The sequence below is a fragment of the Pleurodeles waltl genome, chromosome 12 (assembly GCF_031143425.1).
Source record: "Pleurodeles waltl isolate 20211129_DDA chromosome 12, aPleWal1.hap1.20221129, whole genome shotgun sequence".
In the NCBI taxonomy this organism is placed as follows: Eukaryota; Metazoa; Chordata; class Amphibia; order Caudata; family Salamandridae; genus Pleurodeles; species Pleurodeles waltl.
The window spans coordinates 677156394-677284327 of record NC_090451.1 but is presented as its reverse complement, the minus strand read 5'-3'; the positions used below and the strand labels follow the sequence as shown (position 1 = coordinate 677284327).

The 127934-nt window shown below is 44.7% G+C and overlaps 1 protein-coding gene across 1 annotated transcript; it reads right to left on the bottom strand.

The window, feature by feature from the left end:
• Positions 1-55750: 55750 nt before the first annotated feature.
• Positions 55751-121655, bottom strand: LOC138267232 (extracellular calcium-sensing receptor-like). The gene is made up of 8 exons (XM_069216087.1): positions 121303-121655; positions 95577-95868; positions 91727-92557; positions 89971-90059; positions 84499-84625; positions 64237-64353; positions 56920-57043; positions 55751-56646 (listed from the first exon to the last, which is right to left on the bottom strand). Exons 1-8 carry the CDS (start codon positions 121653-121655, stop codon positions 55751-55753), a joined length of 2829 nt encoding a protein of 942 aa, XP_069072188.1.
• Between the last annotated feature and the right edge of the window lie 6279 nt (positions 121656-127934).

Sequence of the window (127934 nt, the reverse complement as noted above, 5' to 3'; positions counted from 1 at the left end):
TCTGGGAGTAAGGGTTGGACATTGACTAGTTGTTTTGTGTTTCCAGTTTTATAGCACCACTATTGTCTCAGGGTGTGTAGGTTAATGTTGAATTATATGGGATTGACTGGGGACAGGGTACAGACGGTGACAGGGTCTCTTGTCTCGAAGAATGTGTAGCTACAGGGTAGGTGGGAGATATTTTACTTTTGTGTTCTATATGTGGAAGTGTGGTGGAAGGAGGTTTGAAAGTGTGTAAAAAGTATTCTTTTTCTTTACGCGTTACTTATCCATTGCTAGAGATGCTTTGAGTTATGTCTTTGCTTTGAAAGCTGAAAGGGCAGTTCTCAATTTTTTAAACAAAAATTGAGTGCCACTGCCTAAAGCTCTGCTCAGAAACCAGAGGCTGGCACTATTAAATGTCAGTGCACCGAACACCAAGGCTGGTATCTTGAAACTACTGCACTCCTCTTTAATCCCCTACCAGACACTCCTGCACTTGTATTGCTCACTTGTAGGTTCCGGCTTTCTTTCCCATTGTGTTTTTTTCCGTCTTTCTCTTCCTCCCTGTTTCCACTTTGTGTGTTTTTCCCTTGTGCTCATAGTAAATGTCCAGTGAGTGAAAAACAAAATAGTGCTGGCCCACAAAAATGACTGCTGGTGAGCCCCAGAGACAGCCACTGGCTCAAGTTAAACACTGTGAAACGGAAAGTGTAAGCTTGGGTCTGCTGGGAGTATTTCTGTGCCTGGTTTGGGTGAAGTAACCATTTGTTGGAAAAATCAATTTCATTTTCGTAGAGCAGTGGGTCACTATTTCTAATTTCTTTGAAGGGATTGAAGTACCACTCCGTTATTCCTTTATGGTTTTGTGCTTGAAATTTCTTGCAACATTTCTTAAAGATTTGGTTGGTATATTATCCCATAGGTAATATCAACAAATAGGTTTACTTTTCATTATAGTTTGCCACTTATTTTTATATTAGACAGGGGGGCATGTTGAGGTGTGGTTTTATACAATTGTATACCTAAGGATAATATCATAGAGTTTATAATTTGGGATGAAACACATATAAATGTGCACAAATTGTATATCTTATTTCAAAATAAATATAAATAAAAAATAAAAAATTGACATAAAACATTTTACATTTAATAACAAATGTGCATATCTTGACAATTAATAACCTAAAATGAACGATAATTAATCAAATTAAATAATTACAAATTACAAATAATAATTAAAAATATATATATTCAAAAACATATTAGAACATTTAAACACAACATAAAAAATGCAATACATATTATACTATTTAACACCAAGAAAATGATATTATTATATATATATATATATATACATACATAGATATAGATATTTACTCCACCAATACCAATATCTTTTGATTTGATATCAACCCTAGCATGTAAAACATTATTTTTACCTTAGATATATCTTTCCACGATATACTTGAAATCCTGATATTCTTGGCACAATGGTTCGGCAACACAATATTTTTATCTGATATTTTGTCCAAAGACTGGTGAATTCTATAGGTTTGACACTGAGAGTCATTGCTGCTTCATACATTTTAAATTAAAGTTTTGTTGTGTGCCTGTCATTGGTGACAAACGTGTAAACCAAGCTTTTAGAAGATTTTAGTTTGCATTAAAATAAAGGCTCCCAAAGCGAAAGCATGATTTTTTAAAAATAAATACTAATGGCCCTAAAGTCATGCAAATTGTCTCCAATGGTGTGGGGGAGATTTTTATATTGGCTGTCCATCACCACCAGCATTTTCCAGATGGTAATGGTAAATGAAGAAAAACACATCTGATCACCCTCTCTAATTAGGTCAGGTGGTTGGATACCTTGACTCTGATGGCTTTTTCTCCCTGGAAACGCTAATGAAGTAAATTTTGCTCTGTCAGCATAAACCTGTCTATCTGTCTCAAAATTGGGCAGGCACACTGAGATTATGGCAGTCAGGTTTACGGTGAAGTACACTATCAAAATAACACACAAACATTGTATACAAGGGTGAGATTCCAATAGACCACCAGCACATATTCATCCTTTATCTAGATGAGGATATGTTATGGCACTTCTTTGTCTGCCCAGTCAAAGCTGAAGTTGTCATCTGATGTATCTCACAGTGAGACACCTCCAGCACTTAGAGTGATCCAGCTTCTAACTACAGTCTGACACCGACCAGTTGCCAGCATTCACACAAAGGCCCTCATTACAACATTGGCGGTAAATGCCGCTTACCGCCGTGCAGAAGACCGCCAACACATCGCCGCCGCAGTGGAATTCCACCACAGCTATTACGACCCACAGCTCGGAATCCGCCAAAATCCAGACACCCACACAAGTCCGCCACACCGAAGGTCAGTCTTTCAACCGTGGTATTCCATTGGCGGTACACACCGCCACGCTCAAAATACACACACACACATTTACAAAACACTACCACATTGGACAAATTGAAATACACACACCTGATACACATACAGACACCACTCCCACACACTCAATAAGATATAAAACACACACCCACATCACCCACAAACCCCTACGACCACAATTGCGACAGAAGGCCAGAGAGAGACACCACCATCAACAAACTAGCATCTACAAGCACTCAACACCATCACTCACACAACATCCACGCACCTCACACAACACACACAAACACATCCCCTCACACATCACAACACACACTACCTCACACATCACCCACACCACCCCATGGCACCCCAAATACACCCCAGGTTTTCTGAGGAGGAGCTCAGGGTCATGGTGGAGGAAATCATCCGGGTAGATTCGGATCACAGGTGCAGCACACCACCGTAGCTATGGAGCTATGGCGCAGAATCGTGGACAGGGTCAACGCAATGGGACAGCATCCAAGAACATGGGATGACATCAGGAAGAGGTGAAATGACCCAGGAACACAGGGCAACTGGGAGGTCTGCTTGTGACAGGGGAGGACAGGCCCAGGGACCCCACTCTCCACGAGGCCCCCTCCAACATCATGGGGAGCCTACCACCATTCCCAGGTGACGATGGCAACGGTACTGGCCAAGTTTCAGGAGACCCAGCGGCTTCAGGAGGAACAGTATTTGGGGTTCAGGGAGAAACTCAAAAGCCATCAATTCCACCCTGGGCACCATTGTAGGGGTGCTGAAGGAACTCGTCAACACCTGGAGGGACACTGTGGCACAAGAAGGGGCCCCTGACACTAGCCTGGACGATGACCTGCCCACTGCCTCTGTCGGCGCTAGTGGACAGGAGGCACCGCCACAGGACCACGACACCACCACCCCACCCCCCGCAGATGGAGAACCACCCCGCAAGCGGTCCCTGAGATCCAGGACAAAGACAGAGAACAATGCCAAGACCCCCGCCAAGAAATGAGACCACCCTCATTGTCATCCTTTTGTCCCACTTTCTCACCCTGTCCATCCATCAACTGCCCCAGCTCCACTTCCTATGCCCCTTTGGACAATGCACCTGTGAGACTAATAGACTGGACTCTGCCATAGACATTCCTCCACCATCAACCCTGACCATTTTACAAGCCCCTCCACCATTTAGCACTTAAATAAACACCCTTAAATCACAAAACTATCTGGAGTCAGTCTGTGCTTTCGAAAAAGTGTATTTGCAATAACTGAGGAAAAATTCAATATCCATTGTATTGCCAACATACCTATGTCACACAGCTCTAGTCCATGAGGAAACAAAGCAGATGTCACACAGTGGGACCCACATCTCTGAAATCGAAAGGGAAAGTGACAACTCATGGTCCATACACTGGGTGAAAGTGACAGACAGATGAGAGGTAGAACAAGTGTATCAGATGTAGCAGGCAGTGATGTCTTCTTACCCGTGTCCCACTGGAAGTATTGCTGAATACCTGTGTTTCTCTTGTCGATATCCTCTTCTTCTGCTTCCTCGTCTTCACTGTCCACAGGCTTCACAGCTGTCACAAGACCTCCATCTGGACCATCCTCCTGCAGAAAAGGTACCTGTCGTCGCAAAGCCAAGTTGTGAAGCATACAGCAGGCCACGGTGATCTAGCACACCTTCTTTGGTGAGTAGAATAGGGAACCACCTGTCATATGGAGGCACCTGAACTTGGCCTTCAGTAGGCAGAAGATCCTCTTTATAACCCTCCTAGTTCACCCATGTGTCCCATCAATGGCACCTATGATGTTGGGGATATGTCCCAGGGCATAGAAGTCACCTTTCACTGTAGGCAAATCCTCCACCTGAGGGAACACGATGTACCTGCGCATGTGTTTCAGCAGGGCAGACAACACTCTGGACAACACGTTGATAAACATAGGCTGGGACATCCCTGATGCTATGGCCACTGTCATCTGAAAAGACCCACTTGCCAGGAAATGGAGTACTGACAGCACCTAGAGGGGGTATCCCTGTGGGATGGCGGATAACTGTCATCAGGTCCAGCTCCAACTGGGCACACAGTTCCAGGATTGTGGCACGGTCCAGTCTGTAGGTGACAACTACATGTCGCTCTTCCATTATCGACAGGTCCACCAGCGGTCTGTACACCGGAGGATGGCGCCATCTCCTCACCTGCCCCAGCGGACATGCCCGATGGGTGAGAACAGCGAGCAGAGGGTCAGCCAACAATTTGTTGCACAAATTTTTCAATCCGCTATGTCCCTGTCGTAATATGTATGCAAGGCCTAGATATGTGTGATGCATTTAAAATTAATGCCATGTGGCCCCCTGAAATGGCGGCTGCCTGACCTGTAATGTGGGACAAGGGGATATGAGGTAACTGCGCTGGCGTTGTACACCGTCTCGGTAGGCGGTCGAAGACCGCAGCGCAATCCTGCATTGGTTAACATTGGACCCTATGGGTCCCAGGAGCCAATGATGATGTACGCCGGCGGTGACGGTACGCACCGCCGCGGACGTGACCGCCATTTTCTGTCTGTTCACTCACTTGATACCTGATCTTCGACAGGAGTGGACCTACACTGCAAGTGCTGCTGTGACCTCAGTCTGGAAGAGACAGTGGCTCATGTGTCTGGGGAAAGGGCCCCTGCCTTCACCACGGAGGAGTTGGAGAAACTAGTGGATGGGGTCCTCTCCCAGTACACGCTACTCTACGGTCCTCCAGACAAACAGGTAAGTACACTGTGAGCATTCTGTATGGGCAATGCCTGTGTGGAGTGGTGTGGATAGAAGATAGGGGGGGGGAGAATGAGGCGTGCATGAAACGACGGTGAGTGCATGTGCGTCAGGGCAAGGGTGGGAACGTGGGCCAATGATTGTGACGGTCCGGACGGTTATATCTCCTCCTTTTCCCCTGTACCATTCCTGTAGGTCAGTGCCCACCAGAAGAAGGATATTTGGCGTGCCATCGCCAAGGAATTCCAGACCCTGGGGGTCCACCACAGACGGAGCACCCCCTGCCGTAAGAGATGGGAGGACATTCGCCGCTGGAGCAAGAAGACGGCGGAGGCCCAGCTGGGGATGGCCTCCCAACGTGGGAGGGGTGCCCATCGCACCATGACCCCCCTGATGTTCCAGATCCTGGCAATAGCATATCCGGAGTTGGATGGGCGCTTGAGAGCATCACAGCAGCCACAAGGGAGTGAGTACACTCTCATTCAGCTGAATCAGCGCGCATTACAAGGTGTCTGGGTGGGGGAGGTGGGCTGTGGGTTCCCCTAGGCCAGGGCGAGTTTAGTAGGCAAGGTCCCTTCGTAAGGCAGGCCATGTGGCACCCCACCCCAGCAGTGTTCAGAAGCAACTACACCTAGTCAGGCTTGTGTGACATCCATGTGTGCATCAATCCGGCATAGGCCTTGTACCCCATGTCCCTGTGAATAATTAGGGAACTATAAGTGCACGGTGTAGTGCAGAGGTCATCTGTGTCTGTAGTGTCCGCCAATGGTAGTGGTATTGCATGCACTCAAAATGTCTTCTGTCTTTCCCCCCCTTCTTTTTGTTCTCCCTGTTCTTGTGTGCAATAGCATCATCAGGCGGAGGAGCAGTGGCACCGGAGCAGGAGGGAGCTGCATCCCACATGGCCCTGGAGGGCGAGACAATGGAGTCTGGAGCCACGAGGAGGACGGAGGGAGAGGGGAGCTCCACGGCAGGGACAGGAGCTGAGACCAGCGACACAGACTCCTCCTCTGATGTGAGCTCCCTTGCGGTGGCGGCCCCCTCTGTGCCCCCTCATCTACAGGTACAGCCGCCACCCCCCCTACCAGCACCACCCTCCCAGCAGCCCCCTCAGCGCGTGCCCTGTGACTGCTCACCCAGGAGGGTGGGCATCTTCTTCGCCCCAGGCACCTCAGCCCCTGCCCCAGTCAGCCCTGCTGCCCTCAGATGCCTCAATGTTGGGCAGTCTACCATTCTGAATGCCATCCAGGGTGTAGAGAGGCAGTTGCAACAGACCAGTGCATACCTGGAGGGCATTCATTCTGGTCAGGCAGCCCAACAGCGAGCTTTTCAGACTCTGGCCTCAGCACTGATAGCAGCCATTGTCCCTGTGTCCAGCCTCCCCCCTCCAACAACCTCCACCCAGACCCAAACCACTGTACCTCAGCCTATCCCAAGCACACCATCAGGCCAGCATGCACACACCTCAACACACAAGGGATGCTCTGGCAAACATAAGCGCCACACATCCCACAGGCACTCATACAAGCATCATACCCATGCAGACATACCAACAGCCACTGCCTTCACTGTGTCCCCCTCCTCCTCGTCTCCCTCCTCCCTCCCTGTCTCGTCTCCACTCACACCTGCATGCACTACATCTTCATCCACTACGTCCATCACCAGCACACACCGCTCACATGCACTCACCACCCCCACTACCATTCACACATCCCCTGTGTCCTCTCCCAGTGTGTCTGTGAGCCCACCTCCCAAGGTACACAAACGCAGCCACACACCCACACAACAGCCTCCAGCCCATGCATCTTCACCCAAAGTCAGCAAACGTACACCTCCTACAACCACTACCTCTTCCTCCACTCCCAAACCCCCTCCATCTTCCCGTCCCAGTGTGTCTAAAAAACTTTTTCTGTCCAGCCTTGACCTGTTCCCCTCACCTCCCCTACCCCTTCAGTCCCCTAGGGCACCCCTTTCCAGGTCCCAACCCAGCACCTCAGCCACCACATCAGCGGGAACAGTGGTGCCAGCAGTAACCAGCTTCTGGAGTGCACCAAGCAGCAGGGCAGCCAGTGTGCCAAGGAGCCAGACCACGGACAGTCCCCCACCTCAGAAGCATAAGAAGTTGGCCACTGCCCGGAGGGAGAAGGGTAAAACACCTGCCACCAAGGGCCCTCCCAGGACTACAGTTGGGAGTGGGAAGAAAGCTGCGCCACCATCCAAGGTGTGGAAGGGGCACAGAAAGAAAGGGAAGTCGCCGCCAACCTGCACGGCGGACAAGACCGCTACCAGCACTGCCGCCACCAGCACCGCTGCCCAGGACACTGCCGCCACCAGCACCACTGCCATGGACTCCGCCGCCACCAGCACCGCTGTCCAGGACACCGCCGCCAGCAGCACCGCTGCCAAGGACACCCCCGCCACCAGCACCGCTGCCCAGGACACCGCCGCCAGCAGCACCGCTGCCCAGGACACCGCCGCCAGCAGCACTGCTGCCAAGGAAACCACCGTCACCAGCACCGCTGCCCAGGACACCACCGCCAGCAGCACCCTCACTGAGCCACCCACCAGCACCGCAGGCCCATGAGCGCTGCAAGCATACACTGTAGCATACATGCAAAGTAGGAAAAAACTGGAGAAATGAAAGCATTTCTCTTTGTTGAGCCTGCCTCAGGGAGCTGTAAGGATTCTCATGCAAATCCGTCGGACCACCGCTTTGGTGGCGGTCAGACCACCAACGCGAGTCTGGCGGTCCTAGGACTGCCAGACCCATAATGAGGGCCCATGTGTGGTGAAAAGCTTTTGTAAATCTAGGCATCTGTTTATTAAGGGTTGCACAGATGCTTGTAGTGCACTGAACATACTTGCAATGCTCCTGTGGGCTTTTTTGAAGATAAGTAAATCCTTTGCATTTCTTCGCACCATGCAGACTCAACGCATATCATTACTATTTAAACATCAAGCTCTGCCCTCATTCCCGAGAGACATACTACACAGGGCATCAAGTTCATAAGATTACATATAATGGTACAAATACATTTTGACCATTTTTTGCTGATGGTATAATAATGAATGGTTCAAACAGAAGTTTCTTTAGTTCATATCTGGTAATCATTGTTGTATCAGAGTGAAAAAACAGAGAAATTATTCTCTATGATTTTTGTGTGTTTATATATTGCGAATAAGTAAATTTTTTCTCAATTTTTGAAAACGAATAAAATGAAACTAAGCTCAATACATCAACGGTTTAACTATTTAAGCAGCAAAAATAATGCAAACTCAGTTTGCTTAAATTATTTTATTAATCGTGGAACAAAATGTCTTTTTACAATCTATGTATGGCTCTCATCATTTATTACAGCTTCTGAATCTGATAACCTAGTGCTAAGACATAGGGGGTTATTCTAACTTTGGAGGAGGTGTTAATCCGTCCCAAAAGTGACGGAAAAGTGACGGATTTACCACCAGCCGTATTACGAGTCCATTATATCCTATGGAACTCGTAATACGGCTGGTGGTATATCCGTCACTTGACCGTCACTTTTGGGACGGATTAACACTCCTCCAAAGTTAGAATAACCCCCATAGTATTTTCAGCTCCTGAATATCGTAACCTACTGCTAAGACGCAGCAACAGCGTTACACACTGTTGCTGTGTCATACAGTCAACAGCTGAGCCGCTACTGAGGCCGCCACGAGCAGGGTGAAGCACTCTGGGCGCAAAGCCCCTCCAGAACCAGTGGAGAAAGGCATCCACTACCTCTGTCCTTGACAGGATGAAGCACTCTGGGCACAAAGCCCCCTCCAGAACCAGTGGAGATTCACATCCACTACCTCTGTCCTTGGCAGGATGAAGCACTCTGGGCAGAAAGCCCCCTCCAGAACCAGTGGAGATTCACATCCACTACCTCAGTCCTTGACAGGATGAAGCACTCTGGGCACAAAGCCCCCTCCAGAACCAGTAGAGAAAGGCATCCACTTGAGAGACTGTGGCTTTGCACTCTCCAGGATAAAGCAGTGGGCAAACCACCCACTTGAGAGACTTGAGAGACCGTGGTATTGCACTCCCCAGGATAAAGCAGTGGGCAAACCACCCACTTGAGAGGCTGTGGCTTTGCACTCCCCAGGATAAAGCAATGGGCAAACCATCCACTTGAGAAACTTGAGAGACTGTGGCTTTGCACTCCCCAGGATAAAGCAGTGGGCAAACCACCCACTTGAGAGACTTGAGAGACTGTGGCTTTGCACTCCCCAGGATAAAGCAGTGGGCAAACCAGCCACTTGAGAGACTTGAGAGACTGTGGCTTTGCACTCTCCAGGATAAAGCAGTGGGCATGGAGCCCCCTTGTGGATCTGGCATTGTGCACTCATCCAACTGAGGTGCCCCCCCTTCCCTTCCCCCTGAGGTGCCTGTTGTATTTCTATCTGATGCTCCTGCAGTGTTCTCTCCGTTTTGATCGGGTATTGAGTGTGGGCCTCACCCATGCATTTTGGGCCCAGTGGTCCACAGACTTTAATGGTGCAATAACTGGACTTGTATTACTGGTGTATATATTTGTTTATAGTATATATATATATATTTGAGTACTGGATTTTAATAGATTACAATCGTTCAAATCATTTCCTTTTGTCTTTGCATTCTTCTGGGGGGGATGGGGGTGTAACTGTAATGTATCAACATGTATTAGTGTGTGTGTTGTAGTGGGTGAGGGTGGGGGTGTGTGTGTCACTCTCTTTTCCCTCTCCCCTCCCCTGTGTCGTAGGTGCAGTACTCACCGTGGTCTTCGCCGCCGGCGTTCGTACTCCTGGTAGAGGAGCAGGAAGACAAAGGCAGGGAGAATATGGAGTTCCGGCTCCATGGCGTCCTGGTTCCTCGTGGGTGTGTAGAGGTGAACGTTTTCCCTTCCAAGTCCTGTTTCCGCCGTGTTTTTGTTTGCGGTGAATCCGCCCCGGAAAAGGTGGCGGATTGGCCTGTTGTAATACTGTGGGTGGTACATTGTCTTCCGCCTGTCTGTTGGCGGTTACCGCCTCGGTGTTTGTTTGTACCACCATGGCGGTCGGAGTGTTAAAGTGGCTGTCTTTGTTGGCGGTTTCCGCCATGGTCGTGATTCAATTTTTTTCTGCCGGCCTGTTGGCGGTTTTACCGCCGCTTTAACACCGACCGCCAGGGTTGTAATGACAACCAAAGTCTTTGCATGCAGTGAAGAGGACCAGGAGGTTAAGCAAAAGAGACAAGAGTGCAACAGGGCAGTTCCTCCAGCAGCAGCCATTGGCTTGTATGTCCAAAGTGTGGTGCTCACTTGCTACCAACAAATGAAAACAATTTTGCATATGGTTTTCCGTGAATTCACACTAGGGTTCAGCACCACCACACACTAGTTATTTACAGTGGTAATATACAGGATGTTTTGATGGATAGCAGTGATCTACGGGATGTTTTTCATAGAGGGGTTCCGAGTGACTTCAAATAGACTGAGATAACAAGATTTGAGTTGTCTGTGATGTCACTTTGGCACCCCGAAGTGATGTATATCCCCCAAAATCATCTGACCTTGCTTTCACCAGCTGTGCAGAGGCACAAGATTAACAGAGAGCTGTACATAACATGACCTCTACTCCCTGAACCAAAAGTGGAATATAAATACCTTACCTGCCATCCTTAACCAACCCCACATCCTTCCCTGCTTTCCACCCCATCCTGCAGCTGTGATTTCTGTTTTCAGTCATAGCAGAGGAGTGCTAATTCTCAAAGAGCCTTGCCAACCTAGCTTGGGAGGCCTTTATGACACAGCAACAGTGTGTAACGCTGTTGCTGCGTCTTAGCAGTAGGTTACGATATTCAGGAGCTGAAAATACTATGGGGGTTATTCTAACTTTGGAGGAGTGTTAATCCGTCCCAAAAGTGACGGTCAAGTGACGGATATACCACCAGCCGTATTACGAGTTCCATAGGATATAATGGACTCGTAATACGGCTGGTGGTAAATCCGTCACTTTTCCGTCACTTTTGGGACGGATTAACACCTCCTCCAAAGTTAGAATAACCCCCTATGTCTTAGCACTAGGTTATCAGATTCAGAAGCTGTAATAAATGATGAGAGCCATACATAGATTGTAAAAAGACATTTTGTTCCACGATTAATAAAATAATTTAAGCAAACTGAGTTTGCATTATTTTTGCTGCTTAAATAGTTAAACCGTTGATGTATTGAGCTTAGTTTCATTTTATTCGTTTTCAAAAATTGAGAAAAAATTTACTTATTCGCAATATATAAACACACAAAAATCATAGAGAATAATTTCTCTGTTTTTTCACTCTGATACAACAATGATTACCAGATATGAACTAAAGAAACTTCTGTTTGAACCATTCATTATTATACCATCAGCAAAAAATGGTCAAAATGTATTTGTACCATTATATGTAATCTTATGAACTTGATGCCCTGTGTAGTATGTCTCTCGGGAATGAGGGCAGAGCTTGATGTTTAAATAGTAATGATATGCGTTGAGTCTGCATGGTGCGAAGAAATGCAAAGGATTTACTTATCTTCAAAAAAGCCCACAGGAGCATTGCAAGTATGTTCAGTGCACTACAAGCATCTGTGCAACCCTTAATAAACAGATGCCTAGATTTACAAAAGCTTTTCACCACACATGGGCCCTCATTATGGGTCTGGCAGTCCTAGGACCGCCAGACTCGCGTTGGTGGTCTGACCGCCACCAAAGCGGTGGTCCGACGGATTTGCATGAGAATCCTTACAGCTCCCTGAGGCAGGCTCAACAAAGAGAAATGCTTTCATTTCTCCAGTTTTTTCCTACTTTGCATGTATGCTACAGTGTACAGCACACTTAATAAGCAGGACCAGCGTTAAAGAATATTTTATTTTTGTTATTTTGTTTTCTGGAAGGGTCCCCTAAGTACAGAAACTGTCCTTGCAGAATGCACTTACCCTTGCCCTATTGCACAAGAGTTTGTACATTGGCACATGGTAGCCAAAAGTGCCCCAGCGCAGGGAGTAGGGACAACAGCATTAGATCTTAGTAGATATTGTGCTGTTCTTTCCGTCTTTCATGCAACTGAGCGCTGTGGCTTTAGGTGCTGCGCTACATTACTTTTTAGTACATCTCCAGAGCTCCAGTCCTTTATTGTGACGGAAATGAGAGCTGATGACGTGAGTTCGCTTCCAGGTGAAACAGCTCGTTTTCTGTAGGAGTGCATGACAAAAAAAAAAAAAAAAACGCCTTGCCCGTTGTCCACGCAATGCATACAAATCTACTGTTCAAAACGTATATTACCACAGAGAACAGTTAAATATAGGATTCTTGGAAGTTACATTTTCATAGAAAGTCAAGAGATGCAACGCCCGTGTTTCTGTATTTTATACCATTCAAATCCAAAATTCAGTGGCAAATGCTATAAAATCCTGCTCACGTCGAAGTTGTAGCAAATGTATTGTGCAGTTAAAAGTGAAGTAAGACCAATTAATTATTGTGTTTGTTTACTTTGTCTAGACATGTAGATGTGACCCTGCCACTACTTCAGATAACTTTGATTGTCTCACGATACCCTGTGACTTTCTGTGAAACTTAGAGGTCACAGAGCAGAACAGGACTATACCAAATATACATTAAAAGAAATGCAATAGTCCAAATATCTTAGGAGTCAAAGCACATTTTGATCACGTGCTTCATAGTTTGTAGTGACAACATTCTGAAAATAATATGTTGATCCTTTAGGTTTGTCCTGAAATATGCTTTTCAGACTTAAAATGCCTGCCCTTTTTACTTCCAGGTTAAAGGGTGCAGCACAAATAACAAATAGTGAATTGTCACGAGTTAATCACAAAGCAATACAATTTTACGCAACTCAGCTGTGATTGAAAATGTTGCTCACTTTTTTCTTGTGCAAACATTATCAGTTTATACCTCGTGCCATTTTGTCTCAGGCAAAACTTGTCAAATTGAAATCAAAGGACAAAAAATAGAAACATCAACCAAGAGGCATGTCTTACGTTCGACAGGATATTGGTGCTGGCATTGTCTGGAATGTAGTTTGTGAGGTGGCTCGGTCGACGTGGAGCGGGAAGAGTCCTCCAATGAGGACATCTCCAGCCCTAAAGAGCCCGGTCACATCTGGGCTGTAGAGACTGCAGTGAGATGAGGACCACTGTCCAACGCACTCTGGCATCAAGCAGGGCAGCAGCAGGTACCAGACTACAGCACCGCGAAGTGGAGGTTTGATGTGGTTTCTAAACTGGATGCCCTTGACCACCAGGAAAAGGATCCTTCCAATCACTAGCAAGAACGTCATCATGGTGTGTAGCTTTGAGTTAGGATTGGCTGGTCCTCTGCTGAACCCAGGCAGCCTCTGTGTGCTTTTGCAGTAGATGCTGACCGGTACACAACCGCGTATGTCGACGGACTACTTTCTGTCCTTTTCATCTTTCAGCCAGCTGTTGATGTATTGCTTATAACAGAGCTCTGTTGAGCAGTAAAGCCTTACTCTGCTCTGATGAGCAGCAACCCTTTTATCTTATTACCAGGCTACACAAGGGAAGTTAAATTAACATAATTATATCATTTTACTTACAGCTTGCAAAGTGTTCTTTAAGGAGGTCCCATTGAAGATTTTTGTGACCCGTTTCCCTCAGCTAGGAGCCCAGAGAGAGCCATTAGCTTACTCCCCATGCACAACATCCCCTGTTCTAAGTGCCCCCCTTCTAAAGGTGTTGCTCCTTTCACAAAGAAGCTACAGCCTGGTGCTATCCCTCTTTCCATTAAAGACACTGTGGACCTGTGTCATGTGTAGCGCTGGTGTACACAGCGCACCATCCCACCGACCCTGCAGTGGTTGAGCCTTACTTTTCCCAGTGTACTGAAAATTAAGAAAAATGAAGTTTAAATGTGGCATAAAGGAGTACCCTGAACACGTGGGCCGTGTGGGAAGGGCCACAAAGGGACTACCCTGGGTCCTAATTAAAATAAAATTGGATGAGATGTTAGCGATTCGGCACTTGTTTTGCAGGAGCCAAGGAGACCCCTATGGCTGAGCCTGAGCATCTGGGATGATTCCCTTTGGTCAACTACACACCACCACCGAGGGCCATGCATGTTGGTGGGTGGACAGTCCCATGCCATGCATGGCCAGAGGCTGTGCGTGCAGTTGGGGAGTTGGCTGCCCGTAGGGATTGAGCACATGGCCAGACCTGTGGCCAACCCCATGCAACACATGGCCAAAGGCCAAGCACAGGGGGGTTGACTTCCTGCATGGGGGTCAGACGCAGGCCCTGTAGCCAACCCCCTCAGTGCATGGCCAAAGAACATGCGCGTCATGGGGTTAGCTTAATGTATCATAATAAAACATTGCTTTTCCTTAAGAAAACCCTAGCAATTCAATGACAAAAAGGTTAAAAATATGTTATATTTAGATGTATTTATAACTCATGTTGTGAAGTAACTATATTTGCGCCCTCACCATGGTCTGCTAATTACTTACCATGCTATAGCACTCATGTCATATTTTATTACGTCATTGATAACATCACTACAACATCTGGAATGACATAATTCACGACAAACTGTGCATGGCGCATGGCACAGGTCACAAGAAAAATAAGACTGCCCACTCAAATGTGCCTATTTTATTTAAGGTATCTCAACCAGGTGTCATGTAGTAGACTGGAGAGGACAGGACAGGTGATAAGGAATAATCTGAGATCAAATGTCTGTAGGTCCTTTACCTGAAAGGGCCAGGTGATAAATAAATAAAGACATAGCATGCTTCTGAGAGCCAGTGATGTGACAGAAAATGACTTGCAATAGAGCCACTGGGAGGAATAAAAAACAAAGGTTTGGGTGCTATATTGTATCAGGTGTAGCCTTTCGGAAGTGTTGCAGGAAGTCCAAGATAAAATGAGTTGCAGAAATCCAGGCGTGACAAAATCACCTAGAGCATTTTACATATCAAACATAAATATAATAAGCAAATTTAAGGACATTATTAATTTGGGTAGAGAAAGCAAAAAGTTAATTACATGTGAAGCCTAAAATATTCACTGAGGCTGTTTGGTGAAGCATATTGACCAGATTTTGATGACCAATAGAACCCGATGTATGGCTGTCCTCCCAAAATTATCACCTCATTTTTCTCTCCTTTTAACTTGAGAGAATTGAGTGATACAAAGGATGTCCCTGCAGATATAGAGAGTCTGAAGTTATCTGCAGTTCCTTGGCTATCATGAGACATAAATCCAGGTACCGTCAACATAAAACTCAAATTGTAAGCCAAAGAAGCAGTTAATTTTGGCTAATGACATGAGTTACAGAATATATAATGGGGGGCTCAAGTTAGATTCATGTGTACCCCACGTTTAAGGGTATGAAAACTTGAGTACAATGAAGAAAGCCGAACAAATTGAGTTATTAATGCAAGACATGTCCCGGATCCCAAGATGGCTTAAATGATGTAATAATATGCCATGCTAGACTGACTCGAAGGTTGCAATAAGTGTATAATGACCAGAGCTGCTGTACTTCTCTGGTCCAGTACAACCTTCCCAGCTTTGGACACTGATAAATGAGCAGATTCGGTATGATCATGGGTACCCACAAACATTTTCCCATGGGCTGATGTATAATGTGTGAAGTACACGGGTCTGCTGAGTAACCAGATTTGTTTTTTCAAGAAAAACTTGTTCAACTTTCTTACAGGACACATATTTAAACAGAGAAATACCACCACTATTGACAACTGATTCAAGCTTAACCGCTTCTGTGCCGCGGATGTAATGGTTACATCCTGCGGCACAGTGCTCCTGTGCCGAGGACGTAACCATTTACGTCCTCGGCCTTGAGTCTGGAGGGAGCGCTCTGTGGGGTTCCCTCCCACCCCAACCCCCCACCCCGACTCCCCCCAGTGACGTCTGATGACGTCAGTACACAAATGCGCGCTGAGCTCATCAGAGGCCACTTCCCCATCGTGCTGGAAGCTCAGCTTCCAGCGCCATCGGAAGAGAAATGCAAAGCATTTCTCTTCCGATCATGTGATGGTGTCTGCAAGTCTCTCAGAGCATTTCAAAAGCCGGATTGTAAAGCAATACGGCTTTTGAAATGCCCTCTAGACACCAGGGATTTATTTTTCAAGGGAAACTGGCATGAGGGGAGCGACCTCTTGGGCAAGGGTCGCTCCCAGGGGGGGCAGAATTTTTCAAGGCCTTTTCTGCCTGCCTCCAGGGGGTCAGCATCCACTAGGCGCCAGGGATCTTGTTTTTTTTTTTTTGGTGTTTCTTTTGTTTTTGTTTTTAGTTGGGGAGCGACCCCTTAGGCAAGGGTCGCTCCCTAGGGGGCAAATTATATTTAGGTCATTTCTGCCCCCCTTGGGGGGCAGATTGGCCTATTTTTTATGAGGCCAGTCTGCCCCCAAGAGGGGCAGAAACCACTGGACACCAGGGAGTTTTTTTTTTACGCCAAGTTCACGGAAGGGGAGTGACCCCTTAGGCAAGGGTCGCTCCCCTGGGTGGAAAATTTATATTAGGCCATTTCTCCCCCCCCCCACCCCCTGGGGGCAGATCGGTCTATTGTTAGAGACCAGGGAAGTTTTTTTTTCAAAAATAAGAGGGTGGGTGTATGAGCATACCCCCACCCCAAATAAATGGGGCCAAAGTTGTTCTGCCCACCAGTGGGCAGATGGGGCAATTACCCCTGATCCACACCCGGGGGGGGGCAGAAAGTCTACTAGATGCCAGGGAATTAAAAAAAAAAAAAAAAAAAAATATTGGGGTGGTGGCTACCAACCAGTATGAGCCTGGTTACGCCCCCACCTCAACTGAAGGGGGTAACAGTCTTTCAGCTCTCCCCCGCACTCTAAAACATCTTATCCCACAGCAAGCAAGACGACATTTGATTATTTTGGGTTTTAATTTTACATTTGGGCCATGAGAGCTTGGCTTACTCTCAAAATCGTCCCACTTGGAATGGTGAGGGCTGCACTTTATGGACTTTGGGACACTGCCATGTAGAAAAATCCATAAGACCTAGACACATCTGAAAACTAAACATCTGGGTGATTCCAGGGTGGTGTGTTTCACATGCACCCCGCACCATTTTTGTACCCACAATCCCCTGCAAACCTCCAACTTTGCTGCAAATCACACATTTTTCCGGCGTTTTTGTGATGGAACCATCCGGAATCTGCAGGAATCCACAAAATTCCTACCACCCAGCATTGTCTCATCTATAGCGATAAAAATTCTGCTGCACTTTTCAGCCTAAAAATGTTTTTTTGCAAACTGCCCTTTTGGACCCCCTTTGGTTCCCCCTCAATATCGACATGTTTTTGGCTCTTTCCTTTCACAAGCACTTGGCCCACCTACACAAATGAGGTATAATTTTTACCGGGAGACTGAGGGGAACATTGGGTGTTATGAAATGTGTCCCAGTGCGGTGATCCCACACAGAAATGTGGGAAAAATGTGATTTGTTAAAAAAAAATGTTAGCTAAATTTGAGGTTTGCTGAGGATTCTGGGTAAGAAAACATTGGGGGATCCATGCAAGTCACACCTCACTGGACTCCCTAGGGTGTCTAGTTTTCAGAAATGTCTGGGTTTGGTAGGTTTCCCTAGAAATTTTGATGTTTCCAGATAGTGTTTTGGGGCATTTCCTTTCGCGGGCAGTAGGCCCACCCACAAAAGTGAGGTACCATTTTTATTGGGAGACTTGGGGGGAACACTGGTTAGAAGGAAATTTGTGGCTGCTCTCTGATTCCAGAACTTTCTGTCACCGAAATGAGGGGAACAGGTATTTTTTTGGCCAAATTTTGAAGTTTGCAAAGGATTCTGGGTAACAGAATCTGGTCAAAGCCCCACAAGTCACACTATCTTGGATTCCCATAGGTGTCTAGTTTTCAAAACTGCGTATATTTGGTAGGTTTCCCTAGGTGCCGGCTGAGCTAGAGGCCAAAATCCACAGCTAGGTGCTTTGCAAAAAACAGCTCTGTTTTCTTTGTGAAAATTTGATGTGTCCACGTTGTGTTTTGGGGCTTTTCCTGTCGCCAACGCTAGGCCTACCCCCACAAGTGAGGTACCATTTTTTATCGGGAGACATGGGGGAACGCTGGGTGGAAGGAAATATATGGCTCTTCTGTGATTCCAGAACTTTCTGTCACCGAAATGAGAGGAAAAAGTTTTTTGAGCCAAATTTTGAGGTTTGCAAAGGATTCTGGGTAACATAACCTGGTCAGAACCCCACAAGTCACCCCATCTTGGATTCCCCTAGGTGTCTAGTTTTCAAAACTGCGCAGGTTTGCTAGGTTTCCCTAGGTGCTGGCTGAGCTAGAGGCCAAAATCCACAGCTAGGCACTTTGCAAAAAAACAGCTCTGTTTTCTTTGTGAAAATGTGATGTGTCCACGTTGTGTTTTGGGGCTTTTCCTGTCGCGGGTGCTAGGTCTACCCCCACAAGTGAGGTACCATTTTTGTCGGGAGACTTGGGGGAATGCTGGGTGGAAGGAGATTTGTGGCTCTTCTCTGATTACAGATCTTTCTGTCACGGAAATGAGTGGAAAAAGTGTTTGTTGGGCCAAATTTTGAGGTTTGCAAAGGATTCTGGGTAACAGAACCTGATCAGAACCCCACAAGTCACCCCATCTTGGATTCCCCTAGGTGTCTAGTTTTCACAACTGCGTAGGTTTGCTAGGTTTCCCTAGGTGCCGGCTGAGCTAGAGGCCAAAATCCACAGCTAGGCACTTTACAAAAAACAGCTCTGTTTTCTTTGTGAAAATGTGATGTGTCCACGTTGTGTTTTGGGACTTTTCCCCGTCGCGGGCACTAGGCCTACCCCCACAAGTGAGGTAGCATTTTTATCAGGTGACTTGGGGAAACGCTGGGTGGAAGGAAATTTGTGGCTCCTCTTTGATTACAGAACTTTCTGTCACCGAAATGAGGGGTAAAAGTGTTTTTTGGCCAAATTTTCAGGTTTGCAAAGGATTCTGGGTAACAGAATCTGGTCAAAGCCCCACAAGGCACCCCATCTTGGATTCCCCTAGGTGTCTAGTTTTCAAAACTGCGCAGGTTTGCTAGGTTTCCCTAGGTGCCAGCTGAGCTAGCGGGCAAAATCCACAGCTAGGCACTTTGCAAAAAAAACAGCTCTGTTTTCTTTGTGAAAATGTGATGTGTCCACGTTGTGTTTTGGGGCTTTTCCTGTCGCGGGTGCTAGGCCTACCCCCACAAGTGAGGTACCATTTTTGTCGGGAGACTTGGGAAAATGCTGGGTGGAAGGAGATTTGTGGCTCTTCTCTGATTACAGATGTTTCTGTCACGGAAATGAGTGGAAAAAGTGTTTGTTGGGCCAAATTTTGAGGTTTGCAAAGGATTCTGGGTAACAGAACCTGATCAGAACCCCACAAGTCACCCCATCGTGGATTCCCCTAGGTGTCTAGTTTTCACAACTGCGTAGGTTTGCTAGGTTTCCCTAGGTGCCGGCTGAGCTAGAGACCAAAATCCACAGCTAGGCACTTTACAAAAAACAGCTCTGTTTTCTTTGTGAAAATGTGATGTGTCCACGTTGTGTTTTGGGACTTTTCCCCGTCGCGGGCACTTGGCCTACCCCCACAAGTGAGGTAGCATTTTTATCAGGTGACTTGGGGAAACGCTGGGTGGAAGGAAATTTGTGGCTCCTCTTTGATTACAGAACTTTCTGTCACCGAAATGAGGGGTAAAAGTGTTTTTTGGCCAAATTTTCAGGTTTGCAAAGGATTCTGGGTAACAGAATCTGGTCAAAGCCCCACAAGGCACCCCATCTTGGATTCCCCTAGGTGTCTAGTTTTCAAAACTGCGTAGGTTTGCTAGGTTTCCCTAGGTGCCGGCTGAGCTAGAGACCAAAATCCACAGCTAGGCACTTTACAAAAAACAGCTCTGTTTTCTTTGTGAAAATGTGATGTGTCCACGTTGTGTTTTGGGGCTTTTCCTGTCGCGGGTTCTAGGCCTACCCCCACAAGTGAGGTACCATTTCTATCGGGAGACTTGGGGGAACGCTGGATGGAAGGAAATTTGTGGCTCTTCTCTGATTACAGATCTTTCTGTCACGGAAATGAGAGGAAAAAGTGTTTTTTGGGCCAAATTTTGAGGTTTGCAAAGGACTCTGGGTAACAGAACCTGGTCAGAACCCCACAAGTCACCCCATGTTGGATTCTCCTAGGTGTCTAGTTTTCAAAACTGCGCAGGTTTTCTAGGTTTCCCTAGGTGCCGGCTGAGCTAGAGGCCAAAATCCACAGCTAGGTGCTTTGCAAAAAACAGCTCTGTTTTCTTTGTCAAAATTTGATGTGTCCATGTCGTGTTTTGGGGCTATTCCTGTTGCGGGTGCTAGGCCTCCCCCCATTAGTGAGGTACTATTTTTATCGGGAGACATGGGGAAACGCTGGGTGGAAGGAAATTTGTGGCTCTTCTCTGATTCCAGAACTTTCTGTCACGGAAATGAGAGGAAAAAGTGGTTTCTGATGGATACAACTACCTGTGGATTCCTCACCTAATGAATACTCCCATGGCGCCAGCATTCGACGGAAATCTTCTTCCTAGCTTCTGCACGTCGACGAGGACGTCACATTAGCCCACGCGACGCCGTCTGACGTCATACAGGCAATAAGAGGTCCTCGCCGACGTGCCGATGTCAGTTCCTTTTTTTCCGTGCATTCGAAACGGTTATCTTCGAGGGAGCTACTGTTACTTTCATAGTTACAGTGTATTTTCTGCTGCATGGATTTTCTCTGCGGTAATAATGTCTCAGAGGAAGTTGGGTTTCAAGCCCTGTCGAGAGTGTGGCGGCAAGATGTCCGTTACTGATCCCCACTCCGACTGTTTATGGTGTTTAAGCTCTGACCACGACGTCGCAACTTGTGATTCATGTCAGCACATGAATCCGAAGGCCCTGAAAGAACGTGAGGCTAAACTGTTCATGGCGAAGTCGAAGAGGAAAGAGAAAAAACATCATAAGAAGTCTTCTTCGCCAAGGTCTCATCGGCGTCATCGAGACTCCCGGCGCCGCAGGGATTCACGGCGCCATTCCAGCAAGGAGTCTCATTCGAGGTCGCCTTCGGCTCGGCGTCGGAAGACTTGGGAAGTCAGTCCCACGGTCACGCCACATCCATCTACGCCGTTGCCCTCTCCGGCGTCACCGACTTCGCCTGGACAGGCGTCTGTGATTGAGGTGACGCAGCCTCTTGTGTTTTCTCCGGCGTCGCGGACGTCGAGGCTGGCGTCGGGGTCGCCTTCGATCCAGGCACCCCAGTATCCAGCTTTTCCCACCCCTGGAGCCGATAATACCACATTTCTGAATGCGATGTATACCATCTTTCAGCAGATGGCTCCAGGAGGTGCTCCGGCTGGTCCTTCGGGGCCCTTGGCCTTTTCATTGGGTGATCCTGCGCCTCTACGGCCGGCACCCTTTATGCCCTTTCTCCCTTTAGGGAATGTGGGCTCGGCGCCGGTGTCGGCGCCGGTGGCCTCTCCGGTGGCTCCAGAGGTTTTGGCCCCAGAGGTTTCCATCCCGTCGGCATCAGGATTTCGTCCTGTGACTCTGGCGGGTCCATCGGAGACTCCAAGATTTCTTCGTTCGGCTCCTACCTCGGCGCCGAAGCTGCCTGTGGCGCCGGACGCGGCGTCGGATGGTTCCAGAGATCGGCGCCGATCTTCGACTTCGGCGGAGGCCATGTCGACTCCGCGTATCGAGGAAAGACTATATTCGAGAAGGCGTGCTCTCCGTCTTTTGGAAGAGCAGGAATACCAGTGAGTCTTGGAGGAAGGAGAAGTTGAGGACTCTGGTGATGGACTGCATTGTCTGGATACAGCCAGTGGGCTGGATACTTCCCCTGAGTGGGACCTTTCATCTCCAGGGGAGTATACGGAGGAGGCTGCTACCTTTCGCGCTGTGGTAAGGAAGGCAGCTAACTTTCTGGACCTGACTTTGCCAGTGGCAGAGGCGAAGCAGAATTTACTGACGGAGGTACTGCATCCGGCCTCTGCTGCAGCGGAGCCTCTCTTGCCATTCAATGAGGCTTTGCTTGATCCGGTGTTAGAGGTGTGGAAGAAGCCAGTATCTTCCTCGGCTGTTCATAGGGCTGTGGCCAGGAGATATCGGGCTGCACCATCTGACCCTGGCTTTCTGTCTAGACACCCTACGCCAGAGAGCTTGGTGGTGCAAGCCTCCTGTTCCTCTAGGTCAGCGCCTGGATCTTTCCCGACGGTACCAGGAGACAGGGACTCCAAAAAGCTGGATGCACAATCCAAGAAGATATTTTCCTCTTGCAGTTCGGCGTTGAAGGCCACCAACGCGACTTGCATTCTGGGGAGATACATCCATGCTCTTATGGACGATATTTCATCTTCATTTACGGAGCTTCCCCAGGGACTTTTGAACGTTGTCTCGGATGCCCAGGCTGCCGCAACCCAGATTATCCAGTCTGGGCTGGACACGACCGACTCAGTGGCTAGGGCGATGGGCACGGCTGTGGTGGCAAGGAGACAGGCCTGGCTCCGTAACTCAGGGTTTTCTGCGGACGTGCAGTCGACCCTGTTGGACCTCCCATTTGATGGGGACAAACTGGAGCCAAAGCGGATTCGGCCTTGGAGAGATTTAAAGAAAGCAGGGCCACAGCCAAATCATTAGGGCTGCAAGCCCCTTCTTCTGCCTCCTCCAGATTTTTCAGGAGGTTTCGTGGATTTGGGCGTGGCTCTTCCTCCTCTTCCTTTCGGGGGAGATTCCAGCAACCCACCTCTTCCCTCCCCTATAGATCATTTAGAGGGAGGGGTAGGGCCCGCACCAGAGGAGCCTCTCAGCAGCACTCTGCCTCTTCCTCGTCCTCTGGAGGGGTGCAACAGGGAAAGCAGCCTTAGGCTTCCACCATTTCCCACTCACTCCTCTCCTGTAGGGGGAAGGTTACGGCATTTTCTCCACAAGTGGGAGACTATTACATCAGACACTTGGGTTATCAGCATTGTGGGAAAAGGCTACACCCTTCTCTTTCAGGAGTTTCCGCCCCCCATCCCGCCCCGCCCATCTTATTGTTCAGAAGAACACCTCCTGTTGTTAGAACAGGAGATTCAAGTCCTCCTTTCAAAGGGCGCGGTGGAGTTGGTCCCAGAGCAGGAAAGGGGTCGAGGTTGTTACTCAAGGTACTTCCTGATTCCCAAGAAGGATGGTCAGTTGAGACCAATCCTGGATCTGAGGATTTTGAATTGGTTCCTCAAACAGGAAAAGTTTAAGATGCTGACCCTAGCTCAGGTGCTTTTGGCGTTGAACAAAGAAGATTGGATGGTGTCTGTCGACTTGCAGGATGCTTATTTTCATATCCCGATACTCAAGTCGCACAGGAAGTATCTCCGGTTTGTGGTAGGGTCGCAGCACTATCAGTTTGCGGTCCTCCCGTTTGGTCTTACTTCAGCACCTCGAGTCTTCACGAAGGTGATGTCAGTGGTTGCGGCAGAGCTCAGAAGGAAGGGGATAGCAGTATTCCCTTACTTGGACGACTGGTTGATCAAAGCCAAGTCTCCGGAGCTTGTGTCGCATCATCTGCAGTCAACAACCCAGTTGTTGTTCGACCTGGGCTTTTCGGTGAACGTGCCCAAATCTCACCTGGAGCCCTCTCAGCGCCTCCTGTTCATAGGGGCAGTACTGGATACAACATTGAATCGAGCCTTTCCTCCGCCTCAGCGGATTCAAGATATTCAGGAGTTGGTTCCAATGTTTCGAAATGGAGCGGTAGTTCCAGTCCTCATGGTCCTTCGTCTGCTCGGTCTGTTTGCCTCCTGCATACTGTTGGTCACGCATGCTCGCTGGCACATGAGGGCTCTTCAGTGGTGCCTCCGAAGGCAGTGGTCTCAACACAAAGGAGATCTAGAAGGTGCTGTCAAGATCTCCAGAGATGCTGCTGTGGACTTGAAGTGGTGGATTGCGGGCAACAATCTTTCACAAGGAAAGCCGTTCGCGCAGTCACCACCAGTGACCACGGTCATAACGGATGCTTCCACTCTAGGGTGGGGAGCTCATCTGGGGATCTGGAGATCAAAGGGCTTTGATCTCCAGAGGAACAGATTTTTCATATCAATCTGTTGGAGTTGCGGGCTGTACGTCTGGCTCTCAAGGCCTTCCTCCCTTCCCTTCGTGGTCAGTCGGTACAGGTCCTGACGGACAATACTACCGCGATGTGGTACATAAACAAACAGGGAGGAGTAGGGTCGTACCTTCTCTGCAGAGAAGCTCTTCGACTATGGTCCTGGGCAAAGGACCATCAGATTTGCTTGGTAGCAAATCATCTGGCCGGGGTCTTGAATGTACGTGCGGACAGTCTCAGTCGCCATTTCTCGGCCGACCACGAGTGGCGTCTCCATCCAGATCAAGTCCGTTTAATCTTCCAGATGTGGGGGTTTCCTCGGATAGATCTGTTTGCCACTCTGGAGAACACGCATTGTCCGTTATACTGCAGCCTCCAGTATCCGATGCAGGGAGCGTTGGGGGACGCGTTTCAGATAACCTGGTGCGGCCAGTTGCTTTACGCGTTTCCCCCCATACCCTTGATTCCTCGAGTGTTGAGGAAGATTCGCCAAGACCGGGCCCAAGTCATCTTAATAGCTCCGGATTGGCCAAGGAGGGTGTGGTACTCCGACCTTCTCCAACTCTCGCTGTGCCCTCCGCTCCGTCTCCCTCTCAGGTCAGACCTCCTCTCGCAGTCGCAGGGGCAGGTTTTACACCCCAACCTCCAGAGTCTGCACCTACATGCCTGGAGATTGAACGGGGCAACCTGAGTTCCTTCTCTCTCCCGCCTGATGTAGTGGATGTTATATTAGCGGCCAGGCGACACTCCACTAAATCTATCTACGCTAATAGGTGGTCTAAATTTGTTAGGTGGTGTGGAGAGAGACAGATTGATCCCTTACATGCTCATCTGTCAGATGTTTTGTCTTTTGCTCTGTCAGTAGCGCAGAAAGGTTGTGCAGTGGCTACCATTAAAGGTTATTTGTCTGCCTTGTCAGCCTTCATTTGTCTTCCAGACCAACCATCGTTATTTAAATCCCCTATTGTTCTTAGATTCTTGAAAGGTCTTCTAAATAAATATCCTCCAAAACCATTCGTTATGCCTCAATGGGATTTGTCCTTGGTCCTGACTTTCCTTATGGGGTCCCCTTTTGAGCCTATGCATTCTTGCCCCTTATGGTACTTAGTTATTAAAACAGTCTTCCTGGTGGCTATAACATCTGCAAGGAGAGTGAGTGAGTTGCAGGCCTTATCGGTAAAACCCCCTTATACAACTTTTTATGGGGATAAGGTGGTGTTGAGGACCAAGGCTGCTTTCCTCCCGAAGGTTGTTTCACCTTTCCATTTGGCCCAGACAATTACTTTGTCCACGTTCTATCCTCCGCCTCATCCTTCTAAGGAGGAAGAGAGACTACATCGCTTGGACCCAAAGAGGGCGTTAAGCTTCTTCATTGATAGAACTAAGGATTTCAGGCTGTAGGATCAGCTATTCATCGGATACGTGGGCAAGAGGAGAGGAAAGGCAGTCCACAAGAGAACACTCTCCAGGTGGGTTGTTCTTTGCATTAAAATCTGTTACTCTTTAGCAAAGAAGGATCCTCCTGATGGCATTAGAGCTCATTCCACCAGAGCTAAGTCGGCCACTTCGGCCTTGGCCAGAGGTGTTCCTGTGGTCGACATCTGCAAGGCCGCAACTTGGTCGTCCCTTCACACTTTTGCGAAACATTACTGTTTGGACTCTGAGGTCAGAAGGGACGGCCATTTTGCACGGTCAGTGCTGCAGAATTTCTTGGTTTGACCATTTAGGCACCCACCACCGGGCGTGGTACTGCTTTGGGACTCTATTCATTAGGTGAGGAATCCACAGGTAGTTGTATCCATCAGAAGAACGAGTTACTTACCTTCGGTAACAACTTTTCTGGTGGATACATTAGCTACCTGTGGATTCCTCACGGTCCCACCCGCCTCCCTGTTGCCTTTTTGGTCTTACCAAGTAATCCTTGAGTGTGCTCCTCTTGGTCTTCAAGACTGCAATAGATTTTGTATATATAGATATTTGTGTATATATATATATATATATATCTTTGTGTATATACATAATTAGTATATATTTGTTTGTTTGATTTTTAAAAAAAATGAGTTATTTTAAATATACAGCCATTTTATTGCAATGTTGTGTGATTTACAATGTTATGGGATGTTGCCTTGCTCTTTCATTGCATTGGGTTATTGTTCTCATGCACGTAAAAAATGTTGGTACTGACGTCGGCACGTCGGCGAGGACCTCTTATTGCCTGTATGACGTCAGACGGCGTCGCGTGGGCTAATGTGACGTCCTCGTCGACGTGCAGAAGCTAGGAAGAAGATTTCCATCTAATGCTGGCGCCATGGGAGTATTCATTAGGTGAGGAATCCACAGGTAGCTAATGTATCCACCAGAAAAGTCGTTACCGAAGGTAAGTAACTCGTTCTTTTGGGCCAAATTTTGAGTTTTGCAAAGGATTCTGGGTAACAGAACCTGGTCAGAACCCCACAAGTCACCTCATCCTGGATTCCCCTAGGTGTCTAGTTTTCAAAACTGCGCAGGTTTGCTAGGTTTCCATAGGTGCCAGCTGAGCTAGAGGCCAAAATCCAAAACTAGGCACTTTGAAAAAAACAGATCTGTTTTCTTTGTGAAAATGTGATGTGTCCACGTTATGTTTTGGGACTTTTCCCGTCGCGGGCGCTAGGCCTACCCCCACAAGTGAGGTAGCATTTTTATCGGTAGACTTGGGGAAACGCTGGGTAAAAGGAAATTTGTGGCTCCTCTCTGATTACAGAACTTTCTGTTACGGAAATGAGGGGTAAAAGTATTTTTTGGGCCAAATTTTGAGGTTTTCAAAGGATTCTGGGTAACAGAATCTGGTCAAAGCCCCACAAGTCACCCCATCTTGGATTCCCCTAGGTGTCTAGTTTTCAAAACTGCGCATGTTTGCTAGGTTTCCCTAGGTGCCGGCTCAGCTAGAGGCCAAAATCCACAGCTAGTTGCTTTGCAAAAAACAGCTCTGTTTTCTTTGTGAAAATTTGATGTGTCCACGTTGTGTTTTGGGGCTTTTCCTGTCACCGGCGCTAGGCCTACCCCCACAAGTGAGGTACCATTTCTATCGGCAGACATGGGGGAATGCTGGGTGGAAGGAAATTTATGGCTCTTCTCTGATTCCAGAACTTTCTGTCACCGAAATGAGGGGTAAAAGTATTTTTTGGGCCAAATTTCGAGGTTTGCAAAGGATTCTGGGTAACATAACCTGGTCAGAACCCCACAAGCCACCCCATCTTAAATTCCCCTAGGTGTCTAGTTTTCAAAACTGTGCAGGTTTGCTAGGTTTCCCTAGGTGCCGGCTGAGCTAGAGGCCAAAATCCACAGCTAGGCACTTTGCAAAAAACAGCTCTGTTTTCTTTGTGAAAATGTGATGTGTCCACGTTGTGTTTTGGGGTTTTTCCCGTCTCGGGCGCTAGGCCTACCCCCACAAGTGAGGTAGCATTTTTATCAGGAGACTTGGGGAAACGCTGGGTGAAAGGAAATTTGTGGCTCCTCTCTGATTACAGAACTTTCTGTCACCGAAATGAGGGGTAAAAGTATTTTTTGGGCCAAATTTTGAGGTTTGCAAAGGATTCTGGGTAACAGAATCTGGTCAAAGCCCCACAAGTCACCCCATCTTGGATTCCCCTAGGTGTCTAGTTTTCAAAACTGCGCATGTTTGCTAGGTTTCCCTAGGTGCCGGCTCAGCTAGAGGCCAAAATCCACAGCTAGGTGCTTCGCAAAAAACAGCTCTGTTTTCTTTGTGAAAATTTGATGTGTCCACGTTGTGTTTTGGGGCTTTTCCCGTCGCGGGCGCTAGGCCTACCCCCACAAGTGAGGTAGCATTTTTATCGGTAGACTTGGGGAAACGCTGGGTAAAAGGAAATTTGTGGCTCCTCTCTGATTACAGAACTTTCTGTTACGGAAATGAGGGATAAAAGTATTTTTTGGGCCAAATTTTGAGGTTTTCAAAGGATTCTGGGTAACAGAATCTGGTCAAAGCCCCACAAGTCACCCCATCTTGGATTCCCCTAGGTGTCTAGTTTTCAAAACTGCGCATGTTTGCTAGGTTTCCCTAGGTGCCGGCTCAGCTAGAGGCCAAAATCCACAGCTAGGTGCTTTGCAAAAAACAGCTCTGTTTTCTTTGTGAAAATTTGATGTGTCCATGTTGTGTTTTGGGGCTTTTCCTGTCACCGGCGCTAGGCCTACCCCCACAAGTGAGGTACCACTGCTATCAGCAGACATGGGGGAATGCTGGGTGGAAGGAAATATATGGCTCTTCTGTGATTCCAGAACTTTGTGTCACCGAAATGAGAGGAAAAAGTTTTTTGGGCCAAATTTCGAGGTTTGTAAAGGATTCTGGGTAACATAACCTGGTCAGAACCCCACAAGCCACCCCATCTTAAATTCCCCTAGGTGTCTAGTTTTCAAAACTGCGCAGGTTTGCTAGGTTTCCCTAGGTGCCGGCTGAGCTAGAGGCCAAAATCCACAGCTAGGCACGTTGCAAAAAACAGCTCTGTTTTCTTTGTGAAAATGTGATGTGTCCACGTTGTGTTTTGGGGATTTTCCTGTTGCCGGCGCTAGGCCTACCCCCACAAGTGAGGTACCATTTTTATCGGCAGACATGGGGGAATGCTGGGTGGACGGAAATGTGTGGCTCTTCTCTGATTACAGATCTTTCTGTGACGGAAATGAGAGGAAAAAGTGTTTTTTGGGCCAAATTTTGAGGTTTGCAAAGGACTCTGGGTAACAGAACCTGGTCAGAACCCCACAAGTCACCCCATCTTGGATTCTCGTAGGTGTCTAGTTTTCAAAACTGCGCAGGTTTGCTAGGTTTCCATAGGTGCCGGCTCAGCTAGAGGCCAAAATCCACAGCTAGGCACTTTGAAAAAAACAGATCTGTTTTCTTTGTGAAAATGTGATGTGTCCACGTTGTGTTTTGGGACCTTTCCCGTTGCGGGCGCTAGGCCTACCCCCACAAGTGAGGTAGCATTTTTATCGGTAGACTTGGGGAAACGCTGGGTAAAAGGAAATTTGTGGCTCCTCTCTGATTACAGAACTTTCGGTCACCGAAATGAGGGGTAAAAGTATTTTTTGGGCCAAATTGTGAGGTTTGCAAAGGATTCTGTGTAACAGAATCTGGTCAAAGCCCCACAAGTCACCCCATCTTGGATTCCCCTAGGTGTCTAGTTCTCAAAACTGCGAATGTTTGCTAGGTTTCCCTAGGTGCCGGCTCAGCTAGAGGCCAAAATCCACAGCTAGGTGCTTTGCAAAAAACAGCTCTGTTTTCTTTGTGAAAATGTGATGTGTCCACGTTGTGTTTTGGGGCTTTTCCTGTCACCGGCGCTAGGCCTACCCCCCACAAGTGAGGTACCATTTCTATCGGCAGACATGGGAAAATGCTGGGTGGAAGAAAATTTATGGCTCTTCCCTGATTCCAGAACTTTGTGTCACCGAAATGAGAGGAAAACGTTTTTTGGGCCAAATTTCGAGGTTTGCAAAGGATTCTGGGTAACATACCCTAGTCAGAACCCCACAAGCCACCCCATCTTCAATTCCCCTAGGTGTCTAGTTTTCAAAACTGCGCAGGTTTGCTAGGTTTCCCTAGGTGCCGGCTGAGCTAGAGGCCAAAATCCACAGCTAGGCACTTTGCAAAAAACAGCTCTGTTTTCTTTGTTAAAATGTGATGTGTCCACGTTGTGTTTTGGGGCTTTTCCTGTCGCCGACGCTAGGCCTACCCCCATAAGTGAGGTACCATTTTTATCGGCAGACATGGGGGAATGCTGGGTGGAAGGAAATTTGTGGCTCTTCTCTGATTACAGATCTTTCTGTGACGGAAATGAGAGGAAAAAGTGTTTTTTGGGCCAAATTTTGAGGTTTGCAAAGGACTCTGGGTAACAGAACCTGATCAGAACCCCACAAGTCACCCCATCTTGGATTCTCCTAGGTGTCTAGTTTTCAAAACTGCGCAGGTTTGCTAGGTTTCCCTAGGTGCCGGCTGAGCTAGAGGCCAAAATCCACAGCTAGGCACTTTGCAAAAAACAGATCTGTTTTCTTTGTGAAAATGTGATGTGTCCACGTTGTGTTTTGGGACTTTTCCCGTCGCGGGCGCTAGGCCTACCCCCACAAGTGAGGTAGCATTTTTATCAGGAGACTTGGGGAAACGCTGGGTGAAAGGAAATTTGTGGCTCCTCTCTGATTACAGAACTTTCTGTCACCGAAATGAGGGGTAAAAGTATTTTTTGGGCCAAATTTTGAGGTTTGCAAAGGATTCTGGGTAACAGAATCTGGTCAAAGCCCCACAAGTCACCCCATCTTGGATTCTCCTAGGTGTCTAGTTTTCAAAACTGCGCATGTTTGCTAGGTTTCCCTAGGTGCCGGCCAGCTAGAGGCCAAAATCCACAGCTAGGTGCTTTGCAAAAAACAGCTCTGATTTATTTGTGAAAATGTGATGTGTCCACGTTGTGTTTTGGGGCTTTTCCTGTCACCGGCGCTAGCCCTACCCCCACAAGTGAGGTACCATTTCTATCGGCAGACATGGGGGAATGCTGGGTGGAAGGAAATGTATGGCTCTTTTCTTTGATTCCAGAACTTTGTGTCACCGAAATGAGAAGAAAAAGTTTTTGGGGCCAAATTTCAAGGTTTGCAAAGGATTCTGGGTAACATAACCTGGTCAGAACCCCACAAGCCACCCCATCTTAAATTCCCCTAGGTGTCTAGTTTTCAAAACTGCGCAGGTTTGCTAGGTTTCCCTAGGTGCCGGCTGAGCTAGAGGCCAAAATCCACAGCTAGGCACTTTGCAAAAAACAGCTCTGTTTTCTTTGTGAAAATGTGATGTGTCCACGTTGTGTTTTGGGGCTTTTCCTGTCGCCGGCGCTAGGCCTACCCCCACAAGTGAGGTACCATTTTTATCGGCAGACATGGGGGAATGCTGGGTGGAAGGAAATTTGTGGCTCTTCTCTGATTACAGATCTTTCTGTGACGGAAATGAGAGGAAAAAGTGTTTTTTGGGCCAAATTTTGAGGTTTGCAAAGGACTCTGGGTAACAGAACCTGGTCAGAACCCCACAAGTCACCCCATCTTGGATTCTCCTAGGTGTCTAGTTTTCAAAACTGTGCAGGTTTGCTAGGTTTCCCTATGTGCCGGCTGAGCTAGAGGCCAAAATCCACAGCTAGGCACTTTGCAAAAAACAGCTCTGTTTTCTTTGTGAAAATGTGATGTGTCCACGTTGTGTTTTGGGACTTTTCCCGTCGCGGGCGCTAGGCCTACCCCCACAAGTGAGGTAGCATTTTTATCAGGAGACTTGGGGAAGCGCTGGGTGGAAGGAAATTTGTGGCTCCTCTTTGATTACAGAACTTTCTGTCACCGAAATGAGGGGTAAAAGTGTTTTTTGGCCAAATTTTCAGGTTTGCAAAGGATTCTGGGTAACAGAATCTGGTCAAAGCCCCACAAGTCACCCCATCTTGGATTCCCCTAGGTGTCTAGTTTTCAAAACTGCGCATGTTTGCTAGGTTTTCCCTAGGTGCCGGCTGAGCTAGAGGCCAAAATCCACAGCTAGGTGCCTTGCAAAAAACAGCTCTGTTTTCTTTGTGAAAATGTGATGTGTCCACGCTGTGTTTTGGGACTTTTCCCCGTCGCGGGCACTAGGCCTACCCCCACAAGTGAGGTACTATTTTTATCGGGAGACATGGGGAAACGCTGGGTGGAAGGAAATTTGTGGCTCTTCTCTGATTCCAGAACTTTCTGTCACGGAAATGAGAGGAAAAAGTGGTTTTTGGGCCAAATTTTGAGTTTTGAAAAGGATTCTGGGTAACAGAACCTGGTCAGAACCCCACAAGTCACCTCATCCTGGATTCCCCTAGGTGTCTAGTTTTCAAAACTGCGCAGATTTGCTAGGTTTCCATAGGTGCCAGCTGAGCTAGAGGCCAAAATCCCAAACTAGGCACTTTGAAAAAAAACAGATCTGTTTTCTTTGTGAAAATGTGATGTGTCCACGTTGTGTTTTGGGACTTTTTCCGTCGCGGGCGCTAGGCCTACCCCCACCAGTGAGGTAGCATTTTTATCGGTAGACTTGGGGAAACGCTGGGTAAAAGGAAATTTGTGGCTCCTCTCTGATTACAGAACTTTCTGTCACCGAAATGAGGGGTAAAAGTATTTTTTGGGCCAAATTTTGAGGTTTTCAAAGGATTCTGGGTAACAGAATCAGGTCAAAGCCCCACAAGTCACCCCATCTTGGATTCCCCTAGGTGTCTAGTTTTCAAAACTGCGCATGTTTGCTAGGTTTCCCTAGGTGCCGGCTCAGCTAGAGGCCAAAATCCACAGCTAGGTGCTTTGCAAAAAACAGCTCTGTTTTCTTTGTGAAAATTTTATGTGTCCACGTTGTGTTTTGGGGCTTTTCCTGTCACCGGCGCTAGGCCTACCCCCACAAGTGAGGTACCATTTCTACCGGCAGACATGGGGGAATACTGGGTGGAAGGAAATGTATGGCTCTTCTCTGATTCCAGAACTTTCTGTCACCGAAATGAGGGGTAAAAGTATTTTTTGGGCCAAATTTCGAGGTTTGCAAAGGATTCTGGGTAACATAACCTGGTCAGAACCCCACAAGCCACCCCATCTTAAATTCCTCTAAGTGTCTAGTTTTCAAAACTGTGCAGGTTTGCTAGGTTTCCCAAGGTGCCGGCTGAGCTAGAGGCCAAAATCCACAGCTAGGTACTTTGCAAAAAACAGCTCTGTTTTCTTTGTGAAAATGTGATGTGTCCACGTTGTGTTTTGGGGCTTTTCCTGTCACCGGCACTAGGCCTACCCCCACAAGTGAGGTAACATTTTTATCGGCAGACATGGGGGAATGCTGGGTGGAAGGAAATTTGTGGCTCTTCTCTGATTACAGATCTTTCTGTGACGGAAATGAGAGGAAAAAGTGTTTTTTGGGCCAAATTTTGAGGTTTGCAAAGGACTCTGGGTAACAGAACCTGATCAGAACCCCACAAGTCACCCCATCTTGGATTCTCCTAGGTGTCTAGTTTTCAAAACTGCGCAGGTTTGCTAGGTTTCCCTAGGTGCCGGCTGAGCTAGAGGCCAAAATCCACAGCTAGGCACTTTGCAAAAAACAGATCTGTTTTCTTTGTGAAAATGTGATGTGTCCACGTTGTGTTTTGGGACTTTTCCCGTTGCGGGCGCTAGGCCTACCCCCACTAGTGAGGTAACATTTTTCTCAGGAGACTTGGGGAAACGCTGGGTGAAAGGAAATTTGTGGCTTCTCTCTGATTACAGAACTTTCTGTCACCGAAATGAGGGGTAAAAGTATTTTTTGGGCCAAATTTTGAGGTTTGCAAAGGATTCTGGGTAACAGAATCTGGTCAAAGCCCCACAAGTCACCCCATCTTAAATTCCCCTAGGTGTCTAGTTTTCAAAACTGCGCAGGTTTGCTAGGTTTCCCTAGGTGCCGGCTGAGCTAGAGGCCAAAATCCACAGCTAGGCACTTTGCAAAAAACAGCTCTGTTTTCTTTGTGAAAATGTGATGTGTCCACGTTGTGTTTTGGGGCTTTTCTTGTCGCCGGCGCTAGGCCTACCCTCACAAGTGAGGTACCATTTTTATCGGCAGACATGGGGGAATGCTGGGTGGAAGGAAATGTGTGGCTCTTCTCTGATTACAGATCTTTCTGCGACGGAAATGAGAGGAAAAAGTGTTTTTTGGGCCAAATTTTGAGGTTTGCAAAGGACTCTGGGTAACAGAACCTGGTCAGAACCCCACAAGTCACCCCATCTTGGATTCTCCTAGGTGTCTAGTTTTCAAAACTGCGCAGGTTTGCTGGGTTTCCCTAGGTGCCGGCTCAGCTAGAGGCCAAAATCCACAGCTAGGCACTTTGCAAAAAACAGCTCTGTTTTCTTTGTGAAAATGTGATGTGTCCACGTTGTGTTTTGGGACTTTTCCCCGTCGCGGGCACTTGGCCTACCCCCACAAGTGAGGTACTAATTTTATGGGGAGACATGGGGAAACGCTGGGTGGAAGGAAATTTGTGGCTCTTCTCTGATTCCAGAACTTTCTGTCTCGGAAATGAGAGGAAAAAGTGTTTTTTGGGCCAAATTTTGAGTTTTGCAAAGGATTCTGGGTAACAGAACCTTGTCAGAACCCCACAAGTCACCTCATCCTGGATTCCCCTAGGTGTCTAGTTTTCAAAACTGCGCAGGTTTGCTAGGTTTCCCTAGGTGCCAGCTGAGCTAGAGGCCAAAATCCAAAACTAGGCACTTTGAAAAAAACAGATCTGTTTTCTTTGTGAAAATGTGATGTGTCCACGTTGTGTTTTGGGACTTTTCCCGTCGCGGGCGCTAGGCCTGCCCCCACAAGTGAGGTAGCATTTTTATCGGTAGACTTGGGGAAACGCTGGGTAAAAGGAAATTTGTGGCTCCTCTCTGATTACAGAACTTTCTGTCACCGAAATGAGGGGTAAAAGTATTTTTTGGGCCAAATTGTGAGGTTTGCAAAGGATTCTGGGTAACAGAATCTGGTCAAAGCCCCACAAGTCATCCCATCTTGGATTCCCCTAGGTGTCTAGTTCTCAAAACTGCGCATGTTTGCTAGGTTTCCCTAGGTGCCGGCTCAGCTAGAGGCCAAAATCCACAGCTAGGTGCTTTGCAAAAAACAGCTCTGTTTTCTTTGTGAAAATGTGATGTGTCCACGTTGTGTTTTGGGGCTTTTCCTGTAACCGGCGCTAGGCCTACCCCCCACAAGTGAGGTACCATTTCTATCGGCAGACATGGGAAAATGCTGGGTGGAAGAAAATTTATGGCTCTTCCCTGATTCCAGAACTTTGTGTCACCGAAATGAGAAGAAAAAGTTTTTTGGGCTAAATTTCGAGGTTTGCAAAGGATTCTGGGTAACATAACCTGGTCAGAACCCCACAAGCCACCCCATCTTCAATTCCCCTTGGTGTCTAGTTTTCAAAACTGCGCAGGTTTGCTAGGTTTCCCTAGGTGCCGGCTGAGCTAGAGGCCAAAATCCACAGCTAGGCACTTTGCAAAAAACAGCTCTGTTTTCTTTGTGAAAATGTGATGTGTCCACGTTGTGTTTTGGGGCTTTTCCTGTCAGCGGCACTAGGCCTACCCCCACAAGTGAGGTACCATTTATATCGGCAGACATGGTGGAATGCTGGGTGGAAGGAAATTTGTGGCTCTTCTCTGATTACAGATCTTTCTGTGACGGAAATGAGAGGAAAAAGTGTTTTGTGGGCCAAATTTTGAGGTTTGCAAAGGACTCTGGGTAACAGAACCTGATCAGAACCCCACAAGTCACCCCGTCTTGGATTCTCCTAGGTGTCTAGTTTTCAAAACTGCGCAGGTTTGCTAGGTTTCCCTAGGTGCCGGCTGAGCTAGAGGCCAAAATCCACAGCTAGGCACTTTGCAAAAAACAGCTCTGTTTTCTTTGTGAAAATGTGATGTGTCCACGTTGTGTTTTGGGACTTTTCCCCGTCGCGGGCACTTGGCCTACCCCCACAAGTGAGGTACTAATTTTATGGGGAGACATGGGGAAACGCTGGGTGGAAGGAAATTTGTGGCCCTTCTCTGATTCCAGAACTTTCTGTCACGGAAATGAGAGGAAAAAGTGGTTTTTGGGCAAATTTTGAGTTTTGCAAAGGATTCTGGGTAACAGAACCTTGTCAGAACCCCACAAGTCACCTCATCCTGGATTCCCCTAGGTGTCTAGTTTTCAAAACTGCGCAGGTTTGCTAGGTTTCCCTAGGTGCCAGCTGAGCTAGAGGCCAAAATCCAAAACTAGGCACTTTGAAAAAAACAGATCTGTTTTCTTTGTGAAAATGTGATGTGTCCACGTTGTGTTTTGGGACTTTTCCCGTCGCGGGCGCTAGGCCTACCCCCACAAGTGAGGTAGCATTTTTATCGGTAGACTTGGGGAAACGCTGGGTAAAAGGAAATTTGTGGCTCCTCTCTGATTACAGAACTTTCTGTCACCGAAATGAGGGGTAAAAGTATTTTTTGGGCCAAATTGTGAGGTTTGCAAAGGATTCTGGGTAACAGAATCTGGTCAAAGCCCCACAAGTCACCCCATCTTGGATTCCCCTAGGTGTCTAGTTCTCAAAACTGCGCATGTTTGGTAGGTTTCCCTAGGTGCCGGCTCAGCTAGAGGCCAAAATCCACAGCTAGGTGCTTTGCAAAAAACAGCTCTGTTTTCTTTGTGAAAATGTGATGTGTCCACGTTGTGTTTTGGGGCTTTTCCTGTCACCGGCGCTAGGCCTACCCCCCACAAGTGAGGTACCATTTCTATCGGCAGACATGGGAAAATGCTGGGTGGAAGAAAATTTATGGCTCTTCCCTGATTCCAGAACTTTGTGTCACCGAAATGAGAGGAAAAAGTTTTTTGGGCTAAATTTCGAGGTTTGCAAAGGATTCTGGGTAACATAACCTGGTCAGAACCCCACAAGCCACCCCATCTTCAATTCCCCTAGGTGTCTAGTTTTCAAAACTGCGCAGGTTTGCTAGGTTTCCCTAGGTGCCGGCTGAGCTAGAGGCCAAAATCCACAGCTACGCACTTTGCAAAAAACAGCTCTGTTTTCTTTGTGAAAATGTGATGTGTCCACGTTGTGTTTTGGGGCTTTTCCTGTCACCGGCACTAGGCCTACCCCCACAAGTGAGGTACCATTTTTATCGGCAGACATGGGGGAATGCTGGGTGGAAGGAAATTTGTGGCTCTTCTCTGATTACAGATCTTTCTGTGACGGAAATGAGAGGAAAAAGTGTTTTTTGGGCCAAATTTTGAGGTTTGCAAAGGACTCTGGGTAACAGAACCTGGTCAGAACCCCACAAGTCACCCCATCTTGGATTCTCCTAGGTGTCTAGTTTTCAAAACTGCGCAGGTTTGCTGGGTTTCCCTAGGTGCCGGCTCAGCTAGAGGCCAAAATCCACAGCTAGGCACTTTGCAAAAAACAGCTCTGTTTTCTTTGTGAAAATGTGATGTGTCCACGTTGTGTTTTGGGACTTTTCCCCGTCGCGGGCACTTGGCCTACCCCCACAAGTGAGGTACTAATTTTATGGGGAGACATGGGGAAACGCTGGGTGGAAGGAAATTTGTGGCTCTTCTCTGATTCCAGAACTTTCTGTCACGGAAATGAGAGGAAAAAGTGGTTTTTGGGCCAAATTTTGAGTTTTGCAAAGGATTCTGGGTAACAGAACCTTGTCAGAACCCCACAAGTCACCTCATCCTGGATTCCCCTAGGTGTCTAGTTTTCAAAACTGCGCAGGTTTGCTAGGTTTCCCTAGGTGCCAGCTGAGCTAGAGGCCAAAATCCAAAACTAGGCACTTTGAAAAAAACAGATCTGTTTTCTTTGTGAAAATGTGATGTGTCCACGTTGTGTTTTGGGACTTTTCCCGTCACGGGCGCTAGGCCTACCCCCACAAGTGAGGTAGCATTTTTATCGGTAGACTTGGGGAAACGCTGGGTAAAAGGAAATTTGTGGCTCCTCTCTGATTACAGAACTTTCTGTCACCGAAATGAGGGGTAAAAGTATTTTTTGGGCCAAATTGTGAGGTTTGCAAAGGATTCTGGGTAACAGAATCTGGTCAAAGCCCCACAAGTCATCCCATCTTGGATTCCCCTAGGTGTCTAGTTCTCAAAACTGCCCATGTTTGCTAGGTTTCCCTAGGTGCCGGCTCAGCTAGAGGCCAAAATCCACAGCTAGGTGCTTTGCAAAAAACAGCTCTGTTTTCTTTGTGAAAATGTGATGTGTCCACGTTGTGTTTTGGGGCTTTTCCTGTCACCGGCGCTAGGCCTACCCCCCACAAGTGAGGTACCATTTCTATCGGCAGACATGGGAAAATGCTGGGTGGAAGAAAATTTATGGCTCTTCCCTGATTCCAGAACTTTGTGTCACCGAAATGAGAGGAAAAAGTTTTTTGGGCTAAATTTCGAGGTTTGCAAAGGATTCTGGGTAACATAACCTGGTCAGAACCCCACAAGCCACCCCATCTTCAATTCCCCTTGGTGTCTAGTTTTCAAAACTGCGCAGGTTTGCTAGGTTTCCCTAGGTGCCGGCTGAGCTAGAGGCCAAAATCCACAGCTAGGCACTTTGCAAAAAACAGCTCTGTTTTCTTTGTGAAAATGTGATGTGTCCACGTTGTGTTTTGGGGCTTTTCTTGTCAGCGGCACTAGGCCTACCCCCACAAGTGAGGTACCATTTATATCGGCAGACATGGGGGAATGCTGGGTGGAAGGAAATTTGTGGCTCTTCTCTGATTACAGATCTTTCTGTGACGGAAATGAGAGGAAAAAGTGTTTTTTGGGCCAAATTTTGAGGTTTGCAAAGGACTCTGGGTAACAGAACCTGATCAGAACCCCACAAGTCACCCCATCTTTGATTCTCCTAGGTGTCTAGTTTTCAAAACTGCGCAGGTTTGCTAGGTTTCCCTAGGTGCCGGCTGAGCTAGAGGCCAAAATCCACAGCTAGGCACTTTGCAAAAAACAGCTCTGTTTTCTTTGTGAAAATGTGATGTGTCCACGTTGTGTTTTGGGACTTTTCCCCGTCGCGGGCACTTGGCCTACCCCCACAAGTGAGGTACTAATTTTATGGGGAGACATGGGGAAACGCTGGGTGGAAGGAAATTTGTGGCCCTTCTCTGATTCCAGAACTTTCTGTCACGGAAATGAGAGGAAAAAGTGGTTTTTGGGCAAATTTTGAGTTTTGCAAAGGATTCTGGGTAACAGAACCTTGTCAGAACCCCACAAGTCACCTCATCCTGGATTCCCCTAGGTGTCTAGGTTTCAAAACTGCGCAGGTTTGCTAGGTTTCCCTAGGTGCCAGCTGAGCTAGAGGCCAAAATCCAAAACTAGGCACTTTGAAAAAAACAGATCTGTTTTCTTTGTGAAAATGTGATGTGTCCACATTGTGTTTTGGGACTTTTCCCGTCGCGGGCGCTAGGCCTACCCCCACAAGTGAGGTAGCATTTTTATCGGTAGACTTGGGGAAACGCTGGGTAAAAGGAAATTTGTGGCTCCTCTCTGATTACAGAACTTTCTGTCACCGAAATGAGGGGTAAAAGTATTTTTTGGGCCAAATTGTGAGGTTTGCAAAGGATTCTGGGTAACAGAATCTCGTCAAAGCCCCACAAGTCACCCCATCTTGGATTCCCCTAGGTGTCTAGTTCTCAAAACTGCGCATGTTTGCTAGGTGTCCCTAGGTGCCGGCTCAGCTAGAGGCCAAAATCCACAGCTAGGTGCTTTGCAAAAAACAGCTCTGTTTTCTTTGTGAAAATGTGATGTGTCCACGTTGTGTTTTGGGGCTTTTCCTGTCACCGGCGCTAGGCCTACCCCCCACAAGTGAGGTACCATTTCTATCGGCAGACATGGGAAAATGCTGGGTGGAAGAAAATTTATGGCTCTTCCCTGATTCCAGAACTTTGTGTCACCGAAATGAGAGGAAAAAGTTTTTTGGGCTAAATTTCGAGGTTTGCAAAGGATTCTGGGTAACATAACCTGGTCAGAACCCCACAAGCCACCCCATCTTCAATTCCCCTAGGTGTCTAGTTTTCAAAACTGCGCAGGTTTGCTAGGTTTCCCTAGGTGCCGGCTGAGCTAGAGGCCAAAATTCACAGCTACGCACTTTGCAAAAAACAGCTCTGTTTTCTTTGTGAAAATGTGATGTGTCCACGTTGTGTTTTGGGGCTTTTCCTGTCACCGGCACTAGGCCTACCCCCACAAGTGAGGTACCATTTTTATCGGCAGACATGGGGGAATGCTGGGTGGAAGGAAATTTGTGGCTCTTCTCTGATTACAGATCTTTCTGTGACGGAAATGAGAGGAAAAAGTGTTTTTTGGGCCAAATTTTGAGGTTTGCAAAGGACTCTGGGTAACAGAACCTGGTCAGAACCCCACAAGTCACCCCATCTTGGATTCTCCTAGGTGTCTAGTTTTCAAAACTGCGCAGGTTTGCTGGGTTTCCCTAGGTGCCGGCTCAGCTAGAGGCCAAAATCCACAGCTAGGCACTTTGCAAAAAACAGCTCTGTTTTCTTTGTGAAAATGTGATGTGTCCACGTTGTGTTTTGGGACTTTTCCCCGTCGCGGGCACTTGGCCTACCCCCACAAGTGAGGTACTACTTTTATGGGGAGACATGGGGAAACGCTGGGTGGAAGGAAATTTGTGGCTCTTCTCTGATTCCAGAACTTTCTATCACGGAAATGAGAGGAAAAAGTGGTTTTTGGGCCAAATTTTGAGTTTTGCAAAGGATTCTGGGTAACAGAACCTTGTCAGAACCCCACAAGTCACCTCATCCTGGATTCCCCTAGGTGTCTAGTTTTCAAAACTGCGCAGGTTTGCTAGGTTTCCCTAGGTGCCAGCTGAGCTAGAGGCCAAAATCCAAAACTAGGCACTTTGAAAAAAACAGATCTGTTTTCTTTGTGAAAATGTGATGTGTCCACGTTGTGTTTTGGGACTTCTCCCGTCGCGGGCGCTAGGCCTACCCCCACAAGTGAGGTAGCATTTTTATCGGTAGACTTAGGGAAACGCTGGGTAAAAGGAAATTTGTGGCTCCTCTCTGATTACAGAACTTTCTGTCACCGAAATGAGGGGTAAAAGTATTTTTTGGGCCAAATTGTGAGGTTTGCAAAGGATTCTGGGTAACAGAATCTGGTCAAAGCCCCACAAGTCACCCCATCTTGGATTCCCCTAGGTGTCTAGTTCTCAAAACTGCGCATGTTTGCTAGGTTTCCCTAGGTGCCGGCTCAGCTAGAGGCCAAAATCCACAGCTAGGTGCTTTGCAAAAAACAGCTCTGTTTTCTTTGTGAAAATGTGATGTGTCCACGTTGTGTTTTGGGGCTTTTCCTGTCACCGGCGCTAGGCCTACCCCCCACAAGTGAGTTACCATTTCTATCGGCAGACATGGGAAAATGCTGGGTGGAAGAAAATGTATGGCTCTTCCCTGATTCCAGAACTTTGTGTCACCGAAATGAGAGGAAAAAGTTTTTTGGGCTAAATTTCGAGGTTTGCAAAGGATTCTGGGTAACATAACCTGGTCAGAACCCCACAATCCACCCCATCTTCAATTCCCCTAGGTATCTAGTTTTCAAAACTGCGCAGGTTTGCTAGGTTTCCCTAGGTGCCGGCTGAGCTAGAGGCCAAAATCCACAGCTAGGCACTTTCCAAAAACAGCTCTGTTTTCTTTGTGAAAATGTGATGTGTCCACGTTGTGTTTTGGGGCTTTTCCTGTCACCGGCACTAGGCCTACCCCCACAAGTGAGGTACCATTTTTATCGGCAGACATGGGGGAATGCTGGGTGGAAGGAAATTTGTGGCTCTTCTCTGATTACAGATCTTTCTGTGACGGAAATGAGAGGAAAAAGTGTTTTTTGGGCCAAATTTTGAGGTTTGCAAAGGACTCTGGGTAACAGAACCTGATCAGAACCCCACAAGTCACCCCATCTTGGATTCTCCTAGGTGTCTAGTTTTCAAAACTGCGCAGGTTTGCTAGGTTTCCCTAGGTGCCGGCTGAGCTAGAGGCCAAAATCCACAGCTAGGCACTTTGCAAAAAACAGCTCTGTTTTCTTTGTGAAAATGTGATGTGTCCACGTTGTGTTTTGGGACTTTTCCCCGTCGCGGGCACTTGGCCTACCCCCACAAGTGAGGTACTAATTTTATGGGGAGACATGGGGAAACGCTGGGTGGAAGGAAATTTGTGGCTCTTCTCTGATTCCAGAACTTTCTGTCACGGAAATGAGAGGAAAAAGTGGTTTTTGGGCCAAATTTTGAGATTTGCAAAGGATTCTGGGTAACAGAACCTTGTCAGAACCCCACAAGTCACCTCATCCTGGATTCCCATAGGTGTCTAGTTTTCAAAACTGCGCAGGTTTGCTAGGTTTCCCTAGGTGCCAGCTGAGCTAGAGGCCAAAATCAAAAACTAGGCACTTTGAAAAAAAAGATCTGTTTTCTTTGTGAAAATGTGATGTGTCCACGTTGTGTTTTGGGACTTTTCCCGTCGCGGGCGCTAGGCCTACCCCCACAAGTGAGGTAGCATTTTTATCGGTAGACTTGGGGAAACGCTGGGTAAAAGGAAATTTGTGGCTCCTCTCTGATTACAGAACTTTCTGTCACCGAAATGAGGGGTAAAAGTATTTTTGGGCCAAATTTTGAGGTTTGCAAAGGATTCTGGGTAACAGAATCGGGTCAAAGCCCCACAAGTCACCCCATCTTGGATTCCCCTAGGTGTCTAGATTTCAAAACTGCGCATGTTTGCTAGGTTTCCCTAGGTGCCGGTTCAGCTAGAGGCCAAAATCCACAGCTAGGTGCTTTGCAAAAAACAGCTCTGTTTTCTTTGTGAAAATTTGATGTGTCCACGTTGTGTTTTGGGACTTTTCCTGTCACCGGCGCTAGGCCTACCCCCACAAGTGAGGTACCATTTCTATCGGCAGACATGGGGGAATGCTGGGTGGAAGGAAATGTATGGCTCTTCTCTGATTCCAGAACTTTGTGTCACCGAAATGAGAAGAAAACTTTTTTTGGGCCAAATTTCAAGGTTTGCAAAGGATTCTGGGTAACATAACCTGGTCAGAACCCCACAAGCCACCCCATCTTAAATTCCCCTAGGTGTCTAGTTTTCAAAACTGCGCAGGTTTGCTAGGTTTCCCTAGGTGCCGGCTGAGCTAGAGGCCAAAATCCACAGCTAGGCACTTTGCAAAAAACAGCTCTGTTTTCTTTGTGAAAATGTGATGTGTCCACGTTGTGTTTTGGGGCTTTTCCTGTCGCCGGCGCTAGGCCTACCCCCACAAGTGAGGTACCATTTTTATCGGCAGACATGCGGGAATGCTGGGTGGAAGGAAATTTGTGGCTCTTCTCTGATTACAGATCTTTCTGTGACGGAAATGAGAGGAAAAAGTGTTTTTTGGGCCAAATTTTGAGGTTTGCAAAGGATTCTGGGTAACAGAACCTTGTCAGAACCCCACAAGTCACCTCATCCTGGATTCCCCTAGGTGTCTAGTTTTCAAAACTGCGCAGGTTTGCTAGGTTTCCCTAGGTGCCAGCTGAGCTAGAGGCCAAAATCCACAGCTAGGCACTTTGCAAAAAACAACTCTGTTTTCTTTGTGAAAATGTGATGTGTCCACGTTGTGTTTTGGGGCTTTTCCTGTCGCCGGCGCTAGGCCTACCCCCACAAGTGAGGTACCATTTTTATCGGCAGACATGCGGGAATGCTGGGTGGAAGGAAATTTGTGGCTCTTCCCTGATTCCAGAACTTTGTGTCACCGAAATGAGAGGAAAAAGTTTTTTGGGCTAAATTTCGAGGTTTGCAAAGGATTCTGGGTAACATAACCTGGTCAGAACCCCACAAGCCACCCCATCTTCAATTCCCCTAGGTGTCTAGTTTTCAAAAATGCGCAGGTTTGCTAGGTTTCCCTAGGTGCCGGCTGAGCTAGAGGCCAAAATCCACAGCTAGGCACTTTGCAAAAAACAGCTCTGTTTTCTTTGTGAAAATGTGATGTGTCCACGTTGTGTTTTGGGGCTTTTCCTGTCACCGGCACTAGGCCTACCCCCACAAGTGAGGTACCATTTTTATCGGCAGACATGGGGGAATGCTGGGTGGAAGGAAATTTGTGGCTCTTCTCTGATTACAGATCTTTCTGTGACGGAAATGAGAGGAAAAAGTGTTTTTTTGGCCAAATTTTGAGGTTTGCAAAGGACTCTGGGTAACAGAACCTGATCAGAACCCCACAAGTCACCCCATCTTGGATTCTCCTAGGTGTCTAGTTTTCAAAACTGCGCAGGTTTGCTAGGTTTCCCTAGGTGCCGGCTGAGCTAGAGGCCAAAATCCACAGCTAGGCACTTTGCAAAAAACAGATCTGTTTTCTTTGTGAAAATGTGATGTGTCCACGTTGTGTTTTGGGACTTCTCCCGTCGCGGGCGCTAGGCCTACCCCCACAAGTGAGGTAGCATTTTTATCAGGAGATTTGGGGAAACGCTGGGTGAAAGGAAATTTGTGGCTCCTCTCTGATTACAGAACTTTCTGTCACCGAAAAGAGGGGTAAAAGTATTTTTGGGCCAAATTTTGAGGTTTGCAAAGGATTCTGGGTAACAGAATCTGGTCAAAGCCCCACAAGTTACCCCATCTTGGATTCCCCTAGGTGTCTAGATTTCAAAACTGCGCATGTTTGCTAGGTTTCCCTAGGTGCCGGCTCAGCTAGAGGCCAAAATCCACAGCTAGGTGCTTTGCAAAAAACAGCTCTGTTTTCTTTGTGAAAATTTTATGTGTCCACGTTGTGTTTTGGGACTTTTCCTGTCACCGGCGCTAGGCCTACCCCCACAAGTGAGGTACCATTTCTATCGGCAGACATGGGGGAATGCTGGGTGGAAGGAAATGTATGGCTCTTCTCTGATTCCAGAACTTTGTGTCACCGAAATGAGAAGGAAAAGTTTTTTGGGCCAAATTTCTAGGTTTGCAAAGGATTCTGGGTAACATAACCTGGTCAGAACCCCACAAGCCACCCCATCTTAAATTCCCCTAGGTGTCTAGTTTTCAAAACTGCGCAGGTTTGCTAGGTTTCCCTAGGTGCCGGCTGAGCTAGAGGCCAAAATCCACAGCTAGGCACTTTGCAAAAAACAGCTCTGTTTTCTTTGTGAAAATGTGATGTGTCCACGTTGTGTTTTGGGGCTTTTCCTGTCGCCGGTGCTAGGCCTACCCCCACAAGTGAGGTACCATTTTTATCGACAGACATGCGGGAATGCTGGGTGGAAGGAAATTTGTGGCTCTTCTCTGATTACAGATCTTTCTGTGACGGAAATGAGAGGAAAAAGTGTTTTTTGGGCCAAATTTTGAGGTTTGCAAAGGACTCTGGGTAACAGAACCTGGTTAGAACCCCACAAGTCACCCCATCTTGGATTCTCCTAGGTGTCTAGTTTTCAAAACTGCGCAGGTTTGCTAGGTTTCCCTAGGTGCCGGCTGAGCTAGAGGCCAAAATCCACAGCTAGGCAGTTTGCAAAAAACAGCTCTGTTTTCTTTGTGAAAATGTGATGTGTCCACGTTGTGTTTTGGGACTTTTCCCGTCGCGGGCGCTAGGCCTACCCCCACAAGTGACGTAGCATTTTTATCAGGAGACTTGGGGAAACGCTGGGTGGAAGGAAATTTGTGGCTCCTCTTTGATTACAGAACTTTCTGTCACCGAAATGAGGGGTAAAAGTGTTTTTTGGCCAAATTTTCAGGTTTGCAAAGGATTCTGGGTAACAGAATCTGGTCAAAGCCCCACAAGTCACCCCATCTTGGATTCCCCTAGGGGTCTAGTTTTCAAAACTGCGCATGTTTGCTAGGTTTTCCCTAGGTGCCGGCTGAGCTAGAGGCCAAAATCCACAGCTAGGTGCTTTGCAAAAAACAGCTCTGTTTTCTTTGTGAAAATTTGATGTGTCCACGTTGTGTTTTGGGGCTTTTCCTGTTGCCGGCGCTAGGCCTACCCCCACAAGTGAGGTACCATTTTTATCGGCAGACATGGGGGAATGCTGGGTGGAAGGACATTTATGGCTCTACTCTGATTCCAGAACTTTCTGTCACCGAAATAAGAGGAAAACGTTTTTTTGGGCCAAATTTCGAGGTTTGCAAATGATTCTGGGTAACATAACCTGGTCAGAACCCCATAAGTCACCCCATCTTGAATTCCCCTAGGTGTCTAGTTTTCAAAACTGCGCAGGTTTGCTAGGTTTCCCTAGGTGCCGGCTGAGCTAGAGGCCAAAATCCACAGCTGGGCACTTTGCAAAAAAACAGCTCTGTTTTCTTTGTGAAAATGTGATGTGTCCACGTTGTGTTTTGGGGCTTTTCCTGTCGCGGGTGCTAGGCCTACCCCCACAAGTGAGGTACCATTTTTATCGGGAGACTTGGGGGAACGCTGGGTGGAAGGAAATTTGTGGCTCCTCTCTGATTACAGAACTTTCTGTCACCGAAATGAGGGGTAAAAGTGTTTTTTTGGCCAAATTTTGAGGTTTGCAAAGGATTCTGGGTAACAGAATCTGGTCAGAACCCCACAAGTCACCTCATCCTGGATTCCCCTAGGTGTCTAGTTTTCAAAACTGCGCAAGTTTGCTAGGTTTCCCTAGGTGCCAGCTGAGCTAGAGGCTAAAATCCACAGCTAGGCACTTTGAAAAAAACAGCTCTGTTTTCTTTGTGAAAATGTGATGTGTCCACGTTGTTTTTGGGGCCTTTCCTGTTGCGGGCGCTAGGCCTACCCCCACAAGTGTGGTACCATTTTTATCGGGAGACATGGGGGAACACTGGGTTGAAGGAAATTTGTGGCTCCTCTCTGATTCCAGAACTTTCTGTCACCGAAATGAGAGGAAAAAGTGTTTTTTTTTGGCCAAATTTTGAGGTTTGCAAAGGATTCTGGGAACAGAACCTGGTGAGAGCCCCAGAAGTCACCCCATCTTGGATTCCCCTAGGTGTCTAGTTTTCAAAACTGCGCAGGTTTGGTAGGTTTCCCTAGGTGCCGGCTGAGCTAGAGGCCAAAATCCACAGCTAGCCACTTTGCAAAAAACAGCTCTGTTTTCTTTGTGAAAATGTGATATGTCCATGTTGTGTTTTGGGGCAGTTCCTGTTGCGGGTGCTAGGCCTACCCACGCAAGTGAGGTACCATTTTTATCGGCAGACATAAGGGAACACAGAATAGCAAAACAAGTGTTATTGCCCCTTGTCTTTCTCTCCTTTTTTGTCCTTCAAATGTAAGACAGTGTGTAAAAAAGACGTCTATTTGAGAAATGCCCTGTAATTCACGTGCTACTGTGGGCTCCCCGGAATTCAGAGATGTTCAAATAACCTCTACTTCTCAACACCTTATCTTGTGGCCATTTTGGAAATAGTAAGGTTTTCTTGATACCTATTTTTCATTTTTTATATTTCAGCAAATGATGTGCTGTATACCCGGTATAGAATGAAAATCCATTGCAAGGTGCAGCTCATTTATTGGCTCTGGGTACCTAGGGTTCTTGATGAACCTACAAGCCCTATATATCTCCGCAACCAGAAGAGTCCAGCTGACGTAACGGTATATTGCTTTAAAAAATCTGACATCGCAGGAAAAAGTTACAGAGTAAAATGTGGAAAAAAATGGCTGTTTTTTTCACCTCAATTTCAATATTCTTTTATTTCTGTAGAAAACACTTGTAGGATCTAAACAAATGACCCCTTGCTGAATTCAGAATTGTGTCTACTTTTCAGAAATATTTAGCTTTCTGTGATCCTGCATTGATTTCTCACCCATTTCTGTCACTAACTGGAAGGAGACTGAAAGCACAAACAATAGTAAAAATGGGGTATGTCCCAGTAAAATGTCAAAATTGTGTTGAAAAATTGGGTTTTCTAATTCAAGTCTACCTGTTCCTGAAAGCTGGGAAGATGGTGATTTTGCCACTGCAAACCCTTTGTTGATGCCATTCTCAGGGAAAAAACCACAAGTCTTCTTCTGTAGCCCTTTTTTCCCATTTTTTGGAAAAAAACTAAATTTGTGCTGTATTTTGCCTAATTTCTTGGTCTCATTGAGGGGAACCCACAAAGTCTGGGTACCTCTAGAATCCCTAGGATGTTGGAAAAAAGGACGCAAATTTGGCATGGGTTGCTTATGTGGAGAAAAAGTTATGAGAGCCTAAGCACATAATAGCCAAAAAAAGGCTTGGCACAGGAGGGGTTAAGAATAGATGCATCATCATCTGGGGGAGCTGTTTTAAACGTGGCTGCCACGTCACCCAGGATGGGTGCATGTTAGGAGCCAGCGGGGCTGTGGCAGCAGCTGGTGCCCAGGAACACAGAGTGATGGTCTGGTGGGCTGGGGTCTCAGAGGCTAGTATTGGCTTGGGGAGGGGGGTGTGCACTCCCCTTATAGGCCCTAGGAGATGGCATCCCCATGGCCCCTTGTGGTTTACGGAGAGGGACTGTATGCGTTCCTTTGCTTAACAACCATATTTTGGCACCTGGAAATAGGGTCCCTGGGGCTCTTAGGGAGGGCGGCTTATGCCCCTCCCCTTAATTAAAAAGAAGAACTCATAGATAACAGGTACCTGGGCCCTTAGTGGCTCAGGGAGGGGAGGCATGCCCCTCCCCCTTTAAAAAAATAAAATGCCCAAGGGGAGGGAGGCCAGGCATGCACCCCCTTCTTTAAAAAAAGAAAACAAAGGACTTGGGGAATGGGGCTAGGCACCCCTCCCCTTAAAAAAAGGCCCTAGGAATAGGCCCTGTGGCCAGCCCCATGTCATGCATGGCCGAGGGCATAGCCGCAGGCAGTGCCGGCTTTAGGGCGGTGCAACAGCACCGGGTGGCAAGGTCAGGGGGCACCATTTGCACTCTGTCAGTTGTATTGGTCATGCTGCTTGCATATTAAAGACTAGAGAAAATGTATTTTGGTCCAATTGATATTAAAGACTCTTGTACCAAGATGTCAAAGAGGGAAGAGATTTTAGAGCGTCTGAAAACTATATGAACCAATTATCGATTTGAAATATTTTTAGAGCAGTAAGGTCGTAGCTCTCTATGCAAGTATCGTGGAAATATGTTCCAATGAGCATTACACTATTCATGTTGCATTCCAATGATAAAATGTGGGATACATTATATTTTCTCATTTTTCTTGTAACAGATTTCAAGATCCTAATATCAAATTCACGGAAGCAAAGCTTGTTTGACCAATGCCCTCTCACACACGTAGTGAAATGTCACAAAAAACAGTTCTGTGTTTTGCACATGTGAAAAGTTTACATAAACTTGCACTATGAGCATTTCACTTAAATAAAAAGAGCTATTTCATTATCTTGATCAGGCTAGAGGTATAGCGACACTGGAAGCAATATGAGACCCTCCAGTCCACTTTAGTGGTTTGCTATATCATTAGGTCTGGCTTCCTCAGTGTTCTGCTTTATGATTTTTATAGTTATAGCATTTGAGTGTGGAGTGTGAGAGGTTTTACACCCTCGTGGTCCGCGAACTTAGAGAGCATTGTGAGATAGCCAAGCTGTCAGCTATTATTAATATTGTTGTTGTTATTATAGTACTTATCGTTATTATTATTTCACAATAGGTTCACTTATTAACCAGCAGTCTTCATTTTATTAGCACTAGAAGGATGCAAGGTTGAACTACTAGGTTACATTATGGATCTTGCCCACACAACAACCTGTCACCCATGCCACTAGTGACTGCAGTGGCCACCACCTGCAACCCGATCCAGACCATCACGCAGTTAGCTGTATAAACTTGCTGCGGTGCCTCCCAGCCATGAGTGAGCTCCTGTAGGTTTGCAGAAGAACACTTTTATTATGCAGTGTGTTTGCTAGCTTTACTTAATTGGACCACAGAGATGGCGAATTTTAAGTAGTGTTAAGGTACCTGCTGCAGGGATCTTTGTGTGAGCAGCAATTTTCAAAGCATAATAACAATGGCATGATAACTGTGGTGGATAAGGTACTTGATGAAGAGGCCTGTGTTTTGCCAAGTCACAGTTTTCACTCAACATAAAGTAGCATTGAGGTGCCTGCTGCAGACACAACCCGTGCCATGCTTATGACAGATTTGTACTTATTTGTAGATGTCAGTGGGTTTTGTCACAGAGATCCTTTTGTTACTTAAAGTTCATAAATTACAATTGTTCGAATATCACACAGTGAGTTATGAACTGGCATCAAAGAACTGCATGCAAACTGCAAGGCGTGAGTTTAGAAAGTTATTTTTTTCTCACTATTTTTTTCATTTTAAGGTACTAAATACTATACCTTTGGGTAGAGTTACATTCTTATTAGTATACACAACCCCAACCACTGTGTTACGTTCTTAATCCAAAGTTTGTCTTTCTCCACACTAAGCATTCGTAGCATACGATTGCTACCAGTGCAGACTACACGTGACTCCAACTCCTTGTATCCCTCATTGTCTTCTGCAACATTTCCTATACTTTGATTTACACACTTGTATGAATCATTGTCTCTGCATAATACATTTCATGTAAAGTGCTCTGAAACCCTACTTGGGACGAGTAGCATCATGAAAGAAAATAAATAATTAATTTTGAAGGTATTATGAAAAGAGGAGGGCACCCTTGGAAGGCGGTGACTTTGGAATCCGTGGAGAGAGAGGTCATGGAGGGGTGCCAACACATTCTCGCATCAGGCGCCACTGATGCTAAAGCCGGCCCTGGCCACAGGACAGGTCCTGCAGCCAACCTGTGTGGTGTGTGGTTGGCTGCCTGCGAAGGGATTGGCCATTATATTGTTAATAAAATAATACTTTACATAAAAATGAACCTTAGAAAATTACTGAAAAAACAAAGGTTAAAGTAGCGTTATAATTAGGGGAAACATTCTGTGCCAGTGTAACATTTGAAACATACAAAACCACTGAAATTCACCAGCTACTCTTATTCCAAGTAACTATAACTCATGCACTAAGGTAACTATTACTCGGCTTCCACCATGCACTGCTAATTCCCCACATATTACATCACTAATGACATCTCCTATGACATAATTTATTACATCTCTGAAACATTTGGAACACAATTATTAATGAGAAAACTGTGCATGGGGGACATTGTTAGAGTTAGCTTAGGGCATGTTGAAAACGTTATGATGTCACTGAAATTTTCACCTGACTACAATGTTACTTTAACTTCTGCACTTCACACAAGGCTGGGCAATATCAGTGTACTCAACTTGATAGCCCTATATATATGGGCCGCCTGGCCCCGGCTGAGGGAGCTACCAGCTAAATTTGTGCTGACTGACCTATAAGATCTTAAAAGGCCCTAGTTGCCGTTTGTGAGATGGAATTTCTGCTCTCTCCTGTATAAATGAGGCGCCTTTTACCCCCATTTAAAGCCTTGTGGCAACAAAATGAAATTATTGCTCTTAATATTAATGGCTATGAGCACAAGCAATTTTTTTCCGGGGCCCCCTTGTAAAGGCCTGGTATTGAAGAGGGTTTGCTCTTTTTTATTTTTTTTAGATACGCATGGGGGCCGTATTCATTTATTTGTATATATGTACATGTTTTTTCTATGGGTAATGAACTTGTCCATGCGGAGTTGATTGCTGCTATTATGTTTTTAATTATGACTAATGATTTTATATGTAACTAAATGTTATTGACTGCGTGTATTGTTTTTTATAATATTCTAAGGCTTGTAGCTGAAACAATTAAATTTACAGTGAATATATGTGTGTGTGTCTCTGTATGCATGGAGTTTGTGTTGTACCCTCAAAAAAGAACATAAAATTGAAAAAATATAAATTAAAATAGGGGTATTACTAAGTCCCAAAAGCTTGTTTGTGGAGGGGTATACCTCTTCCTAACCCTGCTTCAAGAATTCATTCGTTTTTGACCTCCTGGTCAGCTTCTGTTGCCCTCCCCAGCTCCTCCTGATGCTGCCGCCTCTGCCTTGGGAACGAACTGAGAGCCTGCCTGACTCTCAGTTCGAGGCCCTCCTCCACCCGCAGACTCCTGCCTGTGCCTCATCCCCGGTGGCCTAGTGGCCATCTGCAAGTAAGTATCTTCTGTCTCTCCTTATTCCTGCTTTTTTACTTCTGCCTTTTATCTGTTTTTACATAATTTAAATGATTTATTTTTCTGTCTCTTCTCTTATTTTTCTGTCTGTTCTGTTACCCACTCCCCTGTGCCGCTGCTGCCCCTGTGGCCCCTCTCCCCTGCAATCTCCCCCCCCACAACCGTGAAGAGCTTTTCCCACCTACCAGTTGACCGGACCCCCCGCCTCCCTCCCCTTCTTAATGGCGGCTGCAGCGCTGTGAGAGGGGGACTCCACTGACCTGGTCAGCATCTGTTGCCCTCTCAAGTTCTTCCTGCTGCTGCCTCTGCCTTGGAAACAAACTGAGAGCCTGCCTGACTCTCAGTTCGAGGCCCTTCTCCACCCGCAGGCTCCTGCTTGTGCCTCATCCCTGCCTCATCTGCAAGTAAATATCTTCTGTCTCTCTTTACTCCTCCTTTTTTCCTTTTACCTCTGTTTTTACATTGTTTTTATTTTTTATTTTTCTGTCTCTTCTGTTACCCTCTCCACCCCCCGTACCACTGCTGCCCCTGTGCACCGCCTCCCAGCTGACCAGACCCCCCCCCCCCTCCCCTTCTTAATGGCCGCCGCAACCAAAGGCAAGCCATCTGTGTCCGTCGGACCCTGGTTCCCGCCCCGTCCACCAGTTCAACGCCAGCACTCTATGTGCCCTCAACCTGGGAAGAGCCTCACCCTGCCACCAAAGCGAACCCAGGAACACCCATGGAGCTTTTGTTTTTGCCACGCCTACTCCAGCACCCTCCAAGGACCACCCAATGTTCCCGCACCAAGCACGGACAGCCACCTCAAGTGCATACTCCTCAACATACGTTCCCTCGTCAGACGTGGTAGAAGTCTGGGGCCTGCTTGACTCAACAGCCCCAGACGTCACCTTCTTCAGGGAGAACTGGATCACCCCCACCGCTGCCCCAGACATCGCCACGGCCATCCCTGAGAACTACAAAATCATCCACAAGGACAGAGCCAACATGCCTGGAGGAGGCATTGCCATAATCTACAAGAACAACCTCCACCTGACTACCAGCACCTAGTCACAGTTTCAGTCAACGCACAAGCAGCTACACTTCCAGACCAACCAAAACACCTCCCTACATGGCACCCTCATCTACAGGCCACTCGGACCTTGATCACATATCCGCGAAGACTTCGCCAACCTCGCTGCCCCCCAAGCACTCACCTCCTCCAACTACATCCTAACCAGCCTCAAATAACTCATCAACATTCCCACCCACAGAGCCTGACACATTCTCAACCTCATCTTCTCAGCAGGAGACAACAGCACCATCTCGCACAACTCCGAACACCATTGGACCGACCACACTGCACCCCACCACACCCTCCGTCCCCCAGGCAGACACTGGGGCAAAGACACAGAAGCACAGCTTACCAACACTCGCAGCCACTCCCTCCCACTGAATGCAAAGGACCCTAATGAAGCCGCAAGCAACCTACAGCTCTCAAACTGCGCCGACCTTGTAGCCCCCCTAAGGAAATCACCAGAGAATCGACACAGAAAAACACCCAAATGGTTTACGCCAGACCTACAGGAATCCAAGAGCGCCTGCAGACGATTGGAACATAAATGGAGGCTCAGTAAATCCACCAAGGACCGCACAGCCTACGAAATAGCATTTGCTATGCACCATCAGAACTGCCAAAAATGCTGCCTTTCAAGAATGCCTCAACACCAGCACTCACAACAGCAAAGAACTCTTCGCCATCATCAAAGAGTTCACAAACCCTGGGGCAGACACCTCATCCATCCCTCCCTCCCAAGACCTCTGCGACAATCTCGCCACTTCTTTCACTGTAAGATCCAGGACATCTATCTACACCACCACGGACCTTGCACCCCACCAGATACTGAACTCTTGGACCTTCAGCACCGCAGAGGACACCCAAAGACTGATGAACTCCATCCACACAGGAGAACCCTCAGATCCATGCCCTCAACACATCCTAAACCTGGCCAGCGCCTCCATAGTACCAGATCTCTGCCGAACCATTAGCCTAACCTTCAAGATTGCCACATTCCCCTCAGACTGGAAACACGCAGAAATCAGCCTGCTAATCAAGAAACCCACTGCCGACCCTAGGGGGCTGAAGAACTACATACCCATCTCATTGCTCCCTTTCCCAGCCAAGGTAACGGAGAAGGGCGTCAACCAGCAAGTCATTGAGTTCCTCAAGACACACCATATTCTGGACCCTTCACAGTCTGGTTTCAGAAGCAACAACAGCACCGAAACCACACTCTTAGCAGCCACCGATGACATACGTATCATACTGGACCACGGAGGCACTACCACACTTACCCTCCTTGACCTCTCCGCTACATTTGACACTGTCTCCCACTCCACCCTCTGCGACAGACTGCACGACATCCGCATCCAAGACAAAGCCTTGTAAGACAGTTACCCTAGGACTCATCACCAGCAAACTGGACTACAGCAACGCACTATATGCCAGCATTACCAAGAAACTTCAATCATGACTAAAACAAGTCCAAAATGCAGCAGCCAGACTCATCTTGGACATCCCTGACACAGCCGAATCTCCTCCCACCTCAGAGACCTACACTGGCTCCCAGTCAACAAGCGCATCACATACAAACTCCTGATCCACACCTTCAAGGCACAGCTCGCCTTTGCAACCGTACCCAAGATCTGGAAAGATATAGCAGGAGGAAGATCCTTCTCCTACCTAGCAGCGCAGACATAGAACACGCTTCCCCTCAAGCTCAGGCAGACCGCATCACTGAAGAAGTTCAGGAAGGACCTCAGGACCTGGCTCTTCAACTGAGCAGCACGCTTTCATTCAGCACCTTGAGACCCTATGGGTGATTAGCTGCACTTAACAAATCCTTGATTGATTGATTGACACAAAGCCTAATTTGTTTATTGTAGTAGATTGGGTTCTGCGCCACAATCTATGGGTATTTGGTTTGATCCACCGCTGTATCATTCTCTGACACACATAGATCCAAAGAAGCGCAAAGCATATATTGTGCTGATGGACATCTTTCCTGTGCATCCACCTTTGCACTGGATAGTAACTACCATATGCCTCTCTGCACCAAATAAAGGTGTTAGTAAATCTGGGGCCTAGTGATTTTAAATACAAATCATGAACAAGATGGGCCAACAGTTCAAGGTAAGTGGTGAATAAAAGAAGTGATAAAGTGGAGAACTGTTGAACGCCAAGTGAACTTACCTATGTAGGGAGATAAAATGATCCAGTTTAAGTGCCTAAGGGTGAGAGGTACAAAAATCTAGAATTACGATTTCCAAATTATGAATCCTACCAAATCACAATTAGAAAATCACAATTCCTGATTAAATACAACTTATATCTTTGAAATAGATTCTTAGTGAGTTGTAAATTGACCTAGCTCAGGAATGTTAATGAGATAGGTCACATTTTTCCCGAGAAGTAAATGGGATGCTTTAAAAATAAAACAGAATGAAACTTTGAAGTTTCATTTTTTAATAGTAGGCAGTGCTCTGTGGATCCACTGCCTGGTCTTAAAAAAACACTTTTTCAACACTATTAAATGGGAAGGGGTCCCAAGGGGGACCCCTTCCTATTTGCAAAAGGGTTACCACCACTTTTTAAACTGTGGTAAAATATTACCGTTTTACGTCTGAATTCAGTCGTAATACAGTAATACAAGCCATATCGATTTGATATTTGGAAGAGACGACCAAAACACGCCCTTTCCAAATACCGAATCACAAACACAAATTGAGATTCAGTAATAAGATATTGAATCACATTTTGCATTTAGTATATATGAAAAAGCATTCTGTGATTCGGGCCCTTTGCGATGTGAAAAATACTTTGTACGTCTGGTGCTATATTCTGGACAGTAGAAAAGGTTCAGGGCCACATGTAATTCCTGATTTGAATGAAAACTGTATATAAAACTTAAGGAATATTCTGGTTGGAGAGTAGGATTGTCCTGTTTAAGCAGCTGAAATTCTACAAGTCTTGCCAAGTTATTTTCCCATGAGATATTCCTTTGAGTTCATCTGTGGTCTGAGCAGGATGATGTAACACTTTCGGAAAAAAATACAGGAAACCAAGGAAGAAACGGAAGACAATATTGCAAATACTTCCATGACCACCATGTACTTGCCTTTCGTGCTAAGGTAGGCTGGAAAAAATGAGACCCAGACGCTAATGAATGCAAGCATGCTGAAAGTGATGAATTTAGCCTCATTGAAGCTGTCAGGCAGTTTTCTGGCTAGAAACGCCATGATAAAACTGATGGATGCCAGAAGGCCAAGATATCCCAACATGCACCAGAAAGCAACAGGAGAACCCTCATTGCACTCAACTATGATTATACCAGGTTGGCTGTCAATATTAAGTTCTAAGAAGGGAGGAGAGACTGATAACCAGCAGGCACATAGAAAACACTGAGTGAGTGTACAGACGCTCACAACAAAATAGGACAATTTTGGTCCGACCCATCTCTTTAGTTCACTGTTGGGTTTGGTGGCATTGAATGCAATCAGCACTATAATAGTTTTCGCCAAGATGCAAGAGACACAAAGAGCAAAAGTAATGCCAAAGGCTGTCTGCCGGATTAGGCATTTTCCTGTGGTAGGAAAACCAATGAAAGCCAAGGAGCAGAGGAAGCTGAGAGTGAGAGAGAGGAGCAGGAGATAGCTGAGTGAGCGGTTGTTGGCTTTGACAATGGGTGTATCCCTTGAACGGATGAAAAGTCCCAGGATGGCAGCTGGAATTGCTGAGAGAAAAAAACTAATGCTTGCTAATGCAGTACCTAAAGGATCCTCGTAGGAAAGAAATTCAATGAGCTTCAGAATGCATCTATCTTGTTTTGAATTGGGCCATTGATCCCATGGACATTTGGAACATTCAACAGAATCTGAAACATAAAATAAGGAAACACTGTAAGGTAGTCTATAATACAGGTCTCACGGTGGTCTGACTTCTTTACATCTTGTGGTAACAGGGTATTGTTGTTACAATATAATCAGTCATATATAGTGTGTGCAAGATATCATGTACAAAACTATAGCCTCATTAGAGTTAATAATAGAAAACTTACACCCAAAGGGGATTCTAATTTTGTGAACAGTGTTCATGCCAAATGATATTTCTGTATATGATATTCTGACCTACAAACTTCTCCACTTACCAGTTTGGTTTGATATTTCTCCCTGAGGACATGGAACACACAGAAAGCAGCACACTGGTTCTCCTTCTTTGGCAGCTTGTCTAAATCCAGGAATACAGCTGGTACTGCACACAGAGACAGGGACCTTCAAAGACAAAGCACATTTTAGTTAGTCATTTGATAAAGTTGGTCCAGATAATAGTAACAATCTCACTCAGTAAATAAATTGAGGACCACCCCCAAAGCAGTTTGCTCTGGGAAGGTGGTGCAGTGCCAGTGAATACCTTTGATACGTGAGACACATGCTGCAATGATTACTGGGTATCATGGATGTAGTGACTTCATTCTGCCACCATATGACCGTTTACCTCATTGCTTCACACATGTCCTGTTCCTTAGATGAGTCAGGTGTGAAAATCACAGAGAGAGAAGTATTCATAATGGGCTCTGGTCAAAGTATCTAGCTTTTTGGTGTCATGACACGGCTCAAAAGACCAATGAAGGTCAAGGTATATGATGAAGTTACACCCGTATTTGAAGGCATTTTGGTACCTTGTGGTTAGCTCCACAGACAACAGAAGCCCAAATCTCACTAAGGAATTTGGATGAGGCTTACTACAAGCTGGGCACTCTTAGGACTAGAGGAACCCATTTGAGTGGTGGTCAGCTCTAAATTGTAAATGCCCAACCAATCCTTGCAGCTAGGACATCAATATCTTTTTGTCTCTACTATTTAATGTTTCCCTGGATTTTTGCGTTATTGGACAGTTTTAGAGGCCTCTGATCCCTAGGAATGTCACAAAATGCAGACATTGACCTTCTGAGGAACACCCCTCATGAACCCAGAGAATGAGGAGAGCATTCAATGGCCTCCCTTATGCCTCAAGTGGGTCACTACCTCAATAGTCATGTAAATTAGTTTTAATGGTTTGGAGCAGATATCCGCCTCTTGATGACTTTTTTAATTAAACCTGTGTTGCTACACACTGTAAGCTGTCCTTGCTGACATGACTATCCTTTGAAAACGAATTATGGTAAACGTATTTTCATATATTGATGGTGTAGCAATTGGTAAGGGTAGGCATTAGTATTCACAGATATATATACTGTAGAGTAAGATACACAATGGAGGGCCGATGCAACTTCAGGGTTCACCAAGGCCAGAAGACCCGAGTACAGAGTTCATCATGGCCAGAAGACCCGACTAGCCGTATGAGCACTGCATTGTTTTCTTGGGAGGCTGGAAGGGGGAGGGGGTTTTATTACTGGGTTGGTGGTTTTGTTGCAATGTAGCAGTTTTAAAAGCACCCCCTGCAGAATTCTTTTTATATCAAGCAATGTGTAGGCAACAGTATAAGTGTCAATATAACTATGATGATTAATGTACCTGCTGGAGAGAGATTGGAGTTTTGTCTAGTGGCAGTTTTGACTCACCTAGGGTAAAGATTATTATAGCTTGGTGAGTTACTGCTCTTGTGGGTTAATATGCCTGCTGTAAAGAACATGCACCCTGCAGATCACAGAACAGTATTTTATATGCAACTCTCAGTGGGTTATTGCTTTTGTCACAGTGGGTTGTTTTGTTACTGTCCAGTTCATAATTTACAGTCTTAATCACACAGTGAACTATGAACTGCCATCAAAGAGCTGCTTGCAAATTGCATGGTACAGGTTAGAAACTTACATTTTTCCCAATATTTTGTGATGTTTCTAAAAATGGTTTCCTTGGGTAGTGTTACTTTCTGAGTCCTGAGTTTGTGCTTCCACAGACCAAGCACTCCTCACACATCATATAGTTCCCTTTGTCTTACGCAACAATTTCTATACACTGATTGACACATGTATCATTCATTGTCTCTGAATGTTTGTGATGTAAAGTGCTCCGACACCCTACACTGAACAACCACAAACTAAATGCATGTGAGAGAGGGGCTATGGAGAGATGAGAGGCACAGTTGGTGGGAGAAAGGGAATCATTGGAGAGCCCCAACAAAAATTGCCATATCCTACTGTACTGTAAAGTCATCATTTACAAGGCTTTCAAAGCTAATACAAGTGAATAGAGAAATGTGTTGTAGAATGCATCATTCTTGCCATTTTCCCCATATTTGTCTAGGGGTGACAAACCCCCCAACACCCGCCTGTAGTGGTCAGGTTCACTTGCTGCATATGCTACATACTGTATCAGAGTTTGTCTGACAAAATGTGCCAGTGCTGTTGTGGGTTCCAGTCCAGCAATAGTGTTCAACCAAGTTACCCCTTATATGTTCCCTTTTATCTTTTGTGTTTTCAAGCCAGAGAAAGTAAAGACTGAAACAGCCTGATTGTCTGCCCATTTAAAAGTGGATACTGGCAGTGACAGCTACCGGAGATTAATCCTGGCAACACCTTCAGAGAGATCTCACCACACTGGTTTTGCATAAGGATGTAACTAGACCTTCTATCTTTATTATCTCAGAAACCTTTACATAGTAGGAAGATGGTTCTATACCCAGGGTGACCAATTGCAGCAAATGGAACATGTTCCAGAGGTCACTTAAGGAACAAGGAAAGTCCTAAATCTCTTTTCAGGCTCAGGCTCAGGAAAGGAGGTCATGGCTCTCACAAAGTAAAAGTGAGTGGGAAAGATCATCAATATTGCAATGCATTATGATTGTCCAATCTCAATAAATGTCGGCAGTTCCATTAGAGTGTTGTAGCCCCAGTGACATCAAATATATGGATCAGTGTAAATATATGTGTAATCTTATGACTTCGAGACCTTTCATGTCTTCCATTCCAGACATGTTGAAGATGGTCCTACTTTTTTCCTCCCACAGCTTGAAACAGCAGTGAGGTGGAGAACTATCACATTTACTATTCTTTAGCGCTGTGCTTAGCAAGTCACCTAAGTACCTAGAATTTCGAGGTTTGGAAGCTGTTTTAATGTTCTTGACAACATGAGACTATGGTGATTTAGAATTTATTTTGTATTATTGCTGGTACCCTTTTGGAATGTCCTAAATTATTTTGTGTGTTGATCTGGCTGGTTGTGGTCTGTTAGTATCATCACTCCAGGAACCTCCAATGCCTGAAAATTGGCACTTGCTGATGTTTCGTGCATGCGCTATTTCCCAGGTGCGGTATTCACCACATGCACCAAATAAAACACATTTAGTATTTAACACATGGGCTAAATATTGATATCACTGTACATGGTAAAAAGAAATAATTAGAGTTATTTAACACATATTTCTTATCAAACCTGGTGAAAACTACATGTACCGTCCCTGCAGGTTTTTTGGTATTTACCACTAAAGTCATAATTGAGGCCTTCAAGTTAGACTTTCCTGTTTTTTGTTGTAACTATAGAATTATGTAGGAAAGGGTAAAGTATCTTTCTAGAATGTGAAAAAGGGGACATTTCTTGATTCCATTCAGAATCACCTAAAATATAATCCACAGGATTTTGACTTTGAATATTGCTGTCAAAAAGTGATGTATTTGTTCATGGGACAACACCCACTAGTTCTAAATTGGCCGTCATGAATGCAGCTTGAAATGTCATGATTTCCCAGATAAATCTGCTGTGACATTTCACAAAATATAGTATGAATATTGAGTAAGAAAGTAACCAGCTGTTTTGCAATATGTAATTTTCCTTTTTAACTGGGCCCTTAGAAAATGTGTTACCTAATTCTAGGGCAATACAGCACAGTAAAATCTACCTTAGAAAAAAAATATGATCAAAATCAACCTTGAAGCTTATACTTTAATATTTTTTATAAAGAAAGGCTTTGATGGGGGTCCAAAAAGAGGTGGATATTCAGCAATATGATGTGATGATACAGTGCCTTATATTGAACTGAAACCTTTTTAATTTATGGTGACCTAACTCATCAATTGCCTTCATTTTCACTTTCATAGAGAAATTGGTGATGTGCACTCAAACCCATGGGCATGGGCAGAACAGGGGGCCCCTGGCACTGGCTTTATGCCAGCTATTTCATGGCTGGGTCCCCGTCATGAAAAGGCTTTCGGAAAGAGGGGTTGTAATCAGCCAGGCGGTGGAGAGTTCAGCTCTGTCATGGCTGGTTACAAGCCCGACCATTGGCATGCTGTCAGGAACCATGTTCCCAGTAGGGACGGAGGTCCACTGGCGGATCTGGGTGTTATCAGGGTTGTAATTGGGCAGTCTCCAAAGTTGCAGCGGTCCGACCATTAACACGGGTATGGCGGTCCTCAGACCGCCACGTTCATAATGAGGCCCTTTGTTCCACTGGCGGAATTGGTGGAATTTTGGCCACTGCGCGTTACTCTTTAATGTGGAGTTCTAGCAGAATCCTGCCAATCACCGCATGGATGATTTTTTTTCCACAGGGCTCCAGAATATTCGAGCTGGTAAGGGAGATTTGGCATCCCCCAGTGCAATTTTCCAGTGTTGGCGGTTGCACATTTGGGAGGGGTCACGGTTAGGCAGTTGACGTTCAGGTAGATTCGCTGCCACTCTAGTATATTTTTTACTCAAGTGGCAGCAAAATAAACTTGAATGGAAACATACTCTTGCCAAACGTATGGTGCTGTTTTCGTTAATTTTCAGTACTGCTTGTTCTACTGGTACTAAAATGCAATGAGAGAAGCAGCAGCTATATATTTTCCTCCCGTTGGAGGAATACTGCAGAATCTTGCAGAGTTTTTCTGTAACTCCGTGGAGTTCTGCAGAGTGAAACTCTGTGAGTTCCACCCACCTCTAACTGATTGGATTGGGAATAGTAAAAAAAAAAAATACCCTTTTAGTGTCCAACACCTTTCCCAAATTGTTATAGTTTGGTGTCTGAGTACTAAGTGACACCCTTTTAGTGCCCAGTACTGTCTTTAAATTGCCTATGTTGGAGTGTGATTATTTAATTTTATGATTTTTGTCTGAAATCCTCTGTTTTAATTCTAGTTGTGTATAGCAGAAATAGTTTGCGTTTTTTCATTAGTGTTGGTGTTTAGAAATATAATAATAAAAAATAAGTGTATGTTTGTAAGCAATATTATCATTAAATACATTTACTATCGAAGAAAGACATGTAACCCATGTTTTCATTTTGTTAATTTTTTCAAAAGGTATTTAGTTAATCTTTGTTTTTACATTTTCAAACCTATTCATTTTGACTTAAAAGAAACATTGTTATATAGTTAAGTAAATAAAACATATTAAAACATTTTATTATAAATTTCAAAAATGAGAATTATCTTTAAATACTATTGTGTGTTGTACATGTTCCACTTTTATTGTTTGACACTTTTTTCACATTTTTAAAATTGTTTATATACATATTTTCAACGTCTTTTAAAATACATTTAATTAATACTTTACGATTTTTAACATTTTTATTGACACTTTTGACATGTTTTACATGTAAAAAAATTTAATATTTTTTTTCATACATCTATTCAACATATTTACATTATTTACCATTCATTTAATTAGGGAGATAGTGTTATTTAAGTGTCATTTGGTGACCATTTTGTTACTGCTTCATTCTATTTTGTAATTTTGTGTTATTTTTAATCTACTTTCCCAGAACCATGCCGAAGTTAAATGCTGCTGTTCATCGGAACAGGTAAGTCTTTTTTTATAGATTTTGTAAGTATTTAGAGGGGAAGGGGCGCTTAGGAGGGAGGTCTAGAAGTTAGTTATAGTGTCGCTTCTGTGTTTTTTGTATATTTAGATGCATTAATATTAGTGTTTTTCACTAGTTTAATGCTTAGGGTTTTTGCATACTCTTTTAGTTATGTAATGTTATGTTAAATTGTTTTGTTACTCTTATTTTGACGATTAAGGACCTGATTATGAGTTTGGTGGTTGGACTAAGCTCAGTGAGTTACTGCTTTTGTGGGTTAATATGCCTGCTGTAAAGAACATGCACCCTGCAGATCACAGGAAAGTTTTTTATATGCAACTCTCAGTGGGTTATTGCTTTTGTCACAGTGGGTTGTTTTGTTACTGTCCAGTTCATAATTTACATTCTTAATCACACAGCGAGCTATGAACTGCCATCAAAGAGCTGCTTGCAAACTGCATGGTACAGATTAGAAACTTAATTTTTTCCCAATATTTTGTGATGTTTCTAAAAATGGTTTCTTTGGGTAGTGTTAGTTTCTGAATCCTGAGTTTGTGCTTCCCCAGACCAAGCACTCCTCACACATCGTATAGTTCCCTTTGTCTTACGTAGCAATTTCTAAACACTGATTGACACATGTATCATTAATTGTCTCTGCATGTGTGTAATGTAAAGTGCTCCGACACCCAACACTGGTGTGAGAGGCACTGTACAACAAATAAAATGCATTTGAGAGAGGGGCTATGGAGAGATGAGAGGCACTGTTGGTGGGAAAAAGGGAATCATTGGAGAGCCCCAACAAAAATTGCCATATCCTAGTGTACTGTAAAGACATCATTTACAAGGCTTTCAAAGCTAATACAACTGAATATATAAATGAGAAATGTGTTGTAGAATGCATCATTATTGCTATTTTTCCCAAATTTGTCTTGGGGTGGCAAACTCCCCCACACACCCCTGTAGTGGTCAGGTTCACTAGCTGCATGTGGTACATACTTTATCAGAGTTTGTCTGACAAAATGTGCCAGGGCTGCTGTGGGTTCCAGTCCAGCCTTGGTGTTCATCCAAGTTACCCCTTATATGTTCCTTTTTATCTTTTGTGTTTTCAAGCCAGAGAAAGTAAAGACTGAAACAGCCTGATTGTCTGCCCATTTAAAAGTGGATAATGGCAGTGACAGCTACCGAACTGCCTGGCTTTAGAAATATAAGCTGGCCCTTCCCTGAAGCTTACTGGCCATATTTTTGATTTGGACCTATAGGGGCCTTGTTGCTTTTGGTGTATGCACTTACTTGTTGTTGAACTAAGCCTGCATGCTCGGTTGAAGCTCTGACAGCCATAACAGTTGCTAAACTTGCATGAGAGGTGTGAGAAATTCAGTCACTAAATTAACCTGTGCCTAACCCTCAGTAGTTTGTCACAAAAAGCAGCCAGGCTACTCTTAGAGGCAATGTGTAAAGTACTTATACAGCACACAAACAATAAAAAGTCTAAAACACAACACAATTAACATTCCCGAACCAATTAAAAAAATAGAGTAAATTTTAATAAATTCTTTGACCCCAAAACAAAAATCCAGTCAGTAGAGCCAAAGTTATGGCCTTTTAAATTTTTAGGTTCAAAACAGCACTTAAAACCAAAAAGCGCCAAATGGTCTCATCAGGCTAGACTGGGGCAAAGTAAAAAATTATGGTTGTGTTGAAGAGTGGTTAAGATCCATTCAGTGGATTGGGCCTCGTCAGCACTTACCTTCAGATTTAGAATTTTTTTAAAGAAAATGTCTCTGAGAAGGTAGAAGTTCAGAAGGGCATGGCTGCGGTAGTGTCCGATGAAGGAGCTTTGTCGTTGAATAGCAGTGTATCGAAGCTGCGGTGAAGATTTTTACCTTCTGACTTAGTTGTCAAAATGGAAGTCAAAAATCTCTAGCAGGATGAAGCAGAAGGCTGTAGCCGAAGACATTTCCACTACGTTGGATATCCCTTAGACTACTGAAAAGGATTTGCTTTTGCGGAGAAGAACATAGCGGGAAAATCTGTCAAGTCAGTCTGACCAGGGTTGCACCTTTGCAGATAGGACAGCAGGTTGGTTTTGGTCTTTTTCTGGTTCTCAGAGCACTTTTTGACCATATTTCCCTGTTTCGGAAGTTGCCTATCTGGGTAACCTTAGTCCCACGACCAAGCGCCCAGGAAGGGATGGAGACCTCTTGTGGATTTAGGGCTTACTCAGACCGGATCAAGGTGTGAGTTCAAAATGGTGGGAGCCTGGTATGTCCCTGTGGCTTTAAACAGGAGGTCAGAAACTAGCTCTTGGAGGCCCTTCTGAAAGTCCTGGGTGCAATGGTAAATGCTGGGCTCAACAGCAGGGTTCAAGGTAGGCTCCAGGCAGCAAAGTAGTCCTTCCAGGTACAGAAGCAGTCTGGCAGAGTGCACAGCAAATCACAGCAGCGGGTAGTGCTTTGAAAGTCCTTCTTCAGGTCCAGTAGTGAACTGAAGAGTGAGTCTGAGAGCCCTATTTGTGTACCCTGGTGCCCTGCTCCTAGCAGGTGGGAGAAGTTTCCAGAGAAGTTCTTTGAAGCTCTGGGAGTTTCCTGCCTCCCCTGACTCCTAGCTGGATGCACTGACAATAAAGGGTTGTTAAGCCTATTGTGAGGAGACAGGGCACAGCCTGTTCAGGTGCAAGTGGGGCTGTGCTCAGCTCCACCCCCCATCCTGCCAGTGAAAAGGCCATTCAAGCTTTTCTAATCCCACTATTGTGAGACTGTCTGGGGGAAATTCACAAAGCCCTAACTATGAGTTACACCCAATCTTGTGGCCTAAGGCAAAAGCTGTAGGACCTACGGCTAAGGCCAGGAAAATGCCAATTTTCTAAAAGTGGCATTTTCAATCTTGTAATGATAAATTTGACTTTACCATTAAAGAGGGTTTATCATTACAAGTTCATAGGCCCCAAATACCATATATACTCAATCTCATTATGAATTACAGCTTATTAAATGTAATAAGGAATCCCCAGTGTTGTCCAGTGGGAGGGGCAGGCTTTATGGTAGTGAAAACGAACTTGGGAGTTTTTCACTGCTAAAACACGTATAACTTAAAAATACATATTGTAACTTTTAAATGCCCAGCTCCCTGCTCTATGGGATGACTAAGGTCTATTTTAGGGGAGACATATTCGTAATATAAGGGGAGTTTAAGGTTTAATATGGGATCATAATCTTCCCATCAAATATCGATTACTTTTTCAGACCTCATCATTGATTAATTGTAGTGACCTTCAAGGTTTGATTGCTACCAACAAATTATTTATGTAACAAAACAAAATACTATGGAAATTTAGTCACATTATCGATACAGTCTGTAAAGAAAGAAGGCAGAGTTTTTGGGATTGTGTGATTAGTTTTTTCTAAAGTGTGCAGCCATTTGCAAACATTCTATTACTGGAGTAGTGGTCCTTTATTTTATAGTATTTGCTCTATGATCTAATGTTCAAGGTGTCTTCTTGGTTTCCTAAACATTAGGAACCTCTGAAAAGCAATGTCGGTCCCCATCCGCCAACATCGTAGTCTGACCCTTAGTGAGGTCTTCTTTTCACTGCCGAGACAGATAACCACAGCACTGGTTTCTAGGGCCTGTAGCATGCTTGGCAACCCCTCTGTAAGCATGCCTGGAGATTAATCCTGGTAACACCTTCAGAGAGATCTCACCACACTGGTTTTGCATAAGGATGTAACTAGACCTTCTACCTTTATTATCTCAGAAACCTTTACATAGTAGGAAGATGGTTCTAAGCCCAGGGTGACCAATTGCAGCAAATGGAACATGTTCCAGAGATCACTTAAGGAACAAGGAAAGTCCTGAATCTCTTTTCAGGCTCAGGTTCAGGAAAGGAGGTCCTGGCTCTCACAAAGTGAAAGTGAGTGGGAAAGATCATCAATATTACAATTCATTATGATTGTCCAATCTTAATAAATGTCGGCAGTTCCATTCGAGTGTTGTTAGCCCCAGTGACATCAAATATATGGATCAGTGTAAATATATGTGTAATCTTATGATTTCGAGACCTTCTTTCATGTCTTCCACTCCAGACATGTTAAAGATGGTCCTACTTTTTTCCTTCCACAGCTTGAAATAGCAATGAGGTGGAGAACTATCACATTTACTATGCTTTAGCGCTGTGCTTAGCAAGTCACCTAAGTACCTAAAATCTCAAGGTTTGGAAGCTGTTTTAATGTTCTTAACAACATGAGACTATGGTGATTTAGAATTTTTTTTGTATTATTGCTGGTACCCTTTTGGAATGTCCTAAATTATTTTGTGTGTTGATCGGGCTGGTTGTGGTCTGTTAGTATCATCACTCCAGGAACCTCCAATGCCTGAAAATGGCACTTCCTGATGTTTTGTGCATGCGCTATTTCTCAGGTGCGATATTCACTACATGCACCAAATAATACACATTTGGTATTTAACACATGGGCTAAATATTGATATCACTGTACATGGTAAAAACTAATAATTAGAGTTATTTAACACGTATTTTTATCAAACATGGTGAAATCTACATGTACCCTCCCTGCAGGTTTTTTGGTATTTACCACTAAAGTCATAATTGAGGCCTTCGAGTTAGACTTTCCTTTTTTTGTCATGACTATAGAATTATGTAGGAAAGGGTGAAGTATCTTTCTAGAATGTGAAAAAATGGACATTTCTTGACTCCATTTAGCATCACCTAAAACATAATCCACAGGATTTTGTCTTTGAATATTGCTGTCAAAAAGTGATGTATTCGTTCATGGGACAACACTCACTAGTTCTAAATTGACCGTCATGAATGCAGCTTGAAATGTCAAGATTTCCCAGACAATCTGCTGTCATTTCCCAAAAGATAGTATAAATATTTGGTAAGAAAGTAACCAGCTGTTTTGCAGTATGTAATTTTTCTTTTTAACTGGACCCTTAGAAAATGTGTTACCTAATTCTAGGGCAATACAGCACAGTAAAATCTACCTTAGAAAAAAATATGATCAAAATCACCCTTAAAGCTTATACTTGAAGATTTTGATAAAGAAAGACTTTGATGGGTGTCCAAAAAGAGGTGGACATTCAGCAATATGATGTGATGATATAGTGCCTTATATTGAACTGAAACTTTTTTAATTTATGGTTACCTAACTCATCAATTGCCTTCATTTTCACTTTCATAGAGAAATTGGTGATGTGCACTCAAATCCATGGGCATGGGCAGAACAGGGGGCCCCTGGCACTGCCTTTATGCCAGCAATTTCAGGGCTGAGTCCCAGCCATGAAAACGCTGTCAGAAAGGGGGGTTGTAATCAGCCAGGTGGTGGAGAGTTCAGCTCTGTCATGGCTGGTTACAAGCCCGACCATTGGCATGCTGTCAGGAACCATGTTCCCAGTAGGGACGGAGGTCCCCTGGCGGATCTGGGTGTTTTCAGGGGTGTAATTGGGAAGTCCCCAAAGCTTCAGCGGTCCGACCATTAACACGGGTATGGCAGTCCTCAGACCGCCACGTTCATAATGAGGCCCTTTGTTCCACTGGCGTAATTGGTGGAATTTTGGCCACTGTGTGTTACTCTTTAATGTGGAGTTCTAGCAGAATCCTGCCAATCACTGCATGGTCGAGAAAAAATTCCCGCAGGGCTCCAGAATATTCGAGCTGGTAAGAGAGATTTGGCATCCCCCAGTGCAATTTTCCAATGATGGCGGTTGCACATTTGGGAGGGGTCACGGTTAGGCGGTTGACGTTCAGGTAGATTTGCTGCCACTCTAGTATATTTTTTACTCGAGTGGCAGCAAAATAAACTTGAATGGAAACATACTCTTGCGCAACGTATGGTGATGTTTGCGCTAATTTTCAGTATTGTTGGAGTGTGAATATTTAATTTTTTGATTTTTGTCTGAAATCCAGGTGCATCCCAAGTGAGCTTGTCTACTCATTGGCTCAAGAGAGCCTTTTAAACACAGGGGCTAGGGTGCACACTGCCTCTCATCAGAGCACAGTTCACCCCATCGCATCCTGGTAAATGCAGTATGCTGTAGTTTGTCACCGAAGTTGGTGCAGGTAGTGTTGTTATCGCTGGACACATATTTCTGACTTGAGCCCTTCATCAGTAGAAAGCAAAAGTAGCAGAGAGCCGAGAAAAGTCATTTTGGGTTGCTGGTATGCTGCCCAAGTCTTCACAAGTCACCGTACCATTCACAGGCTCACTGGAGCATTTCAAAGGTTTGTCAGCTTGTCGGATGAAGGGTGCCATTAAAACAAAAGGGGGTATTTTTTTAATATCTTTTTACAGTTTTGTGATAGTGTTTTTTCTGGCAGTTTATCATTATTCCAAGTCATAGTTCTTTTAGGGATGTTTTCATAATCATTTACTAATTTAAAGTTGTACATTTATTAACAAATATGTTTTATTTTAAATATAAATTTCACTTACTTGGTTAGGTAGTTGTTGAGATTTATATTTAATGGGTTAGTTTGATTTCAGTTTTAATTTTTGTTACAGTAATGACCTTTTATGGTAAACACTAATTTAGGATATATAATTTTGTAATTTAGTTTTGCACTTTTTCGGATGATATGTGGGTGTTAACTATATATGAAGAAATCGAATAAAAAAATATATATGGACTTTTATATCATCTCTACCACCGCGTGATGACTGCATGGAGGATTTTATATATATATATATATATATATATATATATATATATATATATATATATTTCACCAAAAGTAATCACTGCACTCCATGAGGTGGTTGTTAATTTGGCATCAATAAGTAGGCACTAATTGGACCTCATGGAGTGCAGTGATTACTTTTGGTGAATTATATTTTTCGAGACTGGTCCTCTCCGTCACGAGCACCGGCAGTGGAGTGCACCACCCAGCAACTTTTAGACCATTCTTTGTTTGAAGATATATATATATATATATATATATATATATATATATGTTGTCTAAAGGTTTTTAGTAAATGTTAATTTATTTGGGTTGCATTGTTATGACTTTAGTTATATAATTTATTAGGGTCAATGGTAAATATTTTGGTGATGTAATATATTTATATTTTTTTTAAACATGTCTCTGAAATGTTTTAGGATTATTACAAATACCCCCCTTATTTAAAACAGTGATATGTTTTATATTCATTAATGATAATTTAATTATTTTGGCTATATTATTGTGTGAATCGAATTTTTTAACATTTAAAAGTAATAATATTTGTGTTTTCAATACAGGTAAAAATCAATATTTTTAACAATATTTGTGTTCTTGATAATTTCGGTTGTACTAGTTAAGAATAGGAAAGCAATATTTTTGTTATCGACATTTAATTTCCGATATGTTTGTGTTTCGCTATTGTATTCATTGATAATATGTCAGTGATCTGATATTTCAGCATACAACCATATCTTCATAGTTTAGTCTCCTTTTGCAATACTTTCTGTGTTCCTCCAGAGACTATTTTCATTTGGGATTTTAGAAATCATATAAAATAAGCAATGGGTTTGAGGACAGATAGGTAATAGCAAGATTTGATGTGATTTATTTCTCTTGAATATATGTCATTGTCAGAGGGCATGATTATTAAGTAGTGTTTGACTACATTTTATTTTGCCTTCTCAGCCAAAGGAGAAGATTTCCGCAGCCATAAAGTCATAAATAGTGTGAAAATATGATTATGTTCGGCAAGCTGGCAATATACTTAGATGTATCTTTATAGATAGTAGACCACATACAGAGAGTGCAGAATTATTAGGCAAATGAGTATTTTGACCACATCATCCTCTTTATGCATGTTGTCTTACTCCAAGCTGTATAGGCTCGAAAGCCTACTACCAATTAAGCATATTAGGTGATGTGCATCTCTGTAATGAGAAGGGGTGTGGTCTAATGACATCAACACCCTATATCAGGTGTGCATAATTATTAGGCAACTTCCTTTCCTTTGGCAAAATGGGTCAAAAGAAGGACTTGACAGGCTCAGAAAAGTAAAAAATAGTGAGATATCTTGCAGAGGGATGCAGCACTCTTAAAATTGCAAAGCTTCTGAAGCGTGATCATCGAACAATCAAGCGTTTCATTCAAAATAGTCAACAGGGTCGCAAGAAGCGTGTGGAAAAACCAAGGCGCAAAATAACTGCCCATGAACTGAGAAAAGTCAAGCGTGCAGCTGCCACGATGCCACTTGCCACCAGTTTGGCCATATTGCAGAGCTGCAACATCACTGGAGTGCCCAAAAGCACAAGCTGTGCAATACTCAGAGACATGGCCAAGGTAAGAAAGGCTGAAAGACGACCACCACTGAACAAGACACACAAGCTGAAACGTCAAGACTGGGCCAAGAAATATCTCAAGACTGATTTTTCTAAGGTTTTATGGACTGATGAAATGAGAGTGAGTCTTGATGGGCCAGATGGATGGGCCCGTGGCTGGATTGGTAAAGGGCAGAGAGCTCCAGTCCGACTCAGACGCCAGCAAGGTGGAGGTGGAGTACTGGTTTGGGCTGGTATCATCAAAGATGAGCTTGTGGGGCCTTTTCGGGTTGAGGATGGAGTCAAGCTCAACTCCCAGTCCTACTGCCAGTTCCTGGAAGACACCTTCTTCAAGCAGGGGTACAGGAAGAAGTCTGCATCCTTCAAGAAAAAAATGATTTTCATGCAGGACAATGCTCCATCACACGCGTCCAAGTACTCCACAGCGTGGCTGGCAAGAAAGGGTATAAAAGAAGGAAATCTAATGACATGGCCTCCTTGTTCACCTGATCTGAACCCCATTGAGAACCTGTGGTCCATCATCAAATGTGAGATTTACAAGGAGGGAAAACAGTACACCTCTCTGAACAGTGTCTGGGAGGCTGTGGTTGCTGCTGCACGCAATGTTGATGGTGAACAGATCAAAACACTGACAGAATCCATGGATGGCAGGCTTTTGAGTGTCCTTGCAAAGAAAGGTGGCTATATTGGTCACTGATTTGTTTTTGTTTTGTTTTTGAATGTCAGAAATGTATATTTGTGAATGTTGAGATGTTATATTGGTTTCACTGGTAATAATAAATAATTGAAATGGGTATATATTTTTTTTTGTTAAGTTGCCTAATAATTATGCACAGTGATAGTCACCTGCACACACAGATATCCCCCTAACATAGCTAAAACTAAAAACAAACTAAAAACTACTTCCAAAAATATTCAGCTTTGATATTAATGAGTTTTTTGGGTTCATTGAGAACATGGTTGTTGTTCAATAATAAAATTAATCCTCAAAAATACAACTTGCCTAATAATTCTGCACTCCCTGTAGATGCCCAAAGAAAATGAAATAAAGCTATATGCCAAATATTGTAGACGGGTAGTCACGCATAAACCTACATTTTATTCTACTACAGGGAAGAATGCTTCCCAAAAGACCCCATATATTTCCCCCTCTTCTGTCTGCACAGCTCTCTGCCCTTGTAATGCTTGCAATCTTTGCAGTACATTGTCTGTGGGCATTAGCTCATTTGCACTTCGCTGACATTCCCAACATAATGATCACATTAATTCAATAAACTCTATTCGGTTTTATGTTATAAAATCATAAAAGCACATAATGAGCTCCAATTGTATGAGGCTGGCTTAAGCATGGGGATTTTATGCTGGTGCACAATAGAAAACTGTTCTAATGTCTGGCTATTGCTTCCCAAGATGAAGCTGGGAATTAATTGTCGAAATTATATACTCATGAGTTATATACGCATAAATGTAAAATCATAATGATGAAAAATCTCTCATAAGACCTATAAATGGCATTACTACACAAGCTTAAAGAATCAAATATGTAGACAAAGAAACATCAAATATAAATGAAAATCTGAGAAAAAACTGGTATACTTATTACATTACTTGCACTATTGCAACAAAAAGGGAGAGATCACTTGCTGCCCTAGCGTAACATAATCCTCACATTTGTCAGCCAGTGCATTGTATGGTTGTGATTTGTCCGAATTTTATTTGTCTTTTTCTGCTGTTTATAAAACCATATTGAGCTCTAAGAGTTAGTTCCGTGATTATATTATACAGTCTTGAAGCCCATACTGTTGATGATATCCTCGCATGTATGTTTCAATATCAGCGTATAGCTTGCACATTGAAGAGGAACCTTTCTTGAAGTAAGTAGAAGAATTACATAGGACTGCTTAATTTTTTTTAAAGTTCTATTGGCTTCTTTTAATACTATTTTTACTTTCTCAGTCCGCATGGTATTGTTATTTAGAGGGTTTACAATTTGTATTAAATATTTTTTAGTTGTGCAAAGCATAGAATGAGGGTAAAGCAGACTAAAATGTCATTAATGTTGGGTCTAGATGCAAGAAGGTAACTGTTACTATTGCATTTCTACCAATTGAAAATAGACAGCTCACTTTCTTTTAATCCAGATGGGTCCATTACCCATCTGCAATCCTCTCAGGTTCTATTGGGTGCATGAAGGAATCACCCTCTGACCTTGGGTGTGAGTAAATACAAACAACAAAAGCACTGACTCCTATGCAGGGCAGGGTCCCTTTTGTGCAAGCCCAAACACCCCTCCTGAAGTTTGGAATGTTAATCTCATTTACACCGTAATCATCAGTGCTATACTGTATTCATTACTCAATTTCTGAAGTGTATTTCAATCTATATTGTAGTTCAATGTGTTAACATAATGGTGAATTTTCTATGCAGCTTGGATACAAAAATGTACATCTTGTTTATGTACACATGCTTAACAATCCCGATGCATTTTGGGCCTCTGCCTTTCTTCAGGGGATATGCATTCACATAATGCAAGTAAATAAGCGATAAATAAGGATGAATGGGGTCCCCAAACAATAATCTAACTCTGAATGTCCACCAGTGATCACCAACTGTGCCGCATCCCCATCACTTCATGCCAGCTATCAATTATCATCAAACGTGTCAGGTGAATAAAACAAACAGATAAACATGATGTCTCCTGTGATACTTACTACATGTTGCAACAAGTGCACTTGTGGCTGAGTCTTTCTAAAATAAAGGTGTCTGATATGACAGTTTGAGTGTGTCTCCTTGCATAGTTGAATGCATACGATGTGGACACCTTATGTTAATGGGTTCCTTAAGTCAAGCGTGACTCAGACCACAATTAAGAAATAGAGATAAAAAACATGTGTGTGAAAGTGACTCATGCAACAGTCAAGTTTGCGCATGCACAAAAAAGGATGCTTTCCCCACATAGGAGTCAGTCCTTTTGTTGTTACTGTTGCGTTTCCAAAATAGTGACTACAAAGTCCCCAATAATTGTTAGATCCTTTGCTGAAGGGACATTACTCGTTGACTTTAGAAGGCACATATTTATTCCCAATGTGTAAAGAAATGTATATAATGCAACCTTAGAGTATGTTTTGTCGCTCTCTTAGGTGACCGTCTTGAAGGGCAATGTCATGGTAATGCACATTAAGGGAAGTGTCAATTCACAGAGGTTAACTGTGCATTATGCATAACTAATTTACTCACTACTTCTGAGCAGCAATTTTAAAAGTTCCAAAATAGAACACAACATGAAGTCACAATGAAATAGAACCATAACAGTACATATCATTGCCATGCACTGCCTTCTCTTCCTCTTTTGTTCTGCTTCCTCATCCCAGTTTTTCTCCAACACGTCTTGTTCTGAAAGCTCCCTTCGTACTCTCCTTGCCTATCTCACTGCGACTCTGAAAATTCTAATATACAAAAAATTTAAAATGTCCTTCCTACATAACGTCACAACTGACACTAATTCATTGTAATGTATATTCAGTTACGTACAAAAATAAAACTCTTAATTTTTTATATTTACTTTCTTTTCCTCCTATAATGCTCGCCTCCTTGCCTTTAATAAAATCTGTGAATTGACTGGATCCCCTGAAACGCTCCAAACTAGTAGTTTTAGCATTCCTGATTTTACAAGAGGGTGTTCTCTTCCATCTATATCTTTCAAAAGACCTCTGCAAGTCTGAATAATTAATGGATCTTCTAATACCAACTCCATCACCTGTGGAAACCATGCTTACTAACACTAAGGGCACCTCTGTCTGCCCACCTGCATCAATACTCTCTGAATCATTGAGAATGGTGGAAACGCATACCATTTTATGTCTTTCCAGTCCAAGCTGAATGCATCCACTACTATTGCACCTGGATCCAGATTCCAACTCACATATTTCACTACCTGATTCGTCAATCGTGATGCAAACCAATCAACCTCCAGTGGACTCCATCTCATCTGTATTTCCTGAAACGCTCTCTGCATCAGTTTCCAAACACTGTAATCTAATAAGTGACATGAATTCCAATACACCACTAAATTATCCTTCCCTGGCAGGTAATGTGCCCTCACGCCTATATTGTGCTCCAAACAAACCTCTTAAAATTCCTTTGCTAAATTAGAAAATTATTTTGACCTGCTGGCTCACAGCTTGTTTATGTAGGTCACAGCTGATATATTGTTAATCTTCAGTAAGACTGTGCAACCTTGAACCTGTTTCCTGAAACTGCAAATGGCTAACTCTCTTGGTTTCATTTTCAAACAAGTGATATGATCTTTCCTCTCTTGTAAAATTCACTTTCCTCCTATTACCTGTGCATTCAGTCTAGCTCCCGAACCTAAGCTGCTCGCATCTGTTTGATAAGCTGCTCGCATCTGTTTCATACACACATTCTGGGGTTGATGCAGAAATTGCTTGCCCATTCTATGCATGTAAATTTCTCTAACCACTATTTCAGTTCTTCCTATGCATCTTGTGCTAATCTCACATTGTACCAGTACCATAAACCTTTGCTCAAACCTGACTTCTTGAGGCATTGCAACGCTCTGTAATCTAATGGACCTGGAGCTATTGTCTGTATTGACAATGACAGAAGTCCAAATACTCTTGCTAATTCTCTGAAGCTCATATCGTCCTTTTTCAGTAATCCCTTTACTTCTATTCTTATCAAAACTATCTGCCTCTCTGGCAACTCCAATTGTGTCTTTACCGTGTCCACTACAAATCCTAAAAACCCCAACCTTCGAGATGGCACAAGAATTGATTTCTCCTGATTTATTACAAATCCAAACCGAATTGTACATCCTGATTCAGCAACAATATATCATCTAAATCTCCTTCTCTTGCCCTGAGATAACCCGCTACTGGTCTTAATACTTTAAAAAAACACCAAGGTGCTCAAGAAAGACCAAATGGAAGACACTTGAACTGGTATAAATGTCCATTCCATCTGAACTGCAGATACCATTGACTCTTTTGCGCAGCTGGTATTGAAAAGTAGGCATCCTTCAAATCTATCTTTGACATCCAATCCTTTTTCTTAACAATTCTTAACAGAATATCCCGCAATAGATGAATTTCCTCCATCTTGAAGTGTCTGCAAACTATGAAATAATTTAAATCTCTCACGTTTATTACTGGCCTCCAACCTTTGTCCTTTTTCTCTTCAACAAACAGGCTACTGATAAACTCTTTTTGATCTTCTTCTATTTCTGCTATGGCTTCTTTTGCTAACATTCCATAAATTTCTTGTGTCACAATCCTCTACATATACTCTTGAAAACATATCTCTCTTTGGCTCTTTCATCTGATGAGGTTCTGTTTGGAATTCTGTTACATAACCTTTTATTGCTTCCAACCCCCAAGCATCATTTGTTATTAACTCCCATTCCTGTATGAAATGTTTTAATCTCTCCTCGTATTCTTTTCTGGATAAAATCCATACCACTCTTCATACTCGCCTGTTCCTGAATGTGATTCCGCATGAGACCCCTGGGATCTCTTTCGGATCTCCTACCACCTGTCACTCTTTGAGGATAGAAGTTACTGGAGTATGTAATTCCTGTGTATCCTCCTCGTCCTTATCCATAACTAGATCTAGGACATATTCATCTATATCAGCAGCCATATCCTTCTCTGTCCAATTAGGCTGACAGCCCATCTCTTTTGCAGGGTTTACTTGCCTTTCATGTGTGCTGCTTAGGACACCTTTTTGTGAGTCATGAGAGACTCTTCCCTTCTCACCTCTCTCTTCATTTTCATTTCTATGTGTTCTTTTCTTTAAACATTTCCTTCCTGGTCTTCTATTCATTGTCTCCTCATCTGACAATGACCACTATTGCTCTTCATCAACTTCCTTTCCCTTTCTCTTTCCTAGTTTTAGTATTTTCCTTACGGTCTCCTGAACGGTATACCCATATTTATCCCTCTCCTAATACCTCCTCTCGTACCTCCTGAGACTAAATCATATTTCCATCTGACATTTCTAAATACCTCAACTTTATATCTTGTTAAACAGATCTATTCCTATCTCTATCCTTACAAATATTAACTTCATTAATTAAAATGCTTAAATATATTATTGCTTTGTTTATTGTTATGTTTATAAACAATGTTAGCCTTATTTTTTAAACCAAAACTAGCTAATTGCAAAATCCCTTTGACATGCTAGTTCTCTCCCCACAGCTGATCCTCAGCTGTTTCTAGCTGTCAGATCCTGTTATTGTAGGGCATGTTGCTAAGCAACCTTCGGCTACGCATCAGCATGTTTCTGATGCATTGTGTTTGCTAACTAATTCCCATCAAAAACATGCATTACATTGTGTGTTCCTTAGTCGTGTCCAGAAATTCACAGAAAGAGGACCCTTTGTTGTCAATGACATTAATAGGCTCTTTCGATTGAGCGAGAGAGAGATGCATTAGTGATTGTGTGCTGTAGCGTGAGGCAAAACCTCTCACATTTGAATCCTCAACGGTAAATTTATAAAACAGTAATTTATAAAAATAAAAAGTTCAATTAAGTAGTTCAATACTTCATACAAACCAATCAAATAACAATCATTTACTAGTTCTTAATCACACATTTTAATCTTAAAAAAGATTTATTACAGAGTTCTAGTCAACCTTAATAAAATGTACCTGTTAACATACTATGTAACCAAAAATTGGGTAAAAAACTATATAATTAGGATATGCTATTCACTCAAAATCAATCACACATATATAATTAACAATCACTTAAAAAAATGCAATACGTATCTGCTCAGAAGCAGCAAACAAAAGAGGAAGAGAAGGCAGTGCTATGGACTTATATTTATTGGTATCAGTCTATTTCATTATGACTTTATGTTGTGTTCTACTTTTGATTCTTTGAAGTGCTGCTCAGAAGCCGTGAATAAAAGGTTATGAATAATTATGCATAATTCTAGCCTCCTGTCTTGACATAACATTTGTGTAGTAGCCCTGTCACTGTTATATCAATGCATCAATTGCTTAAGATGCCTTTCTTCACATCCATCCTCAGAACAGTCTGAAGACCTTGCCAATGGACATTTGAACATTCACCTGCCATTTCGTGGCAGAGCATTGAGATGTCTGTTATTATTAGCTTCATAAGAAGAAGAAAAGCAAGGCCGTGCTGTATTAATACCAGTTGGCAATCAAACTACAATGCAGTAGAGAGATGACCACCATCCAAACAATTGATGCTGATGGCACTTTGCCTATTGATCAATGTCAGGTTTTCCTGTTCTAGCGTTCAGCAGCATTGAACACCATTGATCACCAAGTACTACACAACCCCTTTTCACTCTTATTATGCTTCAAATGAATTATTCTCCGGAATTTTACATGAACAAGGATTATCTGGCCTAAAAGCTGTCCTCAAGAGCCAACAACCTCTGCTGCTTGTAGCACCCATAATTCTTTTAGGAGTAATGTTCAACCACTAGATGGAGTCACTGAGAGTTCAACCTGCTGGCAGAGATATTACTTTTCACTAATACATGGATGACACCCAGCTGTACATGAGTCTGCTGTGGCCATAACATTGAACTATGTATGACTACCACACCACCATTCAAGCAAGGATTTCTGATGCCTTCTTAAAGCTGAAACTCACTGAAGAGTTTTTAACCACTGCCACCCCTGCTACCAGCTGCCGGACTGACTTTCTGAGATCAGTGTGGGCAAGTTCACTCTACATCTTGTCAACAGTGCAAAGTACATGAGCTTCCAGATAAACAGCAAACTGAAATTTGAGAACCACACTATGCGTAAGACAATGACCACCTTGGACTAGGCGACCTAACTACAGAGAATTTGGTAATTCCTACCACCAACTATCTTCATAATGGCTGTGCACTTGCTGCCACCATTTTATCTTGCTAGAGGAAATGCTCTGCTACCAGATGTTCCCATGATCCAATAGTCTCCAATGAATACAATGGAGACCTTTCTGAACATGTATCAGCCTGTCTCATCAAAGGTCTTTGGAAATATCATAATTTGCTTTGGCATTAAGAGAACGCCAGTAACACCTCCTGCTTGTGCATATTGGATTCAAAACCTGCCGCAGTCAGCAAGTCAGTCAAATTCTATATTACACCATTCCTAGAGACACAGGAAAAGTTCTCTGATGGAATATTCAGAACAAGCTCACAGGACATTAATAGATGTGGAATAAGAAAAGTCTAAAAGGAGAAGACAAGGGACTAGCCTTTTGCTGTTCTCAGAGGTTCAAACTACTTCCTAGTTTAGATCAGGCATGCCACATTATCCACTTCCAACAAGAGCTAAAGACATATCTTTTCAAGAAATAGTGCAATAGTCCTACACAGTAGTCAGTTGGAGCATCATTTTCTCCCTGTCATCCTTCACCCTTTCCACAATTATAGTTATCATGTCTCTTCCTCTTATATTTTGCTCCCTGTCTCCAGAATGCAATACCCACCTCTTATTGCTCAAATGAGGAACTTCTTCCTCCATATTGCATCCTCTAATTTTACAGATGTCTTCCTTTACGTTCTTATGTGCCTAATCACAGACCACTTCCACCCCCAGGTGCCTCCCATACATATTCTTTAGTCCATTGCTTAGTAATTAGATTTGTGTTACAAACACTGAACACATAAATGAATAAATACGTACGTGCTATGGAGAAGATATAGCCTTCAGAAATATAACTCAGTCTCACCTACCTGTTGGGTTCTTGCCCATTTGATTGTGCTGAACTTTATATTAAGGCTTTCTCCTGAGTAAGCACTCGAATCATAGTGACCCACTGTCCTGTGCTGGATTGTTCTGTCTGTCCCAAGCTGCCACTGTACAACATCATATTGAGGCAGTGGATTTCCAGAACTATCAAAAAATGCCTTAGTGTCAACTGCATGGCTGAAGCCTACATCCTTGAGATAGTGGAGGAGCTAGTGAAGAAGACAAGGAAAGTTCGTAAATCTTCTTATAAATATATCTACTAATAAAAAGTAGCCATGTGTTTGATTTGCATACCTTTTACATCTTTATGAAAACAATGGTCCTGCACCATTGAGAAGCCACATTGAGCCTTAAAGAAGTATCTGCTGTAATTCAACATGACAATATCAGCTATCTTCATTGTTGGCATATGTCACTTAAGATTATTTCACTTGTGTTTTCAACCAATGTCACTGAATGTCAGCTGCACTGAAAATGTTTTCTCCAATTTTCCTTGGTTAACTTGCATTTCTCCATGGTCAGCTGGTGCCACTGTGGGATTGTGTTAACTTTAACAAGTCTGTCACAGCAGTGGTAATGAATTATGGTGCCTGATAAGAGGGCATTGTTTCTAGTGTATTTCTAAAGAGTTAAGCTCTCCTTCTAACCTTTTTGAGATTTAGCTAATCAGCACTCCCCAATGCTGTCTCCTTATAGGGTTCTGAGGTGACCAGCCTGAACCTTACTCTACCGCTGATCAGGCTACCAACTGCATATGAAGCAAACCATGTTTCTGAAATGGGAGAGTTTAGGGGGCTTCTAAATTCCATTAATACATTATCCTGTTTTTTTGTTTTTTCATAATCTGTTCCTCTTTTGTCATAGCAGAATGAAGGATTGTAGCCGACCTCATTGAGATAGTGGTGCCAGAAAGTATTGTAGCATTTGTCGTAGTGTCATTAAGGAACGAATAGCCATTCAGTGCTGGTTGAGTGTTGAAAACAATGGACTTGTTCACAATGGCCTTTCAATGCATGGAAAGTAGAACTCTCCTACTGCTTTTTAGGCACTCTGACATGCCTTTGTGAATTGACCCCAAAATATCTAACATGGGAACGAAATGGGAATATTCAAGTACTCTTCATATAACAAATACACAATAGAAAAGACATTGTACTCTATGTACTTTTACTAATATGGAGTTGAACATTTTGGGGCTGATTCACAAAGTAATGTAGGCCTCCACCAGAAACTCCCTGCCTCTTTATCTCACTCTTGCTGGCTCTTTTATGTCCCTGCTTCCTCGTTTTGTCACTCTTTTTTTATCTTTCTCTTCATATGTTTTCACTTTTTGTGTTTTTCTGTCTTTTTGCAGTGCTGGTCTAAACAAATTACTTCTGGTGGGCTCCACGTGCAACCACCTGCTTAAATAATAAGTGTTTTATTAAAATGCATTTATAAACTGGTGAAAATGTATATTACTAAATGGAACATATGGATGAAATTGTAGTACAATTTGTATTAAAATGCAGGTGGAATTCACTTAAAAAAATCAAAGGTTACAGGGACTTATAGTTAGGAAGTAAGTAAAAATAGCTTACAAATTCACTGAAAAAACAAAGATTACAGGGAAATTATGGTTAGGAAACAGCATTAAAAAAGCTTAGATATTCACTATAAAAAACAAGGGTTATGGGGACATTATAGTTAAGAAATATAATTTTAAAAACTTTGAAATTTACTGAGAAAACCAAAGGTTACAGGGACGTTATAGTTAGGCTCAAATTGCACACACAAAACCATAGAAATTGAGCAGTTACCTGAGCTAACTATTACATACACCGCCGCAATTCAGTGCTTAGGACCTCACATATTACATCATTCTTGACATGGTGAGGGGGGCGTGGCCAGCAGCCGCTGAAGCTGCACGTGTAGAGCGGCTCTCCGGGGCTGAGAACGGGACCCAGACCGAAACCTAGCCATCAACTAGCGCCGAAAACCCCATCAAACTCGATCCCAACATTGGCGGTCCCCTGTACAGAACTCGGAGCAGTGGCGGCACTCTCGAACAACTAAGAAAGAAGAAAATACGATCGAACCACGGAGCTCCAGAAAACCAAGATGGCAGCCGTATGGGGAACAGGGCCCCGCATTGTAGAAATAACAAAGTTATCCGACCCTAAGACGCGATCTCAACAACCCGACACCCCAAACTGATGCAGTGGGGAAGCGGCGACCCATAAGGCCACATTAGGAGAAAGGTGAGGAGCAGCAGCGTGAACGAATTGGCACGGGGCCCGGAGGCCCGAAAATCCAAGGCGGAATTTGCACGGGGGCGAGGGGGCACACTGAGATGCCAGGCTCCCGGGGGCGGCGGCGCCCACTGGGAGCTCCCGGCCCACACAGCTGGGAGCTTACAGCATCGACTGGGACCCTGAGCGAGGAGGCGGGGCCCAGCCGCGGCCAAGAACAGGATTGCAACCCAGATCCCGCAAACCTGAGCAACCAACCACCCGGAGACCGGAGAGACGACAATTGAAACGGGGGAGCAAACTAAGCACTCAGCCAACTCAAGCGCAGTGAGTAACCAACGATCCAAGCACCTCCTAGAGGCATAAGCCCCCCCCCCTTGAAGGGCCCCCAAGAGACTACTCCAGAATCTCCACAGAAGTGACCGGCCCCCAATATTAGAACTAATAACATTAACGTAAACCAGCTAACTGGGGGCCCCCCATCCCGACACAGCCGGGAACTTGCGGCACCAACTGGGACCCTGAGCGAACAGAAGAAGTCCATCTGCGGCCTAGAACGGGATTGCTGCCCAGATCCCGTGAACCCGAGCGACCAACCTTACTGAGATCGGAGAGACGGCAATGGAAAGGGGGGAACAAACTCAACCAACCGCAGTGAGTAACCAGTGATCCAACCACCTCCCAGAAGTATAAACCCCCCCCGAAGAGCCCCCGAGAGACCACTCCAGAGTCTCATCGGTAACGGCTGTGCCCCAACGTCAGAACTAATAACATTAACGTTAACCTACCCAGCCGCGCACTGGCCTAAGCACCCCTGTCGAACTAAGAGAATTGCACGCCGACTGCAACTTATTTTGCCCACCAGCGTCCCGGTGGGTGGCGCCGCCACGTTGTGGGCTGCACAAAATGCTAACCCCCTTGCTTAAAATCCTAATCATCTATCTGACAAAAGTAACGACCTATCGAAGGTGTGCCCTCCGAAGACCATAATCGGACGCCCATATCCTAACCTGCCGCAAATAGACGCCCTCACCTCTACCAATACTGGACAAAGCTAACAAAATGGGCAAGCCCAAAAAACGAGATGGTCAAGACCAAGAAGAACCAACGGCATACAAGATGCCTGGACAGCCTCCCAACTCGGCTTCCCAGAGCACAACAACTCAACAAGAAACAACCCTGGATACAATCCTACAAACCATAAGGGAATCTCGCAAAGCACTCGAACAAAAAATAGATAATCTAACGGTGGACTTATCACTGCTGAGAGACGATCATCGAAAACTCACAGAAAGAGTGGGGGCCACGGAAAAAACATTAAACGCGGTGACGTCCACTCAAAAGACATTGACTTAGAGACGTCCAAATTAATATCCAGGATCAAACCCCTAGAATCCAGAGCTGAGGACGCCGAGAATCGATCCCGGAGGAGCAACCTGAGAATAATCGGAATACCGGAAGGTATGGAAGTCTCAGCAGCGAACACAGAGACATTCCTGGAAAATTGGCTCAAAGACACAGTCCCGCCGGAGGGCTTTTCGGCATTCTTTGCGATCGAAAGAGCACACCGAGTCCCCGGCAGACCACCTCCACCGGGATCCAGACCCCGCCCGATAGTAGCAAAATTACTGCACTTTAAGGACAAGGACTATATCCTTTCGCAAACTCGTATTAAAGGGGAAATCATACTAGACAACCAGCGTATTATGGTATTCCCCGACTTCACCGAAGAAACTCAAACTCTGCTTCATACAATAACCATAAACGAACCCTACGGGAGAAAGGCCTCAAATATGCAATGCTCTTTCCGGCTAAACTGAGAGTTGAACACAAGGGCAAGACGCACTTTTTCTCAACTCCATAGCTGGTAGGAGATTGGCTAGAAACCCTAAATATTACGTCTTTGAGCGAGCCGAGTAGATCAACCCACGCCCGGGCCGGAAACGTGATAGATCCTCTAAAAGAGCACTAGAAACTGCACCCTCCAGACACCAATCACTACAAGGAATGCGCGAAGCAGTAGATGCAGTAACAGCCTTGAACAGAGGAGCCCCACACCGCTCGCAAACCTCAGGTGATGCCTCGGACCATGACTCGAGCTGCGGGAGTCTTTCAATCTCATCCCAAGACACTTGCACCAATCTACCAAAAGTGACCCCCAGAACGGCGGAAGAACTCATCTAACTCCGCAAGAACCTGTCAGTGATCACCCAATTTACCAAGCGATCACCCCCTATATACAACCCCTGTAGAGGTGAACCCTCTAGGCAACCACTAGGGTGCAGTAAACCTCGAATACTCACTCACGGGCAGCAAATATACCTCAGCCGGGTCCCCGGAACGTCCCGGGGTGTAAGCTCTCGGCCCTGACGCACCTCCCACCTCCAGTAGGAATTAGGATAGTTTGTATGGTTGGGACAGGGAAAGTTTTGTTATCCGGTCCTGGGGAGAGGGAGTTGGGGAAAGTTCGAATTAGAGTTGGGAATGGGACAATTCATGCAAACACAATCACTTTAGAAGGCAGATCTCAAACTAAATATAGGTCGACTAACTTAGCCTCACTCGCCGCAGAGCCTGTGAGTAACTCTGCCAACACAACCAAGATTAACCAAAATAATGACTACTCACTATAAAATAATAACCTGGAATGTAAGAGGCCTAAATAATATGTCCAAACGATACAAAATCCACATCTACCTCAAGCGAAGGGAAATACACATAGCCCTACTACAAGAAACTCACTTGACAGAGCAGGAAGTTAAAGCCCTTAGCAAAAGATGAAGAGGTCAAATAATTGCCACTAACTACTATGCCAGGGGAGTTCTTATGTGGAGCCGTCCCGGGGTCCCTTTCCAAATACTCCACAAGGCTATCGATAAAGAGGGAAGATACGTGTTAGCAAGTGGAAGATTAGGTGGCAGAGAAGTGACAATAGGAGGAGTATACGCCAGTTTATTGCTAGAATTAGGTCCTCTTCTGGCTGGCACAAATATAATCGGAGGGGACATTAACTGCATTACCAGTAACTCCCTGGACAGATCGCACCCCCCAGTATCCCAATCGCTGAAAACGGCAAAGCAATTCATAGAATGGCAGCAACACTGGCAATTAATAGACTGTTGGAGAACACTTAACCCACACTCTAGGGACTACTCATACTACTCACCTGTACATGATCTACATGTTAGACTCAATTCTATCCTGGTATCCCCTGAAATGCAGAGCGACGTGGTATCCGCAGAATATCTTAGCCGAACGATTTCTGATCATAACCCCTTGATAGCTTCAATATCCTGGGGCAGAGAGAGACCGACAATCCCAACTTGGTGCCTAAGAGCAGAAATGCTCGAAGACGAAGCGTTTAAACATACTTTACATACAGCTATCGGAGAATTTTTCAAACACAACGAGGGTACGGCATCTACTAGATCCATTGAATGGGAAACTTTTTAAATAGTTATACGGGGAAAATGCATTGCTAAAAATCTGTAATAGTCGAAGTCGAAAACTCACAGGGCACATACGTTTACACCCAAAAAGACATTAACTCTGTCTTCCAAGAGTACTATGCACTCCTATATGCCCCCCCACCATAACACTGACCCCTACCCAGTTACATGAATTAGAGACCCTCACCACCCTCAACCTGTCAACAGAAGACAATTCGGCTCTAGCGACGCCAATATCGATTGCGGAAATACAAACTGCAATCCAAAGTATGGCCAGGGGTAAAGTCCCAGGAGCGGATGGGCTTCCACTAGAATTTTACCACCAGTATCAAGACCTACTAGCCCCCCACCACTGCGCATTGTATGCAGAAGAGTGGAATAGTAACTCCCTCCCCCAATCCACCAACACTGCTATTATGATCCCCCTGCTGAAACCAGATAGACACACCACAGACGTCCGCTCTTATCGCCCCCTATCAGTGCTCAACATAGATTACAAAATTTTAAGCCGGATTTTAGCTGACAGATTACTCCCCCATATGCCATCATTGATTCACCAAGACCAATCGGGTTTCATACCCAATCGTAGCACATCCCAAAACATTAGACGCCTCATATCAATACTCCACTCTTTGCCCCCAAACTTACCACAAGCGGCGATCATCTCGGTAGATATAGAGAAGGCATTTGATAGCTTAAGATGGGACTATCTGGAAGAAGCTATGATAAAGTTGGGGCTGGGCAAAGGATTTGTAAGGTGGACTATTATATACTAATCCTACTGCAAGAGTAAAAACAGGCAACTACATCTCCCCTTTGTTTCAGATTGGCAGGGGCACGAGAAAAGGATGTCCATTATCCCCCCTTCTTTTCGCAATCGCAATAGAGCCCCTAGCGCATATGACAAGAACAGGCCTCTACTATAGGGGCATCCAAATAAATAATTTGACCCACCACATCGTATTGTACGCAGATGACATGTTGCTTTTCCTACAAAACTTAGAATCAGATTTACCTGGGGCCATGAGAATGATGGACAGTTACGGAACTGCCTCCGGACTTCGGATTAATTGGAGAAAGTCCACCATCCTCCCACTGCACAAAGAAACCCCGTAACCAAATGACACAAGAGGCCTCCCCTGGTCACCTAACACATTCAAATACTTAGGAGTAAAAATTTACCACTCAGTAAATGACCTACTAGAAGGAAACATACAAGGAGCACTCAGAGGGATCAGAGCCAGTATGCGCTTTTGGGAAACATTACCACTAACAGTCACAGGCAGAGTAGCTCTTCTTAAAATGATAGTGCTGCTCAGACTGCTGTACTATTTCTAAACTATCCCACTCATAATCCCGAAAGCAGTATTGGAAGAGATAGAGTCCATGTCTACAAACTTCATCTGGGGTCCGAGTAAACATAGAATGGCACTAAGAACACTCCAGAGACCTACAGCTGAGGGTGGCCTAGCCGCCCCGGATATGGAGTTATACTACTGGGCAGGACAACTTCAGTGGGTCGCTAAATTATTATGCAGTCCTCCAATTGACGCTGAAATACGCCTTCCCTTAAACTGCCCCATAGACAGGATACTGGGCATACTACTGAACCCCCGGAAAACCAAACAGCTGCTCCCGATAGAATGGGAGTCTGCTAGACACCTTTGGTCCCAACATCTGAAACGCTCCTGCATTAATACCCCTTACACCCCGGAGGCCCCACTGTCCTGCATGATCCATATCTCAGGGAAGCAAAGTATTTCAGGCCTCAATAAACTGATTTTGCATAATATTACTAAACTAGGAGACCTATACGGCGGAGGGAAACTCCTCACATACACTGAGCTACAAACACAATATAACCTCTCCCCCGATTTATTCATTACCCACAACGCCATCATTAAAATCGCTCAAAAAACCTGGAGAACTGGAATCCTTGAACCCCCCCACTCATAATAGTTGCAATACCATTTGCTCCTTTGGGGATCTAAAAGGTGTAGTATTCGGAATCTACAAAGCGCTACAAGCCAGCACATACCTACCCCTAGAAAAACGTAAAAACAAATGGCAATCGGACTTGGATATCGCTTGGGATGAAAAGCAATGGGATCATCTCATCTCTCGTATCTATCCAGTTTACAGAAATGGCAGGTTCAAATTAATAAACCTATACATTTTTCACAGAGCTTACATGACCCTACACATGATCTCCAAAATCTACAGAACAAACTCCTCAAGCTGTCCCAGATGCACGGAGCCCGCAGCCAACCTTATACATATGCTCTGGAGCTTCCCCCAACTTAACTCATTCTGGGAAGAGGCTTTCGCTAAAACATCAGCCTGCACTGATAGATTATTAATTAAATCCCCGGCAGTGGCGCTACTGGGGGACTTTCCACACCCAATAGCTCTTAAAATCTCCAACAAATTTATAGACCTTGCTCTAATCCTAGCAAGAAGGGAAATAACTACAAACTGGAAATCACCAACGGGCCCACAAATATCCAGATGGCAAAACTCTTTAGTGAAGTGGGCAGAAGCAGAAGGAACGTCACTGCTTCGCGAGGCATTACGCGAACTCCGACCAAGGGATGACGCATCCCATTGGGAATTAATCCTGGAAAAACTAAAATCACCAAATGCATTCTCCGAAGAAGCAAACAGAACCACTACGGACTCAGATACAGACTCTAACACAACACAGGAGTCCTAAGGCTCTGCGAGCGAGGACAGTAACAACTAACCATTGAGACCTGCCAACTGTGAATAATTTTTCTATAATTTGTAGCATGAAGGGAGGGAGGGGGGAACAGTTAATCTAAGCACCTTTGCGATAATGTTATTGTTATATTCAAAAACTGGAATAAAATCTTTAAAAAAAAAAAAATTCTTGACAAGGTTAGTGACATCACTGAAGGACATCACTGATGACATCTCAACTGACATCACTGATTATATCATCCAGCAAAGTAAACTTCAATATTCTTTATAAAATACCATTTACATTTTTTTAAATAAGAAGACCCAGGTTGGCGATGTACAGCACAGAGCTCACTCTAACCTTATCAACTCCTAAACTCACTTATCACCTAAAAGATACTCATGGGTCTTCTGAACCACTACTCAAAACATAAATGACCAAAGGAAAATGTCCAACCGTATGGGCTAGTTTATTGCAAACCACAACAACAACATTTGTGAACCTGGAAAGAGGTTTTAGTGTAAATGTAAGATTTACACAAACCACTACAACATATGACCAGTAGAGAAGCTGCAGCGGACAGGCCATTGTGTCACAAACCACTAGTAAAATTATTCTTCATCCTCGAGAAAGGTGTGAGTAGAGAGGTCAGCCTGTTTCAAATGTTTAGTTGTGAGAAAACAGGGCTTTTTGCATCTCTCCCCAACTTTTTGCCCCCATATTTGACTGATACTAGTGTTTTCTGACTCTGATTGCGCTCTGGCCTTTGCTAACCAGGCCCAGGGCCAGTGCTCAGTTTAAAGGTATACGTACTTGAGCATAATTACAATTGGTCCAGTCTATCTGTAAGTCCAGAGTACATGGCAGGGAATGTAGGTTTAAAGGGCCAGTAGAGTTAATGCACTTAACTGTGCACTGCTGTGGTGCCTCTGTCATTTTAAAAGCCAGCCCTGCCTTGCAGGCTGCTTTTATAATAAAACTATTTTCAAATTCAACTTTGGAGTTGAAAGCACTTTCAAAGTCTTAAATCACCTTATAATGATATATGTCACCCCAAAGATCTATCATAGGTGCCCCAAGGTTAGTGTGCATTGTAGTAATAAGCAGAGGCACTACACAAGATGTTTTATATGCCTTGGTAAGGGGAAAACTGTCAATTTGTTTTGTTTTTTACCAGTCTAGCACAGATAGCTCAAAGGACTAACATGGGAAGGCTTTATCAAACTTTAATAAAGTCTAACTTTTGATAGGAATGGACTAGAAGAATGATTCAGTGTCAACATATTAGTTTAAATAAATCCAACAACTTGCCAATGTTAGATTTATTACAACTATTACAAGAAAAACGTTTTAGAGCTCTTTCGTAAAATTACCTAAAATCAGCCCTGTAGCAGCCTCTTCTGATTGGTCAGCCTTTGACAGGCTGGGCCAAACTGCTCTGTGAGGTACGATGTAGCGTGGGCTGAGGCAAAGGACATATCTGGTGCACACTCTCGGCTTCACAAAATAGGACTTTGCCTAGCTTCTAAAGGATTTAAGAGTGAGCTCACTCTAAGCAACAGGTACAAAGGAGCTACAAGAGTCACCTGCACCAACTCCAACCAGAGGAGTCCAGCTGACCAGAGTTGTCGATTTTTAAGGGTTTTACCAGGTGCACTATGGGAATTGTAATCCCAAACCTCTAAGGAGCAACACAGAGCTTTTGAAACCTAGTCTGGTGTTGTGGACACTTCAGGACCCCAACTGGAAGAAGATCCAGAAGTTTAGAGACATTTGGAGACTTTGTGAAAAAGTTCCATAAGTATGCTAACCTGTCTTCAAGAGTCAAACTGCTGACATCGTACAGCGGCCCATCCTGGAATTGAGGTTCATCCTGCTAAAAGCTCCGGAGCACCAGGACCTGTAGGACTTGACCGGGGCCTTGTGCTGAAGCAAGCCATCATCTTTGACTTGCAAGCCAGCCTGTTGAGAAGCCCCTCTTGACGGCAAGATAAATAGAACTAAAATAGTGACTAAGTGCAAAGGCAAAATTTGGGCCGAAGCCCCCAGCTCAATACATCTGACCGAGCTCCATTGCGGTCAGCCTCAAACTTTGATTTTGAACTGGTCAGATGCAACCAGATGGCACCGGTTGGCGCTTTCACCTTTAAGCACTGGAAAGAACATTGTTAGATTTAGAATTAAAAAATTCAAATTTCTGGTTCCCTTCATTAGATTTTTGATGCTTTGGCGTCATTTTAAAGATAGTAATATTACCTTTTGTTTTATAAATTGGTGTTGGATTTTTATTGTGTGCTGTGTTTTAATTATTTACTGTTTTGTTGCTATTAAATCCTTTACACACCTGTCTCCTAAATTAATACTGACTGCTTGTGAGCCAAGCTACCAAGGATTGAGCTTTGGTTAATTTATTGAGACCTTAACTGGGCTGTATGAGTGATTGTGGTGTTGGTACCGACCTGCACCCTAGAGTAACGTTTTAGTGAACAGATGAATGTATTGCAACCTACAACTATAGTCATTCGTCGCAAAGGAGAGAGGCTTAAGGAAACTGGTCAGTGTGTCATGAAATAGAGTTATACCCGGACATCACTGTGAATTGAAGTCTCAATGAACTACTTAGGTTGTTGCAAAGCACTGCCATACACAGAAATCAGCAGGGGACATGAGTCAATGTGGAGGCTAGTTCAGTGATAAATAGTACATTTACTTTTTTTAAAAACAGGGTTATAGATCAGTTGACATATGTTACAAATAGTGTCATTCATTAGTAGTAGAGAAAAAAATACTAATTTAACATGCGCAGTAGGTCAGTATATATCTAAACGTCTCCGAAAGTTTTACGAAACACTCTCACTGGATGATGTAATCAGTGATACCATTTGAGGTGTTATCAGCGATTTCATTAGTGATGTAATATGTGAGGTCATAAGCAGTGTGTTGAGGGGGCATAAGTCATGGCTAGATCAGATAACTATAACTGCTGAGCTTCGATGGTTTTGCGTGTGTAAAATCTGAGCCTAACTAGAATGGCCCTGTCACCTTTGTTTTTTCAACGAGTTTCTAAGTTTTTTTTTTTTAATTCTATTTCCTAACTATAACATACTTGTAAAAAAAAATTCGATTTGATGGAAAAACTGTTTTTGAGCTACAAAGGTTAAAAAAAATTGCATATTTTTAGGAGTGGGCGAAATTGGCAGAGTATTGTTCTGCAGAATTCCATGAAATTACATTAACATTCTGTGGAATTACACCAAGGACCATAATGTTCCCTGCCTTGCACAGTTTTTTCTTCAATAATTTGTCTTCCAATATTTCATTGATATTTTCATTCACATTATAAAAGTTGTCATGAGTGCTGTAATATCCGTGGTAATTACAGTGCATGGCGAGGGCGCGAGTTATAGTTACCTTAGGCCACGAGTTATAGTTACTTGAAATAACTCTAACTATAACTGCTGAATTTCTATGGTTTTGTGCAAGTAAATTCAAAACCTAACTATAACGTCATTGTAACCTTTGTTTTTTCCAGTGTATTTCAGTATTTGTTTTAACACAAAGTAATTTTCATTGCTCTACGTTAATCCAACCATCGCTGTGCACAGCCATCAGCCATGGGTGGCTGGGGTTGGCCGCAGAGCCTGGTATACAGCATGATTCCTTGGAGTATTGTATACAATGCGCTTCAGTGACAGATAGCTGGTGCTCTTTCAAGCTAGACCACAAAAAGGAAGCTGTGCATAGCTTAAGAAAGTACCTGAAGCCCCTGACAATGCATTTCTCCCTTCTACCTATGGATAGACACCAAATAAAATCTTACTTGCCAAGGTTGGAAATTAAAGATATTGGCACAGGTTCGCTGGTGGAAGGGCCCTCTTCCCGGCTTGCACAAATACATATCCTTTAGAGCCAACACAATGGCATAGACTGCCCTATAGACAGCAAACGTAACTCTTGGACTGATTATGTCATTATAAATCCCAGTGACACTGTCCACCCTCTCAGCCCCTGTGCAACGTTTGGTTTGGCTGTTCAACGAGCCTTTCAAAACTTCATGATCTTGCCACTCACAGCGAAAAGCTGTTTCCCAGAACTCCCTCAGGTAAATGTCATTGGAGAAGTTTGTAGGGTGTACACTGTTGAAATGCTCTGCAAAGCCCAGCATCTCGCCACTATAAATTGTAAAACCAATTGTGCCAGAGAGGAGGTCCCGAAACTGCTCTACAGACAAGAGCGCTGATGTTGACCATGCTTCACTGGCGATGAAGACCTTTCCAGTTACATTCTGTTTTACAAGCTCATCCAGCAATGGCATAATCCGCGAATCGAGACCAAACATGATAATGGCATTTGCGGTTGAGTTTCGTATCACCTGTACAATATGGTTTGCATTCCTGTCTGGTTTGCTGAGTATGATGTACTCCAAGAAGGCTACACATGCCCCTGCCTTGTGGAGCTCTGTCTGGAATACCTGGATGCCGTGTTGGCCATAGTCATTGTCTTCAGCAAGGAGGCCCACCCAGGTCCAATGGAATTGCAAGGCCAACTGGGCCAGCCCACGAAACTGAACGTCATCGCTTGGGATGGTCCGAAAAAAGGAAGGGAACTGGTTCCTGTCACTCAGAAGAGGGATTGTGGAAAAATAGCTAATCTGAAAATAAATAAAATAAAACTTCTCAGGCATCATCCTGTTAAATACATGGAACACTGTTTTCTAACAGAATAAACTGTGAGCAAAGGGATTAGAATGTACATGTAATTCTCACTAATATTGTCTATACATGCTTAAAAAGCTTTTTGATTTTGCATGAAGAAACAACAAATTAAGGTTTTAAAACCATAACCCCTTAAATTATTATCAAAGAGTGAAGCACTGATTTACAAAGCCAAGTATAGGTGCAGAAATTGTCAGATTTACAACGTTCACTCCTTCAGAAAAGGTGTCCTTGAACTCGAAAACTTGCTTTACCCACGTGTGATCTTACGTGATGATGAAATAGTGTTTTTGAGTTCCTTCTCATTCAGGGCTGCAAGGGGACATTCTAGGGTGTTTACTTGCAAAGTCTGAGCATTTCCAAAGCTCATGAGGCTGTGTATGCACAAACTCCTCTTTGACTTCTACTCTGAAATAATGAGAGATTTACTCCTATGAAGTACAGGAGTAAACCACCAAAACTACTCTTTTGACGGAAACACTCTTTTAGGGGTAAAGGGACAAACCACAACTTTTCCAGATACACCACATTATGGACAGAGCTGCCTGACTACGAACAATCCTTTGATTACAGGTAGCTGTGGTTACGCTAATTCCCGGTCAAATTGAATGTATCATTGTACTTACAAAATTATAACTTGTACCGAAATTGAATGATGTAGAAAATGTCACTCTAAAACTAACATTGCCTAAACCTCCCAGAAAAGGCTAGTTTCTTGCTGAACAAAGGAGCTGAACATATAATTTGCTCCTCTATTTGTCCATAATATTATTTCCTAAATTCCCCTGCGCAAAATATGCTTACCGGTTCACAAGACTTCCCTCAGGTGAAGATATTGAGACCTCAAGTCATGACAGCACGCACGTTTTACTACATTACTGCAACATAATATGCAGTGTTCTACACCAAACACCCATTCGTGACGTAATTGTATATAACAAATGGCTATTTTTGCATTTATTCAAAGACATGATAACATGATTCCACCGCTCCTGAAAATGTTTAGTTGATTCCCAGTAGAATAAAGGTTGCAATACACAAGAATGCCCCGCCCCCCTTACTCAGGAGCAATAGACTTTCCCCATGTCTACAGTTTCTTTCAAGAAGATGATCAAACGAGGTACCTGATCCCACGAATACAGTCTTCAAACAATTCATCACACTAGATTTCTCACTGGAACAAAACTAGCCCAGAATTCAATTTATGTACTTTTTGTCCTCTTAAATTTCCCAAATTCTTAAGAGAAGTACTGTATGTGAAATTATTCACAATTTCACAAGGGTTCTTAAATATTTAGGAACATATTTACAAGGGGAATTAACTTCACTCTTGCACCACACAACGTGGTGCAAGCGCGACACAAGCCCAAAATGCAATTTATTAAGCCACGCAAGACCTACTTCTGTTGCCCTGAGTAACGGTATAAATCTGGAGTAAAGCAATGCAGCGCAAATCACCGAGTTGCGTTACTCTGCCCCATGGAGGCATTCCATGGGTATTGCGTGGGTATTCCTGTGCAACATCCATGGGCTTTGATGCATTCCCAGATTTACCAAAAGTAGTAGACCTGGGAATGTCCCAAAATGCTGTGCCTTGTCAGGTGAGGTGTAACAAGGAGAAATATCTTTATTTCTCAGTGTTTTTCCTCTTTCTATTTGTGCTGCATTCTTCAGCATACATAGATAGAGGAAAATGCCTCAGGGGACTGCACCAATTTTATAGGTGTGCTCTTCGAACACTGATAGGTTAGGCTCCCTGCTTGGTGTGTGCTTCGAACAGTAATAGGTTTGACTACCTTCTTGGTGTGCTCTTCAAGAAGTGAATCATGTGACTCCCTGCTTAGTGTGCTCTTCGAGTAGTGATAGATTTGACTCCCTCTTTGGTGTGCTCTTCGAACAGTAAAAGGTTTGATTCTCTGCTTTGTGTGCTGTTCAAGAAGTGAAAGATGTGACTTCCTGCTTATTGTGCTCTTCGAGCAGTGAAAGATTTGAATCCCTTTTTGGTGTGCTCTTCGAGCAGTGAAAGGTTTGATAATCTGCTTTGTGTGCTCTTCGAACAGTGATAGGTTTGGATTCCCGCTTGGTGTGCTCTTCGAACAGAGATAGGTTTGACAACCTTCTTGGTGTGCTCTTCAAGCAGTGAGAGACGTGACTCCCTGCTTAGTGTGCTCTTCGAGCAGTGATAGATTTGACTCCCTCTTTGGTGTGCTCTTCGAACAATGATAGGTATGGCTACCTTCTTGGTGTGCTCTTCAAGCTGTGAAAGGTTTGATTCTCTGCTTGATGTGCTCGTCGAGAAGTGATAGGTTTGAGTCCCTGCTTGATGTGCTCTTTGAGGAGTGATAGATTTGAATTCCAGTTTGTGGTGCTCTTCTAACAACTAAACATAAATTCCAAACATAATAAGTATTGGCAAAGCCAACATGTCTGGCCTAGCAACTTATGTAAAGACAAGCATTCACAAATAGAGTTTATATGTGTTGCATACACAAATGCTACATACAAGCCCTAATGGCCTTTCCAATGCAAGAACAGAATGCATTAAAGTGATGAACTGAATGTGGCAAACAGGGTGATTGATTGAACTAATCGAATGCAAAATAGTCTCTTGTGCATTCCAATGGAAGTACTTCAAGGAAGGTGGAATACTACAATAAATAGCTAATAGCATAAAATGAGAAAAGTAATACTCATCAGGGTACACCCAAAGTCCATGCTATGCATATGTTCAAGAGTTTTTAATAACATATCTGGCAGAAAGCTGCGCTGTCAAGAAAGATCTAATAAGGAAATCCATTATGCTCCTGTATTACCAATAGCAGCGCTGTAGGAAATACCAAGCTAGGGGAAACCCTTCACACAAGCTGTACAATATAAGGCGTTGTTGCAACTTTGCAAGTTTCACAGACTGCATGAACATGAGCCTTATTATGTCACTGATTTACTGGTTCCTACCTGGGGCTGCCTGTACACACCCAGCACTCGTGCCATGAGGATGGAGGATGAGGAGCCCGCGTCTCCCACAATTCCTGCTAGCGAGCTGCTGATATGACACCGGTAGTTTGCTGTGTGCCTTTCCTGTCCGGTCATCATCCAGAGGGTGCCCAGAAGGGACTGCATCAGATCTGCACAGGAGTCATAGATCTGGAACCCCAGGGTCACGTTGGGTAGGAGGTCAGGGTTCCTATTGACCTCCTCAATGGCAAACACCAAGGCCTGAAGCCACAGGTAATTCTGAAAGACAAAGCTAGAGGACACAATTTAAAGAAAGTTAGATCCTTCTATACCTTTTTTTAACAGCAATGTGTTATCAATGATTTAGCGCTGTTTCTGCTATTCTTATTTTACAAGCAGATAATTCAGTCTTTTCTCAAGAGACTGGCAGAATGCAGCACACATAGAAAGAGCAAAAATGTGGAGAAATAACAATATTTCTCCTTGGAACACTTCTTCTGGAGAGGCATAGCATTTTGACGCATTCCCAGGTTTACAAATTCTTGTAAATCTGGGAATGCGTCAACATTCATGGATGTTGAATGGGAACTCCTGGCACAGAGTTATGTAATGCAGTGATTTGCGCTGCGTTACATGACTTGAAATTCATGAAGCCACTCAAGGGGGCCTTGCATGTCTTCATAAATCTCCTTTAAATTTTGTCGCTCTTGAACCATGTTGCATGGTGCAAGAGTGACAGAAACCAGGACATAAATATGGCCCAAAGTTTCGACCACAGGGTGCTATGGAAGGCGTCATGAAAATTAAAAACTCACACAGTTATGTAGGCATTCACTATTATGTTTATCTGCACTTATCAGGACATCCAAGTTAATCATGAAGTGCAAAATTTGCAAGATGTTGGTGCAGGGGAGAGCAGCTTTTCATTTTGCTGCACTGCTTTGCATCAAAAGGAAAGGACAGGAATGAGCCATACGTAAACAATACAGCTCATTCCTGTCCCTTCCAAGTGAGCTGGTGCAGTTTTGACTGCGTAGTGCCAACGCAGGTACCCTTGCACCCGGGAGGCTTTTCCCTCTTTCTATGTGTGCTGCAGAATGCAGCACTCATAAAATGAGGAAAAAACAAGGAGAAATAAAGATATTTCTCCTTGGTGCACCTCCCGTGGGGAGGAGTAAGGTTTTTGCGCACCCCCTGGATTACAGGCTCTTGTAAATCTGGGGGTGCATCAAAATCTAAGGGTGTTACTAGGGAAACCCCACTGCAATGCCCATGGAATGCCTCCCTGGTGCAGAGTCAACAAACTCAACGACTTGTGCTCCCTTATTTTACTCCATATCTATGAGGACATTCACAGCAAAGTGGCTTTTCGTGGCCTCGTAGATATGGCTGAGAGATTTGCGCTGTTGCTGCATCACTGAAAGTGATGCAACAGCGGCGCAAGCTTCTCTTAAATATGCCCCAAAAGCTTTACGCATAACATGAACACATTTGGAAGGTGAATATTTAAGACAAAAAAACTGAAAACAAAAAGATAAAGGAAGCAAAAAAAATCACTGGTTTCCTATGTGTATATACTGGTTACAAATAGGAGAGTAAACAAATTAAATAATGGAAAACAGGCTTGATGTACGAATTTACTGCCCTGCAAGTACGTGCGTAATTTGCAGCTGGCTTAAGTATGGGTTTTAATTTCGAAATATTTGGATTTATGTACACGTAGATTATGACAAAATGAGAGTTTGGTGAGAACTAGTAACGACAGTGTTTGCGCGGCGTAGGTGCCACGTCAACGTAAAGCTAGGTGTGTGTTTGCAGATCTACGTTATAATACGGTTCCTAAAAATCCCATCGGTGATTATGTCAAATATATTCAGTCTTTATGTATAGTGTAGCTCAGTTGATGTTTCTTGACTATCAGTGCCTCTTAATTTGCCTCGTGGGGCAACTCAGATGGTTGAGGGCTTGCTGTCGATTACTGGGTTTGTTCAACAAGTTTGATTCCAGTTAAACTGTTTAACTTTTAAATATTTTGCGGTTAGACGATTATATAATATTATTATATTTTATTAATTTTGTGACGTGCGGTACACATGTGCTCAAGCTGTGCACGCGTATTCGACTCATAGCCAAACCTACCTTTCCTGCTTAAACACAATCAAAACTAGACTCCTGGGCTTGTGGTTTCTTTGAATGTAGTGCCATCTTTTTCATAAAATGTCCTTTAGGTGTGCGCTTGAGGACTACTTCATTCTGCTGAAAGATGCCGTCGTGTTTGCCTCTCACACGCCCCACCCTATCACTTCTGATGACGGCTTTATTAAAATGTAATGCAAAAATAGAACTAACTAGAACGTCCATGACGGTGATTGTCCAACATTCCAGGTTTTGGTGTAGAACGGGAAAGCATGCGTGACGGAGGTGGATTGTGTAACATGCCTAGCACAGCCACAAAGCTATAGGATCGTGTGTGTTCTTAAGCATTTGGGTGGCTTAACACGCCCTTGACAAGTTTATGCTAAAAAGGAACAGGGCTTACGTGGTGGGAATTACAAGAGAGGAAAATAAAATGAGGTGATCAAAAAGTCTGAGCAAGTGTTGGCAGCAGATGTACTCCATGAAAACTGCACCTGTCAGGTACAGATGGCCTCGCATGACATTAGAAATTTACTTCGAATCTAGTCAGACACCTAAACAGTGCTGTAAAGCGAAATGACCCCCCACCCACCGCAGAATGTGATGTGGGTCCCTCAGACTCCCATATGTCAAAGATATCTATCCATAGGCTTTAGACGAAAAGGGGGAGAGAGGGGCGCGCGCGCGTGCTCCAAAAAAAAAAAAAACCCTTAAAACATCAGCATCTGCTGAGATGCTCTGTTAACCCAGCATAGGAGTCCCTTCATTTGGAGTGCCACTGTGAATAAAGATACACATGTTCTGGGAGGGATTGTGAACTGCAAAATTAGTTTAGGGTCAGTGAGCAAATTCTACATATACATTTTGCACGTTTTATTGCTAGTTATGGCTTATTTCAAACTTGAGCTGTTTTAATATTTAGATATGCTGTCTTTTTCAAACGCATTAATTGCGGTTAATGACTGACCATTCCATCCAAATTCTGCTGTACAAATATTTGCCAAACTTCACGTGTACATGTCTGTCTCTGATGCGAAACTGAAGCTAAAGGATTTTTTTTTTTTTTACCAGAAATCCATATTTAATTATTTTCTTTCATCCAATCAGTTTTTGCCAAATATAAAAAATGATGAAAAAAGGGACACCTTATTTTACAACCTGATCCAGCCGTTTGTGGATCGTAGATTTTGCATCCCTACCAGAAGCCAAGCACCTTAGAAAGACATGGAGAACTGATACAAGAAATAACTTTGGAATGTCTCTTACGTTCGACAGGTAATAGGCGCAGGTTCTGTTTCAAAAGAGACTTGGTAGCGAACCCAATCGACGTGAAGCGGAAAGACCCCTCCAATCTGGATGTCCCCAGATCTGTAGAACCCTCTTGCACGGAGGGTACGAAAGTGACACCCTGGTCCTGCAAACTGTCCAACACACGGTGGCATCAGGCAGGCCAGGAGCAGGTACAGGTACCAACCTGCATGCCACCTGATTGGAGCTAGGATGTGGCTTTTTAATGAGCCACTCTTGGCTATTATAAGAGAGGTCATTTCGATAGCTGTGCAGAAGCTCATGATTGGTTGTGGCCCTGAGTGGGGCTGGCTGCTCAGCGTCTGAGGTGTACGTTTTTCTTGTGCATAGGTTCCGGTGCTGTGCTTGGCTTGTCTCTCTTGTGTCGTTCTCCGCTGCTGGCCCTTGCTTTGCCTTTGTATTCTTACCAAGGATTCTGTGCTGAGGAGCACAGTTACAAAGCTCTTATACAGCACACAACAGTCACTTGGGGACCCCAACATAAGATGATTGCAGCCTTTTGCGTCATTAAGGCGCACATGACTGCTCAGGGAGTGCCCAGGGACTTCTCTCTCCATCTTCCCACTATCACCCATGCCTCAGCCAGGGGCGTGGCTTCGAGGAGGGTGTTCGTTGTGTTATACCCCCCCTAATAAATGTATTTTCTGGAAAATAGTGGGTTACAGGTGCTTTGAGTCGGGTAGGGTGAGGCGTCTGTCGGATTTCACAAGAATGTTTTACTTAAACACAGACAAACCACACACACAAACACGCACACACACCTCCCTCTCTGCTTTGAAAGTGTTAAAAAAATGTTGGTTATTTAACAAAATATTGTGTTTTCTCTCGCCTAGTACCCCTGCCAACTGACATTTGTCTCCCTTTCCACTGCCCTTTTAGACCCTATCACGTGCCATGCTTGTTGCACTTGCTGGAAAATCTGAAACTCGCGACCCCTGGGAGTGCTTAAACATGCTGGTAAAACCTGGGATAGTCATCTTTTACAAAGCCATGCAGATTTAGGGTCAGTTTTGTACAAAACCTTTGAGGGAGGCTGCGCCTCCCCTGCAGCTCCCCTATACTCTTTTGGGCATTGTTGGTGGTGGCCCCATCATCCTTCATCCACCACGAGGGAAAAAGTATGTGCCAAATCCAAGAGCCCCACAGGGCACTATGGGGCACTCCCTCAGAAGCAGTAAATAATTAATGAGCATTTCTGCTGTAGTTTGTTGTTTTGTTTTTCAATTTGACCTTCACTATGTGGCCTTGCACTGCGCAGCCTCTTCTTCTGTTTGGGGGTGATCGATCCATCCAGTCACTCCATGCAGGCTCACGCTGGGGGGAAACACAGGGAGCCAACCCCTGGCTGCACCCCTACCAGATCCCTTCATGGGCAGCACTCCTCCTGGCTGCTGTTGGACCCAGCAAGGTTCCTCTGCCATGCCCACTCCTGCAGGCAGGGGCATATTTGGGTGGTGGCCTCACACTATCCCCCAGACACAGGCAAGGGGGCAAGGTAGGCTGGCCACATCTAGGGGAAACATAGCTGAGCTTCCCTCCCTCCCTTGCCATCCTGAGGCCCAGAGATGGGATCCTGGGTCCCTCCCTTCTCCTCCTCTCATGCAGGGTAAGCATGACGGCTCTCACCCTCCTTTGCTGCCTCGGGAGCCTGGATTTAGGGTGCAGGGGCCATGATCACGAACCTGGCCTGGAGAATGGGTTCCCCAGGCCTTTGGAACGCTGGTGGGGGGGCCTCACACATGTTCCCCTGGCCTAAGACACTCAGGGGCTCTTCTTGCAGTGATCCCTGAGCCCTGGCTCCAGCAGTCCAGCTCCATGTGCTCTGGGCCTCGCTGTTGGTGGTCAAATGTCAAATTGTTTGCAGGCTCATACATCAAGCCCTGTTGGTCCGTTTTGCTTAATCTTGGTCTTGTTTAGATCCTGGTGGTGAGCCCTGGAACACTTTCTTTAGACCTCTTAGCCTCAAAGGCAACAAACTTTGCAGGGGGCTGGTTTTGCTGGCTCCCTGCACCAGTGCTTCTCCTTGTTTTCAGCCCAACCTCTCTCCTCCTTGGTGCAGAAACCCAGTCTTTTACACAACTAGTCCTCAGGAGGTGTAAGGGGACAACCTTCTTGGTTCTGGGGAGAGCCCCACTGGCCCTGGGGTATACTGAAGTTGAGTCTCTAGTCCAGATGGCCATCAAGGGGTTCTTCCTTCCAGTATTCCATGGCGGCTGCCTTCAGTCCCAGTGTCCAGCAGAAAGACACCACCAAGAGAAAGCTTCCCCTACGCAAGACCGTTTAAGTCGGGGTGGGGAGTGCCTGCAGAGATGCAAACGTGGCCTGTCTTTGGGGGCCACATCACCTCTCCACCCTTTCCTAACCTTCCTACACAGCCTGCTCAGACATTTCAAAATGGTGTTACCCAGGAGTCATTTGCCTCCTCTGCTCTGGGGACCTCAGCTCTGCCCCCCACTGACATCACTTCCAGGGCCTTTTCCAGCAAATCTTTAAAGAGAGTCCCCATCCTGGGTTGGCTCCAGAGGTCTGGGCTCCCGCCTTTGTTTAGTGGGTTTGGACAGGCCCATCCCTGGTGCAGTATGACAGGTGGTTGATTAACTCAGAGCATTCCACCCCACCCCTTTTTTCTTCAGGAGCTGAATAAAGCACTTCCAATTGCTCCCTTTATGTGGGGAGGTCTTTGATCTCGCTGCTGGAGAGAAATGTAATCAACTTGGCACAGTAGTTTGACAAAAAGCCTGGTATAGAGAAATTTAACATTCCTGATGACCCATAAGCTCTACAGCCATGTTTCTGGAACTTGCAGAATTGATTTTCCCCTCTCTGCCAGGCTACCTGTTCACAGTTACTGGGCTCTGCACAACAGGAGTCTCCAATGCACAGCACTTACACGTGTGCACATGCTTATACGAACATGTTCATGTGTAACCATCCAAGTGCCACTTACGCTTGATGCATCGCAGTAGTCTTGTCCTAAATAGCAGACGCTGTTGGTAATCACACACATCCCATTCGTCATGTATTTACTGTGATTGAGTCACCGTTGTGACGATCCCTCACAGTAAAAAGGTCACATGCCAGGTGGTCAAAAAGCAAAAAAATCCAGGCGGTTTGATGGGCATAACTTATTTCCATACCCTGAGAGTGCTGTCGCGCATGTAGCACCAGCACTATCTTAAGAATGTATTCCCTTATTTTCCTGGGAGAGTGTCCTCATGCAAATGAGGGAATCTGTTTGCCTCTATGCTGGTTCTGTAATGAGTACGCAGGCTCAAAGGCAAAGAATTTGTCAGGAGGTACACTGAAAGTGTGCCAGAAAAAGGTGGTGCACTGTCAGTGTGCCCCCTGATGGCAGCCCTCTGGAGTGGTGAAAGGGGGTCCCATTGACCACCCCAGACTTCTCACTGCAGGCAGTGGCAGTCATGCACTACTCCCGTCTGCAGGGGAGTCTCTAATCCTTCCTCAAAGTGCAGGTGGGTTGCAGCTTGCACTGTGAAACTCAGAGTGTCTTTGAAGCAGCCACTCAGTATTTCACTTCAGTGAGCTGTTCCCAGGGCAGCATGTGTTCCTGGTTGCCCTGGGGGCAGCACATTCTTTGTATTAGGATGCACTTTCACTTTTTGTGCACGGTTCTCCTATTAGCACAGGTGCACTGTACACAAACGGAAAATGGAAAAGTGTGTCCTATGTGTAGTTGGGCCCTCTGTGTGTTATGTGATATGGGTGTGTTTTTGTGTGTGTGTGTGCAAGAAGTTCAACTACACCTGCTAGTAACTGGGTCTGAACCCTTAATGAACTCCACTTTGTTTTGTTGGTGAACAAGGAGACTATTGTATGATATGCCCAAAATCTATTTGATTTTATGGATTTAAAAATACCTAGCATTCCATTTCAGAGGATTTATAATGTTTCAATTACTCCTGATCATTGGAATATATCTACTCACACTGTTGACAGGAGACGCGCATCTTCAAAAGTAGACAGAGAAAACTAAATATGCTGAACTCGCATACTCCTCACTCAAATGCTGTTGTGTGTGTGTGTTTTTTTTTTTTGCACACATTTGGTAACATATCCGCCGTGTTGGGGATGCAAGGTTTTTCCATCATCCGGATGAAGGACCAGCTAACCAAACTGCTTGGGTAATCAGCTTCTCACTGTAAATAGAGCACCATGGGTACCCCGCTTGGAGGCGGATGACGGAGAGCAAGATGACGGCCGCGTAACGCAGCCGCGAAGCGTCTGCTCCGACCAAGGAAACCTCCCAGTGTTGCGGCAGCTCTCCCGCGGGTCGGAGCTTCCTTCGGCAGTCGCGCTTAGAGGAAAACAATGTAGCGGCATTTTAGCAACATTGTGCTGACTCGCGTTGCTTCACCTGCTCCCTCTTTTTTTGGGGATGACTGTCCCAGGACTCTCAGGAGGGGCGGCACAGGGGAAATATTGCGGGTGACATTGCTTTTTGAAAGACTGCTTTTCATTTGAGGATTGTTCAAGGCTACTTGGCTCTTGGTTTCTGCGGGGCCTTTTTTTTCCCCTGGGAGAAGTAAAACTACGTGGATTTGCTGACGGAGGCTAAAAGGATTGCAAAGTGCTTTCCCGGGATGCGGTCTGGACTGCTCCTGCTCCTACCTGAAGACAACTACAGGTCTGTGCTCACGGGTCCCAATTGGGGGCAATTTTCGACGTGGACTCAAAAAACGGTCAGAGTTTCTTTATTTTATTACAAGTATTTGACACTGGGCGTATATTATAATAACGCATTTTGCATTAAAAAGCAAAAAAAAAAGGTAAAAATGCCACCTAAAGGAGTGAAAAATGTGACTCTGTCTGGACGAGGCAAGCCGGTAAGAGTAAGCCTGTCAGCACAGCAGGGGGGGGGTACGGATATAAAACAAGGCTTAGGTGAGAAGGTTGTCTCCAAAAACAAGAGTGCTTCACTGGACAGGTATTTTGAGAAAGGGAAGGACATACTGGTGGGGGGCATAGATACCCCCCCGCCGCCGTGGAGGAGGCTGATCCTCTAGTAAACGAAGAGATGACGGCTATAGATGTGCCCCCCCCCCGCATGAAGGTGGGCAGAGTGATGCTGAAGATGTGGCAACTTTACAAAAACAAGCTACCGGGAGTCAGATGGAGCAGAGGGAGCAGAGGGAGGGCGCACGAGGCGCTAGGTCATTATTACAGGTGGAGCGGAGGCCAGTGGAATTACGCGATAATGAGACAATACAAGGAGACAAGTTTTTCTCACTATCAGATCATTCAAGTTGGTCAAGCAACGAGCAGCTGGATTTGGAGGCGGATAAAACTTCTTCTGAATTCGAATCTGAGGTGTCCTCTTTGGCACTGGGAAAGGAATTACAGGAGAGTGGCAGGAGTGCCACTGTTAGGAAAAAACAGAGGAAGAGAAGTGAGCAAGTAGGACCTAATAAGCACTCCACTAACCCATTGGACACTAAGGGTCTTCAGGGGCTTCAGTGGGAGTATTCCAAGGATGATTTAACTCTATATGATAATGGTGAAAAACAGCCTAATCCTGTGTCACTGGAAACCATATATCAAAGCATTATGGAACATCGAGAGGAATCTAAATTAGAGAGCCGTAGGACTCAAATGGCTTGCCGCAAGATGCAAATCCAAATTCGTCGAGTAGCTAAGACATGTTCAGAGTTTACTACACGGATGGAAGAAGCAGAGACCCGGATCTCGCGTCTGGAGGATGAGGCTGGAGCTCGCCAGTCATCTCGAGAAATGATGGAGAAACAACTTGAGGACACTCAGTGGAAATTGACAGATTTAGAGGACAGAATGAGGAGGAATAATCTGCGTGTCCTGGGTGTACCAGAAGGACTTGAAGGATCAGATATACATAGCTTTATGGTCGCACTTTTTAAGGAAGCTTTTCCAGACTTACACCAGTGGGACTGGGACAAAGAGGTTCAAAGAGCCCATCGATTTCCTTTTAGCAAAATAGGACCAAACTCAGAAGGAGGAAGTGGTAGATCTAGAGCAATATTAATCTCTTTGCTTAATTATCAGGCAAGGCAGGCTATATACGACCGAGCTCGACCCAATGCTAGAAGTAAGGCTAAGGGATGTGAGTTTTTTGTGAGACCAGACTATTGCCATATTACTGTTGAAAAAAGGTGGAGGCTCCGGCAGTTAATTCAGCCACTTCAAAGTAAGGGGGCACAGTTTTTTTTATTAAATCCGGCTAAACTGAAAGTAGTAATGGATAATAGGACTTACTTCTTCACGACAGAGGAGAAAGCAAGGGCTTTTTTGGGTGGACTTAACGGTCCGGTTCCCTAAGATAGATTTTCTGGATTGGGACATAGGGGTGGGGGTAAAGTAGAGAGGGTTAGGAGTTAAGCCCTGAGAAGTCGAGCCGGGGGTAAGAGAGAAGCCTCTTAGGATTAATCCCCCCTTTAGGAAAAAATATATATTTTTTTGGCTGAAACAGGGTTAGATAGAGAGAGATAAAGACAAAGAAAGGGAGAAAAGGTAAAAGAAAAAAGAAAAAGAAAATCATGCACTGGGTAGGGACGGTCGGAGCGGAAGCTTTACCATCATTAGGGACAGTGAGATCCCATACTCTCCATAAATTGGGTGTAAGGGTAGGGGTAAGGGGTGTAGGGGGGTGGAGGGGTGGTTGGTAGCAGGGTTGGGGTACAAGGGGTGGGAGGATGGGAGATTGGGGAGAAGGGGGAGAGGGGTGGCGGGGAGTGGGGGGGGCACTAATATAGGCAGAAATGTTCAGAACAATTTAATGAAGACATATCAAAAGAAGAGGATGTATAGGATTCAATATCAACAAGTTGGTTTCTTTAAGGGAGAAAGTATTGACGTGAGTTTGGTATATCAAACTGAGTGATATGGCAAATAGATTAAGGATTTGTACACTGAATATTTGCGGTCTAAATAGCCCCCAGAAAAGGAAAAGAGTGGCAGCTGGTCTTAAACTAATTAAATCAGATTTATATTGCTTGCAGGAAACACACATTGCATGGAGTAAGCGAGAGCTCATACGAGAGCTTGGGTTGACGCCTCTTGTTTGTACCAGACAAGAGGTTTCGACACGTGGGGTGACGATACTTGCCAGAAATAACAATGTACAAGTTTGTAGATCTCGAGCAAGTAACGATGGGCGGTGGGCTCTCTTAGAATTATCAGTGAATACATTTAAATTTACCCTCTGCACTATATATGGATCAGTTTTGGACGAGGCTGAGCCTCTGGATACGTTGAATATGGAACTAGTTGGATGGCCCTTACCAATAATTATTTGTGGCGACTTAAATATTCATTTAGAGGTAGGTAGCAGGAGCATGGGCACCCAGAGTTTATATCAGGGACGAAAGCCTAAAGTATGGAAAGCTCTAAGGAGGTTAGTAAGGGAACATGGGTTGAGAGATGTCTGGGAAAATATTAAAACTGTAGATCCAGGGTATACCTATTACTCGTTCCCACATGCTAAATTGGTAAGGTTGGATTATTTTTTCGTATCACAAAACTTAATCCATGGGGCTGAAATAGAATGCAAACCCAGATTCTTATCAGATCATAATCCATTAATATTGTCCATAACAATTAAGGGACCATCTAATCCGCGTCGTGTATGGACATTTGATAGGAAATTGTTGGTTGACCCAGGATATATATCCCATATGAAAGAGTGGATTCACCACTTTTTTGATATCAATAGGAATACGGCAGATCCGGGGATGGTATGGGATTCATTTAAAGCTGCAGTGAGAGGTGAAACTCTTAGCTATAGTTTGGGAATACAGAAAATTAGGGGGAAGGAAATTGTAGAACTTCAAGAAAGATTAATAACAAAAGAGAGGGAATTAGCTAGTAAAATTACTAGTAGAGAAGACATTACTCTCACTCAGACCCAAATGGCGATTCTTAAAGCTAAAATAAATGCTTACTTGAATAAAACAGTGGCAGCCGTCTATCAAAGTCACCGATTGGAGTGTTATGAATATGGTGAATCCACAGGAAAAGTCTTAGCTAGACGGGTCAGACAAAAGGCAGTTAAACAGAATGTTTTGAATATAATTGATGGTAATGGGCGGAAACATACAGAGTTAGAAGGAATTCTAGAGGTTTTTAAGGGTTACTATCAGGAGCTGTATAGTGAAGATATAGTGTATTCTGAACAGCTACAAAAAAAGGTTAGTGAATTTCTGGGGGGATTAAAGAGTACAAGGCTCTCTTCTGAGGAACAAATTACATTAGATGCACCAATTCGTATTGATGAGATAATTGAGGCAGTAAGCTCCCTGGCAACAGGGAAAGCTGCTGGACCGGATGCAATACCACTTGAATTTTACAAGACCTTCCTGATAGACATTAAAAAGGATATGCATAGCATTTTTTGTATAGCGCAGGCAGGTCAGGCACCCTTATCGTGGGAATGTGCAAGTATTATAGTGCTAAAAAAAAAGGATAAATCAACAGAGTTCCCCAGTTCATATAGACCCATATCTTTGTTAAACGTAGATGGAAAGATTTATGCAAAGATTTTGGCCAGTAGATTGGCAAATGTGATAGTCAGGCTGGTTAGAAAACAACAACATGGGTTTATTCCGGGTAGAGATACAATAGATCATATAAGAAGAATAATAGCCATGTTTAATCTTGCAGAACTATATCAAACAAATTTAGGATTATTACTTTTGGATGCCGAGAAGGCATTTGATCGTGTATCGTGGAAGTTTCTATGGGAAGTCATGCGCTGGAAAGGTATAGGGAGTGGATATATCACAGCTATAAAAACTTTATATGTAGCCCCAAAAGCTAGAATTTGCATTGCTGGTTTGGAATCAGATACTATCTTAATCTCTAGGGGGACTAGACAAGGGTGTCCATGTTCCCCCTTGCTCTTTGCTCTATATATTGATTCTTTCTTGCTGAGATTAGAAGAATGCAAAAATATTCAACCTCTATTATATCATGGAGAAACATATAAGGTGTTTGCATATGCTGATGATGTAGCTATAGTGACAAGCAACACGGAGGAAGCTATTAAGGCAATAGAAATAGAGGCAAGAGAGTTCGGAAAATACTCCGGATATAGCTGAACTCAGATAAAACACAAATAGTATGTTCTGGGCACGTTTCACTAGTAGATAGACGATTGGTATCTGAAGCAGTGTATTTGGGGGTGAAGATTACATCAGTGGTTAATCGGTTGGTGGAAATTAATTTTATCCCATTATTAAATAGAATAAAGAGGGATTTAGACTGAATGCATAATTTGCACTTATCGCTAGAGGGTCGCTGCAATGTATTGAAAATTTTGGTTCTGCCAAAAATCCTATATTTATTTCGGGCTATTCCCCTTGAGGTTGATAAAAAATGGCTTAAAAGATTGAAAAAGATGGGGAATAATTTTTTATGGGGATATGCTAAAACGAGAAGGGCAATGAAGTATATGACACTTCCCAAAGATCGAGGCGGGTGGTCAGTCCCTAATTTTACACTGTATTACTACGCCTGTTGCCTTCAACATATGGATGAACTTATAAGGGGAAGTTTTAAGGGTAATGAAGAAGTAAAATCAACCCCTATTTATACTATGATGGCGGGTGGGGAGGCAAGTGGTTGGTTATCAAAATTTGAGGAACCAAGTTACTTTAAAAAAGTAAGATTTAAGCCTTTTTTGTCCGCCTTCAAGGTTTGGGCTCAGATAAAACGGAGTATGTGACTGGGAAAGATTACGGCTTATACACCAGTGAAATTTTCAGCTATCCCAAATCATATCTTTAGGGATCCCATACTAGATTTTTGGCGTTCTAGGGGAATAAATAAAGTCGGAGACTTGTATTGTAAATCCGGTTATAAATCATTTACGGATCTACAGTCTCAATTTGGCTTACCTAAGACCCATTTTTTTTAATTTTTGCAAATACAAATTTTTTTACAGTCTCAGAAGTGCGTTACAGTACAGTTGTCGGAGATCCCGGTAGTTGAGGCTGTTAAAAATGGGGCAAAGATTGGCAAGTTATATAAGTTACTAACAGAGTTACAAGTAGATGATATGGCACAACAGAATGAGAGATGGATTGCACGATTTGGGGTGGCTGGAGAGTGGGTGGACCAATCCTTAGCCATGGCTGAGACAACATTTCTATCAGCTAATTTGAAAACCCAGCATTACAAAACACTGATGGACTTATATTATACTCCAGCAAAACTGAAAAAGTGGGGGATATCCTCTGGAAGCTGCAATCGATGTGGGGATGTTGAAGCTGAGATAATGCATATGTTTTTTGTATGCCCAATGTTGCAGGGAATATTAAATGAGATAGAGGTATTCCTTAAGAAGATCACGCATTGCAATATTCAGGTTACTGTTATGCTGGTAGTATTGGGAGTCGTGGACTCACCTGAAAGTACGGAACCTGCACTGTATAAAATAAGGCGATTTTTATTTTTGTCCATGGCAATATACCGCTTATGTATTGCTACAGATTGGCTCAAAAAAGAACCCCCCACGTTTGAGAATTGGCGCTCTAGATTACTTACCATCTATAATACTGAATTAAGTCTTTATAAGTTAAAGGGTCATAAGAAGAGACATAGAGGAGAACGAATGTGGGCACCACTGACTAGATGGTTGGAATATCAAGACACAGTTTAAAAAAAAAAAAAAAATGCTAATTGTTTCGATATGTGATATATATAACTGAGGTTTTTTTAAAGGTCTTCTTTCTCCCGTTGTTTTGTTTACTTTACTTTCTTCGCACTGATATATTATGTCTTCTTCTTTTTTTTCTCATGTAACCCCCTCCCTCCGACATATTAAAATAAAAAAAATAAAAAGTAAATAGAGCACCATGAACCTGTAGAGACCTTCTATCACCATTTTAAAATTGTCTCCATGTCCCTGTCAAAGGAAAATTGAAAAATTGTACTTCATGACTCTCCTACTTTGTAGAAGATTGAACCCATGGTCCTATTCAAATGTATTTTTTTCCCACTGATTTGCTCCTGCCTGTGGTAGTATTGGCACCTTGTAGACCTGCTGTTCAGTCAGAAACTTTCTACTCCACATTGATAGACCAGTCGTAGCGCAGCAGCTGGCAATCTGTAATGCAACATTTTATGTCAAGGAGGATTAGGAGTCAATACACAAGACTGTATTTTGCTCTCATTAGTTCAATTCTCTTAAACATACTTGTTATGAAAAAGTCGAACACATTGTCATTTCCATAAGCTCTCAAAGTGTAAAGATCAGTCAAATTATTCTCTATTTCTATACCATCACAATGTGCCCGTTTAAGATCCTTACTCATGCAAGTGACAGGTACTTTTTTCTTTTTCCTTCTCTTTATGACAGAAGTTTACTCTTTGTCTTTTTTGGATGAGTGCCTTAGCGCGTGTAAATTTAAACTCCCTCTCGTGATCAATTTACCAGGTCTGAGTCAAATTCTTGGGAATCAGAGCTAGAGATACAAAGGGTCATAAATCGTCCTCCCTTGATTTGCCGTTGAAGGTTTGGGCTTAATGTATAATTGTCTATCATTGAACTGTGAATATCCAACAAATGCTAATTCTCAAAAGAACAAATTCACAATTGCTTTCATTAGGTTCCCCCTCAGACCACGCACGCAACCTCGGATTCATCCTGGACCCCCTTCTCACCATGACCAAGCAAGTCAACGCCGTCTTGTCTTCTTGCTTCCTCACACTCCGCATGCTCCGAAAGATCTTCCGCTGGAACCCCGCCGACACCGGAAAAACTGTGACCCACGCCCTCGTCACAAGCCGCCTGGACTACGGAAACACCATATATGCAGGAATCACCGCAAAACTTCAGAAACGTCTTCAGCGAATACAAAACGCCTCTGCATGCCTCATCCTCTAAGTACCCCGCCACAGCCACATCTCCGCCCACCTGAGACACCTACACTGGTTACCCATCAACAAAAGGATCACCTTCAGGCTCCTCACCCACGCACACAAAGCCCTCCACAACAAGGGCCCCGAATACCTCAACCGTAGCCTCACCTTCTACACGCTCACCCGTCAACTCCGATCCACCGGCCTCGCTCTCGCCGCCGTCCCTCGCATCCGCCGAACGACTGCAGGTGGGAAATCCTTCTCCTACCTGGCAGCCAAGACGTGGAATTCCCTCCCCACCCACCTCAGGACCACCCAGGACCACCTCGCCTTCCGGAGGCAACTCAAGACCTGGCTCTTCGAGCAGCAGTGACCCCCCATAGCGCCTTGAGACCCTCACGGGTGAGTAGCACACTGTATAAATATGTTTGATTGATTGATTGATAGGTTATGTTTCAAGGATCAATAGTCAACATCTAAGCCGCTGCTGGAGCTCAGTCAAGGTGCTGGCAAAAATAACTATCAGGCATGTTTAACTCAATTGGTGAATTTATGTGAATGTCATAAGGGGTTACTGTCACTACAAAGTCTTAAGTTAAAATTGAATACAATCAGCCATGATCTTACACAGAGTGCTGCTGCAGGCTCTCATACTAACATTGTAGACAGGATAGGTTTACAAAATGATGTTCTTTTGCCCTCTGTAGAGCAGTCACCTAGAGAGGTGAAAAGAGAACTTAAATGATTCATTAGAAAATAATCAACGAAGTCTAAAGATATTAAAGTCTCCTTGACTGTACCTATATTTTTTTCCAAAACCTATATCCATTGTTGTTCTGAGCATGAATTGCCATGAATCAGAACATCATCCTGATAAACTGTCTCTACTTTTGTTTCTCCTGACATCAGTGTCACAGCTCTCTGAAAAAAACAGAGGCCACAGACACAAGTCCAAAGGCATAGGCATGAATTTAAATGAGCCCATAAAAGTAACAAAATAACTCAAATGCTTTGAATCTTCATGTAGATGAATATGATAGTAAACTGAAGCCAGGCCAAGTTTGCTAAAGTATATGACTCTAGGCAGGTCAGCTCATTGATGGTGGGCAAAGTAAATGCAATAACAATAATTTATTTTTTAAGAACATGGAGATCAATTCACAGCATAACCTCTCGTGAGGCTTCGTTGCCACCACTTTGGGAGCCAACCATTCATTACCTTGAGCAGGAATGATGATACTTTCAAAGTACAATCTGTCAAGTTTCTTCTGTACAGCGTCATATTCCTCGCCGCCCCCCCTTCTCCCCCCACCCCCTCCCTACTGTGGAGGGTACGTTTAGAGACTACAGGCTTTCCTTAAGATGAATTATATCTACATAGCTTTTCAGTCATCCTAACTTATTTCAAAAAGTTCAGGAAAAGTGTTATCAAAATGCATACAATCTGGTTGATTTTCTGTGCAGAGCTTCACTGCTTCTCTCAGCAGTACTTGAGGGTGAGATTTAGGATCAAGTATGATCTTCAGCTCTTTCTGATGTGGCCATCGAGTTGTACAGTCTCCTTTGATGAACACATAGGGGCCTCATTACGAGTCTGGTGGTTTTAAGACAGCCGGACTCGTGGTGGCGATTGGACTTCCTCACTCCTGGCGGTCTGATCAGTACATTACAACCCTGGTGGTTTGACTGCCAGAGGACTGCCGCCACCACCAGGAACATTGTTCCTGGGTGGCAGTGGTCGGAGTCGTGGTCAGCTATAGCAGCCAGTGTGCATTCGGAGAGTGCTTGGGGCACCCTCTATGTGACGACATTGGCTCCATGAGAAGCCGAGGACGATGCTGCTGCATGGTTTCCACTGGTCTGGCCGCCGGTTTCTGCCAGTCAGCCCAGTGGAAACTTCGTAGTAGGGCCGGGGGTGGGTGAGCCTGCCAGTCTTGCGGCGGTCTCCTACCCATGGGTCTGGCAGATTTCTAATGAAGCCAATAAATGTTTCCCAATGTCATTATGTCATTAAATTCTAATACAGTTTCAAAAACTCTAAAATTTTGATATTTTGTCCTCCCAAGTACTTGGGCAATATCCATTTTTTTCAAGCTCATGTTTTTCATAAACATTAATTCAAAGACTTCTTTAGCAATTCTGGTCATTCTTGAACAGAAATCAAACATCGTTTTAACTTCCATATCATTAATTTGAACTTTTCCATCATGATGATCATTGACTCTGCAAACAAATTTGTAAAGTAGCTTCATCACAGACTTCCTGTACTGATCTGTTTGTAAGCGTAACAGAACCACTCTTGGAACGTAGAACAAGATATCTTCTTTTACCAAACCAATTTCACAAAGCTGTAATCGCAGGGCAATTTTCTGCCATTGGCCATATGTCCAGTTTTCTCACATCTATAGCACTGGCCTTTGATCATACATTTTTTTGAAAGTGTTACTTTCTTCCTGTCTGCAATCCAATTAAAGTTACCCTATCTGAAGTTTTCATTAAGATATCACTGTACATTTTTATAACTTCCACAGACTTATAAATGTGTTATACCCTTTTTGCAATCAATATGACTTTACATAAAGTGGGGTTATTCTTTAACTACCACAGCTGTTCACGACTATGCCCATTGTTGCAACATAACACAAACTGATCTCTGATGCGGTCTTCCCACAAAGCACCAGACTTACATGTCCTCATTCATTTTCTTATACAAGCAGTGCCTAATTTGTGCTTGTTTCCGGTGCTGAGCACCGGCACTTATTTTTGAGGGCCGGCGCTTATTCTTCTGCCTTGAGCATTTACTGCGAGCAAAAGACACCTATGGGAAAGACAGAGGAAGGGAAAAATGAAAAAGCGTCACAAAGGGACAAAGTAGAAAGCTGCTAGAATGAGCTGTAGGGGCAGTGAGTGGCTTTAAATGGATTGGAGAGGCCTGAGATGGCTTCAGGATTATGCTGCCTCAGTATTCCGTGTTCACGCATTTATTTTCAGCTGGTGTTTAGGAGGAGGGCTTTGGGCACTGACACGTTTTTATTGACAAATTAAGCACTGTATAGAAGTAACATACTCTTCAAAAGATTCGGTTCCATCCTGCTTTCTCTTGCTAAAATATTATATTTCCATGATGGTACTAACCCTGGGTAAATAATGTATATCCATTTTTTAATACAAATATTAAATTCATTCAAACCTCTCTTCTTCAGCAGACAAACTAGGCACATTTTTCAACACCTCCTGGTATTATTCTCCAAGACAGTGTAATAATTGAGACTATTTTCTCGCAGCACTTAAATCAGTACCATGCATTCTGCTATGCTTCATGAATAACTTTTTAAATTTTGACTATTTTAGCAATGGTTCAGTAGGTTGACTTAGGAAAAAAGGAGGCATAGTGATATTCTGAATTTCTTTTTTTTTTAAAAAAAACCTCACCAAAATAAGTATGCATTGTTAAAAAAGCACATTAAATACAACACTGAAATAGTGCTGAAAAGGGTAATTTTGAACCGGACAAGAAGTCATAACATATTGATTTTAAAATAAGTTGCCATATGACAAAGTGACCTTGGATCTTCTCCTCTCAAGTGTGCTTTAAACTTAACATTAAAAGTGTACTTGTCACTAAGAAATCTCCCTCATGAACAAGCACTGACAATGAGTGTATTTGTCACAGAACACATAGTAAACTGGATTAAATTTCTTCATTATGGTCTGTTGTGAAAACATTTACTTGCTCATTTCTTCACCCTAGACCTCATCATCTAAAGGTAGCTGTGAAAATTGAAGATGCTCAGGTTTAGTAAATCACAGTATGAAAACACAAAGGCCCTCATTACGGCTTCAGCGATCTTTTTTAAAAGTACGGCAAAGCCGTTGCAACCAGCATACCACCAGTGCTGGCGGTATGCTGGCCGCCCTATTAGAAGTTTTCCGATGGGCGAGCAACGAAAACAGTGTTTCTGTTGGCTGGCCCTGCGGAAGACTCACCACAACTTTGACGCAGGCTCATAATCGGGCTGGCGGCAACGTTGTGGTTGCATCGGGTGCAATAGCACCTGTTGCGCATTTCGCTGCCCGTAATTCGGGCAGTAAAAAGCACGATGGGGCTGTCCATCGATGCCCCTGCACTGCCCATGCCAAATGCATGGGCAGTGCAGGGTCCCCATGGACCCCCCAACACCCGGTTTCTGCCAGCCTTTGCATGACTGTGAGACTGCAATGCAAAGGCTGGCGAAAAGGGGACTCATAAAACCCTGGTGGATTGTGACCACCTGGCTGTCAACAGGGGGCAACCTGGTGGCACCGGTGGTCGGACCGTGGCTCATCTGTCATGGTCAAAATAGGGCAGTTGGACCACCCCGTCTGCGGGGTCCGACCGCCATCGCAAGTGTGGTAGTCTTGAGACCGCCACACTTGTAATGAGGGCCTTAGTGTTGGTACACATTGTACGCATAACATAACACTTCTCTTGGAACAAAATATTTGCAGACATTTCCTCTACTAAATGCTGCATACTAAAAGCTGATGAAGTTGACTTGTTATTGCTTCACAAGGATCCATAGGTGGCACTGTCTCAGAACCTGCCAAATAGTGAGCAGTACCAGTTATAATTTATTTTCCTGCACAGCAAAATGAAAAAAAGATGCAGTCCACTGTGAACTGTGTGCATACACAGCAGTTTCCAACATGGGTGTTAGACTTTTCATCCTTGGCGTGGTCTCCCTTAACTTTTTGCCTCTGTTTCCCACGTTGTTGATGTGTGCTGGACACTGATGTTGCAGTTTGAGCACTTTACCACTGCTAACCAGTGCTAAAGTGCAAGTGCTCCTGTACAAAATGTGTATGTAATTGGTTTATCCATGATTGGCATAGTTGATTTACTAGTAAGTCCCTAGTAAAGTACACTGGAGGTGCCCAGGGCCTGGAAATCAAATGCTACTAGTGGGCCTGCAGCACTGGTTGTGCCACCCACATAAGTAGCTCTGTAATCATGTCTCAGACCTGCCACTGCAGTGTCTGTGTGGGCAGTTTTAACTGTAAATTCGACTTGGCAAGTGTACCCACTTGCCAGGCCTAAACCTTCCCTTTTCTTACATGTAAGGCACCCCTAAGGTAGGCCCTAGGTAGCCCCAAGGGCAGGGTGCAGTGTATGGTTAAGGTAGGCCATATAGTAATGTGTTTTATATGTCCTGACAGTGAAATATTGTTAAATTTGTTTTTCACTGTTACAAAGGCCTGTCCCTCTCATGGGTTAACATGGGGTCTACCTTTAAATTTGATTAAAGTGTAGATTCTCTTTGGGAGCAGATGGACATGTGGAGTTTGGGGTTTCTGAGCTCACAATTTAAAAATACATATTTTAGTAAAGTTGATTTTAAGATTGTGTGTTTGAAAATGCCACTTTTAAAAAGTGAGCATTTTCTTGCATATACCATTTCTGTGACTCTGCCTGTTTGTGGATTCCCTGTCTGGGTCAGTTTGGCAGTTGGGCTGGTTGCACCTCACACTAGACAGTGACACAAAGGGAGCTGGGGTGTAGTCTACATTTCCTGATGAGCCATCTGTGCTAGGAGGGAGGGGAGGAGTGGTCACTCACACCTGAAAGGGCTGTGACTGCCCTCACACAATGCAGTCCCAACCCCCTGGTGAGTGTCTGGGACCTGGCCTGGGCAAGGCAGGATTTCACAATCAAGAGAGACTTTGCTTTGAAGTAGGCCTACTTCAAAAGAGAAAATGGGTATAAGAAGGCACCCAAAACCACAGACTTTAGAACACTTCTGGAAACCAAGAGGAACCTATGCCTGGAGAAGAGTTGAAGAGCTGAGGAAGAAGAGCTGCTCTGCCTGTGACTGTGCTTTGTGGAGCTATCCTGCAGTTGCTGCTTCTGCCAGAATAAGAGGGCAAAGACTGGACTTTGTGTGCCTTCCATCTTGTGAAGAAATCTCCAAAGGCTTGATTTAGAGCTTGCCTCCTGTTGTTTGAAGTCTCAGGGATAGCAGAACTTCTCTCTGCCAGCACCTGGAGTCTCTGGAGAGACTCCTGCTCTGACAATTTGTGCCCATCAAGTTCCTAGGACCTTGAAAGGAGAAGCTGCCAGCCTAAGAGGAAGAAATCCACGCACAGAACACCGTGCGGGGAAAGGATCGACACAACTCCGATCTGCGGCTGAACATCGATGCTCGCCTGCAACGTGACCAGAAGATCGATGCACTGAGCTGGGGAAACGACGTGCACCATCGCTGACAGAGGCTGGTGAGATGGCAACCTGCGCTGCGTGGTTTTCGGATCATCGTGCGGCTGGAATTCTGATGCAAACACCGCTGGGCATGTAAAAGCAATGCAAGGCATGCCTGGACCCGAGAGTGCTGACCGTATCGACGCATCGCTCTCCTGCGGAGAGAAGAAATGACGCGCCTGACCGGACAAAAGGAGAAACAATGCAAGGTCTCGCTCGTGAGTGAAATCGACAGATCACAAGCCCTTTTTGACGCACACTCACCTGTGCTGAGTTATTTTTGATGCACCCAACGTACATTTTCACGCTAACAGTGTTATTGTGTGTTTAAAGTTACATGAAGACTCTTTTTGCATTTATAGTGATAACTTGACTTGTGTATTGTGGATTTTTGTCATTTTGGTCTTGTTTTGTTTAAATACATATTTCCTATTTGTCTAAACCTGTGTTGTTTCATTTTGTAGTGTTTTCATTAAGTTGCTGTGTGTGTTGGTACAAATACTTTACACCTAGCACTCTGAAGTTAAGCCTACTGCTCGTGCCAAGCTACCAAGTGGGTAATCAGGGATTAGCTGAAGGTGATTGTCTTTTACCCTGACTAGAGTGAGGGTTCTTGCTTGGAAAGGGGGGTAACCTGACTGGCAACCAAAGTCCCCATTTCTAACAATGGGTGACATACTTTAAGAAAACACCTTCACCTGAATGTGCTCTGCTCTCATTCAGCCTTTGTTTTATGTCACATGCAGAAGTGCTTTCAAGGCGAGTCTTTAATTTTACTGCTTAGCAATCTAACTTTAGCTGCCCCTTATTGGCTCAAACTTTCCACACCAGTGTGTTATCCCTTTCAGTTACGGCCTTAGTTGGAGATCCATGCTTTATAAAGTTTTACTTGTACTAAAATAAATTACTATGACAGTAGTGATTGCCTCTTGCTGATGGAAGATTTAAATGCAGATACACTTGAATTTCAGTATCAGACTCGTAGTTGCTTTATTGCCTTCTCACACTGAAAACGGTACCTTAATTGACTGTTGTTCATGCTGAAGTGACAAAATAATTCTTGTGCATGATCTTTCACAGAACACTTTGTTCAGTGTGAGTATGTAAAATCACCTTGCAGATATGTTGAGGTGATACATCTTCAAGGTCCTCTCTACTGTTAAAAATGTAAGGAAGACTAGCTGAAGTACATTGAGCTAAATTGTCACCTCGCCCATTGCCTCCTCAACTATCACCTTTATCAATTATTTCTCCGCTCCAGCCCTCTAGAATGGAACTTTCAGTTTTATACTATAACCAAGATAAGCACAGAAAATTCCAAAAGAGGAAGTTATGACAAGCCAAAAGCACTCATGCATAGGTATGAAATCCCTACTCTTGCTTAGTCTCTCAAAAACACAATGGTCACAGATCTCTAGGAAGGACTGATTTGGTGGACCATCTTAACAACAGAGTCACTTTAAGAGTGCAGAGCTCAGTTCCAGCTAAATCACATTAGTGGTGTGGATCATGAGCCAGCTGTCCATCATTGAACAGCCACCCCCCAGTACAGTCTTCCTGAATCAGCAAATAACAAGTTTTGTAAATTAAAAAAAATACATTTACCTGCAGCAGCATATTGCTCGAAAGTTAAGGAAATTGGAAAGTATTTTTTAAAAATGTTTACGATATTAAAATTCAGTCACAGACATAATAGCCTACTGGCCTTTGCTCTGTGTCACACTTACTTATTAACAACGCATGTGTGTGCTTATTTCAGGTTTATCTTATAAGCCCCAATAATAGCTACACTCCTCTGAAAAAGTCTATGTTTTAAGATTAGATTTGATCAGTTTAGTAGGTCTCGTGGTTGCCTGGACATTTTGAATTTACAAACATAATTTACTCTGCATACCTAAGGGGGCTTTCATACAACTCTCTTCATCCGTTGGTCTTGTGTTCGCCTGGTCATTTTGAATTTACAAACATTATTTTCTACTACCTAAAGGGGCTTCCAGCCAGCTCTCTCCATCCACTGGTCTTTTGTTGTGTCTTTCATATTTTGATTATGCCCATTATAGCGTATAGCAAGGTGCTTTGGATCGGTCACTTGCAGCCACTGGCAACCTCTCTTGAATTAGTACATTTTGCTATTTTTCAAGGAGCAGATTCACACAAAAGGTAGATCCCTTCAGTGCCAGTGTTGTTTAAAAAAAAAAAAAACATTTTTATTAGTTTTATATAGCAACATGCAATCCAACGGGTCACGATAACACTTTGCGGACCGAAACTGCACAGGTCCAAAGCATATAACACAGGTATACATTCAAGAACCATCATGGTAGTCAAAGACAAGGCGGACAACATTCCTGCAATGAAGCAATGCCTGCTGCACAATCTTCCCATGTCCCCATCCACCTCCCCCACACTTTTCCATGCTTAGCTGGACAGCCCCTCGCTTCATAAACCAATTTCTCTTGCTGGGCACAACAGTCCACCCCCAGGCGCCACTTTGCAAGCGCAGGGGCAGTTTCTACTTTCCAACACGCTGTAATTTCTCTCTTGGCCACCACGCAGGCCATTCCCACAAATGACCGGTCCGCTCTGCTGGAATCTACCCCCTCAACAACCCCCAATAAAATAGGTAACAGGTGACCTTGACCTCCACCTGGAAGACTCTGGAGATCTCCTTTACCACCGCCAGCCAGTAGGTGGCTTTGTGGGAGCAAGTCCACACCATATGGAAAAAGCCCGCACTGGGGCTTGTACAACGAGGACAGTTAGCCTGGGGCCGGAGACCCGCTCTATGCAACCTGTTGGGAGTGAGATATGCCATGTGGAGAAAGTAGGTCTGCACCACCCGGAGACGGGAGGTCATGGTCAATGTCCGCGGGCCCATCAAAGCGTCCCTCCAATCTTCATCTGCTATTGGACCCACCCACCGTTCCCACCGCTCTCGGAGCGTGTCAAGCGTCTGCGCTGTGTTAATGACTAAGGTGCGATAAATACACGACACACACCCTCTACCCAGGGTGCCCATCAGTGTCTTGGCTTCAACAGGGCTAAACTCAGGGAGAACCGTCCGTGCCTGAATGTGCACCTGCAATGCATGTCTGAGTTGCAGGTATTTATGAAACTGGGACCTGGTGAGCGAGAACTGCTGCTGAAGCTCCTGAAAGGACCGCATGTGGGAACCCACCCAGACATCGCCCAGTAGCGAAATACCTATGAGGTCCCATTTGTGGAACCCCTGAAGCACCGAGACCTATCCCAGCCACAATCCCTGCCACAGTGGAGTCTGTTGAGTGAGGCGGCGCCACCCCCCAGTCACCCGCAGTGCAGCCCCGATCCCTCAGCACCACCCTTTTCATCTCCTGGATTTTCAGAGGCGGGGGGCACAGTACAGCATCCCAAACCAACTGGGAAAGCCCATCATCAAGAGTTCCAACTGATATGTGGGGGCTCGACCAAGCCCCACCAACTATTCATTAACAACCAGCAGATGTACCGCAAGGTGGTACAGATCGAGGTTAGACATCCCCAGACCCCCTTTATATACATCACCCTGGCAGGTACGAAAAGCCAGCCTGGGGTGCGAGTTGTGCCAAAGGAATTGCCTCGCAACCACCTCCACCTCCATCTCCCTGAACCGCCACCTGGGGATGTGATAGGGGAAGTTCTGGAGCGTATAGAGGAACTGGGGAAGCACCATCATTTAATACAGCGCTACCCAGCCCAGGATGTTGAGAGGCAGTGACCGCCAGCGCTGGAGGTCCTCCTTGACTCACCAAGTTAGTGGCACCACATTAAGAGACTATGCCAGCTCGGGTAACAGCGCTATGTGCACCCCCAGATACCGGAAACTATTGCGTCTGATAGGAATAGCGTTTTGCCAATTATAGCAGTCCCTGGTGGGGCTCAACGGAACCAAGGGAGATTTACTGGGGTTAATTATCAAACCTGACGCCTCGGCAAACAGCCCCAGCAGCTGCATCATCCGAGGTCCACTGTTGGCTGGGTTAGCCAAGAACAAGAGCACATCGTCTGCGTATAACGCATTGCGGTCCTCCCTCCCAGTGGGCCAAGCCCAACCGTCCTTTAGGGGGTCCTCCCTTAAGAGCTGCACCAGTAACTCAATCGCTTGTGCGAATAGGAGCGGGGACAGCCCTCATGGGTACCCCTGCGGACAGGAAATTGGTCTGACACTGCCCCGTTTACCTGGGATTAGAGTAGAGGAGTCCCACCAGTGCGCGGAACCGTGGACCAAATCCAGCACTTGCAAGCACCTCTTCAAGGTAGGACCAGTTCACCGTGTCAAACACATTTTTGAAGTCCATGAGGAGGAGCGCCAACGGAGAGGTCAAGAGGGCCCTGTTGGCTGGAGCCACGTGCAGTTGCCTAATACAAGGCCTGGTACTCTTGGCTGGCATAAAACCATACTGGTCCAGGTGTATAAGTGAAGTCAACACTCTCCTCAACCTAGTGACCAAGACCATGGACAGTATCTTGATCTCAGTATTCAGAAGCGAGATGGGGCGGTACGCAGAGCAAAACCTCGTGGGGGGACTCATCTTAGGAATCACCACAATGGTGGCCTGGTCGAGCCCCGGGGGAAACCCCCAGTCTTCTCTGCCTCTTTAAACATGGCAAGCAAATGGAGGGGTGAGGATATTGCAAAACGTATTGTAGAACTCTGCCGGGAACCCATCGGGGCCCGGGGTCTTACCCGCAGCCAACTCTGATATAGCAGCCCCAATTTCCTGGAGGCCAGTGGGCTCGTTGAGGTCCCGTCTGTCCACCACCGAGATCCTTGGAAAGAACACCTCTCGCAGCAAAGGGGCCTCCCTCTCCACTTGGGGCCTGTGACGCTCCTCGTAGAGCCTCGCGTTATACGTGGCGAAACTCCGTGCTATCTCGCATGGTGTCCGGGAAATGGCTCCCGAATCATCAACTCTGACTCCGACTCTGCCAGCCATCGGTCGCGTCACAAGCCAATGCAAAAGCTTGCCATTTTTGTCCCCCCACCTGTACACTCGGACCGCGGAGGCCCGCCACACGTGCTTCTCTTTCTCAAGAGTGGCGTGTCTAATCTCTTCCTTCACCAAGGTGAGCTGCCTTGTGACAGCCAAATGCGTGGCATTGGTGAGTTGGCCCTCCAGGCGCACCGCCTGGGCCTCAAGCGCCAACACCCTCTGGCAACGCGCACGCTCCAGCACACAAAGACGACGACGTGTGGGCGTACTGTCGCAATTGGGGTTGCCATACCCGCCACACATCACAGACACCGAGACACCCCCCACCCATCTGAGCAGCCCTGACGCCCTGGTAACTTGGCTCGAGTACAAAGGTCCGGTGATATCCATCTCTGGGTTCATTATGGAGTTGAAATCGCCCCCCAAAATGTTTTGACCCAGGGAAGCCCTGCCACTAAGGATATTGATGGGGTGCCTCCCAAGTAGTCCGGAGATTACCACATACCTGCGGATCCAACCGGGAGGCAGCAACCACCATAGGTAAAGAACGGTGCAACAAGACGGCCACCACTCTAGAGCCTCTGGAGAAACCCTCATGGTCGACCCTGTCGTATCCCCCCCTCAAGATCATAGGTCACAGAGTAACAAGCAAGTGGGTCTCCTGGAGCAAGAGCGGCGGAGGGTACAGAAGACCGCAGATCATATAATTTTATCAAGGGGCCCATTACGTTCCACGAGAGAACCCGCTTAGCCAGCTCTGGCATGAGTAAGAAATCAGTGATTGTGTGTGCAGTGTTCCCGTCTGACCTTCCCATCATGACCAACTAGACCAACACTGGAGAGCATAACACAAACTCAACCGTAAAAAACTCCAGATGACCAATCCCATGAACCCCCCCAACTGCCCCCCTCCCCATACTTCCACCCCAGAAGCATCTGTCACACCAAACTGTAAAAACAAGAGTGTCATTAAGTTGGAGTTCTGCAATGCGGCCATCCACTGCCTTGTGCCTGGGGGGTGGGGGTAGCGTTCATTCATGCCCTCTGAGCCTCGCATGGATCGCACGGGCCAGTTTCAAGAGAGCAAGGGAGGTTGGCTAAGGCGCACTCCCTCCGCATTCGGAGCCAGCCTCTTCTCTTCTGGACCATCTGGTGAAGTCGGTCCGCTCGACCATCCTCTCCCGATCCGCCACGCAGGCTTCTCCTCTTTCTCCGGCAGGACCGGGTATGCTCTGTAAGCCAGTCCCCTGCAGCCTCTGGTGAATCAAAAAAGAAGGACCTTGAGGCGTGTGGGAAAGAGGAGCATATTAGTCATTTGCATTGCAAGCAGCTTCTGCTTGACTCTCTCGTACAAGCGGCGCCTGGCCTGCACCTCGCAGGTATAGTCTGGGAATATTAGGATCCTGTGGTTATCCCAGCGAAGGTCCGGGTGGGCTCTTGCTTCCCGAAGAATGACATCCCGATCTTTAAAGTTGAGGAATCCTTCAATCATCGGCCGGCGGGGGCCGGGGTGCCAATGCCCTATTGGTGTGCTCTATGGCAAACCAGGGGGAGAACCACCGATCAGGGACCCACGGTCTGATTCAGCGCTCCAGTAAATCGATCGCCTGGCTTGCCTTCGCTCCCTCCGGGAATCCCACAAAATGCAGGTTATTACGCATGGAGCGGTTTTCGGCATCTTCTGCCCTACGGTGTAGTTCAACCATGCGAGTCTGCAGCTGAGCGACTTTGGCCTTGAGTTCTGCAATCTCATCCTCCGTCTGGGCGACCCGGTCTTCAACTTATTTGATTCGATCCACTGCTGTCCGCAGATCCTGCCGCAACAGGCCCACATCTTCTCTTACTTCACCGACCCTGGTCTCCACCACCAACTGCGAGGATTGGATGGCCTGAAGGATCGTATTCACTCCTTCCGCCGCAGAGGTCTCCGGTCCCGGATCTCCTGCCACCCGGGAGGCTGCATGCTTGGCGAATTGATCAATATGCTGCTGCGACGCCGGCGGCTGCTTACTTGCTTTGTCCTTCCCCATGGCGGTCACTAGTCTGGGGCAGCACCAACGCCACCAGGGCCCCCTCCAACGATCCAGTCACCAAAAGGGCAGGTGGAGGACCTGCGGCAGCCACACTCCAGATGCCTCAGGATCACCCTCCGGTGGGAAGCGACGGCCCGGAGTCCAACGGTCCCATCCTCCGCAGAACGCGAGCCTACTCTGGCCCCTACATGCAATGACACTCGGCCGGGTCCTGCCAACGGCCCACCACGAACCATGTCTCACCGGCTGCCAGCGAGCCCCCCACTTCAGATGCCTTCTGTCACGGTCTTTGCTCTCCTCCTGGGGCCGGTCACCCCACAACAGGCTACGCTGCTCCTTGAAGGCCCACGCACACCAGGTCCCAGGCTCCACACCGCTGGCCACCTCCGGGCCGCCGCCGACTGCACACAGCCCCATCACCAGGAGGGGGGGCCAGTGGGCCCCCCACCTCCGTTCACTGGCACCCCTCTCAGGGTGTGTCCGGTCCCTATCGGAACACACAGTCCGGGCCCTCCGAGGCCCCAGCCGGGGCCAACCACCACCGCCTCACTGCCGGGCGTCACCAGCTGCTCCGACTCCTGCCGCCAGGCGGGGCCCATTCTCGCCACAAGCCGACGTGGGCCCCGCGGGCCCCAGGCCCAAGCCACTCCAGTAGCCGATGCTTCCTTCACACCTGCTGCATCGGCCCAGCACAGGCCCCGTCTGCTGAAATCTCGTACCACGCCGCAGCCTGAGCCCCAGGCTGCGGCCCGGGGGGGCGGGGCACCTCTCCTCCTCTTCGCTGCCGCCCACACCAAGAACTCAGGCCGTGGCAGGCAACGCCCCCAGTCTCAGGCGCGCCACCCTCGAAGGCTGCCACGGCCTACTTGCAGCCTGCCCCGGTCGATCGGGCCTCCGGGTAGGCCGCAAGTGCCGGCCTCATGCGGCAGAGCCCATCCCAGGCCCGCCGCGAGTTCAGGAAAAGCCCCGGGCCGCAGCGCGAGCCCCAGGCCGCAGCCCGGAGGGGCGAGGCACCTCATGTCCTCCTTGCTGCTGCCTGCGGCAATACCACGGGCCGGGTCAGGCGAAGCCCCAGTCCCAGGCGCACCGGAGGCCGCCGTGGCCCGCCCCACTTGACCGGGCCTCAGAGTAGGACGCAAGCGCTGGCCTCATGCGGCGGAGCCCACCCCAGGGCCCTTTGCAAATTCAGGAACAACCAGGCCCCCACAACTAACTCCTCCACATGTGGGGGCCCAAGCGAGGGGAAGATGAGCACAGGATCGGCGGGGCTCCTCAAGACGGATGACGGAGGGGTCCGGAGCACTCTTAGAGTTCGACCGCCACCTTGATGCATGTAGCCACGCCCTCATCAGTGTTATTTTTAATTAATTATTAGTTTAATGCTGCCTTTGTGTTTAGAGCCTTATGTAATGGCATGGTGCTTACTACCAGCCCTCTACAGCAAAAGATACAATCCAGCTTTATAAGTTCCTGTTTCACTGCTACTGATATTGTGAATTCCATTTGGAACTGCCTTTGTTTTTCTGATTGCTGCCATGTCAGAGCACACTAGTTTTTGTCCATTTAAATATATTCTTTATAAAGTAAATCTCTTTTTAGAATGCATGCAATGAAATGCATTTGTGACTGTATTCTTTATGCATTTTAATTGAGGATTACATTTATACTTGTAAAACAACTTAGTTCTATGTGTATATCTTTCTAGTTTGCTTTCAGTGCTCGTCTTGTATGTTGCAGTTTTAAAGATATATTACTAATTGAATCTGTGTTGTTCCATCTATCTATCAATCTTTCTATCTATCTATCTATCTATCTATCCATTTCAACCCTCTCTAATTATTTTTAATAATGATTTGCCAAAACATTATAACTCAGGTGTTAGGTCGATGTTTTGATTTTACTAAATTTATGTGTAAAACATAGTTACTTATAGAAAGAAGTTTTTAGCCAAACCTCATCCATAAGACTGTTGTTGTGTCATTCACATTTCTCTCTCACCCAAAGCCCACTTAAGCTATTGTCTGATTTCACTGTGAGTTGCAACATGCTTCCCTTTCACAAGGAGAACATTCACACTCAAATAATTTCCCTTTAGTGCTAGGGACGACTATGGTAATGTGTGCCTTTTTGGAACAAAAGTATTTTGTCCTCTACTCAATATGTTTTTTAGATTGATGAGGGCCCGGCAACTTCCCCAACAATAATATTTTGCAAAAACCTTGACAGAATAAAACAAGAATTGCTTAAGTTAGAAGGGCGGCGTCCAATGCCAAACATTTTGGCTTTGCCACAGCTTACTTTCAAATGTTTCTAAAACATTTAAACACAGTTGTAATAAAAATTGAATACGCTACTTGCAATATGTTATAAAGAAACAAAGTGCAGTTGCAACATTAATTGTTCAGCAAATTAAATGTATAATTAAACAACAAGCATGATATACTGTTTTATTTATTTTGTAGAATAAATTATCTAATTAACACAAACCATGAAAAGAACAGTGATTAATATACAAGGTGTCAAAATAGTGATAAAGCTCTTTACACATCTCCCTTTTAAATTTCCGTGTTCTCAGCATTTCTAACTTGTTGACTTCAAAACTCTTAGGAATGTGTGCTCTTATTTCAGGTAGATCAAGCTAATATTTAATTTACAAATTCTGCAATAATTTCTGGTATGTTATGATTGTTACACACAATATCTGATATTATGCCACTATGCCACGTTCCATATTTGAGACTTTGGGCCAGATGTATCAATATGCAATTTTGCATTTCCTAAATAGCAATTCCATAGAAATCCTCGTTAAGGAAACACAAAATAATATGTATGTAATTATCAATGTCCTAACAGCGATTTCTACAAAGTAGGAATCGCTGTTATGAAATCGTAATAAGGAAACCCCATTGCAGTTGCTCTGATGGGCCGTTTTTGAATTTCCCAAATAGGAATTGGGAAATTGCTATTTGGGAAATGCAAACCCAGGGATGGCTATGGGCAATAGGCCCCCGTGATGTACCCCAAAAATAGTGATGTACATGTAGAGAACATATAGAGGCATGTGTATGCTCTATTGCACAGGGTGCAGTTAGAATGGGAACAAACTACAGGTAAGTTGCTGTTTATCATATCACATGCTATTTTACAATTTTTATAGAGTGTAAAAAATGGACATAAGAATGCGTTTTACACTGAGAAATAGTGCAAAATGTCAAAGCAAACACACAATTTAGCATAATTGTTTGGGCATTTCGTGTACTTTATACAAAGGAAATAAGGTGTATTTCTCCCAGGCCTAAATTAAACATTGACTACTTGAAAAGCGGCAAACCAGTGTTTTTTCTTTGCTTTTCCTTATGCATCCTGCTCAGACTTGAAATGTGCTTCACAGAGTGCCTTCTCAGATTCTGTGGTACATGTGACAGTGGACAAAACTTGCTTGGGTCTTATGTAAACATGCTAGTGACCCACAAAGAAAGGCCCCATGTAAGCAAGGAGTTCCACAATACTAGGGACTGTTAAAATGGTCCCTCTACAGGGCTAGGTTTGCTCTGATTCATTGTTGGTTTGGAATTCTCACCATTCCATGGCACTTGTAAAGTTGATGAAATGTGTCCAGCAGACAATTACAAGCTGATTAGTTTTTTTTGTAGATTAATTGATCAGCTTATTTCTCAGTTACAGGTACATTCTTACAAGATTCAATTCCATGTCAAACAAATCTTCATTCTAAGAGGATACATTGAAAAATCTGCTTTGAGATTAATTGTCTGTCAGGTGAAAGCAGATAACACATCACGAAGGGCCTCATTAAGAGTGTGGCAGTCCGAGGACCACCACAATC

What these genes read in the sequence shown, in the direction of transcription:
- LOC138267232 (XM_069216087.1), bottom strand. Translation starts at nt 121,655, where the DNA reads ATGAGTCCCCCCACGAGGTTTTGCTCTGCGTACCGCCCCATCTCGCTT. An exon ending in CTCCTCTACTCTAATCCCAG is followed by an intron (nt 95,869 to 121,302) that starts GTAAACGGGGCA and finishes TGTGTCCTCTAG; the next exon opens with CTTTGTCTTTCAGAATTACC. An exon ending in GTGTGTACAGGCAGCCCCAG is followed by an intron (nt 92,558 to 95,576) that starts GTAGGAACCAGT and finishes ATTTATTTTCAG; the next exon opens with ATTAGCTATTTTTCCACAAT.